The sequence below is a fragment of the Triplophysa dalaica genome, chromosome 15 (assembly GCF_015846415.1).
Source record: "Triplophysa dalaica isolate WHDGS20190420 chromosome 15, ASM1584641v1, whole genome shotgun sequence".
Classification (NCBI taxonomy): Eukaryota; Metazoa; Chordata; class Actinopteri; order Cypriniformes; family Nemacheilidae; genus Triplophysa; species Triplophysa dalaica.
In genome coordinates this window covers 19,047,417-19,165,835 of record NC_079556.1, presented here as the reverse complement: position 1 = coordinate 19,165,835, position 118,419 = coordinate 19,047,417, and the positions used below count along the sequence as shown (strand labels likewise).

The 118,419-nt window shown below is 37.9% G+C and overlaps 7 protein-coding genes across 14 annotated transcripts; 2 read left to right on the top strand and 5 right to left on the bottom strand.

Moving 5' to 3' along the window:
- Positions 1-1,571: 1,571 nt before the first annotated feature.
- Positions 1,572-19,037, bottom strand: LOC130436526 (filamin-A-interacting protein 1). 4 transcript variants are annotated; one of them, XM_056767232.1, is made up of 7 exons: positions 10,624-19,037; positions 9,863-10,093; positions 8,738-9,011; positions 7,194-7,370; positions 6,918-7,096; positions 2,589-5,223; positions 1,572-2,201 (listed from the first exon to the last, which is right to left on the bottom strand). In XM_056767232.1, exons 3-7 carry the CDS (start codon positions 9,002-9,004, stop codon positions 1,992-1,994), a joined length of 3,468 nt encoding a protein of 1,155 aa, XP_056623210.1. In that variant the 5' UTR covers positions 9,005-9,011; positions 9,863-10,093; positions 10,624-19,037; the 3' UTR covers positions 1,572-1,991. The 4 variants fall into 4 exon arrangements, with proteins under 4 accessions (XP_056623210.1, XP_056623211.1, XP_056623209.1 ...); XM_056767233.1 differs by having other exon boundaries at positions 9,863-10,000; positions 12,486-19,037; XM_056767231.1 differs by having other exon boundaries at positions 9,863-12,944; positions 14,361-19,037.
- A 174-nt stretch (positions 19,038-19,211) lies between these two features.
- Positions 19,212-22,579, bottom strand: LOC130436527 (serine/threonine-protein kinase pim-2-like). Its single transcript, XM_056767235.1, has 8 exons — positions 22,116-22,579; positions 21,427-21,768; positions 20,690-20,784; positions 20,475-20,522; positions 20,000-20,378; positions 19,707-19,883; positions 19,507-19,595; positions 19,212-19,427 (listed from the first exon to the last, which is right to left on the bottom strand). The coding sequence occupies exons 1-8, from the start codon at positions 22,543-22,545 to the stop codon at positions 19,398-19,400; spliced, it is 1,590 nt and encodes a 529-aa protein (XP_056623213.1). The 5' UTR covers positions 22,546-22,579; the 3' UTR covers positions 19,212-19,397.
- A 448-nt stretch (positions 22,580-23,027) lies between these two features.
- On the bottom strand, positions 23,028-43,965 carry paplna (papilin a, proteoglycan-like sulfated glycoprotein). Of its 4 annotated transcripts, none has more exons than XM_056767226.1 (30): positions 43,932-43,965; positions 43,043-43,190; positions 41,043-41,080; positions 40,880-40,950; positions 40,516-40,619; positions 37,547-37,607; positions 37,343-37,445; positions 36,764-36,894; positions 35,090-35,213; positions 34,930-35,010; positions 34,677-34,849; positions 34,429-34,552; positions 34,059-34,185; positions 33,775-33,846; positions 31,827-32,031; positions 30,155-30,331; positions 29,911-30,061; positions 29,581-29,661; positions 29,330-29,495; positions 29,106-29,193; positions 28,690-28,810; positions 27,776-28,091; positions 26,748-26,906; positions 25,518-25,645; positions 25,366-25,441; positions 25,144-25,284; positions 24,077-24,204; positions 23,882-23,990; positions 23,636-23,811; positions 23,028-23,458 (listed from the first exon to the last, which is right to left on the bottom strand). In XM_056767226.1, exons 4-30 carry the CDS (start codon positions 40,934-40,936, stop codon positions 23,268-23,270), a joined length of 3,570 nt encoding a protein of 1,189 aa, XP_056623204.1. In that variant the 5' UTR covers positions 40,937-40,950; positions 41,043-41,080; positions 43,043-43,190; positions 43,932-43,965; the 3' UTR covers positions 23,028-23,267. The 4 variants fall into 4 exon arrangements, with proteins under 4 accessions (XP_056623204.1, XP_056623206.1, XP_056623207.1 ...); XM_056767228.1 differs by having other exon boundaries at positions 36,764-36,891; XM_056767229.1 differs by lacking the exon at positions 33,775-33,846 and having other exon boundaries at positions 43,932-43,962.
- Positions 43,966-49,752: 5,787 nt separating this feature from the next.
- Positions 49,753-57,203, bottom strand: psen1 (presenilin 1). Its single transcript, XM_056767745.1, has 11 exons — positions 57,156-57,203; positions 56,351-56,414; positions 54,606-54,877; positions 52,758-52,899; positions 52,616-52,683; positions 52,231-52,451; positions 51,678-51,776; positions 51,487-51,573; positions 51,137-51,307; positions 50,889-51,007; positions 49,753-50,731 (listed from the first exon to the last, which is right to left on the bottom strand). Exons 2-11 carry the CDS (start codon positions 56,384-56,386, stop codon positions 50,576-50,578), a joined length of 1,371 nt encoding a protein of 456 aa, XP_056623723.1. The 5' UTR covers positions 56,387-56,414; positions 57,156-57,203; the 3' UTR covers positions 49,753-50,575.
- Positions 57,204-57,260: 57 nt separating this feature from the next.
- adi1 (acireductone dioxygenase 1) lies at positions 57,261-59,330 on the top strand. Its single transcript, XM_056767345.1, has 5 exons — positions 57,261-57,305; positions 57,520-57,724; positions 58,360-58,479; positions 58,548-58,727; positions 58,974-59,330. The coding sequence occupies exons 1-5, from the start codon at positions 57,268-57,270 to the stop codon at positions 59,088-59,090; spliced, it is 660 nt and encodes a 219-aa protein (XP_056623323.1). The 5' UTR covers positions 57,261-57,267; the 3' UTR covers positions 59,091-59,330.
- A 397-nt stretch (positions 59,331-59,727) lies between these two features.
- Positions 59,728-75,556, bottom strand: trappc12 (trafficking protein particle complex subunit 12). The gene is made up of 12 exons (XM_056767343.1): positions 75,437-75,556; positions 72,990-74,215; positions 72,298-72,414; positions 68,179-68,292; positions 67,443-67,581; positions 66,958-67,070; positions 66,763-66,835; positions 63,417-63,490; positions 61,940-62,038; positions 60,757-60,860; positions 60,561-60,648; positions 59,728-60,225 (listed from the first exon to the last, which is right to left on the bottom strand). The coding sequence occupies exons 2-12, from the start codon at positions 74,193-74,195 to the stop codon at positions 59,983-59,985; spliced, it is 2,370 nt and encodes a 789-aa protein (XP_056623321.1). The 5' UTR covers positions 74,196-74,215; positions 75,437-75,556; the 3' UTR covers positions 59,728-59,982.
- Positions 75,557-75,599: 43 nt separating this feature from the next.
- eipr1 (EARP complex and GARP complex interacting protein 1) lies at positions 75,600-100,346 on the top strand. Of its 2 annotated transcripts, none has more exons than XM_056767341.1 (10): positions 75,600-75,774; positions 76,361-76,444; positions 80,327-80,459; positions 82,218-82,374; positions 86,372-86,471; positions 88,326-88,462; positions 94,257-94,424; positions 96,448-96,615; positions 98,278-98,457; positions 100,036-100,346. In XM_056767341.1, the coding sequence occupies exons 1-9, from the start codon at positions 75,724-75,726 to the stop codon at positions 98,450-98,452; spliced, it is 1,173 nt and encodes a 390-aa protein (XP_056623319.1). In that variant the 5' UTR covers positions 75,600-75,723; the 3' UTR covers positions 98,453-98,457; positions 100,036-100,346. The 2 variants fall into 2 exon arrangements, with proteins under 2 accessions (XP_056623319.1, XP_056623320.1); XM_056767342.1 differs by having other exon boundaries at positions 75,649-75,774; positions 76,319-76,444.
- The last annotated feature ends 18,073 nt before the right edge of the window (positions 100,347-118,419 follow it).

The following is a 118,419-nucleotide window of genomic DNA, read 5'->3' as shown; positions in this document are numbered from 1 at the left end:
TTGTAAAAATTTTAATAACTGATGATAGACGAATGAATAAATTATGAACACATAGATGTATTTATTTATGTGAAATATCTTTTTCATATTTAGGTTTAGGGCTAAATAATGTTTTTTTTAAACATTTTTGTGTGACACCCATGTGATGACATGTGCAACATGTGGAGTAGGGCCTTTCATGTCCAGGCTGCACGATCTTCGAAACCTACCTGGTGATAAATGTCATAGAGCTCCAACATCACAGGCACAGTTTCAACACTTCAAAGTCCATAAATGGAGTAAATTTTTTGCTCCAGATTCATCCAGAGATTTCACCTCTACACCTGATGAGAAGATAATCTGTAACATCTCATCAGTTAACATTCTTTATTCTCGTTTGTGCAATCCCACTGCTATTGTTTTTATTTTCAATTATCAGGTTCAGCCCAGTTTGAGCGTCCTCAAGTCAAGACAGAAGTCATTCTGCTGATCCCTCACCGGTTAGATATAAAGCAGCATCAGAAGGGCAGTTGTGGTATAATGCTGAGGGAGTTGAAAGGTCACAAGTGCGATCTCAATGCCGACAGGAAACGAATCAACTGCCATTGAGTAAGACACCATAACCTCAGAAACATCCGTTTTGTCTCTAAGTAAATCTAATCAAATGGACCTTTTAATAAAGAACAAGGAGTATTTTGATCTGGATGACATTTAGAATTTTCACGCACTTATATTATTTTTGATATAGTGTAGCATCTGTCAATGTGATGTGTCTCTGGGTTAGCGCTGGTCCTCACATCTTGCCCTTTTCCAAGGGTCATTACAAAATTACTTTTTGTTTTATCAATTAGGATTAGTCTGCCAGATAGAACACCCCACCAATAAAATCCATCACATATAGACACATAAAAAAGAGCACAATTCCCCAATTAAATAAATGATATTGTTCTATTGCGTTTTGCTTAGGGTTCTATTGTATTCAGCAGGGTTGTGTGCTTTGTGTGTGTGTTTCTAATGTCATTATCAGAGATGTTGAAAGAGAGAGTTGTGTCACACTTTGATCTCAACGCAGCGTGGTCACTTGGTCATGTAGTTTTTTTATTAGTTCCAAACTGTCACCCTGTTTGAATGGGTTTGAAGCGGGCGAGACAGTGGACACAGCTGTATTTACAACTACAAACACATTATATACACTGATCACTATGTTGATAACGTTTATAGTTAACATTTGGTCTTTAGACCAAATGTGTTAGAAAGATAGTATGAATCAGTTTTGTGGGTTGAATTTGACTAGGAGGTGTGCATCATGTAGAATACATGAACAGTATCAGTATTATATGTTACTCATGGTTAAACTATGTCATTACAAAATGACTGCTTTATGTGTCGTTCAGTGATTTAGAGTCAATGTTTGATTTCTATCTGATCTGAGGAGAGTTTTAAATTGTGCACTTTGGGTAGAAATATGTATGTTTTATACATGCCTAATGCGTTGTCAACAACATCTACGCAGGTACCAACCGTCAGTATATAAAAAACCAACATCAGTGACATCAACAAATAATTTTATAAAAATAAACATGAAACGTCAACAAAGTAAACAACAATACAAAAGTAAACCAGTGAAAGTGCATGCTGGGAAGTGACAGCACTGTGACATCACACTATTACTGTTGAACAAGTACTGCAGACACATAATCATTGTGATGGTACAGTCATAGTTTCCAGTTGTCCTTTAATTGTAAATAATTGTACAACTGGTTAAAATTCACTGAGAAATTATGACAACTAGTGGCCATGCCAGAAAATAATGCAGTTATGGCAAACACAAGCAGGGTAGGCTAACTGTCTTTGCTAACCACATCAACCTGGACCCTATGCTTGCCAAGGTTGCCAAACCCTTTCACAACCTGCAATGCACCGAAAAACAAGTATCCTCTTTTGCACAGCTGTATTTTGTAACGTTTACAGAACCCACTGAAGTGCAATCATTTTCCATAGACTTATTCTTCTCAACCCTTCCCTCCACCTTGACTGGGTCCATTGCTTAAAGTTGCTTTTTTCAGCTCAGTGTTCATGGTCTGGTTCTCCGCATGTGTTTCCATTTTAACACTTGTGCCGATGCCAAGAGCTCCAAGCACTGCTTTACCAGTCTTCATTCCTCGAGACATAGGAATACGAGTTAACCCTGATCGTACTGATGGGGAATCAAGAACAGGTTGCTGTTGAGTAACAGAAAAATAATTTGTTAAAAAGAAAAATGAAGATTTATTTTTCATTCAAGAAAGAATCATAAATTCATGACAGACTTTTGCCAGGACAGACTTCTTTCATCATTTATCATGTGACCATTATTTGGCCTGAAAAGACATGCTCCTATTCTGGAACAACATTCGCTTAAATTAACCATCCTTATTCTTCATCCCAAACCTAACCTTTTCTAATGTGGATAAGATTGTTGTTAAAGCCCTAAACCAAACCAAACCCTTTGTCTCATTATGTTGTTCCAGTTCCAACAAAAGAAACACATCCTGATTGAGAAAATCATGGTCACCTTGTAAAACAACCTTTAGCCGTAACAAAATCATCTTGGGATATGAAACACTCACCACTGAGAGTGTCGGTCTGGCTGGTGCTTTTGTGACCTGCGTGATGCTGAGGCTGCTTGTGAGTTTGGACATCGATTTGCTGACAGTTACACTGGGTGCTGACCGCAGCCCACTTCCGAAAGAAGCTTCCTTACTGTCAGATGTTAGACATTTGGGCATGACAACTGATCCATGGTTTTCTGTGGACTTCTTGAACTGCGATCCTGAGTGAATCTTACTGTCCTCTGTGGTCACAACATTAGCATGTGAGCTACACTTCTTGATCGGTGTGGGAACCATTCGTTTCTCAGGAGTCACTTTAAATACGGCTCTGCCTGTTATCATATCAACCGGCTCTGGGGAGCTGTTGTTAGACGCTATGGGTACAGGTGATAAAGATCTGCCAATACAGGGAGAGCTCAGAGTCCCTGGACTCTTTACTCTTGAGATGGTGGCTATGGCCACAGGGGATCTAGCTCTCTCTGGATTATTTGGCTCTTTTGTTCTGTCATTTGTAGGAATGATAGTAGTCTGAGGTCTTTGAAAGGCTTGCGATTGCGCAGCAGTGGCTCTTTTTATCGAGTCATCGGAACAGGAACTTCTGGTTTGCAGGGTCGCCTCGCTGTTCCCAAGGTCTGGGATCACTTGAACACTTTTGGACGTGTTGACTTCACAAAGTACAGACTCCTCACCAGTACCCAAAGATATTTCAGAAACACTGCTGTCTTTCTTCTTCATCCAAGGAATCCAGGACTTCTTCACGGTAAGGTCTGTCGGAGGATAGAGTTCTCGCACTGTCGGTCTCTGCTGGGGCTTCTTCAAGCTCTTTTGTTGAAGACCGCTCATGATGCGGTTCTCTTCCTGAACAGACTTCTTGATGAACGCGGCAGGGGAGTCATTATCAGCTGTCTTCTTTTCGATCAAATCTGTTTGAACCCCGGTAGACGTCATTGGAACTTCCATCATTTTGCTTCCCTTGGTGCAGGTTCGCAGGGTGCGACTGTGGCGCTTGGTGACCTCAAGCTCTTTGGTGAGGTTTGAAACTTCATTGCTTATGCTCTTTTTCTTGTCCTCCTCCTCCAGGAATCTTTGTTGCAGCATAGAGTAGTCCACCTGTAGCTGTGAAAACTCTTCTTCTTTGCTCATGAGCACATGAATCTTCTCTTTTAAGGCTTGCATGTCCGCTTGAAGGTCTCTGTTTGTGATCTCCTCCAGTATGAACCAGCGTCGCAATTCATCCTCATGGCTACCTTTTTTATTTACTTGTGGTGATAGGAGTTTAGCCTTTTCTAGCTCTGTCTTTTCCAACATTTCGCACTCCTCCTCTGATTTGACAAGATCTCCCTCATGAGCTTCAAGATGATGGAGACGGTTCTTCATCTGTTCAATCTCCAAAGTCAGCTCTTTTACTTTATTGGCATCATTTCCAAATGCATCCGGGACACTATGAAGTACTGCTTTTTTAGTAGATTCCCTTTGTTCTTCATTTATTGTAGCAGTAGTGTGCTTCATCGTACCAAGCTTGGCTCGTAGATCCTTGCACTTCTCTTCAGCAGTGGTAAACTTGTCCTTAATCCCATCTCTGTCTTTGACAAGGTTAGTTATCTCCAACTCCATCTCTGATTTCAATTTCAGGCGGTTCTTGCTCTCCTCAATAAGTCTCTCGGTGACCTCCATTACTTTCTCCTGCTCTGACTTATGCAGCTTCATCAGTTCCTCTTTCTTTTTATCCTCAGATCTGATTCTGTCTGCCATGTTCCTGTGCTCATTAACCATGACAACAGTAACCGACTTGAGTTTCATGAGATCTTCTTTTAAATCCAATTCGTCCTTTTCCAGTTTTAGCTCAGATGACTCAAGTTCCTTCATGCGGATTTTAAGGCTCACTAATTCATTCGTCAAGTCTTTTGTCAGGCTTTTCTCTTTTTCTAAAGCTGCTTGCAGCTGGGAATATTCAGCCCTGCTCGTATTGAAGGTCATCTCGAGTTTTTCCAACTCTGTCATTCTCTCTTGCATTCTTTCCAGCTCTAGTCTCAGCTCCTTATTATGGGTATCCTCAGCATGAAGTTTCTTTTTCAACTCATCACACTTGTTCTCAGTTTTGGTGAGCTCTTCATCCTTGCCCTCCATTTCAAGAATGCGCTTGTGCAACGTCTCTAGTTCTGCCATTAGATTTAAGTTGCCGCACTCGTCCATTCTCAGTTCTTGGAGCTTCTCTGCTGATCTCTGAAGAACATTATTGGTTTCTTCAAGCTCCTTGTTTTTGCATGACAATTCGATTTGTTTGTGGGCAAGCTGCTGATGTTGAGATTCCAGACAGGACAGTTTTGCAGACATTTCTTCCTCCTCTTTCGCAAACTTGGAGGTTCTGAGCTCTAGCTCAACCTCAAGATTCAAAATTTTCTGACTGTCCTCCTTCTTCTTTCTCTCTGCTTCATCAAGTTTTTGCTCCTTTTCCTGGAGTTTCTGAAGGAGGTCTTTAATTTTGTTGCTCTGCTTGTCAATCTTCTCTAAGTGGAGTTCTCGCTCATCAACCATCATCATGGCAAAGGATTTCAGTTTAACAAGCTCGCCAGATGTTCTTCGCATGCGCCTAGAAAAGTCTTTTTCCTTTCGCGTTTGGTAAGCTTTCTCTTGTTTCAGCAACCGCTTTAACCTTGTGAAGAAAACAGAGGAAGGATTTATTGTATGTTTTGTTTGCAACTGTATGTAATCCAAAAAATAATGTCAGTGTAAGGCAGAAGTCAGACATTCATGAGTAAACACATTATAGTAGAGCTTCCAGGTTAATATGATCAGATCTTGGTAATAAGCAGCACATGGTTTTTCAAGGTTGTACTTTAAAAGCTGAAATGAGTACAAATAAACAACAAAAGCGCTCAGATTGCTCCTACGCCTCGCTGCTGTCATACTAACCATAATGTACATGTACATGAATGTTTAACTAAGAATCCACACCTGGCACTCATCCACCTACACTGTTTACCATAATGTCTTTTAACGACAGCAATTCTACCTGGCTTTGCCTGGTGTTTGAATTGTCTCTCTGTGTACCACTTACAATAAAACTGAGTTCAAAAGTTCTTTAAGTAGGTGACTAATTAGAGCTAATGTACATAACCTCAATTACTAACAGAGTACAACAAAAGACTAGACAATAATCTAACATTAAACAAAAACAAAAAGTCAATACAGTGGTAAATATTAAACTTTTAGATATGACCCAAACAATGGGACCTATTGATATCAAATATTTTTGCTGAGATGTTCAAAATATTACAAAAATGATATAAAGTAGTTTGTAATGCATAAGTCACATTATTTGTCTGACAGTTTTGAGTTGTTTACTTTACATTCTATTGAGGTGATAGTTGTATTAGTCTATTTTGTCTATTTTGTGTTCTTTTACCTTCTATTACATTTTTTTGTTATGTCATTTGTGTCTTTCTAGTCTTTTCAAGTTTCCCAGATTAACCTTTTGTTATTAAAAAAATTATATTAATAATGAGAAACGAACAAGTAATGACACAAATTACAGTAAATGTAAACTTGATTAAATGTGAACTTGTATTGACCGTCTTTGCCTCTTGATTAATACATCCATCCTTAATCCTCATTACATAATTAAGTCTAGTATAATTAAGGTACAAGTCACACTACTGATGCAATTTGGCCTTTGCATTTTCTGTTATACATGTATATCAGTAGTATGAAAAGACATTATGTGTTTGTTCCTTTGTTCTTGTCAACCCGTGTGTTGTCAAACCCGGTGTGAAACTTGGAATGTAGTGAGCTATGGCATTGTTTCTGTCATTCATTTGTTTTGAAAGGACACGCCATTACCATATTAATTATTTGTTAAATCTGTTATTGTGTCAACTCTGTTACCACCAACTCTATAAATTAATTATTATAATGATTTTTAATTAGTAATTTATAATCACTCTGTGAATTACTGTAATTTCTAAATGTAAAATTCGAAATAAAATTGATATCGATCCATTAACATTGCAAAAATCAGTTTAGTATATCTTTTTTCTTTGTATTTTAAGTAGGTGAAAGTTTATGTTTGGTGTCTATGTTCTGGTTAAGTCTGTTATAAAATTCATCTAGGAAACATGCGACTTGCAAATGTGACCTTAAAAATTTAATTTCACTTAAAACTTGCTTTAAAAACACACTTTGTTACTCCAAAGAGTGTTAATGAGAACAAAAAAAGTTCATTTAGAATCATTTTTCTCTACAGCTGCTTTAAAACTATGGAACTTGTTAAAGCGCTACAGAAATAAACTTGAGTACTGAAAATGTGTTTACAATTCAGGAATGGGCCTTCTGCTATCCCTCCCTCACCTCTCTCGTTCCTGCTCCAGTAGGTTGGTGAAGTCATCGCTCTTATTCATATAGTCCACGTGTTTGCGTTTCTCGGTCTCCAGCTCATAAACGGTGTGCCGGTGACTCTTCTCCGCCAGCAACAGTTGCTCCAGCATGCGCTGATACGACTCCTTGTGTTTATCTTGTAATCTATCCAGCTAAGTCACACAAAGAGTAAACCACACAGCTTCATTATAGCACACAGACTCAGAAAGATCCATGCCTAGTTACTGGGATTCTATTGGGTGAGCATACCTCAGCCATTGGCTTTTCAGACACATTGTGGTGGTGTGTTCGGTCACTGCTGAGCACAGCGTCTCTCTGCAAGGCCTGCAGGGGTCTGATCGGCCTTGCCGAGCCATAGCGTGACTCCAGTTTCTCTGGTCGGCTCAACAGCTCAGACCGCAACAGACGGATCACGTCTTCCCGGGCCTGGGGGACCAGTATAGAGTATAATAAATATAACTGACCTGTGAAATGACCCCAGACCTTCTTCTGGAGGCTTGAACATTGTTCTTAACTATGTGTATTCATAATACAGTTGCATGATCCTGTAATGAATTTGAATTATGGGATACACACATTCAGATGTAACAATTTTTTATCCGCACCAGATGGCGCCAGAAACTAAATCAAGCAGGACAGACAAATCTGAAAAAGTTGTTATGAAGTTATTAAATTGGATCTCGGTTTCAGATTGGATCCAATCTTAAAGATCAGGTAACACATGCAGTTTCTGCCAATTTTATATTAATCTTGAGTACCTAAACAGCAGTATTGCATACGTCATATCTCCAAAGAGTATTTAGTTTGGTCACATTTATAAAAGAGAGATACAGCTGCATGAATATTTCAGGAAAAAGACGAGCTGCTGGAAGCAGGCTTCATGTTTTTTACATTATGCCCGTACGTGCCGATTGCTCACAAACTACAGACATGCCTCAGCTTCACTTACCGCGTGTGGTTCATGTATGGCATCTTTTAGCACTGGGACCGCGCCATCTATCAAACGATCTCCAAATCCAGCGGTATATCTCCCGTTTATATAACACCCATCACTGAAATGCCGTCAACAAACTAACTACTGACTTCTCTCACTTTCGCAAGAGTAACGAATTGCAGCTAAAGGCCCACAGCGCAGCCAATCTTGACACAGTGCAGCCAATCTTGATACGCGGGTCTCACTATCACTCGATTGGCACGTAGGTGGGCTATTTATTTCAGCTTGCCGTGCTCTTCCGGGAGAATTCCCCAATAAAAGGCATAGGATCCCTGTTACGAAACAGGGATCCAGGCTTTTAAAAACCTTTCCCGGAACAAGTTGGAGTGTATCAAACACAGAAATACTACGTCATACATCAAACTCGTTTTTTAACAAGTTGACCATGTTAAGCATGAAAAAGGACGTTTTAACAGCGTAAGAAATTCAGAATGCATGAAATAGCGTTACCAGATCTTTAAAAATGGGTCGGTCAAATCCAAAACAGAAGGATCGTGAATTTGGAATAGATCACAAAATCAATCTAGGTCAGTTTGTGTTGTTAAAAACTTTTGTTGTAAAATTGGGCTATGTTTGAGCGAGAAAACCAGGATTATTCTGATCCAGATTAAACGTTTTGAAGATCTGGCCCCGCATGTGTTTGTAGAAAAGTAAAACTGAAGATTGTAATATGCGTCGATTTAAATAAAAACATCTGCCAAATGCATAAATGTTTCAAAAATAGTTATTATTAAAATATTATAAAATAACTTTCACATAGTAATGTTTAATTTTCACATTTTATAAATAAATACTGGACCTGAATCTCTCCTTCCATGATCCCCAGGACTTTAAGAAGATCATCTTTAGGCAGATCTCTCAAGCCAAACGAATGTCCATCTTTCTGTACTGATTTCTCACCATTATCAGTTCCAGTCTTCTCCTCATCTTCTGTGGATTTAACTTTAATACTTTTCTCAATATCCATTATTCTTCCATCCTCTTCCTCTGTGATGTCATGTGACGTTTGGGTGACAATCAGAATCTCATTCACAGGGCTGTCTGCTGTACTGTCTATGGACCTCATTTTCTTCCTGAAGATTTAAAGCACACGCAGGCCATTACTGTCATTCTCATAGAAACAGATCTTATGCGAGCAGGACTACAGGGTAATATGAAATTATAAACAAATGATCTAAATATTGTGCGAAAGACATAATGAACATCTCAAATAATTGAGATGTAAATAGATGAGGCAATCCTTTGTTTTTATGTGTCATGCATATGTCAGCAGATTTAAGAGATATTTATAAAGCATGTCTGAGCAGTTGTTTTGGACATGTGTAGTCACTTTCCTGGGTGTTTTCTAGAATGCAGGGCTGGGCAACCCACAACAAATACATCTCTTTCCAATTTCATCTATTTGATGTTTTGTTCATTGTTACTACAAATTATTTTAAAATGGTAATGGAGGCATTACAACAAATGGCCAAATGGACAAGTAAATATTTTATTGTGGTAAACGATTAATGAAACATTTTAAAGACTTTGTTCTTTCAAAAAATCAGTCATTCAAACACATTTATATAAAACATCAACGCATATGTTCATTTCCAATACAATCATAATTTTTAGGCTTATAGTAATATAATGTATACTATCCGGTATACATCCAACTAACCTTAGGAAAATTTACTATGGTTTTACTAGAGTAAAACCGAAGGCAGATTAATCACCATGCGGATGACTATATATTTACTACAAATACCAAAAGTAAAAGCTTATTATAGTTAAACCATTCATTTTTATAGCAATGTCTGTGGATCTGTTCCAACTCTTAATAACAGAAAACTTTTAAAATAAGTTTGACTTTTAAATACTGTAAATGAATAAATAACTCTAATTGAAAATGTGGAGGTACATATTTAAATTATTTAAAATTTACCTCCTTACAACCTCACAGAAGAGTTAGTTCACTTTTAGTCCATGGCAGTGATACGGGCTCCTATTTTAGTCTCTTGAAGATAAGAAAAAACACAACTGGTGCCAGCAGCTGTCTGAAGTCCACATTCCTGTGCTGCCACTGAAGAAATGAAAGGTTTTACTGGACCTCTCACATGATCACGCTGAACGTCTCATGGCATCTGCAAAGGGTGACTCTGACCAGACGAGATGTCTGTAAACATGCATGATGTATAACAACAGACACACAGAGGCCAGACCCCTAACGTTCATTCAAAATATAAAGTGTAATAATAGAAAGAATAAACAGAACTTGTGATGCAAATCACCTGAGCGATGTGTAAAGGCCAAAGTCTATCAACAGACTATCAACTTTATCAAGAGACAATAAAACAATTCGGAGTATAAAGATCATACTTAGAAAACATGTTCCATAAAATATCTTCTTTAGACCATTAAAAGGCTTTTAAATGTAAAGTACTTAAGCCAAATTTAAGTATATGTTGAGTATTCGTGGTGAGTATCCATAAGTAATACTAGATTTTTTTTACATGGAAGTGTCATTGTTTCCTGAAAAAGGTCTATTTATGCTAACCCAGTATTGTTGTGTTTACTGTTATTCATTTCATTGTATATTCTGTAATCAGTAGTTTCTATTACTGTACGAGTGAATTGGATATTTCCCAGTTCATCTTACTGTATACAGTTATCAGCTACTATTTATATCACAAACCCATAACTCACATGCAGGCATGTTGGACCGGGTCAGTTGTCATACCGAATTACAACTTGTAGTGTGCTGGTCACTACTCGCAAGTGCAAGTGACATTAACCACTCCAACCTCTCATTCACGTCACGTATCATTAACATACTCCTCTAACATTATACAATTTATAAATTAAAATATAATGGCTAAAGAAATATCAGGTATTGACAGAAGCCCTTCAGACAGTTTGTTTGAACTGCTGAAGAAAGGATACGAAGTATATCACCAGTAAACCAAAACCAAGGGACGAGAGCATCTCTTGTTACGTGACATCATTCGAATGCGCTTTAAAAGGACACTTCAAAGTGCTGCAGTGTAAGTATACGAAGTTCAAGTACAAGTCATAATATTAATAGAGGTCGTAAATGACACCAGGATGAGAAAATACAGTAAATACTGAACCTGTGTCCTAATTCTCCTATTGTACCGAAAATACGATTCAGATGTGCTATATCCTATATGACGTTTCCACATAATCCCAATGGTTGGACAAAAAAACTTTTGACAGACCACTTGTGGGTCTATGATGCCACGTGATCTTGTTGGCATGGAGGAAGATGATCGGAGTTTATGATAAACGTTCACTTTAACACATTTTACACACTAAACATGCTGTAAACACACAAAAATGTTGATATTAACCAATGCTAGCCTGTGTATTACAGAATTTAATCTTCACACTTAAAAAAAACAAATGTTTTGGTGACAATCGAATAAATACAATTTCTTTCAGATTTGACTGGAAAGCGGCATCAACATTGTCGTCATCCACAGAGCCAAGAAGTCGGATGTTCTCATGAGCATATTCTTCTTTTATAATTTCGGATAAAAAAAATGATTATGCATACACGGACATTCTATTGATAATATCTCCATTTTTTATTCTTGCCATTTTGTAGTTAACAGCAGTACCTGCCTTCAGTCTAACACTTCCGCCAAATAAGGAAAAAAAACATAATTCACTCATCCTTATTTCATTCCAAACTTGTATGACTTTCTTCCTTCTGTAGAAGACAAAAGAAGATACTTTGAAGAATGTTGATAACCAAACAGCATTAGCCTCAATTGACCTCCATTGTATGAACACAAAACCACTCAGACATTTCTCAACATATATTCTTTTGTGTTTCACAGAAAAGTCACATACAAGTTAACAAACACATGACATATAAATGATGACAGACTTGTAAATTTTTTGGTTAACTATCGATTATGTTAGATAGTTGTTAATGTCTTGATTCACCGATAATATATACACAATTTTTAAGTCAATATGAAACCATAACATGGGAAACCAACTATTATTTTTGACCCCATTCAAAAATGAGAAAAAGTAAAGCTTTCGAATATTCTGAATTACTTAGATGCATCATAAGTCATTAAGTCATCTTACAAACAGTTACTCCCACTGCTAAAAACATGTAAAAATCGTGGTTCAAACACAAAGAAAATTTTTAGGAATAATGCGTGTAACATTTTTAAGCGAACTATCCCTTTAAATGCACTTTCGATACATTGTCTCCAAAATACACACATGTAAATAACCCATCCATGAACATTTTATGTATAAAAATGAAGCCGGTAAGCTATCCAGTTTCCTTTGGAAAATCATTTTTGCAACCTAAATACTTAGCGGTATGATTTACAAAATTGAAATGTAAATTGATTGCTCAAGAATGATAAAAATGTGAAAATACGACATTCAAATATAGTTGAAGATGCAGTGTCACACATTGTCTGCTTGATGTGTAATGTCAACTAACCAAGACAGACCAGAACATGCAGATCCTACAGAATATTCACACAAACGTCCTACTAAAGTGAATAAGACACACTTACCCACAGTGACTCTGAATCCTACAGGTCGAATAATCCACCGGACGACATATGCTCTTGTTTAAACTCTCTCTCAGTGTCACCCCTTCAAAAAGAACCCATTATCTGCAGATTACTAGTGTCTCTTAGACCTTTCCTCTGTAAGGTGGTGCTATATTGAGCAGCAGGTGTGCCAAACCCCCCCTCCACACACACGCACACTTCAAACCATGAGAGAAAGGCTGACCGAGGGCCTGTGAAACCTCCGAGTCATGAATACTGATAGTGAAGAGGGCGGAGGAATAAACTCTTGTTATGTTTCCACTATCATTCAGTGCACTGCTGATCTATATTTAACCTCAGTTGTGCTCATCAGGGTGTGAGGGAGTGGGTGACGTTCTCAGAGGTGACAGCTGAGCCGTCCCATTCTCACATTAGAGAAAGTTCAGACTGCTGGCTCCGCCCACAACTCAGAGCCTGTGACTGGACAAAAACAAATCAATTGACAAAGAGTGTACAAATAAATCATCCCAAAAAGAAAAAAACATCAAATCATCCATTGCATCTCATATCATCATTATACAAACTCTCTGAAACAATTGGGCCCAGCTGCATAAACTTCGCCGAGTCTTAAAAACTAGCCTCACTGATTAGCAATTCATTAGGACTACTCAGTCTTACTTTTCATATTTCAATATCCCCAATCTTCCTTTTTATGTAACTGATTTAAAGAAGAAGTCATGACCAGTCTTGAAGAAAAAACTTTGATGACTAACTTCTAAGACTAGTCTAGGCAGTTTATGCAACCGGCCCCTGTTGATCATTTTCCTTCAACTACTTGTAATCTCTATTTCCGTTACTACTTGTATGCGGGGTTTGAAATTCAGGGGGGGCGGGGTGGTCCCTGACCCCTCATAAGGTCTAAAATAATGAACATGCCTGGTTTTTCATTCAAATTAGAGGAAAAAAATATTTTTTGGTCAACAGCTTTCCTGTAGCTCAGTGGTAAGAGCATTGTGTTAACAACGCAAGGTTGTGGGTTCGATCACAGGGGATTGCAAATACCTATGTAAATTCTATAGGATAAAAGCAATGTAAGTCGCTTTGGATAAAGGCGTCTGCCAAAATGCCTAAATGTAATGTAAATGTCAAATTATCAAGTTAAGACAGAACACTACCTTCCATTATTTGTTCAAATTGGATAACATTCATACACACAAGGAGTTTTTCTAATTAATATTCATAAAAAGGGAACAGTACTGAATTACAATTATATAAAGAACAAAAATCAAAGGACAAGAAACTAAATAATCTCTATCAACATTTTAAGTACATTTTGCATGTGATGCGGTTAAATTACTACCAAACTATCATGTGATGGATGCATGTACTGAAATGTTCCTGGAGAGCCAGAGTCCAATGAGTTTAGCTCCAGCCACACCGGCTTTGAAGTTTCTAGTAATCCTGAAGATCTTCATTATTAGCTGAATCAGGTTTGTTTGATTAGGGTGGGATCTAAACTGTGCAGATGTTGTAGGCCTTTGGCCCTCGAACAGAGTTTGACACCCCTGGGCTATGCGGATCATACGGTCACAAACTCATCACTCTTGGGTACTGACAAACAATTGTTTAGATGATTGCCCCATTCAGCTCATTGCTAAACTGACTTTTTTAGTCCCTAAAGACTATGAACACATATTTGTGTCTAACCACAAGTCATGTTGTCTTTGCATGTGTAACTTCTGCCTGGTGTAGTGATTGTTTGCTCCACTAGAGGGCACTCCCCACTTCACTATTGCTGGACTAGTAAGCCTTAATCACCCACACCCATGTCTTGATGTCTGGTTTTTCTAAATGCATTTAAAGAGATATTTTCAAATTCTGTCATCATTTACTCACCCTCTTGTTGCTCCATAGACGAGGAATGTCAGTAACCAAACAGATCTCATCACCCATCTATATGGTGAAGCAACTTTTGCAGCATTTGGCTGAATCTGGGCCGACAGCATATTTCTATACACTTCAGAATTCATCCGGCTGCTTCTGTTTTCTGCCACATCATCTATAAACACATTCTGTCCTTTGTTAACTCCAGCTTTAATCCTGCATGGCCTTGTAAACTAACAGTACTGTTTAGTGTGTTGACAAAATGTTTATATGCTCTCCAACTTATAAGTCGATTTGGAAAAAAGCGTCTGAAAAAGGAATAAATGTAAATGTGTGGTTGGATGACAATATGTTCCAAGTCTTTTCCATCATTCCTTGATAATTGTTTGATTTGTCCATAAAACACTTTTTATATAACAATACAATTCACACGTTACGTTGTAGTATGGGATCTTACAAATATATTGGGGGTACCAGTAGAAAACCTGTTTGACCCTGTGTGAGTGAGTCTCTGTGCATTGACTGCAGGCTCCTCTCTTGGGGCATAAAGGGCAAATAGTAGAAAAGAGTTTTCAGGGGCTTGGGCTTGAGAGAGGAGCGTTCCTGGGCAGGACGGAGACTCTCACCTGGTTGCAGGGTCACTCTGCTGCATGGTGTCGGCCACGGGTCAGTGGAACCGGCGAGTGTTGTTCCCGGCACCGGAGTCAAGACGCTTACGCACGGGTTGGCGGTCCAGATAAAAGTCATCAAATACAATCAAGTAAAGTTTACACATATTTTACAACTGTTTAAATAGTACAGCTGCGATACAAACGCCATTTGGTAACTAATTTACCGTCCTGAAGTAACAATGAAAACGGTAACTCCTGGATCGATCTATTAAACTCCCCGTGCTCTTTTCTCTTCTCAAGAATAGGGTGAAGCCAATATAATATTTTTCTGTTCCTTTGCTCATTCAGGCAAACAACTATAAACTCATCTGCGCTGCTGCTATGATAGAAAACTTGGTTCGGCTGGTATAAGTTTTGCTGTTTTACTTCATCTGAATGGCCTTTATAAGAACATCAAGTGTAAATAACAGATGAACACAAGAAATCTCTCAAGATCTCACCAGAGAAATAAATAGAACACCATTAATCACTTATTACAGATTTCACGTTACTTCTGTAAAATGTAACATTTCGAATTTATTCTCGTAACATTTCGACTTTATTCTCGTAACATTTCGACTTTATTCTCGTAACATTTCGACTTTATTCTCGTAACATTTCGACTTTATTCTCGTAACATTTCGACTTTATTCTCGTAACATTTCGACTTTATTCTCGAAATCTTGTCTTTTGCATTAATAAAATGAATACCGCATTGCATTCTGGAAGTTGTGGGTGACTTTTGTACTATGCACCAGGGGTTGCACGACCTAGTCGACATTAATGAGCTGACGCAACCTTTAAAGCTTGATGTCGACTAGTCGCGGGCCATGGGATTTTGACACTGTACCTTTAAGAAGAGGCTGTTCCAAGAGAGCCGCCCGGAGATGTCTTTCCTATCGAAAGCCAACAGTATCACAATTCGCGTGCTTTGGATTGATGTATTGTTTTTGTTTGTAGTATGAGAGGTGATGTTTTCCATTGCAGAGGAATTACTCTGTTTCCTACAACGGCGTTTTAGTACCACGTAAAAAAAACAAAATCCAAGATTTCGAGAATAAAGTTGAAATGTTTCGAGAATAAAGTCGAAATGTTACGAGAATAAAGTCGCAAATGTTATTGTGACGTTAACTTAACGTTGATCGGCGTTAATTTAGCACCAGACGGCGCTTATTTATCGCTTATCGGCGGTTTAATATTAAGAGGGCGAACCAAAGCAATCGAATTGTGATACTGTTAGCTTTCGATACTATCGAACCCGCTTCACTGGGTTTCCGGTGACACTCCGGCAATAATATATGTTATCATGTCCTGTTTCGGCACGCATCATTAACAATGTGTCCTGTTTACATCCGCACATTCACGATTTAATCTAATGTCGCAAAAGCTTGCACGTGGAGTTAAAGGCTAACCTTACATAGATTTCAGTGCGTTCTACATGGAGATCTTTTCATATTAAAAGCTATTTTGTATTTGTTTCTAATTTAATAAAACATGAAAAAAAAGAATAAATAAAAATGTTTTTCATATTGGCTGCTGTAACTGAGGTGATGCTTTCCAAGTCCGCTATGAAAAGTGTCAGCTGCCTTAGCTCATGAATATATTGACGTTTTTCTAAAGTCATAAGCCGTCACAAACAAACTCGACACATTTTCTGTTGTTTCATCTATTAGTGCACATGACACTTTCAGTTGACTTGTTGTAAAAGTCAGGGAAGTTTAGTCTGTACACACGCTTCAGAACTGAAGTAACGTTAGGCTGCTGTAGCGATCCAACTTCTGCTCTTTTACTGCATAACCCTGCTACCACCGACCACATGGAGCCAGAGGTGGGTCCAGGGTGAACTTAACACCCCTGACACACCCTAAAATTTGAATCGCTACTTATGTTGATTGACTTCTGATTTCACCTCTCATTGACTAAAGCTTTTATTTTGATGTTTGGCGGCAGGCCTGCACGTGACGTCACAGCAAACAAAAGTCAAGCGAGACTGCGTTTATCTCTATCATTACTTTGTTTAGAACTGAAAAACTTTTTTTAAATGTACATTTAAATGTTGCATAAATGTAAAGTTTTCCAAGCATTTTCAAACCTTTGATAAATATAAACATTGTTGCGAGAGGTCCCCTATTTCTTTTAACATTCTTAGCAGGTTTACTTTATACGAACTGTAGAAATGCATAAAAAGGAAGGAAGCATCGTGTCTAAATAAGTTTCACTGTTTAGCCTTGGCTTTAGGATTCCTAAACAACTTTTCATTGTGTAAGTTAAAGTTAGGCTCCATTAACAGATAGTATCGGTTCCCAACATACATTGTTTACATCAGGGTCGGAAATTAACAGAGGGTTTGGAAGAAAATGACAAAAAACTGCTCTCCAAATTCAAGACAAAAGAGGAAAAGCAGTCCCTGCATAGTAAAAACGACAGTCGCAATTAAAATAAGATGAGGTGAAAATGAACGAATGTGGATGACAGTGTTTTCACTCTGCTGCAGCTTTACAGCCAATCAAATTTGTGTTAAGCCAATCAAATTCTGTATAACTTGAAGCCATTGAGTGATGTTTGATGTTCTTTTATGTTTTCTATACATTTCTCATTTGAATAACTGATTTGTATGTTCCTTAGGGAATCAAAACAGCAATAAAATAATTCATAAACGCTTCTCAGCTTGTTTTGTAGCATGCAAAAATGTTTTCTAATATCTGAAAGTAATAATCAAGATAACAACATAAAGGGTAATTATAAGCATCACTGATTTTGTTTCAATCTTGTAGTTTAATCGTTTGTGTCCGTACCATACTTATCAATTACAGCGTAATCTTGTATCTCCCTGCTCCCAAGTCATAAACCTTGTATCTCCGATTAAGCATGTTTTTAGGGAAATGTTTGGTTAATGCTGGTACACACTAGTATATGATAGCAATATAAGGTATAATACCAACTTTAACGATACAATGTTTAGTAATTAAAAAAATATGCAGTTTTTTTATTTCCTGAAAAATTATTGTTTTGGAGATGCAAGGATTCCGCCCGACAGCGACGATATGTTTTATTAGATATATGCTGCTCTGATCCACATCAGTTTAAAGACAGCTTAGGTGCTGCTTTTTTCCGTTTAAATCAAAGTTAACAGGGTTAAACTATGTTTTCAGCATTTTCATTATTTATATTTGATCATTCATTTATTTATTTAGTCTACATACTTTTAAAATTGCTTTAATCTCATTACGTTGTGCAATTGTTTTGTATTTGTCACTTTTGTGAAAAACTTGTACTTCTAATTAGAAACCCTAGGACTTATTTTTATATAATTCGATGCCAGGTCAGAGTTACACACACATTTTCTGTCATGATGTGTAGGGCTGGGCGATGTGTTTAAAAAAAGATAGATAATCGACTTTATCGCAATGTCCGATAATATCAGGGGTTCATGAAACGTTGCGCAGCAATAAGGATACATATGTCATACGCTAATGTCAATCAATAAGGACCGGAAGGGGATTTGTTCCGGACCCGCCAAGTGCCAAACAATAGTTTTATATTATTAACTTATAGCTTTTAAGCAGTAGAAAATGTTGCCGGCACAGCCCCCCGAGAGTGACGTTTTGCTTTGCCGACACAGCTCGTCTTTCTCTTGGTCTATCAGTGCAGCGGCTGGCAGAAAACATCTCCGGTTACTGTCTTAACCTCGGTTCCCTGAAAGCGGGAACAAGACATTGTGGAGCTTCCGCTGTGGGAACCTTTCCCCTTTCCACTTTCCTGAAGTCTTATTAGATAACTCCAGTAAAAAAACTGTTTTATAAAAGAAAATATAAGAATCAGCTAAGTTTATGATTATTTTTTTATTTTTATTAAAATCTACAGTAAGTTACTTGCTGCATAACAAGAAAAGTAAACTAAGATATCTAGCCTTTTTTTATAAAAGAAAATATAAGAACCAACTAAGATTAAAATCTACAGTAAGTGACCTGCTGCATAACAAGAAAAGTAAACTAAGATATTTAGTCTTTCTTAATAAAAGAAAATATAAGATCAGCTAAATTTCTGATAATTTTTTTTTTAATTAAAATCTACAGTAAGTTACCTGCTGCACAACAAGAAAAGTAAACCAAGATATATATTTTTTTTAATAAAAGAAAATATAAGATCAGCTAAGTTTATCATAAAAATTTTTTTAATTAAAATCTACAGTAAATTTTGTGCTGCACAACTAGAAAAATTAAATTTAGATATTTAGTTTTGCTTTATAAAAGAAAATATAAGAACCAGCTAAGTTTATGTTTAAAACAAAATTGTTGTAAAAAAAAAGTTTTAAAGAAGGGTGTACAGGTGTGTGTACGCCTTTAGGAGATACGATGTGGCGGTTTTTATACTTACTGAACCTCCCGACAGCATTAATTTATCTAAACCTCCCCTGCACATTCCTTACCTGAAACAAACAAAAAGCTCTTGTGTACAGTCTACAGTTATGACAATGACAACAGGTTTGACTTAAAAATAAATCTTACGTGAAACCACTCGTGATGAAAGATGTCGCTTAGCCGCATGCGTTGGTCAGGATCCTTCTGCAGGCAAGCGTGAATAAAACTGCAGCATTCTGTGCAGAAAGACCGAAGAGACCATTATTACCTCAAACTAAAAATTCATTTCACTGTCATGTCTTTCTATCTTTATTCTGTTTGACATTGTTTAGAATTACGGATCTCACCTTTGGTCAAGAAATCTTTCTTCCAATCTTTGCTATCGATCTGCTCCAGGATCTTAGGGTCAGGAAAATCCCGGTACATCATCACAAACAACATCATGCCGAGTGACCACACTGTCATCGGCACTGCGTGATACTCGCCCGTTTCCATGAACTCTGGACACCAGTATTCCTGTGTGCCTGATGGAAACAGATTTCATTTGATTTCTACCTGCATCAACACTAAACGTGACTCTGACACTATGTGAATGCTGACATCTCAATATTAATGTAAAGTCTGAAGTGAAAAAACAAACCATTAACTGAGGTGTACAACGTTTCTTTGAGCAGCTCGCCACAGCCAAAGTCAATGAGTTTGATGTCAAATGTTTCGGTGTTGATTAGAAAGTTTTCCAGTTTGAGGTCCATGTGGTAAACTCCCCGATTGAAACATTCAATAGCAGCCTGGATCGCCTGCTTCATGATGCTCCGGGCTAAGCTCTCTGTGATTCTTCCTCCTCTGCGTTCAATAAAGTCAAACAAATCCATGCACGGAGAAGGATGCTCTAGGACCATGAAGTATTTGTCATCACGATCCTCCCAGTCCAAAAGCTGGATGATTTCAGGAACGTGATCTCCTTCATTGGCGAGGATATGAAGTGCGATCTCTCTTTGAAGAGGGTCAGGATGACCGGGCTACAAGAAACACAGTTTTATCATTATTATTTTGGTCTTGGACAAACTCTATAAAAAACTATCATGATGTTTTAGAATGAATAACGGTTTACTTACAATGGAAATACAATCCGGAGGCACATCCTGGACAATTTTCACTGCCACCTGATCGACAAAAAAAACATGATTTACAGTCGAGTCATACAGAAGTCATTCATCCTGAACAGACATGTAACACATTTAAAACAAAAGAGAGCATGTTAGTACTCTAAATAACAGACATATGAGACACATTAAGATACATTTAGAAGACTTGTGAAGGAAAATCAAACCTTTAGGCCGTCGCTCACACGAATCGCTTCAAACACGAATCCATTTCCTCCTTGACCAAGCAGTTTGCCCATCTTATACTGACAGGAGTGGATTTCTGTCAAAAGATAAATGTAGTTGACATGAAATGACATGAGATGGACGTACTGTCCTACTGGTTCAATATTTCATCTAAAACTAAATGAACGAGATTTGTCTCAGTTGTTTTGTTCTTGTTTTAGATTTCGTATGATGTTCAAATAACTGCAAGACTGTAATTCGTATAATTTTTCCTCAAATGAAAACACAGAGCTGGAGTTTTGCACAGTAAAGTTAATTTTTTTCCTATGTTATTAGTGACCTAAAAAAAAATGATTATATAAAAGTCAATTTAGCCATACTGCCCTACAAAGGCAAAGTGAAGTAGCTACACATTAAAAATGGGCTTTGTGACATCTGTTTGTCTCGTGACAAAGTCTCGTGGTTCAATCTTGTACCGTTTGCAACTTTGCTGTAACTACTAAAGTTATTTCTCATGTTAACCTTTAAAGACATTGTTCCAGTGTTTGTGTAGTTACTGCACATAGCCTATGTAGGGCAGCATATTCCAACAAAGTCCTGATTCAAGGCTCCTTAATGTCCATGTTGGGACATTTTGTATCAGGATAGAAAGAACAATGTTCAGAAGAAGACACGATGTAAAGAGGTGGCACAGATGTTGAATCAAATGTGTGTGTTGGGATTGTGGAAGTAAACTCACTATAAATCACATCCCCTTCCTCATTAACCTCCACCAGGTCCTTGTCAAGACTGAAAGCGGCGTGAAAGCTGTTCTCACTTTCTGAGTCTGAACCTGACGAAGAAAGATTTGATGTGCTCCATATTCCATCGCTTGAGCCAGACACAGAGGGGTGAGACACGGAGGGGTGAGACACGGAGGGGTGAGACACGGAGGAGGGGTGAGACACGGAGGAGGGGTGAGACACGGAGGAGGGGTGAGACACGGAGGAGTGAGACACGGAGGAGTGAGACACGGAGTTGTGAGGTGAAGTCAGCTGGACTCCGGCCTCCCTCAGAAGATCAGGAGTTTCCTGCTTGTGATCTATAGATGGAAATGATTTCAAACACAAGATGATATTGATGATGACATATCAATCACTTACATTTATCATCAACCCTGTGCATTAAACTACGCTTTAAGAATTTTAGAAAGTGACCATTTCATTCAGATTCAGGATTTGTTCATTTCTCAGCACACATCTTCCGTTCATTTAATAAGTTAAACCTGACAGACATCATGTAACATAACTAATAATCATACAGAACAGAAGCTTAAACGTAAAGTTACTCATTCAGGCATATGTGGTAAAAACTATAAGTACTGAGTAACTGACCCTGAACTTTAAAACGCTTAACATATTCTCATAATAACGTGTTGATATTATTTACCCTCAAGACTTCTGTCAGACTCTTCTTCACTCTCACTTTGAGCTCCTCTGCGACCTTTTCTCCACAACCTCTTCCAGAACATCTTTTTCTTCCCCTCATCTTTGTTTTCATCCTCCTCTTCGTGAATATCAGCCGCTGGTGGAGGTGAAGGGTCGAGTGCATCAGCGGTTGATGGCGCAGATGTATTTTGGTGTATTGTGTGCTCTTCTCTTTCATCCTGAGATCTTTTCCTCCAAAACTTTCTCCAAAATCTCCTCTTCTTCCTTCCAGCATCTCTGTCGTGTACCACATCTCCCTCAGTAGCGCCCGCTGGTGGAGGCGGATGGTCTCTCGCATCACTGGTCGGTTCTGCAGGTTGAAGTAGCGTGTACACTTCGGAATCGCCATCTTCGCCTTCGCCTTTAACGCATTTACAGACGTTTTGACCCATCTTTACTCTCAGAAAACAGCAGGAAACAACCGTGAGGGCGTGAGTAGCAGACTGTGGAAAAACGCTCAGTTTGATGCTTTAAGTATGTCAGACCGTTGTGACGTCATGTTTCGAACTACTACATAACTACCTGTTTGTTGTTAAAGTGCAGCAGCCAATGGACGTGGCGATACACACTCTGTCCGGTGTTTTGTGATTTAAGCATTAAAACCAGATCATCAAATTTGTAAAACATGATAATAATACTAGAACTGATGTATTTGCATTCATGGGAATGCAGAAATGTTTTTAACTATTCAGATTTATATAAAACTGTCATCAGATATTTTGCATTTATTTACATTGCGGCTCCTACTTATAGTCGATGTCCTGCTATAACATATCATAACGTCAGCAATGCAAATAAACTTAATAATGCAAATAAATTATTACATCTATTTTATTTAAGAGTCTCTAAGAATTGTGTATAAACAGATGTGAACAGTGATATCTTTGTAGTAAAAAAGATGATTTATTTAAATTCATTCCTAATGACAGTATAATACATGATGATAAATAAACTATGACGGATCCTGAGCGTACGGTCTCAGTTTGCACACAGAAGCATTAGCAGTATAAATTAAATCCACACGCTGCAGATCTGAGGTCAGTGTTGAGCTGTTGACAGGTGAAATGATGGCATGCTGAAGAGAAGGATGAATCAGCCAATGAGATTGCTGGATTCACTGCACATGACCTGATGATCTGATGTGTCTTCGTCTGTCTTTGTCTCTGGTGTATTTTGCACAGCTGGCACAGCAGAAACTCCAGTAATACTGATGGGAGCACAAGCGGGCGTACACGATCAGGAGACAGTTGGCTTGTTCAGGCTGATCCACACAGTCGGGCGTCAACCCCTGACTCCCATCAACATCTACAGACAGAGCCAAACACAGAGATTTAATCAGGTCCACAGTAATGCACATCTTTAGCGGATATGTCACAAAGATTCAAATACATTTATATTGATAATATTGACAAATGTTTCATTTTGGTTAGAATTGTTTTAAGGTCAGATGGGCTTTATTTGATTTCTCTTCACTCTACTAACCTTGTTGTGGTGATTTGACCAGTCGTACTTCAGCCACTGCACTGACGGAGTACGTCCCGATATAAGCATTGCATGTGTACGTCCCCTCATCCATTGGCTGGACGTTGTTTAGTATGAGCGTCCCGTCTGCCGACAAATGTACGTGAAATCCATCTGGTCGCACGGGCACACCGTTCCTGAAACAAAGCAACTGATGATCTGTGAAGAGTCTTCTCACGCTCAACAAACTATAAACTGTGAACTGACCTTGACCAGCCAACTCTGGCGTTTTCTCCTGACACCACGCAGAGCAGTTGAGCGATGCCACCCCGAGCCACATGGACGTCAGTGGGTGCTTTAGTGATCCTGAGGTCGCCTAGATGAACAGTGAAATATTATAAACAGTGTCATAAAAAAAGTATTTAAAATATTATGCACATACAGGAAAGTAATTTAACGTACCGAACACTTTGAGCTGAATCTGACGTTCTTCACTCTTGTGACTGTCTGCGACTGTGCAGGTATAGATCCCTGAATCTTCTGACGTCACCTGGTTTATCATCAATGTCCCGTCTGAGTGTTGAGAGTGCCTACACAAAATGTGTTTAGAAAGCCCAGGTGAAATTTCATTGAAAATAAAAACTAACTGTAATATCAGTAGCCTAAAAAGCCATTTTCTTCACATTCAGTGGCTTCCTCGTAGACTTGGTTGAGTGTACAGTACGTATAACAAGACCATTTAGGCGTATTATGAACCGGTACAATACATCATACTACAACAACATAGTACAACAATATTTTGAACTTAATAAAAACGAATAAAACAATTGAAGGAATTTTGCAAAACTAAACCCAAATAGAGATTTAAAAAAAGAAATAAATAAACAAATCAATTATTTATCAGAACAGGTCACAGATTGGGAGCAGAGCTATTTTAGTTTCATAAAACTTTGAATGAGCTTTTACTTCTATATTATGTTTAAGTTTAATTATTATAATAAGTTAAATTATTACTATACAATTTGCTACAATTTTGTTATGTGCTTTTGTCATTTTTTTATTATGTATGTATTTTCTTAATTGCTATATAGGTTGAATTTGTTTTTGATTCATCTTAATTTATTTTCAGATAATCCTTTTTGAGTCTCAAAACAGCTATTATATCATATCACAACACATTTTTACAGTAATACAACATTAGGAGAGCTGACTAAAAACTTGTAAAAAACACACCACTAGGCGTCAGCACAGTAAAACATAAATCAAACTTAAATCAACAATTTTCACCTTAAAGAAATGAAAATCTAAACACTCCTAAAGATTATAACCTTACATTAAGACTTCATAATATTACGTTTTTTGAAGTTTAACATTGCAAGTCAATTAAGTTCTTATCTTTGCACATAAATTTACATCAAACTGACATTTCCTGCCAAATCCGACTCAACCTATCACTCATTAATATAAACTCAGCATTGTGAAGCAGCGTGCCACAGGCAGAGTGATTTTTCTTTATTTTCAATCAGTACCTGAGTGAGTTAAGTGGCTGTCCGGCTCTGCTCCAGTGAATCGTGAGCGTGTGTAGGGCGGAGGCCGGCAGCACTGTGCACTGCAGTTTAGCCGTCTGACCAACTCTAGTCTCGACCAGTGGTGAAAAGTCAACAGTGAACCTGATCCAATCAGAGATGGTGCACAGGTTAGAACATCTGCAGCAAATCTGTACCAAGTGCACATGTTTTATTTGCTCGTACCTGGAGGATGAATTTGAAGTGTATGACTGTGAAGAATCTGCCTCTGTTCCCGCTCCATTCTGGGAGGTTCTTGCATCTGAGAGTGAATGAAACTTTTAACAGAGTATAAATGACCTGCGACTATGTAAAGAATCAGAGTGAGAAGTGTTTACCTGAGACAGACAGGTCGATGTAACGGTAGTCTCTCTCACGGTCTCTTGTGGCCACACACAGAAGCCAGCCGGAGTCCTGTAATGTGACGGGACCCACCAGAAGAGAGCCGTCCGGCTGCTGCTGATGCCTGACGTGTACATCGCTCATCAAACAACCATCTGACTAAACCAAACACTTATATAACCAAACTAAAAAAACTGTCATCATTTACTCACCCTTATGTCCGCCCAAACCTGTACGACTTTCTTCCGTGGAACAGAACAGAAATGAAGAAAGTTGATGTTGCCCTTTTATATAATAAAAGTGATTTGGAACTGATATTGGCAACTTCCAAAAGGTCATCAAGTAGAAGTCGTGATATATGCATGTTATTAACATTTTTGTAAGTTTTCTGAAGTCTTATGATTGATAAGCCTGTGTAACCAACTGTAATGTTATGATTTATCAATAACCTTTTCCTTTATTCTTATTCATGCTTCTGCACATTTAAACCAGTAGACGAGTTGTGCCTGGTGATTCAAAGCCAGTTCTAAGAACATTTAACGAACATTCACATTACGTTATGAAAACGTTACTTCAGAATGTTTCACTAATAATGTCATTTTAAAATTTTGTATACATTTTTATGACATTAAGTATGTACATATAATGTTGATATAATGCTCTTTTAATGTAATTGCCTGAATGTTTTTTGATAACGCTGGGAGAACGTTGAGAGAATGGTCAGCAAAAGTAAGGAAACGTTCTCCGTTAAACTTTCCAGCCTGATCTCAGAGGAATTTGTAACTTTTATGAAGTGTCTCATTTGTGTTTAAGTAAAACGAGGTTCTGTAATTTATTCGCTTGCACATTTGGTTAGTAAACTGATCTCAGTATTGCTACACTGCTAATAATAAAGTCTCGCTTTTAATGAATTGCTTGTGTTTTTGCTCATTTGTAAATAGCTTCGTACCAAAGATAAATGATAAAGTAGAAACAAAAAAGAGGACATTTAAAGATATTTGGAGAAACAAAAGGGTGAGTAGAACAACAGACCGTTTCATTTTTGGGTAAAAATGAACCTAAATTCAGTATTTAAATTTTTGAGTGAAAATGAAACAACATTGTTTTTCATTTTTGGGTAAAAAAAAATAGATTTTAGAGATAAATTTCAAAATATTATATCCAGTTTAATGTATATGATAGTGTCATATACATTAAAGATAGACAGGATACAAGCGGGCTCTCACCTGATGGGGTCAACAAGAACACCATCTCGTCTCCACTCCACAACTACAAAGGAGGAAGGTCGTGGGCTGACCCGGCAGGGCAAAACGACCCGCTGACCAACCAGCCCTTCCACCGAAGAGGGGTCAGACTTATCTATACTCACACCTGCAGATGTCGAGCTGCAGTAATGGAGAACAAATGCAAGAGACGTGCACAAGCAAAAGAAAGCAGGAGAGAAAGACAACAATGATCACTTTATGCTGTACTACTGGGAACAGCAAAGCATGTGCGGTCACCAAAGCAAGCATAAAGATCAGCCTTAACCCCGGCTACAACTCGAACACAGGAACCCGAAAGAACCACACCAACCCAACATAAGACAAAACAGAACCTGTGATTCTACATAATTCACAGAGAAGCTCAGACAAAAAGAATGAAAACATAACGCTTGGTGAAATGGTGAAATAGTGCCATGGTGGCACAGTCAACTATTACTAATTTATTTTATTCATGGTGTGTGTAGAAAAACATGAATATGTATTACTCTATTCAGGATACCACAGCAGAGTTATTTATTAGTCACGCTGACATGAAATAATGTACCCCACACAGACCTGGTGCGGGTGGGGTCTAAACTAAAAACAACACTACAAGCAGAGGGAGGTAAACAGTCTGAGGGGAGATAAACCAGTCCCAAAAGCATATGTCCAACAGGGTCACAATGAGAAGCGTCAACTTCTACAGGGTGTGTGAAAGCTTATGCAATAGATTGATATGATTTTAAAAGCGTTAGGCATCGCTGGTAGTAACAAAACCGTAAAAAGACATTACTCTGCATTAAATGTCATTCCAGACTTATGTATTCCTGACAAAAGTGTGCATGAGCAAAAGACAGCTCGTGGAAAACTTGTTTGACCCTGTGTGAGTGAGTCTCTGTGCATTGACTGCAGGCTCCTCTCTTGGGGCATAAAGGGCAAATAGTAGAAAAGAGTTTTCAGGGGCTGCGGCTTGAGAGAGGAGCGTTCCTGGGCAGGACGAAGACTCTTACCTGGCTGCAGGGTCACTCTGCTGCATGGTGTCGGCCGCGGGTCGGTGGAACCGGTGAGTGTTGTTCCCGGCACCGGAGCCGAGACGCTTACGCACAGGAAAGCGTCTTTCTGCGAGTTGCAAAGCTGTAACGCGCGGCTTGCTGAGGCATGTCTGCTGACACTCCTCCTCTGAGAAGAAGTTGTTGCTGTTGCCGTGGCAGCCGCCATACCAAAAGTGCATGCAGCGTGAGTCCGACTGGTCGTAGTAGTAACGGGAGGTCCACTGATCACACGGGCCGATCGTGACAGCCTGGTCACAGGCCATGGGGCGCTGTGCTGAGAGGTCAAGGGTAAGATATACAGTATGAACAGATATTTTGAGTAAGCCTAAAATATCACGATTCTCAATGAGACATGATTCAATAACCGAGTTAGGCGGTTATCACACAGAACTTGTTTTTGGCTTTTGATATTGATTGTTTTCAGTTGGCAGGGACAGTTTTGCGTGCTGCTTATGCATGCCGGATGCATCACGTTTTTGACGCATTCTGCGTTTTTTAATTATTGTCCCATTAAATGAATGGAGAGGCGGGGCTTCCATTGTAATGACAGAACTTTACAGTTGCTTAAAAAATCCAGAGTCTGCAATGACGGAGAAGAAGCTTGTGGTGGCTTTCGTGGGTTAACCGAGCAAGGTCAGAGCGAGTCCCCTCTACTTGTAGGTTTCTAATACGACAGTTAGCACCAACTGGAGAGCTCGCGATTTATTCCTTGACTGACAATATACCCGTTTCAGTTGTTGCCTAGCAACATAAAAAAATCGTTGTTAGCTGCTCATTTCAAAAAGCTTACAGAAAAGCAGCACGATGCGTCTCGCATATTCAAATAGAAAAAAGGTGTTCTGTGTGATCTCCCGCTTACACAGACGACATACTATTTCTGGGGGTGTTGGGGCAGCCCTCCCCGCGAGGACCAACAGCAGACGTCACACCATCATAGCAGCAACCAAAGTTTGACGAGTGACAGTCTGTGGATGCAGATGGTACGGGATCTTTCTTTATAGAGGTAATAAAAAAAAAGAAACAGAGAGAAATAAAGAGGAAGAGAATTTAGGACTGCATTCGACTGAAAATACGCAATTGACAAGACTCGGTACATCTGTGCCAGAACACAAGTAATCATAGGGTCATGCAACAAGGGCAAGTCTGAAAAGTAAGTTTCATGGTTCCCAATTGTCAAAAGCAGGAACGATCACATTAAGAACTTCTAACTGACCACAGATCAGATAATGAGATGCGAGTGAGCTCCATCATGACTCAGACAGAAGAGGCAGTTGAATGTGACACTCACTGTTAGAGGCCAGCGCAGCCAGGACTCCAGACAGCCCTCTTTGTTGGGACCCTGTGCCACAGTCACACCATCACGACAACAGCCGTACCTGAGCAAAGTGTTTTCGTACGTTACCTCCGTATTACATTTTGGCCAAACAAATATAGCTGACTACTTTCAGCCTAAATTTTAGACTTTCATTTCCATTGGAAGAATATAAATTAGTCCATGTGATTCATGTGCACCTGCTCCTTGTGCAGGAGGGTTGACCTGCATCCTGGGCACAGCCTTGTCTCTGTGGTCCTCCAGCAAGGGTTACTCCATCAGGACAGCACCCGTACCGAGTCTGGCTACAGTGAGGGGGGACAGTTGTGCCGTAAGGACTGTTGACCGCTTTGTACTGAGGATTTGCTGTTGAATTGGATGAAAAGATAATAATATTGGTTTGACGTCTAGCTGTGTAATTTTGTGGATCTGTAGAGGTATAGAAACAAACCAAATGAGGGATTGTTGAAGTACGGCTGGAAACCCTGAACAGTGTTGTCATATCCTGTTGGATCTGGCATGCTGGGCACCTCTGTCATAGCAGTATAAAAGAAAGGTTTAAATAAACTGCATCATATTCATTTTTTGAGCTGTAAGATGGTTGTGAAATTTTAACTATATGTATAGGTAATAAAAGTAGAAAAAAATGTAGGCCTATATCACTATTAAATGCAACTACAAAATAATGCACATTAAACAATAATAAAAATGACACACCTCACAATTTGTGCTTAAATGAGTGTGTTGAAGTGTGTGTGGGATGTGTTGAGGTGCTGTGTACCCTGAGGCCTGTAACACAGCTGAGCATTGCAGATTTCAACTGTTGAGGGTTTGGGATTTGCCTGGCACTCTTCTGCCCTGTAGAGTGTTCGATGTCTGTCTGAACAGATCACCTGCCGCTCTCGCAGCCCAGAGCCACAACTCTTTGAGCACTTGAGAGGGGCGGAAAGAGTATATACCACATATAGTAAAAGAGGAGATACTTATAATTACATGCATATAGTATCTTGTCTGGAATTCCTCACCAGGCCCCAGTCTCCAATATGCCAGCCAATGGGATTTCTGCAGGTGGGCATCTCACAGGTTTGTGTTGTGGGGGGCTTTGGCTGGGTCCCACATAGATAGTCCTCCAGCGGTACTCCATCTGAACCTATGCACACCACATCTCGCGTCTGCTGCCCGGAGCCGCATGACACGGAGCACTACACATGCCACAACACGGCAATATTAACACACTGGTAACACGTGCGGTAATCACTGAAAATAGCATTTATTAGAATTTTAAATAAGCTTGAAATAGGATGTTTTCAATTCACAGAGAGACAGCTGGGTGAATCTCACAAAAACACATTCATCAACATCATGTCACTCCAAACCAAAATGGCAATATGAAAAAGGAGATTTTGAAGAATTGTGGTACTGCTTTTTATTCAGACAATGATATTGAATGGGGTTTTCTCAACTCTGGCCTGTGAGATCCTGTTTCAAACACATCTATTCCTAATAAGCTTTTTAAAGTGTGTTTTGTCAGAGTTGTGCCTAAACTCGAAAGGAAAGTGACTCCCACGGGCCAGAGATGATGTACTTTTTCTTAGAGTTGTCAATTCTTCTAGTGCTGTTGTTCATTTTTCGTTTTGTTTCCTCCATGTTTTTTTCCAACTCATACACACATTCTTAATGAAAATTCTTTGAATTAGTCTCAGTAATTGGCCGTTTGTGTTATGAGGCTGGCTGAGTCACTGTACTGCGCTCACATCTCTCTGCACCATCTACTGTGACAGGTGTGTGTTCAAGCTAAACATTTATCTTCCATCTGTTTACCGGAGCTGTGGGTCATTACAGTTAAAGAAGAACTTGCAGGAAATGGCAAGGTTTTTCATCCAACTATTTTGTTTGGACTGATGGATTGCACATATATGACTTGGGTTCCATTTTTTATGTTGTGTCTACAGTATATTGTGCTTGATGTTATGTTGTTCGATTTGCTTGCTATTTTACTTTTAAGTGTTTGTATCAATAACAACAATAAATTATCCAAATGTAAAACTTCATATGGAATAATAAATAGTAGTAGTATTTCAGTTATTTGTGCGACACCTGGTCACATAATGTCGATATGGTACCACCCATGTGGGGAATGATCTGCTCACATATTTCTATAAAACTATTATAGTGTTGAACTAAAAACATTAATAAAACTACAAAAACGCAAAACACAACTACAATAACTAAGTGAAGCTGGTATGCTAAACCATAGATGCTTATTTGTGTATATATTGAGTTAAGATTGTATGCCCATTTTGTTTGTACATTTGATACAGTTAATAAATAAATAACTAGGTGAAGCTGCAATTTGTAACATTTGCCTCCCTATCGCCATCTCTCTTTGAAACATATAATTACAGGTTACTTTACGCACTTAAGTTCGATGAAATCAAATGATGTCAAACTGATGCCAAACTTCTAGTAAAACCTCAACTTATCAAACATTATTACAACCTTACCTTTGTTAATCGGTAAGGAGATTGTACTTGGTTTCGAACACAGATTTTTTTATATAATTAGCAAAGACAGTAACCCGTGGTTGGAACACCACGAGAGGAGCACATTCTTCCGTGACCTTGTGGGAAAACTAAGACATGTTATGCACATCTTTCATGAGATTCACCCAGACAGCATGACATACAGTGACTATACCTGACTCCAGGTGTTAACTCTGTATTTAGCACACTTCTGCATGTTACAGTTCTGTTGGCTCAGAGGTCTGGGGGCGTATGCGGCACACTGCGAATCCTCCACCACCCGCGATCCACTTGTGTCGTGAGACATACACTCCACTCTCCTCACCTGAAGACCTCCGCCACAGGTCACTGGACATGGGTTCCACTCACCAGTCATCCAGCTGACCCATACAAATACACACACGTCATCAAAATGCTATGAGAAAAAAGAGCTTTCATCCTTCTGCCTCACGCCCAGCTCTCACTATCCCATAACATTTACGGGTTACAAGTATATTTATTATTTAAAACACTTCAAGAAACATACTGTTAAAATCATTTTCCTTATCTTTCAGCAAGTTTAAATTCTTTTCAGCTGCAACTGACAGCATGCCACAGAAGTTGTTTCCACTCTGAATACTTGTTGTACTGAAAACACAAACTCTTAAAAATAAAGGTGCTTAAAAGGTTCTTCACAACAATGCCATAGAAGAATCATTTTTGGTTCCACAAAAAAACATTCATTCAAATGTTCTTTAGAGAACCATCTATTTCTCAATTTTTTATAATCTGAAGAACCTTTTTTACCATAAAGAACCATTTGAGAAGAAGAAAGGTGATGTTTAAGGTTCTTTATGGAACCATTTATACAAAAAAGGTTCTTCCATGGCATCGTGAAGAACCGTTATTTTTAAGAGTGTTGAATGAACCACAGCACATACAAGTACATAAGCATAGAAAGATGTCTGGATTCTAGAAAAGTTAGGAGGCCAAGCTAAGCGTCCGACAGAAACACTTAGCTTGTCAAAAGCAGGCGTCCCAGAAGCCTAAAGATGAGAAAAATTGAGCAACAGAGACGTCAGTCATGACATGAGAAGGAATTTCTCCCGCAATAAAAGGAGAACCACATGTTCTCCAGCCGCTTGATCTGCTCAGAGACAACCAAAGTTTCACATTTCTGTACATAAAAGTATGAGCGGAAAACCCCCGGGTTCCTCCATGACAGGTGAATGGTCTTTTCTTTTTAAGAACATGAAGGCTGGCTTCTGCCTTACACAACATACAGTACACTGTCTAAACCCCATTCAAAAGACTTCTACAACCAAGTCTTATACACATTATATACTGTATATAATAGATATATCTATACTTGGCAGACAGTAAAGCAGACCATTTCGTCAGCAGACGTCCAACAGCGGTTCTGTTCAGAGACTAACTGATCGAGGGAGAAGCTCTGAGCTGAACAGTTGCCATGGGCCCAGTTTCGTCCTCACAAGTGAGAGAACCGGCCCAAACAAACATCACACTATACATTTAATCTGAACTCAAACACAACAGCCTCTTCACCTCTAGAGGAACGTCTCGCTGCTCTTTCATAGAGATGAACGTCTCCGCTGTGTTTCATCAAACTGTTCTCCTTAGAATCTGTATTTTTTTATTGTTACGGAGATCTCATCTGTGATTTTCCTTTCTCTGTAATATCTCCATTATTTCTTCTAGACATTAATGAGATGAAATGGAGAACAAATGGACTTTTTATTAGGTCTCAAATATATCTCCTGAGGAAATAGGGAGAAATCTCACAAATGACTCTGTCAATAGAGTTTCAGAAGAGATCTCAACATTTTCTTAAAATGAGCTCAGATTGGTCAAGTCTTCAATCAAAAGTCAATATTATTAAAGATCTCAAAATGAACTCAAACATTTCCAGATGGTTTTACCTTTACGATCTACATTCATTTTACACTTCCATTCTATTCATGTTTTGGAACAATTCTCAATGGTTTCTGTTTTTTATTTCAAGAAAAACATAAATGAAACACAACTGTGAACTCCATCTGATCTCCTGAGCTATGAAAGAGCACCCAAGTTTCCTCTGGATGTGCACAGATGTGTGTTTGATGTTATACACCATCCTCGGTTACCTGTACACCTGTGCTAAGACTCGAGTTGTTTCCATGGGCCTCCACAACTGCGGCTCGTACACATACACCATCCTTACAGAACGGGAACATTACAGCCAAAGCCATACAACAACTTCAAAGTTATGGACAGATATCTGGAACACTGTGTATCAGACAACTATGGGATTCACAGTATTAAACGCTGTAAATTGAAATCCCACTTGCACCAATGGAACAATCCCACCTGGTTATCACATTCAGCTTTAACTGCGTGGTTAGAAAAGTGTTCAAAAAACCTTTCTTACCGGCGGGTTTGTGGGCATTGCTGTTCGTTGCAGGTGCGGTTGGTGAGGGGTCGGGGGATAGAGGAACACAGGTAATCAGGGTACGCTTCATTATCAATTGTACAGAAGACCAGACGCGACTGATAACCTGAAATTAAACAGATCTCTTTAATACAAATATATGAAAGCATTTGCCGATACTTTCCATTCCACGAGTGTGTGTTCCTAGGGAATCAAACCCAAGACCTTGGTTGTACGTATGATTGTTGCATGGCTAACAGAAATCACAAAGTTACAGAACCACGGATACATACCTAGCACTTTAGCTCAGCTCAGAAGCTTTGGTCAAGGCTTGCAGAGGAAAACCGTTTACTTGCGTTTTGAGACTGACCTGAGCCACACTCTTTACTGCAGGCCGACCAGGAGCCAGAGCTCCAGTAGTATCCCTCTGTAAAGCGTCCTTTAGGCAGATAGTATTCATACTCCACTCCCTCGTTGGGCTCCTGAGTGATCAGCTATAGAGAAACAAGTGTAACAACATGTCTAAAAGGGTTCATGACCAGCATCAACACTTAAAGCTGTCTGCCAAATTACAAATTCCAGCTTTAACAAAGTCCTTTTTTGTAAATGCGCTCTCACCTCGATCACTAGAGGCTCGGTTGTGGGACCCCGGCCGGTGATGACCTCGGGGGTCTTTTCCCCCTCCGTTCCCCTCTGGTAATATAACATGGTGCTGGCGATGGGCATGGCACGAGAGAAGTCAATCACCCAATGTCCATTAAGATAATACTCACCCCGCAGGTTTTTGATTGCTGTTAGATCCAATATGCCAAAAGCATCAGTTACAGTCTTTAAAGACCACAGACGATGAGATTTTAGTTCTTATACCCACCTAGGTAATTTCGTGTCGGTATATTCTCTCTGATGCTGATTGTTGTAGCTCCAACAGGAATGATGAACATTTGATTGTAACCTATATAAAAACGGTAACCCGAGTTATTTCAGGAGTACTAACCCGCCAGATGCTGAATGTAGGTCTGGGTGAGTGTTACCTTTAGACAGGGTACGCATTGAAAAGTTGTTTTTCACTTGCTTGCAGGACTGTCCGTTTCCTCCACACTGCAGGCACGGGTCCTCCTCCTGGGGCGACTCCAGCATGTTATCACAGCCCAGACGCTGAGAGAAGACCATTGACACATTACAACATAGAGAAGCTAAAAGAATTATACAACGACACTGTTTCCTCTTGTTTAACTACACACCTAGGCCTGTCGCGATAGTCGATAAATCGATTAATCGCACGATAAAAAAAATGACCTCGATAATTTTGCCGGCCGCGATAATTTCATTTGCATACTTGTTTGTTATCCGCGATTGATTTTTTTACCAGTGACGGAAAAATCTGATGGCCGCCCGTCATTCTGGCAGATAACAAAGAGGGCAAATTGTAAACCCCCGTTTCCCTTCAGCGGGATATGCTCGTGAAGCGATCTACGTGTCGTTGTCATTTGTACTGACTAGACATGTGTGATGCGATTTGGGAAAACCCGTCGGATGTCGCGCTGGGACGCGGGAAAACAGTTCACCTAACAAAAATGTTCACCTAAATGTGCGCTGCACCTTTTTCCGTACTTTCGTTTTACTCTAACGGTATTGTACAGTATTTTTATAGACTTGAACACTATGAAATTATTTTTTTTACTAAATTGTTATAAGAGTAAGTCTCTTACCACTGTAAAGTGTTTTTTACTTGTGATACTGTAAACACGTTTTTCTCCAAATTCCGTTCCTGAACATCATAGCGCTTCAGACGACAGGATAAGTAGGTTATTCTATTCTTAGGCTACTTATTATCAACTTTGCACATCTGCAATTCTTTGTGCATTTGTTGTTGTTAAAGTTATACAGTTAACATATGGGCTATGGAGTCTTTGTTTTGATACACTGTTATGTTGAAGGCCTACAGAGAAAGTTGTGTTGTATCTTTAAGCAGTTGCACTTGTTCTGAATGCACTTTCTTGTAGTAGTCCTACAGAGAAAAATTTAAAATGCACTTGTTTTGTTCATTGTTATTGTGGATATTTAAAATGTTTTCCATTTTCAGTGTTAAATAGTCTTTGGAAATAAACGTTTATTGAATTTTGAAAGGTGTATGTGCATTATTATGCCATTATCATTATTCTAGATGAAAATGGTCACAGATCGACAATATTATCGTTTATTGCGATAATTTCTTGGACAATTTATCGTCCAGCAAAATTTGTTATCGTGACAGGCCTATACACACCCATAAGATTGTTTATTATTATACTTTTTTTTATCCCTTTACGACTTGGAGTAGTGAAAATCATAATTTAAAAGAAAACTGGCATCCAAAATGCACATTCACAAAAGCTGCGATCAGTAACTTTTGCCTCACTATCCCCATCTCTGTTTGAAACACAAAATTGCAGGTTACTTTATGCACTTAGTTGGCGTCAAATGTTCTTTTTGAGCTTGAAATAGACCTACATCAAAAAGCATTCAAAGTAATATTGAAATATTTAACTTCAAAGCACTCTAACAAGCCAGACATGAAGGAACCTGCTTTTACAAATCAAAGAGTGTATGGTATGTTGGCACTATGATGCTTACAAAACACTGTTTTTATTCTAAAATAATGTGATAAAAAGCTTTATAAAGCAATAGGCAAGTTGTTGAATTTTAGAAAGTAGAGTTGTGCTGACCTTACACAGTCCCTCCACACAGATGTCTTTTCCCCCCGGGTGACAGGGAGTCCCATCCACCACAGCAGAATTATGCCGAAAGTAGAAATTTTCTCCTCTTGGAATGCAGTTTAACTCACAGGGGTTCTCTGCTGTACAGAACAGACAATCTCAAACATGACATCATTTTGACCAACAATCTGCAGCATCATTTGCATGCCAAACATTTAAAGTAGGGCTTAATAAGTCAACGATTAATCGCGAATAAATCGCATCCAGAAAAAAGGTTTGTGTTTACCTAATTTATGTGTGTGTACTTTGCATATTAATTTTGTATTTATAAACACAAAAACATCCACAAACTTTTAATACATTTATTTATATTTACTAACAATTTAAATTCTATATAAAGTTTATTAATTGTTATATTTTTCTTAAATATATGCATTTATGTGCATGTGTTCATAAACATATATCACGTAAACAAACTTTTATTCTGGATGCTATTAATCACGATTAATCGTTTGACAGCCCTAATTTAAAGACACAAAATCAAATATGTCAATATGCTAAAAAAAAGGAAATTGTCATTGTACCCACCACTATAGTATGGAAGCCATTTGTAGCGCTTCCCTTGAAAATCTGTGCCGTCGTGCTGAGAGCACTGCTCCTCTCTGAAATCTCTGGAGCCTTCAGGACAGTCCTGAAACATCATTCACTTATTCACTTATATTAGATGACAATGCATGTCGCAAGGCTTCATGAACTCTGAACAAAAGGTTGTTAAAAGCTTTCTTCATGTACCTGAATATTACATGAGCGATAGGACTTCTTTGGTCCGATGCAGCTGTGACCTCCATCAATCCTACAGTGAGAGCAGAGCGAACATTAACAAGAGCTTTCCGTAGATCGATAATGCTGCGGTAACTACAATAACAGATGTTTAACATTTTGGGTTAAAGAGGTCAAATTGGTCCGCTCCTAGATTTTACCACACATTTAGTATTTACTGTATTTTTTATGATGATGGCGAAGAGTACTTTCTGACATGTTGGTCCAACACATCCCATGGGCATTAGGATTATGTATATTTGAAAATGCAATCCTGCCACAAATGATACTATATATTGGAAATGTGCGGTTGCAGTTGAGGAATCCACATGCACAGACACACAAATCCACATAGATCTTTACAGGAAAGAACACAATTGTGGTAATAGGTTTGTTCCTCAGTCCTTTCTGAGACACACCGGTTATAAACACATCAGAGAAGTTACAACAAGTTCTGCAATTCTCTTAAACATCAACACGTCCGGTCCAATAGGGCGTCACCCTGTTCAGCCCCAAACCTCAATAACAGAAGGAATGAACAGATCCAGCTGCCGAAGTTTCCAGCGCTTCTAAACATGACTGACTGTAATTTCGAAGTCGGGTGCGGTGCCTGATTCATTTCCCCGGCGAGACGGTGACCAAATCCACAGGTAAATACACACACCAGAGAAACGTCTGGAGAAGAAGATTTGAAAGCTCGCCTCTATCGGGGAGATAGAGAGGCAAATGAAGATAGAGAGGCAAATGTTACAGATCACGGCTTCACGATGCCATTGAAGAACCTTTTTTGTCTAAATGATTTCACAAAGTACCTCCAACATCGGAAGAAACTTTCTGTTTCACAAAGGGTCCATTGTGGCAAAAAAGGTTCATCAGATTATAAAAAGAAAAAGAAGGAGATGGGTCTTTAAAGAACCTTTGACTGAGTGGTTGTTCGTGGATCCAAAAATGGTTCTTCTATGGCATCGCTGTGAAGAACCTTTTAAGCAACTCATTTTTTTTTATACATTTTTATAAAATGTGTAACAGTTGAAGGAGTAGCTCACTATAAAATGTAAATGTCATGATATAATTTACTCACCCACATTTTGGGTTCTGTCGAAAACAAATTAAGGCTTATCAGGAAGGCTTTCCAGGGTTCTTATCCATATAATGCACTACAACGGGGGTCGGTTAAGTTCCAAATTTCAGTTTCATCGCAACTTCAACAGGCGCTACATGACACTAGCTTATGAATAAGGGTGTTATCTAGCGAAATGTCATTTTCCGGTTGTCTTTGTCCAAGAGTTTTGTTTAAAATGGTCAGTTTGTGTGCATATCAGGGATGCTTAAATCTTTTGAAATCTACGTCACGTGTGTAACCTTTCCAACGTCCTTGCATAATATGCAAGTTGTGGATATAGATCGCGGAGACAGGGCAAGCCATATATTTTTGTTTTAAAAGTATATAATTTTTTAGTTTTCTTGGAAAATGACTAATCGTTTCACTAGACAACACTCTCATTCATCAGCTGGTGTCGTGTAGAGCCTTTTGAAGCTGCGCTGAAACTGAAATTTGGACCGGCCGGGGGGAACAGCCCCCGTTGAAATTCATTACATGGAGGAGAACCCTGGAAAGCTTTCCTCATAAGCCTCAATTTGTTTTCAGCTTGTACGACACGTGGGTAAGTGAATTTTAATTTTAAAGAGCACTACTCCTTTAAGTTTTTTGTATGCAAGCTCTGGTTTCATTGCTTCCAATAAATCACGTACGACATTCTTTGCTAAAACATGTTGGAATAACAGAGATCATCAGGTTCTGCGCTATTGATCTCTTTTGAAACCCATGGTGTGATGCGGGGGTTTCAAACTCTCTTCCTGTAAGGCCACTGTCCTCCAGAGTTTAGCTCACACCTGACTGGATGTTTAGTTATCCTGAAGACATTGATCATCTGGAATCGATCTGTTTGGATCTAAACTCTGCAGTACAGTGGACCACTAGGAACTGAATTTGACACCAGTGGTATGACATTACCGACTTATTGATCTGAATTATCCAGTTTCTTAGCAGTTTTTCCATCTGTGACAATTGTGTTCACCCAGGAGTCTCATTTGGGCAGCTCATTTAAAAAGGAGTGGTAGGGGAGTTGATAGACAGTGCATTGGCGTTCACGAAGTAAAATACAAGACAGAACTCGCAGGAAAGATTCCAACGCACAGATTTACGGGCAAAGCTCTCAGTGTCCTGGTGCACACTTTCCCGACCAAACCCCATCACTCAAACACACATTACACAATGTAACACATTCCAATTAAAGCGCATACTTGCCCTTCACCTTCAGTCAACCAGTGTGACAAAAGAAACACTGCATGTTACTTTAGTAAGATAAACAAGCGATTAAGGAATTCTCCAGAAATGCTTGATGTTAAATACATGAAGGACAGACATGGTAAATATAAAGGGATTATCTACATTTATTTATTTTGCAGACACTTTTATCCAAAGAGATTTATAAATGAAGTACATAATTTTGCCCAAAAAGGAAAATCCTCTAATAACAATATATTTGTAAACGATTAATATTTTTAGCTTATTTAGCAATCACGTATCTGTGACAACATACAGATCAGTGTAATAAATTTGAATATTGCAGCATATTCACAATGTTCGAATCTCGCTGGTTCTTGCATGTCTCATGGGGAATCATGAATATAGTCTCATGTTAGATTAAAAAGATTGGACACTATCGATATATTTGACTTTACTGCACTGATCTGTAGTTTGTCATGGTAAGGCGAAACCAACAACCTCAAAATTGAAATGTTTTTGTTCACAAAACTATTCTTCTTCTTTAAAGACATTTATAAACCCACTGGGGGTAATTTACAATGATGGATGTATGAATGGAAACCATTTCAAAATAAGCATTTGTGTAAATGTAGACGGAGTGTCTGTCACTCACCGCTGGGTAACACATCGCCTCAACCTCTCGGTCACCCCACCGCCACACGTTCGGCTGCACTCGCCGTATGGACCCCACTTATCCCAATAATCACCAGTGGCTTGCTGCAAACATAGTCAAACACAGTCAAATACATCCAAGATTTCCAGTCAAAAATGAAGATGTGTTCCATAATGTTTCTCCTTACGCTACCCTGATTCACAACAGTAAGCTAAGTAATAATGTCATGTAGAGTCCGATTTATAATTTGAGCCATCAAATCTGATTATGTCATGTTTTTCAACACATATAAAGATACACACTTTTTTCCTTATGTTGTAAGCATAACTCATTGGCTGAATATCTTATATTGTAGTCCGCTTACCATGAAAACAGGGGCCAAAAACAGCTGTAGACAGGCCACAGTCAACATCATCCTCATGTCTGAAGAGATCTCTGTGCACACACAGCAGACAAGCTCAGAACACATCACACACAGGAACATCTGGAATCTTATGCGTTCACATGACAAGAAAAATATACAGTACCTGTCTACTCTCAACTTAATGCTTGAACATCTAAAGCCCTGGGAACAGACAAAAATGTGTGTTAGTTTTCGGTTCATGTAGAAAAGCTGAGGAAGGCCGTATGTGACATCCACAAACATACAGTATGTGAACAAACTACTTCTGAAAAAAAGTGTTCCTTGTCGGTCTAATCTGAAATTTATAATTGAATTTCCTGATCATATAATGTAACATCTTCAGGAATTTGTTTGTTTGAAGTAGCTATAAAGCCTAAAACACTTATCATAAATCCCATGTGAGCGAGGAGAAGGCCAGAGACATGTAAAGAGATACAGTATGTGAGAGCTGTTTGATTTATCAATGAACCCACTCACGGTTTGTTTGTGTTGTCAATACCTTCATGTGTGCGCTCTATTAGGTAAAGAGTTTATTATTTAGGGCGGACAACAATAAAAACGCTTAAATATTAAGCTACAGTGTTTCTTTAACTTAACTGGTAAAGCGTTAGGGTGCCAGCGTAAAGCTTGCGATGCACTGTCAGACACTTTAGATGCACCTGCTAAATGCAAATGGGTAGTTTTTGACAGCAAGAATAAAAAAATAACAATGAAGATAAATCTATATTTAATGAGGATAACTTATTATTAAAATATTAATAGTTCATTTTCTAAATATTTGCTATGTCACATCATAGGACACATGTACATTATATTTGTCAAATAAAGTGACACTAATACTGGACTGAACTGGACCAACTCTCTCAGAAATCATGTTTAAACCACCAAATACCCTAAAAAAAGCAATGAATGTTCTTTATTGTAGGTAATTGGTCTGAGCATGCTGACACCCGCCAAAGCTGATCTTTCCTGCACTTCAGTAGGCTATAAGAAACTGATACTGTGAGTGTTGCGCTCAGCCCACAGAAGTGAACAATAATTATATATGTAAGGTAAACTGCGCTTTATAAATAACCATTACTTTTACAGTAAAACTATGGTAATCTGCCAAAAAAAAACATATCTGCACTTGTACTATAATAAACCCATGGATAAGGGGGAAAGCAGTATTAAACTAACTGAAAAACAAAAAACCCATAAATGATAAAAAACGAATTGTTTCAGACACAATATGTGAACATCACACCTTATTTTACCACGAACAAAGTGTAATAAAATCTAGTATAAATGTGTGAATTTGTGCCTATTATGTATAGCGTAAAGTAATGTTGTATACAATCTAACATCAGTGTTGGGCAAGTTATTCTGAAAAAGTTATGAATTACTAGTTACTATTTTACATATTCAATAGTGTAATGAGATTACTGTACAAATTACTCTTGAAAAAATTATTTAATAACGTATTACTAAATACTTTCTATACGCTATATCAACCATGATTAGTTAAGTGATTCAAGGATAGACATGAAACGGCTCCTTTAATTCATTGAAATGAATAACATAAAACTATATAAAGTATTCTTATTTACTGACCAAAGTATTACAAATGTGAGAATGACATATTAAAGCACAGATTTTAAAGTTAGACTTTGAATTTTGATGTCAATATTGCACACATATATTACACAAAGTATTTAGTTGCATCAGAAGTAACTGTATTTAAATTAAAGAGTCATCCCTTACTTTACATTTTCAAGGGGAAAGTAATTGAATTACAGTAACTAGTTACACTCAACAGTCCGTAACACACACACGACGATAATGAATGATGATCACACAAAAGTCGATGTTTACATCTCGTCTCCTCTTAAGATCTGTTCCTACGTAATAAACTAAAAAAAATCTTTAAAACATACGTAATTTGTCCAAAATGTTTCTGTGAAAAAAACACGAGCAGATGCACCGATCACAGTTAGCACTCATCAATGACGACCACAGAAAGCGATTAAACTCAACAACTCCACTTACAGACGCTAATAAACTACAAGACAGAGTTACAGTTAAAGACTAAACTAGCATGTAGAGGAAACGAGCGATTAAGAGAAATATACAACAGTAACTTACACTCACTTGATCCGACTGACGAGAGTTTGTGTTTAACACTGATGAAGATGTGCTCGTCTCACTCTCCTCTGTGTTGTGTGCGTGCGTGCGTGCGTGCGCGTGTGCGTGTCTGCCTTTCTGTCTCGCGCTCTCTCGCTTCGTTGTTTCCCTGTTTTAATGGGGGTTTCCACAGACATAATGACTTTTATACTTTGCAAACTGTACATTGAAACCTTAACCTAACTCTGACAAAAAACACTTTAATTTATGAACTATTATCCTCACGGGGTCAAACTTATTCACTCTAGTCAGTGTGAACTTTTCCCAGAGTAGCTTAAATGGTTTATGTGTTTACTTGCAAAGATGACCATTCTTTATTGCTGACGTGAATTCAATTCAAACTGTGTTGTCTGGTGCGGTCAAATAAATTGCAATAATCCCCTAGCTTTAATAGCTGGGGTGGGCAGACATTTATCTGATCTCTTTTCTCATTCATACTCAATGAGACAAAAGCTCAAAGTACGGAGACAGAAAATGTTTAGTATGATGAGGATTTACACAGAGATGTGTCTCGGTTTCAGTTTTACTCAGAGGATTCCTGGAACACATCATCATCTATAATGTCTTCCAGTTTCCCTGCTGATACTTGAAGTTGTGTTTGATTTGGTCTATTCACACATGTTGACACTGATTCAGATGAGACTTGACATCCATTATGTTTCTTGGGGAAATGTCGTAGTTTAACCGTTGGATGACCTGGCTTGGAATCTTAAGCAGATAAGCCAGTTGAATGGATTTCCCGCTGCTGTTTTTGTACAGTAGAAATTTTAAGGTACTTTAAACACTCTCAAAAAAATGTTGTTGGGGTGGTTTGAACCTATACGAGTACACAACTTATGATATGTTGTACCTTTTTTGGTAGTTTGTTGTACTCTAGTCACAGTTCACCACTTTGATAGAGAAGTGAACAAACATGATGTATAGAATCAGTGTCAAATGCTGTTAAAGTTGGAAATCCATCTTAAAGTGATGCTGGAGATGATTTCTTTGGTTTCGGTTTAAGGGCCTTAAAGAGAATGCTTTCATCATTTCTTATTCTAAAAGTTATTAACGTCACATGCACAGTCGAAGATTGAAGCCTTGCAGTTTAATTGGATATCCTTTGTGAGCCATCTTCAGACGTGATTCACACAATACGATAAACCAAAAGAAATTCAACAGAAAGTGCTTCAAATGTGACTTCTAGAACATCTCACATAGTCAAGTTTAACGATGCTATCACAATTTTATACCAAAATCTTGGTCCAAAACACCCACAGAGAGAAACTCCCCAAACCCAGTCCCAAACAGCTGCATGCAACCCACATCTGTCTTTCAGAGCTGTCGGCTGAGTTTCTGGGCCTGCCGCTCCTTTGCGTCGAAAGCGTACTTGGTGTCCTGCAACTGCTCGATAATTTCCTTGGCCCCTTTCATCTCCTGGGCGAGTCGGTTGTATTTTTCGGTGAGCTCCTGGTTCTCCCTGCGGAGCTCCACCACCAGTTGGCTCAGCTCCTCGCTCTGTCGGCCGCAGAGAAGCTTCAACTGCTCCATATCGCCGAGGGTCACCTCCATACGCTTCACCAGGCCTTCCAGTTTCTCCTTCGACATAGCTGCTGGTGGACGTTGCTGGAGTGTGCGTTGAGAGTGTTTCTGTCCTCTGCGTCTGTGGTGCGACTGAGGAAATGTGTCCCGACTACCTACGTTCTAATCTTCACAAGTCGCAGGACACTCCCTCACACTTCTGCTAAGCCCCTTAGAGGAACTATCCTTAGCTAGATGTATTAATAGTGTTGTGGTGTCAAGGCTTACCTCTACAGATTATCGTGACGTCAAATAGCTTACCGGGAGTTGAATGGGACTGAGGTGAAATGTGAGCTAATGGTCAAATTTAGTTAGTTAGCGATAGCACAACATGATTTGGTACTATTGACGACCCTAGCACACACAAAGTTATTACCCAAGCTTTGAAATCGAAACTTTAAATAGTACCAGGTATCAAATAATATAACAAGAGCGATTTTTTACTAAAGTCAGGCTCAGACTAAGGGGCTGTGTCCACCGAGGCACATTTACGCGGCTGTAATCGCCAGGAGCTCGGTTGAAACTTCGCTGCCCAAAGTTGAGAATTTTTCAACTCTGAGCACGCGGTCGAACGTTAGCATGGAACAAAAACGTCAACTGAAGGCTTTTTTTTAAAAGCGTGGCGTTTCCGTTTAAAAACATTGAAAAAACAACATGTCGACTCAAGCGTAAACGCCTCGGTGGACACAGCCCTTTAAGTATTTTGGGCCCACTTTCTCCTTGCCGATAACCACTGAAAAAATAGTCCAGAAACTTGTCCAGTTCCAAGGTTCGGCTCATATTATTTGGTAATGTGAAGCATTTACAGATCCAATAATGCCACTATTGAACAAACATCATGGTCGCCTTGACATTTTAGACCAGGACGATTACCATTTTCACAGTAGCCAATGAGAGTCAAGTGGTTTTAAACATAAAGTGGCGGTTTTCCAGATCGGTATTAATACTTGTCCTAAAGTAAAATGAATGTTAGAGCGGTCTAAACTAAAAAACAAGTTGCAAAAACGTATGTTAAAATACATCAGCGCCATTATTTTGTCTCAATGCACAGAAGTAGTGTTTTTTGTGAGCCGTGTTTGTAAAAACTTGGTTAAATGTCTTTAAAATAATCCCTCTTTGGGAAACCGCCCCAAAAAGTTGTGACCTGGGGCCCGTTCTTCGTACGTCGCTAACTCGGTTAGCTGGATTTGATTGTTGACGATTTGGCATGATCTTGGATTGTTTGGTTCTTCGAAGCTCATCCTGGACTTGCTGTCATAGCAACAGGTCCGTAAGCTTGAACCTGCTCGCGAGCAGGCTTACTTCATGTAAACAGGATTAGATTGCTGCTTTATAAGCGGAGGTGATATGGGAAGTCTTTCGCAGACATGTCTTGTCCGTTTTTACGTCAGGAATCCGTTGCTGAAGGTGCCAGAATAATTCGAAGAGCTTTTCGAATTAATCGCGTTTTGCAATATCGACAGGATCCTTTTGCGCAGCGCGATAATCTACTGATTGAGAGATATCGTTTTTCTCGGGAGGGTGTATCTACATTATCAACTTGTTGGAGCCACACGTTAAATGTTGGACTCGTCGCAGTCGGGCTTTAACAACTGCACAAACAGTTTGTATAGCTTTGCGATTCTTTGCGAGTGGCACTTTCCTTTACACTATTGGAGATGCAGAAAACTTGGGTAAAAGTGCTGTATGTCGTGCCACTCGCAAAGTTTATCTGTCACTCAAACAGTTTTTAGGGGGCTTTGTGGTATTTCCAAGCCACTTAAGACCACAGGCTGTAAAGCAGATTTTTTTTGCAACTGCAGGTACATTATAATTGTTAATGAAGATCATGGAATCATGATCATGCCAAAAAGTAGCCTAGGACTTACAGTATTTGTTCCTCAGGCTCCCCTAACGTTATGGGTGCCATAGACTGCACACAGGTCCCCATCAAGGCCCCACCTGGCCCAAATGAAGGGGATTTTTTGAACCGAAAGGGATTTCACAGTGTAAATGTGCAAGTAAATTACTACAACAATTATTCATATTCCAGATAAGTAATAAATAAATAAAAGTTATGTAATCAAAAAGTATGCAGTTGAGTGATTACAAATATTTTAGATGGTGTGCGACTCCATGTTCCACATCACAAATGTGGAAGCCACATGGCCTGGTTCTGTGCATGACTCCAGGATTTTCAGAGAGTCACATTTATGCACATTATTAGAACGTGGTAAGGAAAAATTATTTAAAACTCACTGTATTACATAATTTTATTCTGAGCCTAACAAAACTGCATTTTTCCAGGTGCTTACGATGGGATCCTGTTTGGCGACAGGGGCTATGCCTTCAGGCAGGCAGTACTTCATGACGCCATTCCCCGACCCAAACCCTGGACCACAAACCTGTTACAATGCAGCTCTAGCCAGGACAAGGCCACGCATTGAAATGACCTTTGGCCAACTAAAGGAAGATTTCAGTGTCTTTTTAAGGGTCTGAGGTATGCACCTGACAGGGCCTGTGACATTATTGTTGCATGTGCCATCTTCCACAATATTGCCACCATCAGAAAGGAGAGGACCTCTGTGGTGGAGGTGCAGCCTGATGATGACCTCCAGCCAGTGCACTTGGACCAACCTAGTGGCAGAGCTGCACGGGACAGAATTGTGGAACACCATTTTATGAATTCTTTCTTTTACACATAAACTTTCATTAAATGAATAATAGAAGACAACATGCTTAGTTCATGGAGTTTTATTTCAATTATTGTTTCTCAAGAAAAGCCAGTGATGGTCATCTTTTGCCTGCAATAAGATATATATATATATACATAGTTATCCAAGGGCAGCAATAGTACTCTTTGTGAAAAATAGTGTTTAAGCACTTACTGAGAAGATTATTTTGAGGCAACTCAATCTCTAGTGCCAGTTTTTTCTTCTTTAAGGTGTCAAGTTCAATTTCTTCCCTTAATTTTGTTTTTTTTAAGAGCAAAATACTCAATTTTATATTGAAGATTCCGTTTATATAGGGTACGGATATCCCCCTGTGCCATTAAAAAAAAAAAAAACTCAACAAGCCTCAAGTAGACTGCCCACCTCTGTGCTGTAGGCGTTTCCTCCTGCAACTCATATTGCAGTCAGAAATAATGTGTCCACACCTATAAATTACATAAAGTTATTTGTGCACTTACAAGTAATTCCTCCAAAGGACAAACATCTGAGGGGGTTTCTTCACTGGCCTGTGCAAAAGAAAAATGGGTATTACAAAGTGTTGCACTTTCTTTCCTTTTGATGTAAAGTTAGAAATGTCCACTCACTGTACATATTTCAGACACCACTTTCCTGGGAACAGATAAAAGTGTTGGTGTATTATGCAAAACTACACAAAAGAGGAGAACTCAATGGCATTACAATACACTAGGAGAAAATATGATCAATATCAAATTGCAAAAAAAATGACATTAGTTATACAGCTTTCACCTTCACAAGTCAAAGCAATTGACTCAATATTTATTTGTTGAAATGACTGTACAAGCCATTTGGATTATAGACATAATTTAACGCAGCAACAAATTATTTACGAAAATTGAAATATATATGAAATATGAAATTATTAAAATAAGACTATATACTGTAATAATAAGTGATATAACCATAACATGGAACACTTACGCATTTAACTTGTCTGCTACTTTTTGCCAGACCTCTCTCCTGGCGTTTTAATTATTTTTTCAAATTATTACTGGAAGCATAGCAAACCCTTCCAGTAATAATTCTTGCTCTGCTGCGTTGAAAAACTGAGCGCGCTCTTTTGCCATGATGAGCAGCCAATAGCAGCGTTGCTGATCATTGTTTCTACTATCGATACATATCCCCTTTTAAACAAGCGCATGAACGCGCATTTATCTCAGATAACTCAATCCAGCGATACTAATCATAAGCGGCAGGTGTGTTGGAAGAACCCAATTAGCCGGATCATGATTAGCACGATGATATTATCTTGGATGTGTCATTTGATCTCAGATGTAATAAGCGACGTACGAAGAACGGGCCCCAGGAAAGTTGCTAGTGCACAAGCTAGCAAATGTAAACAATAATAACAACAGTAAGTGGGTCACAATGTCAATTTGTTTACATCGGCTTCACTTAGAGAACACATCAGGCACCAAAACGGTAATCTTGTTAATATCTTGTACTGTGTGATGCGTCACACATCTTCAACATTTTCAACTCTCGTAATGTGAGCAGGTTTGAGATTTAAGAGAAGAAAGTTAGTGAAGATACTACTTCAGTGTGTGAGATGCAACCAGATTTCATAATCAGTCTGAACCAGGCTGTAGCAAGTACCACAAAAAAATTCAAGAATCTACAAATAGGTACTTTACCTTGTTTAAACCTGTTTATGTTTTGTGGCAATCTCTGTTGCTTTTACCCATGGCATTACAGGATAATTGACAGCAGGCAAGACGCTGAAGTGGAATGCGAGAGCTCAGCTTGACGCTAATCGCTAAGATTCAATCAGAATCGCCGTGCCAACATTCACTGCCAAGCAGTCGCTATGGAAATCACAACCACTATTAGTTCAAATTGCACATTGTTGGGGACCTGTAAGAGGGGCGACTGTCCAGATAATAGATTTTCACAAATAAATACTACATCATAGGACAGAAAGAATGAAGCATAGATAGAAAACAACAGCTTCCATACAGACAGGGAGATTCTGTGTGTGACCAAAACAAGCACTAAATATAATACAAGTCAAAGTTATTTTGACAACTTCAAATCACATCTTGCAGGTCTCATGACAGAATATAACTATGACCATGTAACAGTACACTTTTACCGTTTACAGGTGATTTAATTAAATTTTTTTTCATCGCAATAGTTGATTTTACTTCCCTGAAATGTACATTACATTACTTGATGTCTATTTTTAAATGCAGCAAAATTGCACCTAAAGTTTCTCAACTTTTAGTTGCCAAATAAAGCATATATTTTACAAACCTTTGAGTTTCTGAACTGTTCCTTAAACACCCTGTATTAAGCACTGCCCACTTATGATTGGACAATCCAAAATGTTGTTAGTACAAGGTATAAATGGACTAATGCGAAAACAAAGAAAGGGTAACAAAATAGTCACAATTGCTCAAAACGAGCAACTTCTTTATTTGTGAATCTATGATTTAGTTACAAAATTTTTGCAATTTCTTGAATGACAAACGACGAGTGTGCTATGAAATGAAACATCATTCATCAACCGTTTCAATGGTAAGTAAAAAATAAACAACTGAAAACAAACAGTTCTTGCACCGTCTCCTATCGTGCACAGACATTAAACATGAAAGGACTTGGACTTTTGGGGTACATTCCAAAATGACACTCCGGCACATTCTTAAAGAGCAAAACAGCAGCTTCTAACAGCATGTAATTTCAATCTAGTTTAACCAAAACAGTTAATGTGAGATAGCTTTCCTAAAAACATGAATGGATTGTTAAACAGGAAGCAAAAGCACTCAGTACCTACCTGTGTGTTTGAAAACCTGAAACATTCACCGAGCTGTGCGTTAATGCTCAATACATCACAGGCGGAATGAACATAATGCCTAGGAAGGGAATCCAAGATTTGAAGAAAGCAAGCTGGTCCCATTTCAAATACTAGAGTTCATCAAACTCATAATAAAGCGATAATGTCCTAATCATCGTCAATCATTCATACATGTCAGATGACACCAGTTGGTCTTTGATTTCTCCGAACAAGTGATTGTTAGCCGTGTTTTCAAAGAAAATGTCCGGATCTGTTGAGTCACTTTGAGAGGCACTGCAATTGTAAAGAGTTATTCGATGCCAAATCGGTACATCCAGTCAAATGTCCAGAAGCATTGGAGGTGTCTACAGGGTGAACTTTCCCTGCCGGGGTTGTGGGTATTTGCTGCAGTGCGGAGTGCATGTCTATGGACTAAATGTAGAACTGATGAACAGCCAGCTGATCCATGAACGGACGAACCAGGTTATCAGTGGCGAAGTAAAATACCAGGCCGAAGGTTATGGAGATGGGCAGAGCCGGAAGGGCCTTTTTAAAGATGGCGAGGAGCAGGAGAGTTAGACATAAACCCTGAGGAGCACAACAGAACATGTTAAAACAATCAAATGGGTTGTCTGAAATCGTGTGTGTATGCATACTGTATTTATTGTCATGTGTATGTATAGTATGGAAGTAAGCCATTTCAGACACAGGGAGGGTTTTGTCTGAACTATTCGGGGTAACTTACGATGAGAATGGCCACAAAGCAGGCAAGGGTTGTGTTCCAGTCACCGCTAGCAGTGGCTGACGCTTTGCCCACCAGCATACTGTAAAAGATAAAGTCTCCCAAGCCCAGTTTCACACCCCCTGTAAAACACACACAATAAATAAATAAATAAAAGAATGGATAAAATATTGTTTGCACTATTTTGTGAACGATAAAAGGATGTTTGAGCTGTTGTCTGGTCACCAAACACACAAGCAACAGATACTCACTTTCTTCATCATCATCATCCGCAGGTGGAGGACGTGTGGAGGGCATCTCCTGGATCTCTTGTCTGCTCTCCTCGGTTGACTGGATCGGGCCAAGCTGATGCTGCTGTTGATCGATCCATGTAGGCGTGAAACCGCCGTCATCATCCGGCTGGGCTGTGGGTGCCATGCCGACTAAAGGGGACAGATAGAGGACTTTGACATAAGACCGAAGAGTCGGAACAATACAGACGAATATGAGCGTTTCCGATAAACAGATGAAGTCTCCAAGATCAGGCTTCATTGCCTGATCTTCTTAAATACGCAACAAATCAAGCTTCGCGTCTGGACTTTTTTTGTTATTCTGAACTCACCTTGGCTATCCTGTTGAGGAACTGGATGGCTGGAGTTATTCCTGGTATCTGCGGTGTCCGCCATATTAAACAACCACACCATGGTCGCTGATCATAAACAATGGAGTACAAATGAAAAGCAATCGATCAATATGCAATGTTAAAATGCACCGACGGATAAGAAGTCAGAAGGGTTGATGGATGTATCTCACAGGAATAGATGAGGGCTGGGAAAATGGGCTCGTTTCTCTCTTGAGCCGTTTCAACAAGAATACGCAGAGGTCCTTTCGGACACAGCACCGCCAAAAGATCTGCAGAAAATAGAAAAAGAATTGGGCTGTGTTGTACATAAAATGTGAGGGCAGTTCTTGATAAATTTCTATGATTATAGCTCAATAGGTTGACAGTCGGTGTGTCGGATACGCCTAATAAATGCCAACTTCATTTAATTTATTCACTCTCATGTGGTTGAAAACCTGTATATGGTATATGTGGTACACAAACGTTGAGAAATATAGTTTGAGAAATGTCTCCGAGGTTTCATTTCCATGCAATGGAAATCAATGGGGTCAAATGATGTCTGGTTGCCAATGTTTCTCAAAATATCTTCTTTTCTATCAAATCTTTTCTAAGGAATTTTCATTTTTGGGTGAATAAACACGTCAATCTGTCTAGGGATTGGCTAATGTGCAAAATACAGAAATTCAACAAAATATTTTTTAATCATACAACGGTTTTGTAACTTTCATGAGTAAAGTAACTGACCATAGACCGAAATAGCAGCCAGGATGAGCCAGGCGGTCCATTCAGGGAGATATTTGATGAAGACCAAAGCCATGAGAGCGCTGATCATGATGAGATACGCCTGCTGGAGCCGCAGCGGACCTTTCCAGTGGATACAGATCATTCCCACCACACCGAAGTTCCAGATGATCAACGCCAGCGTGAAGTAATCCAAGGCCACGTTGTACGTCTTAAACACTTCCCTGATGGGAGAAACAGAAGTGAACCGATACTTTCATAACCGTACGGCTGCCATGACAAAATGATAAACAGATGATGACATTAGTTCATATTTAATGAGGTAGTTACAACAAACTGATGTCACAGAACATTTAAGAAGCCTAAAGCGAGAAATGAATCAACTTACCCCAAATAAATGAAGGAGAAGAAGAACAGGAGGAGGAGGTTAGAGAAGAACAGCCAGCCTTGAATCACCTGCAGAACACCACAGATCATAAATCTGCATTCAAAAGGAATCAATGAGAGGGCAAGATGCCAAGTGAACAGACCTTGTAGCATCTGTACTTGTAGAGCACCACCAGCACGAGGGTCATGACCACTATAACACTGATCATGATGATGGCGTTGAGCATGGAGTTGAGAGCACGCTGACCCACGGTCTCGGTGTCCTCACGGAATGGAGTATAAATCCTGAATAAAAGAAAAAAAATCGTCGCAGTTCCTTAACTAAATGCAATGTCTCTTACCAACAAATGTAACACTGTCTCTTAACAAGATGCATTGTGATGTTGCAACCATTTAGAAAGGTACTATATCCATGTTTTTTAGATTTTTTTATTGCAACACACACCAATGGATTATATATCAAAAACGTTTTAAACAATCATGTGGCGCTGTGTCTGGTTAAGACACAGTGTAAAGTATCAGCTAAATGGCCACTTGATTTAAAGTATCATTCATTCATTTATCAAGTATTCAAAAACTAAAGCACACAAATGTAAAGAAAAACATGTTTTGGGCTGTAATAAACAATCGGGACATTTTTAAACATGTTTTGGGCTGCCATGCTTAAGTCCAGATAAAAATATAAATTATCTGATCTCTGTTTTACTATAATTTCATAATGAACATAAATTTTTAAATATGCACTGAATTGTCTAATTCTTCAATAAACAATATCATAACCGGCATAATGCTCATAACAAATGTTCATTACCACAATATTTGGCATGCTGAATAAAGGCAATTTTCTCTATCGTTGGTCATTTCATTGATGTCTCTATACATATTAGTGTATTGCTACACTCCTACTAATAATACATGTTGCTCTGCATTAAGAATTCCATGGAAGACTTATTAACCATCACATCTGAATCAAGTCAGGACGTGACTGCTTAACATTTTATGTTTGGATCGGATGGGCATGAGCAAACCGTCTCTGTCAGGTGTAACCCTTAAGGGTAGAGTCTTAAAACCACTGGTTGAGAAAACAGAAAAGTGAACAGCGACAGATGAGTTCAATATCTGATGTACAAAGTATCTCCTCTGTTAGCCAAAAGAAAAAAAAAAGAAAATATCTATTATATCTATAATACATAAAAAATGGACAGTTCTGGTCCTAGATGCAGATTGTTTATGACAACATTGCGTCTGTTTTAAAATGTCATGATACCCTCATCTCATGATTCAATACAATAAATAATTAAGAAACAACAGTGTCACAATATTTTGAACAAAACTAGATTAGATTTTTTTTTGGATTAAAATATATTATGCCAAAATATATTGTTTCACCCATTTATAAAAATTCCTGTGAACCAGAAGTTCCGATCTTTTTTATTTCCGTATTCTGACACATTTCTGAGTGAAAAGGAATTTCAAAGGAGAAAATGAGTAGGCGTGGCTTGCATTTTTCACTGCAAATTGATTGGATGTGTAAAAACAGCTCATTCATTTTGAAATGAAACTGGCAGCAGACTGATAGTTGAAGGGGAGGAGTTAACGGATGCTCTGTCCAAGACGTCTTATTAACGTCATTTAAGATGGATAGTCATTTCAGGGCTGAAGTGCGTTTTCAGATTTTAACTGAAAATTATAGGGCACATGAATTTTAAAAAGAAAATTACCCATTGATAAGCTTTTTACTATAAACGCTGCAATATTTCATGAAAAATTAAGAATTATTATCTTTTATTTAACTAGGACTTTTAAGATAACGGCACAAAACACGAGAGTCAACTTCTATTTATATATCATTTTATAAATATTTGTACATAATATATCTTCTCACAGAGAGCTAACACTGCTTTTTTAAATATTTGATGAAAATGTCCTCGTTTAAAAACTTTGATATACTATATTCAATAAAAAAATGTGATGATAGTGATGATACTCACAGCTGTTGTCCGTCCTTCTGCGTGTAGAAACTGACCGATTTGATCGTTGCCACGACAACCACCATACACAGTGTAACGGGGATAAACAGCATAATAACATGTTTAGCCCCGTATTTGAGAGTCAGTTCCTCATCTTCATCTTCCTCACTGTCATTGACCACCTGAGGTGGCCGTGGGGTCGGCGGCTGTCCGTTCAGCTCCACCTCATTCCGGCCGGGACCCCCTGCGCCGCCCGTCTCAGCGTGCTGGTTGGTCTCGGCTGCATCGTTTGACTGCACAGATTGAAGTCCAAGAGTAAATGTGTGTGCTTGTGTTTTACTGTGTTTACAGCACCATTTACACTCTTATGAAAGTGCCACAGGTCAGTGAGGTCTACCCAACAACTGTTTTACTTATAGCTGACTTTTAAACTGTGCAGTATTTAGCATTCAAATGAGGAAATAAAATTCCCTTTCTTATTAAATATATATACACAAGAGCATGGGTCAAAGTCCTCTATCGTCTCAGCAGAGATCAGGAAACTGAAAGCATTCTTAAAAAACCCTTCACGAAACTGCAGCGGTGCCAAAGTTTTACAGCTGTGATTTTTTGCAGATACGCTTCATGAAGTCAGATAAGAGCGAGTGGATCAGCCTCCAGCTACAAGCTGTGATAAATACTGAAGTTGACATGCCCCACCTGATCTCATTTTACACGGGTGGGGTCAGACGTGCCTGTGCTTTTATATGGCATGATTTAACTTATAATCTTTTTCTTAATTTGCTCATAAACTAGCGTAGAAATCTCAGCTAGGACATTTTCTTTCTGTAGATCTCCATGCACACATAACAATAGACGGGAACCATCAAAATATTTACATTTACGCATTTGACAGACACTTTTATCTAAAAAGACTTACAGTCTACAAAGCTCAATAATGTTTTCCCCAGGTCTCAAGCCCATGACCTTTGTGCTGCTCTACCTATTGAGCTACAGGAACACCTCAGGGCTATAAGCTAGAGGAATGTTCATACTGGGCTACAGGAACACCTCTGGGCAAAAAGCTACAGGAACTTGTTTAAGCTACAAGAAATGGGAAAGAGCTACAGGAACGCAGTACATTCAAGCTATACAGTTCAACATGACTGTGTCCCTGAGAATCAAGCCCATGACCTTTATGCTGCTCTGCCTATTAAGCATCAGGAACATCTCTGGGCTACAGAAAAGCATCTGGTTATAAGCTACAAGGTCGCTACAGAAATTGCTACTGGATTACAGGAACACCTCAGGGCTATAAGCTACAGAAATGCCATCGGGCTACACCTCAGGGCTAAAAGCTACATGAACTCATCTAAGCTACAGTAATGGCACAGAGCTACAGGAACGTCACCAGACTATTTGCTACATGAATGCCACTGAACTACAGGAACACCACTGGGCTTTAAGTTTTAGAAACGCCTCTAAGCTACAGGAATAGCACAGAACTACAGGAACATCACTGGGCTATTCCTGTTGCCCAACGCCCCTTGAGATATAGGAATGGCACAGAGCTACAGGAACATCACTGGGTTATAGGAACGTAGCTGAGTTACAGGAATGCCAATGAGCTATAGCAACGCCTCTGAACTATAAGCTACAGGAACACATCTGAGCTACAACTCAGGCAGAAAAACACTGTAAACACAAAAATTACAGATTTCTCCAGATTTTTTCCTCTTGAAATAAACTTTTAACATCACAGGGAGTCATACAACATACATACATACCACATTATTAACTGCATTCTCCACACTATCAGCCATTGGTGCAGAAACAGCAGGAGCTCTGGGTCTGTCAGAATTGAGAACAAAACGCATAAAATCATACAATGAAGCAATGTGAACTTCTGTAACATAAAAGCCTGCTAATAAACTGAATATGCATTGCAAAAAATATAACCATGGTTTTATTATAGTATTTTCGGGCAGATTAATTACCATTTGTAGAGCCATAGTTTAACTACAAATATCACTATGGGGGATGTAACAAAATGATGGTTCATTTTAGGTCACTACGGTTTTATTACAAATAAAAATGAGTGTTTCTAATATAGTTAAAGTAGGGTTTATTTTCTTAAGGGATGACGGTGTTTGAATATATACTCTTGTACAGAAGAAATACTTTCACATGCCATGGTAAGTACATGGTGGCAATATCATTTTAAAGTACATGATGCTTAAATAGCATGCAAGTCATAAAACCATGAATCTCATAAACACCATTGTACAATGCAAGAAAAAAACCAAGGGAAAATAATATAATATAAGACTGGGTAAGGTCAACTTCATTGTGTTTGTTAAGAAAAGTTAATCATAAAATAAAAGAGAACAGTTCTACAGATTGATAACAAAGCAGCTTCAGGCTAGTTAGCCTCCCGATTATTTCTTTAAGTCAATATAAATTAAATAAATCACTTATAGGATCAATAAATTCAAACGAAGAAAGATACACTTGTGTACATAAGCGTCATTTAATGTAAAAATACGAAGGGAATGTCTATTAACATCACATAAAGGTTAATGTAAGACAAACCTTGAGTCTGGATTCACACCGACCAAACCTGATACTGTGACGACAGCCACGGTGAGAGCGACATAAAGGTCATGATTGTAAACCTTTCAAAATAAAAGTCTCGTTCAGGGCAATGCAAATCTACTACTACTACTCGCACTATCTAATTGTGTAAGTCATTTAATATTTATAATTAAGGTGCTAAAATATGTTATGGATTTGTTTTATATTTAAAACATACATGCATACGGTTAACAACAGACAAATGGTTACCACACCGTTTATTTTTGAATAAAACGGGAACCAGTGGAACATCAATAAATCCTACTGGTCAAACACACTAATAAATAGTAACACATCTAATGTTTTTTCTTTCTTCGAGAAGGGCGACACATTTCACGGTCACTTTTATGTTGAAAGCACTTCCCAACTCGGACTTCACGAATGTTGTATCGACTGTAAACATGAGCGGGATCGAAGCATGGCACATGGATGAGTCTGAAGAGGATCAGAAACTTCCTCACAGATTAAACCCGAACCAGTCCGTGTCCCTCAAACAGCTGGAAGAGATCGGAGTTTATTACTGGAAGGTTTGAGCATCAGAGATCGCACGCCACACCACGTCACGTCACGTTACCTGACACAAAGGGCATCCGCGTATTAAAGAATGTTATCTGGGTGAATTTGAATAAAGTCAAATATCTAGTCAATGAAATGAAGAAATCAAAATCAAAGTGCGAAAGTTTCAGATATTTGTTCAACCTGTAATCTTGATTGACAGTATTTACAGTAAGAGTGTAAACATGGCTCACTGCAATACAAGTGCAGTAACCATGTTTTTTTACAGCAAGAGTATAGTTATTGCTGTAAAAGTAATGATTTTTAATTCACAGCCAACAATTTTTGGTTCCCGGATGTGTCTTTTTGAAGTGCATTGTTATGTACTTTAGTGTTATTGTGCTGTTGGTTCCGAGAGTTACCAAACAAATTTCATTGTATTATTATAATACTTATAATTACTTCTATTCTAAAAGAAACAAGCAAAATAAACTAACATTAGTGGAACAGTATGCGTTTGATGTGACCACAGTGGCCTACTCATAGTATTTGTAGTAAAACTATACTATAATCAACCCAGCAAACACAACATGTTTCTCACAAGTCTTTCCATTTGATTATCATGCAGTTAAATAAATATTTTCAATGGTTTTACTCTTATGTCTAGTTGAATGCTGATATTTATGAAAATGACCCAGAACTACAGAAGATCCGTGAGGAGAGAGGTTATTCCTACATGGACATCATAACTATTCACCCCGACAAACTTCCCGATTATGAGAACAAAGTAAGCTATTTTGAATGAAATTAATTATTTTACGTATTCTGCCTAAATGTATAATTTCTTCATTCCAGGTAAAGATGTTTTATGAAGAACACCTCCACCTGGATGATGAGATCCGCTACATTCTGGACGGGCAGTCTTATTTCGACGTGAAGGATATAAATGACCGATGGATTCGAATAGCTGTATCGAAGGGCGACCTCATCACACTACCGGCAGGAATTTACCACAGATTCACCGTGGATGAAAGCGTAAGACTCTAAGATAGGGATTGTTCATGTTTTGTTGCCACTGCCTGTGAGACAGTTTACTAGTCTGAAGGTTAAAATCAAGTCCTGGCTTACATTTCTCATTGAACGCTATCATTGAAAATAAATCACATTAAAGAGGCGAAACAGGTTGTGCTTTAAGGGATGGATAAAGTACCCCATACAACCCTTTGAAACATTTGTTTGTGATCAAGTTTACTGATGTTTCTTGTTTTACATTCTCTGTAGAACTACACCAAGGCAATGCGTCTGTTTGTGGGTGAACCGGTGTGGAAGGCTTATAACCGCCCGGCTGATGACTTTGACATCCGCAAGGCCTATGTGAACTCTCTGAAGTGCTCCTAAAACTTTCAGAAACATTAACACTGACGGTGTTGCTAACACACTACTTTATCAATGACGCTGAAGAGAAGTGTCATTCACAGTCCTGATTTACAACCATGAATAGTATTGTGTCATTCACAGCTTCAGTTATGACTTCTTATCTGTTAATACGTAGATACATGATTTTTTCTGGAAGGTGGTAGTGTCATATACTCTGCCATTTTTAACTTTAATTCAGTAATTAAAAGATCTTGAGAAACACCTATGCTTCATATTTTTTTTATTTTTCTCTGGTTAATATGCCCTGATATTTACCCATTTCAGGGTAAATAATGTCACTGTTATATTGTATATTACAGATCCATCCATATTTACAGTATGCTGCCAATATTTATTGACCGTTTTAGGATTAATTTAAAAAATAAAATAATAATTGTTTAAAATATTTGCACTAAATAAAATAATTGGTAAAATGATATTTAAACAGTTTTAGATCACATATCAGGACATGATCTTTTTTTTCATATTTTATTTCATTACTATCCCTAAAAATTATTCTTTAAAATCTGTATTTTTTTTATGCATTTATTTTCAAATTTACCCCTCAAAACACAACACTACTGAAAATAGCTTACAATCTTTAAAAACGATCACTTAACACATTTCAAACATATTTTAATATCTTAATTCGTGAAACATTGGTAAGGTGCTTAACCCCTTTGCTGTTTAGTGCACAGCAAATGTATTCGTGTTAACAAGTTACCTTTGGTCCTGTCTGAACAAAGTTGGATGTACATAAATGCCTCTCTAGAAGCTTCAAATGTAAAAAAACATTCTCGTGTTCGTTCACGTCTGTTCATTCTTTAGTACGCAACGTCCTGGGTGTTGGATTGTGGCTCGTCTCTGTGGTGTCTCATACTAGCTTGAGGCACTGGATGTTAAAGCTGTCTCCCTCTCGGCAGGCTGCGGCTTCGAGCAGAGCCTGTTTCTTTTGCGTGCTGCGCGAGGACTCCAGCTCGTACATGGTGGTGAGGTTGAAAAGCACGCTCTCGTGTAAGTACAGCGCCGGGTCTTTGTGCACCAGACTCTCCAGCTGACCCAGGGACTCCTTCAGCCTCCCCAAATACAGCAGACACACGGCAGCGTTGTTGTTTGCCTGGAGTGTAAAAACAAAAAGTAATATTAACAATAGTAGCAGCACCTTTGATCAACTTGCAAGATTTTCCCACTTTCATGTTTCACTGTTATACGGTAGGGGGCGCTGTTACGCATCTTTTGAAAGAGTACGGCATATACAGATCCTAATAAATCTTTGTTTTGATTTTTGTTCTCAATTTGATTTTGCAGTTATGTCAGTATTTGTTTGAAATGTTCAGGATCTACTGAATATTGACAGTTAGCTCATCTCCTTGCACATATACTCAAGTTATAGCTTGTGACTAAAATATGAGACAGATTGTCTGGATCACTAAAAGAAGAGCGAGTGCTTACCACTGGATTCTTGGGATCAATTTTCAAGACACTGCTAAAACACTCGTGTGCGTCCGTGTAATTATTCTGACTCAGATGAACAAAGGCCCTGGTGACAACAGAACATTTTCATGTTAAAGCACATCCACATAAAACACAAACACTTGGTTAATAAAACAAGCATTTCACTACCAACATCATTGTGAAACTGTCGCACCTGTTCATCAGGACTGAGGTGTCTTCATTAGGTGATTTTCCCTTTAATTCACAAGCTTTTTCAACATCCAGGAAATACTTCTCAGCTGTTCTGATGTCCCCAATCTAGTGTTATGAACAAACAAAATGTCAATTACAGTCTTAAAGGTCCAGTGTGTATTTTTTATCAGGATCTATTGACAGAAATGCAATATAATATACGTAACTATGCCTTCAGAGGTGTTTCAAAAGGTTTTTATTATCTTAGGCCTGACTTGACTTCTTATTCGAAGCTGCTTTAAATATGTGATTAGTTTTTGCAAAGACGCACTCTGTTTGTTATTCAAAAAAACTTCTGTTACGCTGCCTATCTGTTCCTCTGGGCTGCCTTCGTGTAAAGAGGAAGTCATGGCGTTCGGTTGCTGTTTGTAACTACACACTGCCAGCGTTTTTTTATCATAAAAAAGAGCTTTTGTCACATTTTTCTTGTCAAAAAAGACATCAAGTGTGTTCATGGCTTCAAAATGAGCAATTTTTTATGAGCTGGATTTATCTACATACACCGAGGGTGTCCTCACCATGTGTTTTCGGACAAACTGCTCAACAGAGTGCTTTTATAAATATGTTATCTCCTTCGGCAAAGATGAACATTTTTTATGACATCTTAGTTCTGTGTCAGCAACCATGGTGCTTTGAAAGGAGATGCAATTCGCAATTTGCTTAATTTCATACACTGGACCTTTAAACAAAACTGGCTGTTTTACTCTTTTTAATTCTGAAAGAAATGCCGGGTGGGTCAAGACCTTCCTAAAAACACACAAGTAAACAGAGGAGCTGCATTATTTATAAATAAAAAACACAAATACATAGATTGATAAGCATAACTTTCTTCCTAAGAGGTTCTTGTGACAATAAATACTCATCTGTCAATGATGAGAATGTTTCTGTTCTCTTTCGATCACAAAGGATTGAAATCCTTTGAGAAACAAACATAACTATGTTTTTATCCAGTAAAGCAGCTCCCTTGTTCATTAATATCAATTTACAGGGCAGTCTTGCCCTTTCCAAAATGACGACCTGATATCGCAGGCCAAAGGATCGGTATACGTCTAAGATCCTGAAGACTTTGATGAGGTTGTTTAGGTGTGTTTGATTAGTAAGTGCTAAATCTCCAGAACTGGAGTTCAATAGTCCTAAGATCTCACCTGTAAGAAAATGCGTCCAATTCCACTGAGGAGCTGGACTTTCTGCTCCGGCTCGTATCCGATAATGGACTGATACACCTCCACTGCGAGTACGTAGTCCTTCATGTGATACAGAGAGATGAGGGTGAGAACAGGGAAATCATGTCACATTCTGTAAAACAGCACCTTTAAAGACACAGTTCATCTAAACATGAAAATCTGTTATTATTTATTGTGTAACTATGTTAAGCCTATATTCCAAGTGTTCTGATGTCATGCGACGCCTTTGTGTGAATATCTTCCCCCAAAAAATTATGTTGTTCTGATGAACACAGAGAAAGATATTTGGAAGAATGTTAGCAATTTTCAGTTCTTGGACATCATTGACTACCATAGTTGGAAGATTGAAATGGTAGTCAAAGATGACTCAGAAGTGTTTGTTTTCCTTAAATTTTCCTAATTTTTTTATTTAAATGATTTCAGAATTTTCATTTTCAAATCTGATTTGTATCTGTGTTCTAAATGAAATAATTATAATTAAAAACAGCGTGCTGAACGCATTACATCAGATTTGAAATATCCTGTATGATGGTCATAACTAATGGAGCCTGACTTAAGGCTCTTATGCCTTCAAAAGAGTATGGACTAAATATGTGAAGAAAATAATAAATACGTCATATTTTTAACAGCATAAATATTGCTAAACATACAAATAATTGTTATTTTTCTTTACTTCTTATTATTTTTCTTTTGCCACAAATCATAATGCTGCTGGGAACAATGCTAATTTTAGGTGATTTTTTTATATTTTTTTAACATCCTTTAAAAAACATTAACATTAATTGCTTTTAGGTTAATTTAATAAATTGAGATTAAAAAAAGAAATCTTAATATAAGAAAGAGAGAGAGAGAGAGAGAGAGAGAGAGAGAGAGAGAGAGAGAGAGAGAGAGAGAGAGAGAGAGAGAGAGAGAGAGAGAGAGAGAGCGAGAGCACAATATAGTGCACTCATTTTAGTTCTTGTAGACATAAACATACTGTTTACAGTGTCGATATATTTAAAATACATTTTCAAGTAAAGGTAAATCCCAACAGCTGTTATTCCAGTGAATGTTTTTGTGGCTTCTTTGTTTTGTCTGGTTAATCCTCTGTATGTTTGTCTTTCAGTCTTTAACCAGCAGATGGCACTGTGTATCATGATCACCGACAAAAAACAGCAATATGTTTCGGCTATCCACTACAATCTAGGCAAATGTTTGTAATACCAACATAACAATGATCAGAAACCTTTATCATCTATTTATGGGCAGTTAATCCAACAGTCTCGAGATAACACAATACTCCAGTGCTTGAAGGCAACGTTTTAACAATTCATCACACAAGAATCAAATTATCAGGAGAATGTACACATGCACAAGTAATTCATGTCAGATATGAATGTGCAACTGAGTATAAGTGGGAGTTTTCTCTTAAGTAGGTGTCAGTACGACATCCACATACCTTCATCATCAGCAGACAGTTTGCCATGGAGTACATCACCCGACTCAGCCGTGACTTCCACAGCTGGATGGAGGCTGGCAGAGAGAAAGAGAGAGACAGACAGAGAGAGAGCGAGACAATGAGTAAATGGAATAGAATTGGAAATTGCAGTGTTTCCATCTTTTCACCGCTTCCAACCCCTCAATTATTTGTCTGCGAGAGAGAATTATAGCGCAGGAGGCTGTACAATCACATTTCTTGTTGCCCTTTGGCTCACTGTAGACTCGCTCTGATCTCGCGTCTGTTTGAGCATTAACACACTTCAGCTAATGTCTGACTAGCAATGGTGTGTGAAGACAGAGCAGATTGAACAGGTCGTTAAATTTCCTCGTCCTCCTCTAAATTCTCTCTGACCCTCACAAGTGCCCTGCATAGGCTGCAATTGTAACTTAAGCTTGCTACGTCTCCAAAACAACTTTGCCTTTTGAGTGACATCATCAAGGTCTGAAGGTGAAAATAATGTTATAAATAATCAAATAGCTATTAAAGCGTAGTTTTAGCAAACCATCACTCAAATCTATTCTAGATCTAACCTTTTCTGATTAACCTCTCGCCGTCACCAAACGCTGTACCACGTCAGGCACTCAGGTGGGGGCTCCTGAAACCCCCCTCGCTCCTCTCAGCTACACTCAACTCAACTTTATTTATATAGCACTTTTTAGAATTTTCATTGTTACAGTAGCTGTACATGAGACATATTGACTATAAGCAAATCAATTAAGTTAAATACCTGTAAAAACAAGAATAAGGTGAAAACACAGAAGACAGACATACCCACATACAAACGCTCCAGACACACAACATGCACACGTACTAACACACATAGACATAGACACACACACAGACGCGCAGACACATGGACGTGCACGGAAACACAGACAAGCATGCGCACACACACACACACACACACATACAGATAAGCGTGCGTACACAAATACACACACAGACATGCACGCACAGTGAAAGCTCACATTTAAGATAAAGGAGAGGGAAACAGAGGACAAATATTAAACAGACTATAAATTCCTATATGCAATATATGTAAAACTTTTAAATTCTAATTATACATTATAAAGCAGCGCCCCAGGCCAGGCAAATAGTGCAAAACAGTATGCAAACAGTGGCGAGGAACCCAAATCTCCAGTCGAGAAAAAGCATGTATTCATCTCTGTCTTTTGCAAAACAACACGTGAAGAAGTGGATCTAGCATGTAGAACTCTGATGGATATCTCAAACCAAGATCACTTACTGCAGTCCAAGAGCATCACAAGAAAAGCCCCTACAGAAATGTTAGCCCAAAATCATAGGTGACCTCTTGTGATGCTAAAGACAGCATCATACTGAGTCAAATATTTCTGCTCTGTTTTTCCATAAGTGAAAGACATTTAAACCATAGATCTGATAAAAGGGAATTTTGATGAAAGTTATTTCATCACCGCTTTCGCTGCAGTGCATTCTGGGAGTAAAGCTAACCCACACAACTGCAAATTTCAGTGTTTGAATGCTTAAAAAATCATGAAGTGTGAAGCTTTGAAGTTCTGGAATCTTTCGAAGGCATTACAAATAGACAACGTGAAAGTTGAATAGATCTAATGGCACCTAAAGATATTTGATTTATATGAATTTCATTAAATGTAAGGAATTAACATTCACTTTATGAAAAGGGTTATTACCCAGAGAGTTCACAGAAAGTTATTACTTGTTAAATTTTAAATAGAATTTTAATCATGTGAATTCAACTTCATGTCTTTCCAAAATCTACTTCCTAAGAGGGGTTAACAATCCAAATGTACACTCATAAATGCACCGAGTGTCTAAATTCACTCACTCATTTTCACTCGGTCCCTTAAAGGGGTAGTTCATCTAAAAATGTTTTCTGGCACCTTTGACTACTATTACATTTTTCCTACTATGGTAGTCAATTATGTCACAGAACTGAAAATTACTAACATTCTTCCAAATATCTTTCTTTGTCATCATCGGAACAAAGAAATTTATACAGGTATAAAATTACATAAGCGTGAGTAAAAAGTGTCATTTTCTAATAATTTGATAATATAAGTAATATGAACTAACAATAAACAATATATATTTTTAAAGCATTTATTCATTTTTTTTCATGCGGGTTAATACTAATAATACCCATGTTTATGTTAACTTAAGATTGAAAAAATATATTAATAAATGCTGAAATTAACATGACTTTGGATGAGAATATTAAATGCTGTACATGGATTGTTTATTGTTTTTTGCAAATTAGCTAATGCACGTTAACAAATACAATCATATTGTTACGTTCTAAAATCAATAGCGTTTAAAAAAATCGAAACTATGTTATTTTGGATTTGATTAGTGTAGTCATAATGATGTGTGTAGGACTTGCAAAAATATCCTATATTCTCCCAAAAATGTAAATTTCTGTCATGACTACTTCCCCCCAACTAGTTATTCTTATATATATATATATATATATATATATATATATATATATATATATATAAGAAAGATATTTGGAAATTTGGTAGTAGCTGACTCTTCCATAGTAGCAAAAATAAAAATGGTAGTCAGAAAGTGCCATAAAACTTTTTAATTTCCTACATTCCTCAAAATATCAAATTTTGTGTTCAACAGAACAAAAAAAATGATACAATATTTATTCCTACTATGGTAGTCCATGATGTTCCAAAAATGTCAATTGCTAAAATTCTTCCAACAACTTCTTTGAACAACTTGAGGGTGAGTAACATCATTTTGGGTGGAGTGTTCCTTTAAGGTCTCACTCGAGATGCTTTTTTGGACATTTTATTTGTTTACACAATAAAAAATTTGACTACAAAACTAATTTCAGACATTTAAGCCTACGCCTTCAGATAGAAAGATTTGCAAGACCATTAGAAACATTTCACTCAAATGGCCTTAAAGTGATAGTTCACCCAAAAATGACAATTCTTTTATCATTTACTCATCCTCTTGGCTTTCTTTGTCAGAACACAAAAGAAGATATTTTGAAGAACGTTAACCGAACAGCACTGGACCCTATTCGCTTTTATTGTATGAACATAAAACCAATGGGCCAGTTAACAACATTCTTCAAAATATCTTCTTTTGTGAAAGAAAGTCATACAGGTTTGAAATGACAAAAGGGTGAGTAAATGATGACAGAATTTTCATGTTTCGTTGAACTCTCACTTTTAACTGGTAGTTTATGTACATCTTATTACATTATATAGGCTATGTGCAGTATTTTATACTGTACATGTAGGTGTGCTTTGAAAGACTATCAGAAGTTCATTTGTGCACTCTGTACCTTGTCTGTTTTCCTGAGTGAGGTTGATCATACTCCCGTCCTCAGCGAAACCCTCCTGCAGGTTATTCAGGATCTGTGACAGGACCACAAAACAAGTTTTATAACACTAATCACAGCCGCGATAATGACATTTTAGAGCGCTGCAGAGAAGCTACAGCCGGCGGGGTGGAAAGTTCACGGCTCGGTCGCGTTCACCTTCTGACAGACGCTCTTGATTCCGTGGAGGCGGTCCAGAGTCTCCTGTGGCTTCTGCAGGTACTGAGGAAGCTCGGCGTGCAGAACGCGCATGGAGAACGGTACCATTGATCCTACAACATCCAAGACAAACAGAAATGATGCTTAAATATAGAACTGTTCTATTTCTTTATTTCCATCACTTCTTTCTTTCGGTTAAAACTACACAGACTCAATGTTCAGACTCCATGGCTTCAAGCACGGCTTTGATCAGGTGGTCCTTTGATTTAATCATGGTTCCTGAGGCCCGGTCAAGGTCAGTGTGAGTGTCTGAAGCTCTTTAGATGTCACCAGACAGAAACTCGCATCAAAAATTTAAGGGTGGTTTTAATCCATATTAACTACAATACAAATTGTCAGAAACACAACTTGCAACATTCATGTTTCATCATAAAAGGCACAAAACTTAATAGGTATCAACATCTTTATAATTTCAGATCTTTCACCTCTTCGTCCTGGGTATACGGTGGGGTAATACTCATAGTAGAGGTTCGGATGTTCCAGATTCCCGAAGGGTTCCAACTCCAGTTCAGCGTTCTGGAAAAGGTTCAGCTTAACCAGCAGAGCGAGACGTACAAACCACAGCTGCACACAGAAAAAGAAAAAACAACATGAGCATTAACTTTAGTGTTTAAATAGTGTTTGATCACAAAGTGTTAAAACAGAGAAGCGTCTTTGCAGCAGAATGCGGTGAGCCACACGGGGTTGGCACATGAAAGCGAGCAGATGCTTTGATACGGCTGACTCCAGAGCCCTGGGATGTCGATGGGTTGCTGTGGACCCTGAGTGGGTGTCGGGCCAAGAGCTTCAACACTGACGGCTGTGTATTGCTGTAGGACGCTTTACATGTGTGGATCAAAAGCAATAACTGAACCCAGCTTAACCCAGTCGACATTCTTATGTATGATTTGAACTTTGTGAGAGCAACAATGCACTTAGTTTTGAACTAAAGTCACAGTATATCATGGCCTTTTGAACTTTGTTAATTTCATTATGAATGCATCGAATTTTAATTGATTGCATTTAACACCCGTAGTGTCAAATACATTACAGGGTGACCTCAAGCTTACTCTACTGTTACATAATGACAAAGCTGTACCCAAATACGCTCTGTTTTTCTAAAACAAAATGCTGATCATTCCCTCTCCTGTAAAATTACAATACAGGTGGTGTTTTGCTGACCTGTAAAGAGTCTGTGTTGTGGTTGCTGGGCTGTCCGCTCTTGCCGTATCCCTGGCCGTGAGCCGTCAGCAGTCTGCCCGTCAGGTCCACGGCCGCCCTCCAATTCTTAGTGCTCTGATGAGAAAACATAAACGTGTTAAACAAACATCTCATGATGGAGACCCCCACCTGTAATGATGACATACAGTATATCAGTGGTGTTTATTACTTCACATTTACTCTAACAATGTTACTTCACGTTGTCTCATACGTGTGTTTATTAGTATCTCCGTCACTTGTCCATCTGTCTCATATATGAACCCTTTTCAGTCTCGCTTCTCTATTTCAGTTCCTCGTTCAGCTGGCTCGCTCTTGCCCCCAAGCTCTCTCTTCCATTCGAGACCCCGGAGACTTTAAATCTTCATTAGAGCAGGAAATGAAGCCGAAAACCACTGGCGGGGAAATGCGCACGAGCGCTATCCGTGAGATCAGACATAACACAAGTCAATGGCAGGGGAAATGAGGCTCTTTCTGATCTACTGCCCGTTCGGGAACTCCACATACGTCCCCACAAAACAGCTCAGGGATTCCTGTTCGCACTCTTTGAGGACATGCCAATACATACCTACGATGCAGAAAACACAATTGAATTCAGAGTTCTTATTATAGAGATATTTCTGCGAACATTTCTTCAGTCTCACAATGTATGAAATCTTGCTTCTGCGGAAGGCAGGAGTAATATTGTTAAAGGAATAGTTCACCCAAAAATGACAAATCTCTTAAAGGGGTCATATGGTGCGAATACGTGTTTGTCTGTGTCTTTGGTGTGTCTTAAGTTGCCCATGCATGTTTAAGACACGTAAAATTGCAAAAAGTGTCCGAACAAAAGATGCATTCTATCTAAAAGCGAATGCTCACCCAGACCTGCCCGAAACGCCTCGTGTAACCACATCCCCACAAATCTACATCAATTCATGGTATGATTCGACTAAAACCACCCAAATGTATACGCCAGTAAAGAGGGCGTACCTGTCAGTACAATTGCTTTGGAACCTGATGTTCCAAATATGGTAAGAGGGGTTTCATTTCCGTCACACGCTTGCATTATTCGACCAATCACTACGCACTGGTTAACTGGCCAATCATAGCACACCTTGCTTTTCAGAGTGACAAGCTTTGTTTAAGAGAGGCGGGGCAAGAGGAGATGCAAACATGCACGGTATGTGGAAAATACAGCGTTGAACCTTAAATTGTGTATACACATTGCATTACATCTAAAACAAACGTTAATATTCATTTTAGACGGGTCATAGGATATGACCCCTTTAAAATCAATGCGATATTCTAATACTGCTAATAATAATATTTCAGGGGCTGTTGTGTAGTCTGTCCCCCGTCCTTCGTTCATGGAGTCACTGGAACTTTAAACGCTTCGACTTACGTGCTAAACCGTGTACTATGTCTGTGTGAGATCAGTCTTCACAGAAAGGCCATCTGTATTCTGAGCACTCTGAATCAAAGTGACCTCTGTGAAAGCATTTATAGAAACTCATTGGCAATCAGACTGATGCTGTATGTGGTGAAGGTGATGGTCTACAGTCAAAGACCACTCAAACTACACAACTCAAGCCAAAACAAACCAGACAAAGCAATGTCAATAGAATTATACCTCCATTATACTGTTATATTTATACAGTGCTATGCAATAAGATTTCGATAGAGACAATGTTTATATCAGTTCTCAACACAATGGATTTCAAATGAAACAATTAGAAAGGAAGACTAGAAGATTCAGTGGGCATTGTACAAAAACAGAGGTCCTTGCATACACATTATTCATAATAAAGAACAATAAACGTGTCTCTTTGTACAAATACAAGTGCAGGACTTTGTCAAGAATTAAGGCATCTAGCTGATGAAGCTAAGACTGGACCAAAGCTTCATGGCCCGAGAATACCTGCGAGGAACACCAACAAGATTTCAGCAGAAGGCCAAACTACACAACCAGCACAAGCTTATACCACCATCCACAGAGTCTGAGAAGTGATGCATCCATGATGGGTGAAGATTATTCAAACTTGACAACTAAAATGAATAAATTTAATAGCTCATCAAAGCATCATTTAATTCATCAACTGACGTAAATGAAACACAGACAGAAGTGGGAGTTTACCACAACATGAAATGTCTATCATTTTGTTGTCTCAAACCAGAACAATGTTCTTCCTTTCATGTAGGCATGTGTCTGCCCCAAAAATGACAATTTTATGGTAATCATATGAATTTTATCACAGTATACAGCAGTAAATCCGCGGTCACACTTGACCACTTAATTGTGGTATTGAGTTCAATTTTTTAAATTGTTCATAATTATTTTTTCCACAAATGTATATTAAAAATGGAAAATTTAATAAAGTATGTAGAGGATTTAAGAAAATAAAACTTCAAAACTATTTCACAAACAAATTGTGATAATAAATAATGATTTATAGATTACTAACTATATATTTAAAAAAAATGTAGGTAAACAATTATGCTAATATGTTATCTAAAATTATTCTCCATATTCTGAATCACCCAAGACAACAATATAGGCAAATTAACTATTAAAACTAACACAGACTAAATTTAACACAAAGAGACTACAATCACCTTCAAAAACTGTCAATAAAATAAACAAAACATAAATACATTAAAATACTGATTTATGAATTGTTTCATGACAAAGAGGAACAGAAGTCATGAAGGTTATGCAATAACATGAAGGTCAGAAAATAATGATATGATTATTGCATGATCTCTCCACAACTACTTACCACATTGGGGTGCAACTGCACTTCATGATATTTTGGAAGCACATTTGGGTCACTCATTTCAACATTTATATATGGATCTTATTGCCTCACTGCATACAGAGTTTAATCTGTCTGTAGCCTCTCTTTTACATACAGCTGTGCCATGAGGTTCAGGATCTGTGGGATTAGAGCTCATGCTTTCACGAGCAGCGCCTTCATTCTTAATGCACACACACTACAACTCTGACACACACACATACACTTGTGTGTGTATCCTTGTCTTTTATTGAAGGACGTGGGCACAGCAGGAAAGGCTGTATATCACAGAGCTGTCTGTGTGAATCTGACATTTGTACTCAGAGGGAGAGCAGTCAGCCGGTCATTTTGAACCCCTGAGGTTACAGCTGGCACAGAGTCAGAGTCATAAAGATAAACTACCACCTCCTTACCAGCATAAAACATCAACTGTTCTTCTGCAATTACAGTAATAGAATTGGATCCTCTAGTCCTGATACAATTTAAGGTTTCCATTAAAGTCTACCTTCAATATATCATTGACTTGATCGTTATGACTAGTTTTTTTGTTGCTATTATTTATTATGAACATATTGAATACTTAAATTAAAAACATTAGTTTTCACAATGCACAAAAGACATAAAAAATGATTTATTTTGTATTAGTTACATGTATTTACAATAAATGTACCTGCAGAAAAACATATAGCCTTTCTTACATTACCACTTGGTGATGTCATTTTATTTTGACCCTGGACAACAAAACCAGTCATAGGTAACACAGGTATATTTGTAGCAATAGGCAAACATACATTGTATGGGTCAAAATTATAAATTTTTCTGAGCCCATAGAGAGCATTATTTCTTCGTAGCAACGGCCTGTTAAAGCGCCTCTGTTAGCGCTGGGACAATATATGGTGAAATTGTTATGCTTAGATTCTCAATGAGTAGGGGTTAAATGCCACCACATCCGAAAGCCAGAGAGCGATCTCGCGCTAAATCTCTGAATATGGGACACAGAAGTAGTACAATTTATGCACATTTCCTTCGTAGGCATTTGTCGGCCCCTAAAAATGTCAATTTTATGGTAATCGCATGAATTTTATCATTGTATACAGACTGGGAACACAGTCTTATAACAACAGGCTTATTTTGCCTCAACTATACGACACACAGCTCCTTGTAATGCTGTCAAACTATAATAAAAAACAAGATCACCACATGGTAGCATAAACATCCTAGAGATCAAAGGCACACGGTCTGTCTGCATCGATATGAGAACAAAATGAGAAGAATTTCATTGGTGGATAAAAGAGCTACTGTAACTTACTATAAGTCGCTTGAGACCCAGAAAGTTCTGCTCGACTGAGTTGGCTGAGAGCACCTGTCTCTTCATAGCCGCCTGCTCACCCAGAAAGCGCTGCATCAGATCCTTCACAGCATCACCCTGTATTGAAGAAAATCTTTGTGAATATTTATGAGACTTATCAATATCTTTTCAATATATATTTGCAGTCCAAATGTGAATATCTGCAAAATTTCATGACAGCTTTTGGAAATACACCAGATGACAACAAACCTAACAGACATTAAATACAAGCAACAATTTTGATAGTTGCAGAGTTATTTAAGTTATATAATATTTTCAAATTAGATTTAATTTTTCTTTTTTATGTTAAATATAGTTACATTTTTATCAATTGTGCTATATGCTTTTGTAATTTTATTATTTATTTGTTTGTTTTTTATGTTGCTATACAAGATAATTTTTTTCATTTTCATTTTTGTTTATTATTATAATTTGTAGGCTTTAAACCCTATTTCAATTTATTTTTGATTCAACATTTCTGTTGTTTTGTTTAATTCAAGTTTGTCCAATTATTTTAAGGCCGATTTTTTTATTTTTTTCAATGAGCAGAAACCTTCTCAATGTTTTAATTTGAGTAAAGTAAAAAATAACCTTGGATAGCAGAATGAAAGCTTTTTTAATATTGTAAATGTCATTTGCGAAACTGGACTGACCTGCAGGTTGTCAAACTTGAGTCCGGGCATGGACAGATGCTCTCTGTCTAACTGGACAGGATTCACCTGGTGCGTGGCCACCGATATCAACACTCTTCTTGTCTCCTCCGAGGGAAGCCATGCATCGTAGCGCTTATCCACCTCACTGGTGCTCAGAGCGCTGGCGAATGGGTCGTCTCCAACCGAGAACACAGCCTGGAGCTTGCTCATAGATGCCCCGGGCTCCACTGAACTAGCCTGAGGATTTAAAACGCAGTCCTGAGGAGCCGGGCTAAAGAACGTGCTGGCGGGTACAGCCTCATGCAGCCCTGGGGCGGGCACGCTGCCAGGGCCAGACAAAAGCTGGGGCTCTGGAGGTACTGTCGCCTTAGGCGACTCCGCATTCGGGTTACTGATGGATATGAAGGAGGTGGAGGTTGTAAAAGAATCGAAGAAGTCTGAGGCTGGGTTGACCGCGCCGTTATCTGTGAAGAACTTACTGAGGCTGGGGCTCGGCTGGCACACCTGCGGTAATAGTCTGTTGGGAGTTTCTGTGTTGCCGATGGTAAAGCTTGGAGACTTTACTAGGATGGGCTGGAAGCCATCAGGTATCAGGGCTTGAGCTTTGGGCTGCACACCCTGGCTGAAAATGGTACATACTGGAACTAGCTCATCTTTGGGGGTTGTATCCGTATCCTGAGCATTGGTAGCCTCAGGGCTGGGATTGTCAAAGGACGCCTGGCCAACGGTTTCTATTTTGCCATCTGTTTTAACCACCTCCTCTTCAAATAAAGACGCAGGAGCCTCCTCAGGTTCCGCAGCATTGACAGAGGAGGTAGTGTTGGTGTCATCCTCCTCTTTTCCTGCATCTCTTTTAGGTCCTTTGGAATCCAGTGCCTCATCATCCTCATTCTGTCCCAACAGCGTGTCAATGGGAACAACATCCTCATCCTCACTGTTGGGGGAATCCGAAATCATCACGCTCTCCATCATCTGGTCATTTAGCTTGTCAATTATGGTCTCAGAGTTAATGCTGTCATCCTGCAGTGAAGGGAACGCTTCGGCGTCCAGGTCGATGCTCTCTTCTTGGAAGGGAACTTCTAAAGTTATAGACGGGCCTAAAAGATCTATTTGGGGCGGGGCGGAGGCCTCGAGACCGTCAGAGTCATCCGCTCCATCAATATCTAGAGAAACTGGTCTCTGTGATGGGGCATCACTGTTTTCCATGACTCCAGCCTCACTGTTCCCTATGATTCAAGTCGAACAGAACAAAATGAAAGTAAATCAATGAATAGATAAAAAGTAAGACTGATAAAAAGTCTTAAATAAAACTTGAGTGAGACTGATAAAAAGTCTTAAATAAAACTTGAGTGAGACTGATAAAAAGACTGGTTGACTGAAAGGTAGATAGAGAAGGTGGGTAGATATAGTGATGATGCTGATAGGTTGACAAAGATCAAGAATGCATGGCATAACATTACTGATAAAACAAATCAACAAGAAGCTGTACAGCTCATGATTAAATGATCCCTCATCTGTAAGTCGTTTTGGATAAAAGCGTCTGATAAATGACAAAGGCCCGGATTCTTAGACACAGCTTAGCCTAAACCAGGAATATGCCTAAATTGAATTTAGATATTTATGTCGCCTTAGAAGAAAACATTACTGGTGTGCATCTCGAAACAAAACAATGGCAAAGATATATTTTAAGACCATTCTGGGCAAGTTTTATTCAGTTAAGACTGGTCACACATACATTTTAGTCTGGGACTAGCCTTAAGCCTTGTCTGTGAAACCGAGCCTTAATGTAAATGTAAAATTAAAGCTTATTATTAATCAATGTATCAAGAATTATTTTTCTAAGTACAATGGAAACGTGAGCTTGTACACATTGGAGGAATTATAATGACAATCATGTTAATAAACTACAAAACTTAAAGTTTTAAAACATACCTATGCATATTACATATTTTGCCATAATTGATTATCCACGTAAATTTACATAAGAGAGATGTGAAGACTTTCATTTACAAATGACTACATTACTTATATAAGTAAGATTCAATTAATTACTTTCATGATAACGAGAATTATGGACAATTGAAATTAATGTAAACAACAATGTAATACAACAATATAGCCATTCTATTGGTCTGGCAAAAACTCACAGGTCATTGATGGCCATTTACATACAAATAATTCCCCTTACGAAAATAAACCATGGGTTTACTACAGTTATAGTCTAACTATGGTATTTGAAGAACCATTGTAACCCCAAATATATTATGGTGTCACTACATAACCATTATATTTGAAGCTACACTATGATGATACAAATGGAAATCAATACAAGAATAAAAACACGAGTTCTACCCTTTACCGAATTCACATTTCAGACCCTGTCAATGTTTCGCAACACTTATGTACTGAGCAAATATAATATTAAGTAAGAATAACATCAGTTTTACCTTTAGTGAAATAAAAGCTGAGATGACAGCGGTGTAAACACGCGCATGCGCACTGACGTCAACTAGAAGCACTACGGTAGCCGAGCGTTGTCAAACATCCTCGCTACGGCAGAGTTTGTATTCTCGAACAACACTTGCGTTCGGAAAACCCTTAACACACGCTGACAGAGACGCAAGTAACGTCCGCGTTCGTGCGCTGTTTGCGTAAATCCTAATTTCAGTCTCGCGGAACTGTTGTACGTTGACAGACAGTAGGCTGTTTTTACTCTGAATTAAAAAATAAATGAATGAATAAAATGGAGGACGACGCACCGGTTATTTATGGCCTTGAGTTCCAGGTACTGTGGCTCTTTTTACCTTTTTATTAAGACGTACAACATATAAATACTAAGGAAGATATGTGTGCAGTTAAACTGGTCTTGTTTCACTGGTAATGCTGGTTATGGTTTTAAACGCAGTGTTTATTAGAAATTTTGTTTTTAATATATTATATATAGCATGTCAAATCGATCATAGACTGTTAATGGTAGTTGTAAAGTTACTATAGGACTAATGTGTAAAGTGAATGATGCCTGGTGAGTTACCTGTCTTACTAGCATCTACATAAAACACCTTGTTAGCATTTAGGTGTCTACAAATCTGCCTACCTAGAAAGGGGGCATTGGTCTGCAGTTTTGGGCATTTATAGTGAGCTGGACACATAAACACACATACAAATCTACGTGAGCTACATGTAACTGCATGTGAATTACATAAATATGACATTCTTAGGCATTTAATGAGCAGCCCATGTAGAAATGGTGCTGAGATCTTCCCATAATGCAGTTTTGAGTTTTCCCCCAAACTCAGTCGTGATAAATCTCGTAGTATTTCTCTTTGTAGAAATTATGCCCCACCTGAAATCATCTTTTCTGCATGTGTCAGGCACGTGCTCTCACAGCCCAGGCAGCTGAGACGGATGCCATCAGGTTTTTAGTGGGAACACAGTCACTGAAATTTGATAACCAGGTGAGTGAATATATGAACACATGGGAATGTATTTTCTATTGAAATGTTATATTGTGAAAGCAATATGCACAGTAGATCTGCACTCAAACTCAAAAGCAAGGCTGAAGATTTGACATAACCCGCGTCATTAGATTTGATCTGAAAACCTCATATTTGCTGGTTTACCAGAATAATTTCAGCAGTAATGTTGCATTATGAGTTTGATGCTTGTGTTTGTGTCCTAACATTTGTTTGTGTTTTTGCCGCTGAAACCGTCTATAATATAGTATGTGACCCAGTCTGTGAAAGCCAGGCTAAAGTCTTATAATCAAATTATGAGATAGCTAGGCGCGTTGAAGTTTGTTTTCCACCATTAATTTCACTATGATAATATAGAATATTTGACATGGTATTACTCAGTCAATATAAAGATATCAAGGTTATATTTTCACAGAAGTTTCTTTGGACTACGTAGGACGATTTTGTGTAGAAAAAAATGAATGAATATGACTTGGTTGGGTTTTCACAGAATATTTATACATGAATGAAAATATGCATGGATAATTGACAGCTGGGCAATGATTGACGCATTCATGACAGTATTTCTATAATAAATATTTATGATTTATATATCTAATGCAACTGCTGATTTTTTATCTGATTGACGGGTTCGATTAAACCATCAGAATATGGAGGGGTATCATTGAGTATCATACAAAAGGGAACTTGGTTAAGATTTTGTTTTGAAAATTGTTGGAATAATAATGATACATTGGTGTTTCACTTTTCAGGGGTTTTAAAACTGGGAGACCCCGATTTGGATCTAGTGGTCCACAGTTTTTGTGGCGTGGCATTTTATTATGTTCAGAAATGTAATATTTTCAAACATCATACAAATAAGAGCACAAACCAAAATAATAGATGTTTCATCATTGTATAACTGAATATGTTTTTTGTTTAATTAAAATTTTAAGTTTAAGAATTTATGTCTTTATTTGGGGGGCAACAAAGCGATGCTCTCTTCATAAAGGGGCCCTAACACCAAAAAAGTTTGAGAATCACTGGTGCGAAAACACACTGCAGGTTTGCTGTTAGACTCGATAACAGGGCCGTTCTTTAATATAAGGCGATATACAATCTCATTGTGACAGATTCATAAAACAATCTGCTCTGAAATGTGTCTTGTTAAAATGACTTTTTAGTGGTCTCTGGATAAAAACCCATCCTTTTCTAAAATCAGGACTCCAGTGCATCTACCAACTCTAAAAAATAGTTTGAAAAGAAATATCCAGTAACTTTGTTTTGGTGAGCTTGTCTCTGCAAGCATGTAAGAAAATCGAGCCGATCAGATTTCTCTCCCCCTGGGTTCTTATTAAAATAGTACTGCCCATTAATCTGCACGCTTACACCCACAGCATGGTCATGGCATGCACTACACCAGTGTTTCCCAACCCTGGTCCTCGGGGACAAACTTGTTTGAAATGTCACCCTGATGAACACTACAAGCTGATGAGTAGAATCAGGTGACTTGAATCAGGTTGAAACTAAAACATTCTGGAAGGTGTGCCCAGAGGACCAGTATTGGGAAACACTGCACTACATGTGTCTACACCCTGGACGGAAAAGGGGTGGGGTGCGTAGTAATACATTAGCATTTAAAGGGGTGATATGACATGGCTAAAACGAATATTAGAGTTTGTTGTAGATGTAATGCAATGTGTGTGCAAGATTTGAGGTTAAAAAATGCTGTATTTTCCACATACCATGCATATTTGAGGTTTGCTATGATTGGCCAGTGAACCAGTGCGTAGTGATTGGTCGAATACTGCAAGCATGTGACGGAAATGTTACATCTTACCATATTTGGAACATGAGGTTCCAAAGCAGTTGTACTGACTGGTACGCCCACCTTACTTGCGTATACATTTGGGCGGTCTTAGTCAACTCATACCACGGGCTGGCGTAGATATTTGGGGGCGTGGTTAGGTCTGGGTGAGCATTCGCTTTTAGATAGAATGCATCTTTTGTTCCCACAGTTAAATTGTAGTAATTTTTTATACATTCTTATACATGCATGGGCAACTTATCTTTAACCAAAGACACATAAAAACATGCGTTCGCGCCATATGACCCCTTTAAATAGACCCACACCAAAACGGGTTGCTGTAATCATAAGTGTTTTTTGAAAAGGCAAAAAGGTGTTGTTTAAACAGCCATTAAGTGTTTTTAAGCAAAATATGTAACAGATATTTCATGAAAACTCTAATATATTATCCCTACTTGTGGAAAAGTTCATTAGATGAGCCCTTTAACAGTTACACATTTCTAAAGTTGGGATTTTTTAGACAGATATTATACTGAAGGCGTTGCCCTCTAGCAGTAAAAATAGTCCAGTGATGAAGAAACCATAACTCATCTTCAGCTTTCTTTTCTCATGGTCAAACTCTTTGAATATACTGTAGAGGTCCCACACCCCTGTTTTTAAAAGATCAAATGAAAATATATGATAGAGATACTTCACTGGCATCTCGTCTTACTTACTTTAAGAGCTCCACGAGATGAAAAGTGGAGGTCAACGTCTCGAACCCTTCCACCTAAGCTCCTAAACCCTCCTTCAGTACAAGAGAAAGCTGATAAATCAAGAGCGAGTTTCTCTGCCGCTCATTACTGAACCTTCCAACGCCTCCAATTATCCTGTCCGGTCATCTGAATTTATTTGTATTCCTTCCCTCCATAAAATTATAACGTTGCCTAATAATTCTCCTCCAATGCGCTCCTTCCAAGGTTAATGGTTTCTTCTCCAACTTTCCGCAGCCTGAACCGCAGGGTTGCCCTCACGTAGTCATGCGCTCTTTCTCTTGCTGGGCTATTTTTGGGTATAGCTAGTTAATATGCGGTTCATTTCCTTTAAGCCAGTGTCATTTGGAAATAATTTGTTTCCTGAATTTTCTCGAGGCATAACACTATTGCTATCAGTCATTTTCTGCTATTGTCTACTGACTGTACAGGTGGAGAGTGATTTGTTTTGGGAATATTATGACGCCTGTCGAGAATATTTTGCATTTGATAGAAATAAGAAATACAATCTGAAATGAGAAATACGAGATTATGTATATGTTTATTAAAGAAAAGGTAGCCTGTTTTTAGAATCTTTACGATTTGCATTGTTTCAAAGCCAATAGAATTATTAGTTATTATGTGTTGGTTATTCAAGAATTGTTTTATTGGATTTGTCACAAATTTGAGATAAAATTAGCTTGCTATTGAATTTTTTTACTAAAGAATGTAATCTTATTGATCCAGTGGTACTAGAAATAGACTTAATGCATGTTTTGGGGCATTTTATCTGTTTTAATCATTTTTATGAATAATCTTTCATTGTTTTTACATTTTGCAATGACCAGAACCAACTGGTCTAAAGCAAACCAGTATGATCTTCTTTCTTCTTCAGAACACGAAAGAAAATATTTTGAAGAATGTTCGTAACCACACTAATATTGGACCCCATTGATTGACTTCCATTGTATGGACACAAAACAACTGAGACATTTCTCAAAGTATCTTCTTTTGTCTTTTACAGAGGAGTAACATACAGGTTTGGAATGACATGAGAGTGAATAAATGATGACAGAATTTTGGGTTGCTATAATGAAAACCCTAGAGAAGATAAAACATCTAAAATATTACCCATATTGCCCCTTTCAAATGCATAACTTTTATGTATCAAACTCGATTTTAAAAGTGACAGTATCTTCAAAGTTTGAAATAAAAGGCGAGCGTGTGAAGTTAACCAGCGTTTGAGAGGTCATTTATTGTGATATTAAAGTAAATATCTGTTAGTGAAGCTCTTTGATCTGCCGTCAGGACTCTCTCCTCAGCAGTGTGCTCTCCTCTCATCCGTAGATTCACATCATTGACTTTGATGATGAGAATAACATGATTAATAAGAATGTCCTCCTGCACGACGCTGGTGAGATATGGCACATGAGCACCAGCCCCGCAGATAAGGGAGTGTTGACCACATGCTACAACAAGAGTGAGTTTATCTCCTCCTTTCATAACTTCCTTTATATCTTCCTTTCATAACATTTCAAAACATGCCAAGCTGCCTGCCTAGACGACATCATCGGGTTTTGAATGCACATAGGTTCTGAAATGTTCTAATCGGTCAACCAGTCGTTGACATATGCAAATAAAAATGCATATTTTAACATCTGTGGCCCAAAAATTTGAAAAGTTCTATGTAAAGAAGCACCTCAGATATCAAATAACACTCACTGTTGACTCCATTAGTACTCTCACAAGCTTTGCTTTTATGTTTCATCATTTTAATTAATTTGTACATCTAATGTCACAGCTCGTAGTTCATAAAATCCAGTGTGGCTTTATATATGCCGTGAGTCTGCTCTTACAGTTGTGTTACAGAAACCGCCATTAAAGGAGAATTCCACACATTCAAGCACATGCCTTGGGGCAATTTCCAAACTTACACAAACATGAAGGGACAATTGAAATTGAAAAATGTAATTAAATCCCATGTTTATACAAGTAAGGCCTGTGGCTCCTGCTGGTTAGTGACAGTTCAGATAGCAGCAAGCGAATATCCTCTCCGGGATGTGACTTTTTTCATGTCTCCTTCTATCTTCATTACGACAAGGCCAATGTGTGAGATGTCATAGTGGAGTTCAAAAGAGAAATGTAATTACCGTGACATTCAAGCTAATGGAGTAGCCGGGCGGCTCAAAGTCTGCCCCCATCATCACCCTGCCCACCCTGATCTGAAAGCAGCCCTTATCCTGATGCCATTGTGCACTAGTGCTTCATAGCGCAAGCAGTTAGAATTCACACAGCTTTTTAGTGCATTATCAAATCTGAAGACTCAAAGCTTTCTTGGTGTGTCACGGTTATGCAGGACATCATCTGGATGCTGGTGATTCTACTGGTTTAATGAAACTGCAGTGAGCCCATAACACGCACATGTTGAATTCAGTTCAATAAATCACTTCTTCAAAGAAAATATTTTTACAATGATCTCAATGGACCAACCACAAGATCTTAGAAAAGTGATTTGTGAACACTTTACAATAAGCTGTATTTGTTAACAATAAGTTAATGCATTAGCTAGCATAAACTAACAATGAACAATACTTTTATAGCAATTTTTAGTCATAGTTCATCTCAATTTCAGTATTTACAAATACATTTTTAAATCAAATGTTGTAACTGTTAACTACAACAGGAATAATTGTATTGACATTAACTAACATTAACAAAAGATCATTAAATGTTAAAAATTTTTATTGCTTATTATTTATTTTTATAATGGTTTTCAAAATAACCAAGAAGATGTGATTGCCACAAATATAAGGCCATATATATAAAAAGTCCTAATTGTCCTAATATGGAATTTATTTCCATTATGCAAAATATTGAATATCTTTATTTATTTCTATTTCTATTTTAATCAAATGTAATGTGACGAGTATTTGTGGCCTTAAGAGGCAGTATACTCTGCTCGGAAGTTAAGACAAACATAATCATGCAGTGATCAAATGGCACAGTATGTGCTTCTAGTAGTTAATCTTTGTTTTGCATTACCCAATAATGAATACATATCATAAATATAGTATCAGTTTGCTACAGTGTGTTTGATTATATTTAACTTTACATCAAAATGTACTTTACGTCACACTCTCTATCTTTGTTTTAATGCCTCTTACCATTAAGCTGAATCCATTGACAAGCTGTTTTGCACATATGTGTCAGATTGTGTTGTGTGCTGTGTTTCGGGCAGCGTCTGAGAGTCGGGTTCTCACATGTGCGGCGGTATGGAGGATGCCCCCGGAATGGGAAACAGGCAGCCACGAGTCCCCCGATGATTCATCAAACAACCCGCAGACCTTGGAGCTTCTCTGTCACCTTGACAACACGGCCCACGGCAGCGTGGCCTGGTATGCCGCACGCTATCGATTGAACCCTACAGCATGCCGTCTCTCTCTCTCTCTTTCCCTCCTACATAGCTTTCCTATTCTTCTTCTCGTTATTCTTCCATTGCTCCTGGCTTTTATTTCCATCACTCTCTTTTGAGCTCTGTCTCTCACAGCCTTTTGCTTTACCTCCTCTATTCAATCTATTCTTCTGTTCTTTTCTAGATGTTACAGAAATTTGTTACAGAAACGTCTGTATTTCACCCACCCATCGGTTTGGTTTCTCCCGCTACCTATTTCTTTCGTCTCAGCCGCACGCTTTATTTCATGCACCATAATCCACAACACTGAATACAAAAGCATGTGTGTTTTGAAGGATTTGGGATATGGCAGCCCCCGTACCCACATCTGTCATACAGTATGAACGATCTTTCGCGGTCAGATCGTCTGCTTATTGCTGTGGTAGATAAAATGCTGAATTAAAGCTTAAATATTCAATATTATCAAAGGGATACTTCGCCCAAAAATAAACATTCTGTCATCATTTTCTCACCTTCGAGTTGTTCCAAATCTGTATAGATTTATTTGATCGGATGAACACATAGAAAGATATTTGACATTGACTCTCATACTAGGAAGAATTACTTTATCATTTTTTAGTTCTGTTGAACACAAAAGAAGACATTTGAAGAATGTTGGTTTAGTTCTGGAGCACTTTTGACTGCCATTGTATTTTTTCCTACTATGGTAGTAAATGAGGGGCAAAATCTGTCTAGATAGAAGCATTCTTCCAAATATCTTACTCTGTTTTCATCAGAATAAAGACATGTATACAGATTTGTGAACTCGAAGATGATGACATGATTTTTGGGTGAAGTATCCATTTTATAGTTATGTAATTGTTTTACTTACTGAATGCTGAGATCATCAAAGTTTGGCCATATTTAAATTTCAGTTTTGCTAAATAAGCTTATGAGTTTGCTGTTATTCTAAAATGTGGAGCAAAATTTCGTAAAAATCTAAAATAAGTGACCCTAAACTATTAAAAAGTAGTGTATATCATATATTACTCAAGTGTATCCATTAGTCTTCATTATACTCTCCATTCTTAACAAAAACAGGTTGATGTTCCTCTTGTTTGCTCCATCATTCATCTGTGTGACAGCGGACACATCAGCAGCAGATGCCAAACACAGACACATAATCAAAACACAGTGTTTGATAAACAATATGATAATTGATTGATCGGTATGCCTGAATCACCATAAACCCTGAATAATGTGCATGTAGTGTGTGTGATTTCTTACCGTGGAGTTTTGAGAGGTTTGGTGGCTTTATGTTTTCGAGGATTTATGCCTGAAGAGGAGAAAACGGATGCGGTTGCGAGCGTAATTGCACTGCTCAAAATGTTTTTGAAATCCGCATACAGGTTAATGTTTCTTGTGGTTGCCATTTTTCTCCTCTCAAGACGTTTGAGAATGTTTGCATTTCAGTATGTGTGTTGATCATACAGGCGTCTGCACGCCAACTTCAATAGCTGGGAGAATCTCACATATAGGGAGTAGTTGTGTTTTAAACGGCCTGCGAAGTTTATATCACATCCGTGTCCCTAGATATTTTCTCTCTTTCAAGAAAGTGCACATACTGTAAGTATTATGTAAGCAACTCTTACCAGGATATTTAAGAATCACATTTAGCATTTCTCTTGATTTCAAAGACCAAGAAAGTTGAACTGATTAAATATGAATTTGTATAGGAAGTATAAGAAATCATGTTTTCAGACAGGTTTCCAAACACTCCTGTGACTTAACCACGCCCAACCTCCATTTTCTGTTAACTGGAAAAACAGATCCTCCCAACATGATTAAGACAGATGTTGGACCACCCTAACAAGATTCTGAAAGTGACTTTATACAGTTTTGATCAGTCAAGGTGCATAAAATTTAGTTTAATGTTCAAAGTCATGTTGATAAGTTCCCAGACTGCAACACTGTGCGTTTTAGAACAAGGGCACCTGTGAATACGTGAAAATCTGCTAACAGGTTTGGTAAATGTAACAAAAGATGTCAAATTATTTTTTCAATGCATTTTTAAGTTTGAAGTGCCTTTGCCTAGTTTATTAAACTTGTTAGGTTAGGGTGAAGTGAGTTTTATTTATTTTGCTTAAATAAATGATATGTTTTGGAGAGACTGACATGTTTGTCAGAAATGTTACTTTCAGCTAACATTAAATTTACTTGTTTTAACCAAGTTGTTTTAATTTTCTCTCCTTACAAAAAACGTTTATTTTAACTAGGGATGCACCGATGTATCGGCTGCCGATATTAATGGGTCGATATTGGATTAATTTAACACCATCGGCATATCAGCAATAGCATGAAAAAGGCAGATACCAATGATTTCCGTGAAGCAGACACGGCAGATAGTATTGTGAACAGATAATGAAATTCAAATTGCATAATTATTCAGCTCCTGTTTAAATATGCAATCTGCTTGTTCTACGTGTGAATGAGTGGTGTGGTTTTGTGTCACTTACTGTAGTGGACTTTTTAGCATCTGGTGGACGAAAAACACATAAATTGAATCAGCGCTGCTCTAAGAGTTAGAGTTTACCTTTATTCGCATTTTACCGTTTCATTTGAGTGAAACTGCTGTCAAACTTTGTGGCAAGCTGTCAAAATTAAAGTCATTCGTCAAAATAAAATTCCAGTTTTATGTTTTTAATAAAATAAATATTGGATTGCAAAAATAACCTTTGAAGATTGTCATATTGTCTTATTGTATTTTTATCTTAACTTACATTTACATTTAGGCATATTTACAGTTGTGCCTATCTTAAAATGTTAAATGGATTCAATTCATGTTCAGTAAAATAAATTGAACGCAGAAAAAATAGCTAGTATTGTATAGTACTGAACGCAATTGACCCATATCGGAACAAGGCCAAAAGTGGTTTGTTAAAATCGGTATCTGTATCGGCCCAAAAAAATCCTAGCGGTGCATCCCTAATTTTAACCCATAAAATGCAGATCCTATTGTTAGGAATTTGTATGTTGTAAAAACTCTATTGTTCCTTTATTACCCCTGTTCTAGATTTTCTAGATCAGATGTATTTGCCTGCAAACATCAAAAAACTTACTGTTAATGGTCTTTTTACATGTTGGTCGAACAGGAAAAAGACATTGAAGTTCAATATAGTAAATGTTGCTGTCTTTTCCAAGATTCCCTGTCGTCTATCAACGCATTTTAGGTTCCGTTGAACAACACTGACTGAGAAAGATAATTTTTTGTCACCTGCAGCATTTTACGTTCTATGGTTTTTCAGAAATGACTTTTTAGAATTATTGCTTTATTTGGAAAGCGAGCGGTCAGCTCTTAATCAATGGCAATTGAGCGCACTGTGGCCAACAGAGCGTTTGGGAGAGTTTTTGTACGGGCCGTGCTGAGCGTCTAGCGATGGCGGTGTGAGACGGGCTAATGGCCGCGTGATGGGTTATCAGAGCCACCGCTGCGAGATCAATGGAAGCGCGAGAAGAAACCAAAGCAAACTGCGTTATATAGGTCAGTCAATACTTTCGGTAATGATGGAGTAATCTCAGTGGTGTTCGGTGGCTAGTCGATGCACACACACCTCCTGTTTTTTGTTCATTTGCTCCACATAAAAGCCCCCTCCCCACACCTCTCCTCTTCATCTCTCATCTTTAAACCTTCAAATCCTACAATCAAATATCTTTCTGGTTAGTTTTATATAATTAGTGTAGTGCAGGCTGATGAGAGAAATCGCAAAGACGTGTTTGAATCAAAATCAAAATTGTCCCCATTAATTTGACTGCAGTAAATGTTATTCCCAATTTAGAAAGTCAATTGGAAAGTTAGTTACGTCCACTGACGCATTCATTTAAATCATAAAACTCATGGCCCCTAGATTATTTTCTTTCATGAATATAACTGATCAGATTAAAGAACGGAGCCTTTACACAGTTCCTGCCTTGGTCAATCACCTGTTACCTGTCTCCTGCAGTGTATTATGGGAGCCCATGGGTGACGGCAAGCGCGTGATCTCTTTGGCTGAAAACCATGTGCTGCTCTCGGACCTTCAGGAGAGCTCCAGCAAAGCCACGGTGAGATTCATTATTTTATAATTGATGTGGCAACGGGAGGCGTGACGCTTCAACAGTGAAGCTCATTTACAGCCACCATTACACAGTATTGATGCTTAGACTATGATCTGACAAGACACAATGTAACATGGATAATGGAAAAGTTAAGCCAAAAAATATAAATATTTCATTGTTTACCCATGTAATTTACATCTGTTCTCTAAATTAAAATATGCCGTCATATAAATCAACTTCATATGTTGTTGGTTCTTGCGCGTCTTATGATCTAATACAATATTAGATTTATTTTCCAAGGACATGCAACAACCAAAAAAAGATTTGAAGCTATCAGCATCATCATATTTAAAGAACACTCATGTCGGAGCCTTGTGGGCAAGTGTTGCGAAATGTCCGACCCGAGTCTCTCCCATATCGCTTCCAGTCTTCTCTCCCACTGTATCATGTAAATAAAATAATATGCTAATTTCGATTTCTCACAAACATGTTGTTTGAATGACTTTAATGATGAATTGGATGAAGGATTATTTCCTCTGAAAAAATATTGACTGTTTTTTTAGATTTCGTAATCTGAAGTAAATAATGAGGGTATATAGTGACAAAGAAGAATGTTATCAAACATCCAAAAAATGACTCTGCATTAATTCAAAGTAAAAACTAAAGACCTAAGTGTGGTCTTGTCAGCAAATGAGACCCCAAAACGGTTTTCCATGCATTAGCTTGTTTTACTAAATCATCTGTATGAAACTCCTTTGTACATGAATAATCGGCTGCAGTCATTTACTAATGAGCGCCTCTCAGCCCGCCACTCGTGAGTGTCACGAGCCTCTGAGAACATAACCTTGACTCGACATTCTTCGAACCGTCACGTGCAAATACACTCTTGCTCTCAGCGGACACTGGAGAAAAGACCTGGGATCGACATCACGTCGAGCGACTCTGTGAGCCCCCCGCTAATGTCAGCTTTGCATGCAGAGCGAGAGGAGGTTATCGAGTGGCAAGGCCTGCTGAGTGCAGCACGCCCATTAAAAATGAGAGAGAGAGAAGGGGAGAGGGAGGCGAAAAAAGGGAGAGGGAGGCGAGAAAAGAGAAAGCGAGAGAAAGGATGTTGGGGAAGCTCTGGGCACTGCTTGATTCCAGTGCTGTTGTGAGGAATGCTAATCTGCCTTCACGCCACCCCCACCATCACAACACACAGTCATCAACAGCCCCGCTCATCCCTCTGTTCTTCACAAGAGCTCCGGTTGATGTGTTTATCACATGCTTCCTCCGTCTGTCAGCGTTTTATTCACTAAAACCCTAAAACAAAAACGCAGAGCAAGAAACATTCCCCCGCCTCTCATCTGCATGCAGCTACAATGACAAACCCGCTAAACCACACATGGGTTGTGTCGCATAGTCAACTAGTAAATAGGAAGCAGAACAGACGATTTTGAAATGACCCTCTAACAAATCTGTGTGTGTTATATCAATGAATAAATGAACTAAAACAATTAAAATCATACAAAGAAGGATATGTCTGTCACTTGGCGTGCATCACTGACTACACATAAAATTCTGTAGACACCAATAATACGCCTCACATTCTCCAAGAATCCATAAAGACCCGCAGCAAGGTCAGTCCAGCCTCAGACATTTTTGCATTAAATATCCAGCCTAAACAGTAGACTTCTCTCCAAAAAGAGCCCTCTCTCCTTCACTTTTGTCAATAATCAGTACTTTCAGCCCATATGCACCGATGTGTAGGCAGAACGTGGTGCTTTCTGTGAGCATCAAAAGTTGTGAGTGGGCTTGAGTCAGTTTGCTGTTGAATATTCAGGCATTGAGTTGCATGTCTATTGATTGTCTTCTCCCCAGATCTCCAGCAGTGCCACCCTGGAGGGCAAAGGGCAGCTGAAGTTCACCACGGGCAAGTGGAGCCCACATCACAACTGCACCCAGGTTGCCACAGCCAACGACACGGCCATCCGAGGCTGGGACCTGCGCAGCATGAGGTACGACTCCAGGGAACATCAACATTTTTAACTGTGTGGACGGTCCGTTATAATCAAGTGTAACCCATCAAATAAGTGGTCTTTACAGGTCCAAAAATGTGGACCCGAACCCGAACAGACCCGTTATTTTGCTACACATACCCGACCTGGACCCGTCCAATATCCTGAGAGCCGAGATATGCCATAAAATTACTACCCGTACCCGATATGGACAAAACTATTATTTGAAAGTTAGAAAAAGTACAGAATCTCTGAATCTAGAACATATAAATTTACCATTTTTGGGGGGTAAATATTTGATCCCTTTTAATCATCTAATCTGGGCAGAGTCTTCGACAAAAAATTCTAATATTCACAATTTTTTAATCAAAATGATGCATATTTGAAGAAACCTACTCACATTTACTAGGTGATCAAAAAAGAACAAATGAAAAAGAACACGGGAAACTCTGCTCTTTCATTTGGTATATTGTTTTTCCATATATTCGTTACAGAAAATGTACTGTGAGACATTAAAATGTATGCTGGCGCTGGCCCTAAAACTTAAAAAAGGCTTCAAAAGACGTTAGCAGCAATATTTGCTTTATCTATGTGCTCTGAGAAGATTCTGAATAACAATTTAAGATATATGAAGATGCTTAATTTATATCAATATAAACATGGAGTGAGATAAGTTGCAATGCACCGATGGTGGAATTATCCCGGCCTGCTAAAAATAAAAGAGCCAATCGTCACTTTGTCACTAATGAAACTCCGGTTGCCATAGAAACATGACGTGCACATGTGCGCTAGCTGCCTGCCCAGGAGAAACCTCAGCTCGCTCTGTTTTTTTTCACCTAATTTTACCAGTTGAAAGTAAGTTACAAAGCACAAACGGTACTGAATTTTCATCGACTCTGGTTTTTCCATTCCATTTTCTACCGCTTATCCGAACTACCTCGGGTCACGGGGAGCCTGTGCCTATCTCAGGAGTCATCGGGCATCAAGGCAGGATACACCCTGGATGGAGTGCCAACTCATCGACTCTGGTATTACACAAAATATTAAATAGACCCGGGACCAGGGACCCGTCTGGCGATAGCATTTTTAGCATAGCTTAGCATAGATCATTGAATCCAATTAGACCAGACAGGCGGAAAATGAAGAGTTGTGATTTTCTAGGCCGATTTGATTAGCAACTATACTCCCATTCCAGCGTAATAATCAAGGAACCTTGCTGCCGTAACATGGCCGCAGCGGGCGCAGTGATATCACGCAGCGCATGTGGAAATAGGCTAACTTCAGTTCGGCTACGTTATGGCAGCAAACTTCCTTTATTATTACGCTGGAATGGGAGTATAGTTCCTAATCAAATCGGCCTAGAAAATCACAACTTTTAATTTCCCGCCTGTCTTAGTATACAATATAACTACAGAAGAGTCAAGTTTTAAATAGGAAAAATCTAGAAACACTTTTTTGACGCGATGCTACTGGTCTTATTGGATTCAATGATCTGTGCTAAGCTATGCTAAACGTGCTTTTGTCAGACCCGGAGATCAGCAGAATACCTTTCAAAACGGTAAAACTCAATGAAAATGAGCATATTTAAAAAAAAAAGGGGAGTGTTCCCTTAAACTACCGAGCAACTCCCTAGCAACTGCCTAAACAATGCCTTGCAACGATGGCAAACACAGAGTTTTTGCCGAGCAACCCATTAGAATGCGAAGCAAGTGCTTAGCAACACCCTAGAAACATCCTTGGAACACCTTAGCAACCACACAGAGCTGTTAAATCACTTACATTTTCTGTGTAAATGTAAATACAGAGAACTGTAGAAATAGAAAGCTTTCCTGTGGCTCAATGGTAAGAGCATTGCGTTAACCACGCAAGGTTGTGGGTTTGATCACAGGGGATTGCAAATACCTAAGTAAAATGTATAGGATAAAGCAATGTAAGTCACTTTGGATAAAAGCGTCTGCTAAATGCATAAATGTAAATGTAAATGTAAATGTCTACTCTACAGAACCCCTTTAAGAAGAGGTTTTGTAGTTTGTATTCTCCTCATGATTTGTTGTGTGTGGAGTCGTAATGAATGCTCACGTGAGCTCTGCTATAAGATTAATAATCACAGCGCTATTGATCCCTGAATAATACAGCATCAGGCCTGATGAAATGAAATGAGAAGAGAGAGAGAGAGAGAGAGAGAGAGAGACAAGCAGACAGGATAAATAAACATCACAGATGATGATTGAGATGCACAAAACGGAGATTGTGCGGAGTTATGGTGACTGATGCTGGGAGGGTAGAGCTGATATTCATATAGAAAACTTGTGTATAACGACGTGAGGGAAGAAGAAGGAAAGAGTATTATTTATTTTACATAATTTTGCAAAATTATGCATATTTTTATGTTGTATGTTTTATGTTTTTATTTTGCATATTGTAGTGCCAATGTCAAACTATGCAAACTTTTATTTTATTTTGACCTTTTGGGACAATCTTTTATAATAGTACAATAGATGCTGAAAGCTGATTTAATAGAAAGATTCTTGTTTTTAGTTCAACTTGGAATATTGCTTTAGCCAGTGTTACTGTGTCAGACTGAGTGATTTCATAGCACCATACAAACACTGACACTGTTCCCATGATTTACATGGGAAATCAACATACAAATTGGTGCGTTTACAACGTGACCACACCGGACGCAACTAGACATGACACAAATGTTAAACCTTGTCCACACTGGATGCGACACCACAAACCCATTAAGAAAAAGGCATTTGTTTGGTAGCGCCGCTCTCGTCTGGAGTAGACACTGGGTGTAGATCTAAATATTCTACCAAGATTTGAAAGAAAAAAAGACATCCTTTAATTCTCATGATGAATGTAAAAACAAAAGGAAACCGTCTTGTTTCATATTTCTGTTATGCAGTTTATCATAGCAGAGTATGTATTAAGCCAACCTTTAATTTGATCTTTATGTCTCTATATAGCTCTGATATAGAGCGCTACATTAGAAAGAATAGCTTGTGATTGATCAAGGTCATATAAGTGCTCTTATGATAAATGCCAACTTGAAATATCCTGCTGAGGATGAGACTGATTTACTTCTGAATATTCTGGGTGAGAAGGTAGATAAAACCTGCTTCAAGTTTCTTCATAAACGACATGCACCTAAATCTACAAAACCACAAATCATTCTTGCACACTCAGATGTATTTTGTAAGATACGAAAACTCCCATCTGTGAACTACTATTATGCCTACAAACAAATGCTTGCCTCTGGATGTGGTTTGTGAGATTCATGGGATTGACATTTAAAGGGTTTTTTAGACGTAAAAAAACATCACTTTTAAACTTCATGTTTTAATGTTAAAAGTCCAAGCTTATTTGAAAATGTATTAAATAAGAATTATGATCTATTATGTCATTATGTCAAATTATATATTTTTGTATCCTTTCACTGCAATTCCCACAGCTGTTTCTTCATCTGCACACAACCACAAATTTCCTATTGACCTTTCATAGTATGTGCCATCCATCTAATAACCCATAGCCTTTAGACTCCATAATTTCCCATATGTTTCTGGTCGAAATCCAAATCCTTTAAAACTGTCTTCTGGACCGAGGCAGACACCAAGGCCTCCAACCTCTCATTTCAGTGCCTCACTGTTGCCATGGAAACAAAGGTCCTGCTTCACAAGCATGCCCGATCCACTGAGCCACATCCATTTATCAGCGGGTCCCGGCTCGCTGCAGTGCGGAACAGCGCTTCATAATGACTTCTGCCGGCAGAAAAAGGGACACGAGGATGCAGATTGCTTCATGCTGTGTCCTCGGGCGTATGGATCAACGCTAACTAATCTGGTTCATTTTTGTGGCGTGTGCTCGCCCGGGCTTTGCCTGATCGGATCCCAATTTCGCATTTACAAGCATGAAGGACTTAGGAGCAGTGCGGTTAACCTCATTTCTTGCTCCATTTCCTTGGCTGGGCTGGTCCACCTTGTTTCTTAACCGGGAGAGAGAGCGAGTTTGGTCTACCAGAGGTCTCCTCTGTTTGGAAAGGCCAGCTAGGGTTCCATGGATGCATGCCGTTTCTTTTGTTCCTCATTTGATGGCAAAATGCACTTTAAAATGTGAAGTTCAAATATTGAAAAAATTATTTGTTATTGAAAGTTGCATCTGTGGAACAGAGAAACTTCACCAGTGAGCTCAAATTATTTACAAAAAAAATTGTATGCAATAAGAAGCGTTTAAAACAAATTCCCCAAAAAACTACAGGTCAACATTTTTGAAAATGTATTTTATGAGACATCAAGTGGTTTGACGGAGTGCTTGTGCTGAAATAAAAAAATATGTAATATTATTTTAAATAAAATCATTAGGTACTAGATTTTAAATGTGGGTTTTACCTGTTTATTTACTTAAAAATTATATATGTGTTCATTTTATTGATTCAATTGTTGTTTGTTTTAACCAATATTTAATTTAAATTTAAAAGGTCTGATGTGCTTTATTTTTATGTAAAAAATACAAAATTCCATAAATGTGAGAATATTTTTTACCTCATGCTCTAAAATAAACGGGTCTGTTTTGGTGTTGCGTGTCGTTTAAAGTCCCAGTGAAATAAAAAATGACAATGCCTATTTTTCATAAAATAATGCAGCATTTATTGTAAATAGTTTATCAATGTGGGTCGTTCTCTTTTTCAAATTCGTGTGTCCTCATAATCTTCAGTTAAAATCTGAAAATATTAAATGACTTATGTGAGGGCGGAGCATCTAACATAAGTCATTTAATTTTTCCCCTTCCATTTCAAAATGCATCCAATCAAATCGCAGAGAAAGTCGAAACCCACCCCCACTATAATTCTCATTCGAAATTCTATTTCACTCGGAAAACTATACTAATACGGAAGTAAAAACGATCGCAACTTCTGGTTCACGGGGACTTGAAGAGTTTAATGAAACATTTTTGCCTAGGAAATGCTTTGCACAAACACAAAATACAAAAGGCATCGCTGTTATGTACACAACCAAAAACAGAAATGACAAATATGTACAAGATAATAAGACCTCTGGGACCATAAAACAATAAAAAATAAACGCATTATAAAGTTTCCAAGATCATTTCTGTTATTACACATTAATGGCATTGGGCTAAAAACTATTCCTGAATGTCGTAGTGCATAGTAAAGTACTCAAGTGCACGAGTCCAGTACACTCAAATTCTGTGATGAACATGTAATCATTAAATTATTGTCAGATTAATCGGTTATCAGAGTAGTGGAGGATTAATACTCTCTATATAACCACATGTAAATTTCCAGCGTCGACATTGGATGTGACTTGAGTAGAGACGTAATTGGAGAGCAACGCTCAAATTTTTCACCTCCAGTTTTAATGAGATTTTTAATGAGCGTGTTAATTGTATAATGAGCGTGTGACCAGATAGCCAGTTAATGAGAGTAGAAAAATGTCTGGAGAAATGGCGTCCATACAGATGAGCCTCGGGTCCTTTAAACCCTACGAGATCACTAATAGACAGCCATCCGTACACAAGCACCACCTTTTACAAGAGATCCTTTCACCTTGCGGAGGACTGGAGCGGAATTTATGGCCTGTCACACTTTTATACGACGCTTAAAGGAGGTTTGACCTTCAGACCCAAACGTCCAGACTGTTTTTAATTCATGACAAAGTCTCTCTCTGTATGATTTTATCGGTCTGTCTTTTTTGTATTTATCACTGCGTATGGTCTGTTTTCTCATTTGCATTGATTGAAGGGTTTGATCTGATGGCTTTGTCGTTCACAGTCAGATGTACTGCATTGAAAACGCTCACGGGCAGCTGGTACGTGACTTGGACTTCAACCCCAACAAGCAGTATTACCTGGCCAGCTGCGGCGATGACTGCAAAGTGAAGTTTTGGGACGTGCGACACATCAACGAACCGGTCAAATGCCTGGAGGAGCATTCTCATTGGTTAGACACACACAAACATAGACACTGGCGGGAAAACAGTTCAACTCTGACACACTATACGCATTGGAGACTATTTGTGCAAATATATTTTAGGTTGAGTAAATTTATATCTATACGGCTTTTTGCATTGAGTCAATTACAGTAAATAACAGGGTGTGAAATATATAGGATATATAGCAAACAGCCTAAATATCGAATCAAAGGTCAGAATATCAAGATTAAAAAAATAAAAGGAAAATTGTATTTGTGATGCTTACCGTGGGGAATTATTTATTTTAATGTTGTATTAATAGTGCTAAATAAAACAAATTCATTATAACATTTTTAACATTGATAACAATACGTTTTTCATTTACGGACAAACAACCCGGGTTGGACGAAACAACAGAAATGTAGCCAAACACGCAGTACTAGTATTACTCAGTTGTGGTGTCAGACATTTTTATATTTGCATACTACACTAAAGCAATATCCTTTTAAGTAAATCAGTAGTAAATTATAGGACAGACACTTTGTTCTGTGTAAACCAGGGCTGCACAATGTTGATGAAAAATGGGATAACTTCCTTATTAACGTGATGTACAATATACAATAATGCTTTATGTTCGTGAAAATCCCTTGAAACTAACACTTAAAATAAGTGAACAACATACAGTACAAACAATGTTTTAAACAGTGTGAATTTCATTCTCAGAGGCAAACATGACTTTTTCCAGTCTACCAGCCATTTGCATCCACTTTAAACTTTGACCATACATGACTTATTAAAGTATAACAATCATTCCATTATTGCAAACCATTGCAGTATGCATTTTGCTATATGCACATTAGTGATTTTTTTACATTTTTGATATTGCATTGAACAGCTCTAACAAAAACTCTTGCAATTAAAAGTAATTAATTACCAATTTGTAAATTCAATCAACATTGTACTTAAGTTACTCAATGCTTTAGGACATACGAAACATCACCGTCACAAAAAACGTGAAGACATATTTGTCCTGTGTCGAAAAGGAGGGGTGAAGTGAGCCGTTGGTTGCAATTTGCAACCTCACCACTAGATGACACTAAATGTCATACAACGGCACCATTAATCTAAACTAAATGAACAGATTTTAAGATGTTTTATCAGAATTGTTGAAAGTATTTACAGCAAGTAATGCTAGAAAATCATCGTAAATTACTTTTTTAGGGGAAAATTACTTTAATAACATTTAGTAGAAATAGTTTTACGTGCTTAAAAAATTCAAGGTGCAGTGTGAGATACCTGTTATTCAGCTCACTGACTGTCTGTCTTCTCTCATTCACACTAACAGCAACATTTATAATTGTAATTTACTTATGGCAAAGATAAACTTTTCAAAGTTGTGAAATCTTGAATCTTCTCAAATACGTTCTATAAAGGTCTGCCTTTGCTGTTTTATCTGTATGTGTGTGAGGATTATCTTTAAATATAAACGATAGCATTTTAATTAGTGTCAGTGTGTGTGTTTTATCTCATAGTCGTGACTCGTGTGCGTTATAATGCTCAAGGCTGTGTTACTGGAGCTCTATTTCTGTGTGTGTGTGTCTTTATAGATGTGATTCACTGTATATAAATGCCTCACAATCACACGTATGGCTTTCTCCACGGCCGTGCGGCTCACAGACACGCACACCAATCACAACCCGATAAAATATCATCCACGGGATGCAATCTCTCAAAGATAGAGCCTCCGTATGAATCACTGCTGTTTTGATCCCATTTAGATAGGAAGACCCACAACAACAGCGTGTTTCTCATTCGTTGTTGGCTGTGGCAGGAGTTCGGCTGAGCCTCAGGGTGGGAGGTATTAGGGAATATTTCGGGATAGAAACAGATTAGTTAAGAAGTCTTGACTGAGCCAGATTTTACTGCTGACAGCTGAGTTATCCTCCCAAAATCCCCCTCCTCGGATCCTTTTCTGAGCCTAGCCCAAGGCGTATATAGATGGAGAGGGAGGAAACACAAAAGCTGATGATGTTGTGGTGGTGTTGGTTTCAGGGTGTGGAGTGTGAGGTACAATCATTCTCACGATCAACTCGTGCTCACGGGCAGCAGTGACAGCAGACTCATTCTGTCCAACATGGTCTCCATCTCCTCTGAACCGTTCGGACACCTGGTGGATGACGATGACCTCAGCGACAATGAGGAGACGCAGCAGGATGACAAGTACAAATCACTTTCAGACATCTTTCGTTCTTGCTTTGTCTGTCAATACCTGATGATATAATATTTAGTTCAATTCAATATTTACTGCAATATTTAATTCGGTTCACTGTACCATCACTGTTCCAATCGATTCACAACGATTTGTTTTAGTACAGCTGAACTCAAGGTTAATTCGGTGCCGAGTAGTACAGTTCAGTTCAAATCGATTCTAAATTTTAGTGTGATGTGATTCAGTTCAACACAACTTATTTCAACTCAATTCACTATGGCTTAATTCGGTTCATTACAATCGAGTTCAATTTAGTTTCATTCAATTTGATTGTTACTGCAGTACATTTAGAATTTGGTTCAATTAATTACAACATGGTTTGGGTTCAATTAGTTCTCTTTCCAATTTATTTCAGGTCAATTTCAGTTATATTTCATTTGCAAAGCTGATCACTGTACCATTTTAAAATGATTCATTTCACTACAGCCGAGGTGAATTCAATTCAGGGTTATGTACTGTACAGTGCAGTTCGGATCAATACATTTCGGTTCAATTCAGTTCAGTTTATAGTTTAATAGAAATAAATTTTGTTAAGCTCAATTTCCAATTTAATTAGGTGCAATTTCAGTCCTGTTTAATGCAATATAATGTAGCTTATTACAGTACAATACAATTATACAGTCTATAACAGTTCAAAGTAATTTTAGTGTAGAACCGTTCAGTTTAACACAATTTGATTCAACTCAATATATACCAAATTCTGTTCATTGTAATTGAGTTGAGTTGACTTCAATTTAGTTGTACATTGAATTCAGTTTAGTCACAGTTTAGTTTGATTCATTACAATACATTTGATTTAGATTAATTCCTTTTGATGTCATTCACTGAAAAATAGTTGAGTCAACTGAAATAACAAGGCAACTTATCACAAGCACGTTTTTGAGTTAAAAACAAACAAAAAGAGACTGAAGTCTACCCAAGTCATTAGCTGTCACAACATAGTTAAGTTTACCTAATAAACAACAGAACAAAATATTTCTTGTTGGCTTAACATAAATAGAGATTGGTATTTAGAAATAAAAAAATGTATTCGTCCTTTAATTTAACATGTTTTCTCCCTAAAATTTTGATAAAATAGCATTGTAACAGTTTGTGTGGAGTGCATTTAAACTGGTAGTACTGTTGTGTCATGAAATTACACCCAACATTGAACACACAACCCTAAACCATTGTAACAATCAAAAACCATCATTCATTAAATAAAAACTCTACATAATAGATAATATCAAGCCAGCAAGAACTAAAACCCTAATCTTTAAAATAGAAAACAATTGAACATGCTGCAATGTATCTTGGCAATGGTGTTTGTTTAGAATACTCTGTTTTGTAAGTTGGGCAAACTTTCTGAGGCATTTTGACCAAAAACTTGAGAATCTAAGTCTGGTCAGCAAAAAATCTTTGTTAGAAACATGTTTAGGCTAATGTTGTTTTGAATAGGCAAAACTATCATTTGAGTCCTTTAACTAAAAATTCTACGTTCATGTTACTTATTTATCTTTGTAGGGAGAACATTTTGCAAGTTGGATTTTTTAGTGTTTGAATACATGTGTAATTAGATTAGTTATGTGTATGAATATAAATGGTCATATTCTGTACATTTGTGTTGTGCGTAGGGTTAAAGAACCACTTCAGGACAGCATTATAGCCACATATGAGGAGCATGAGGACAGCGTGTATGCGGTAGAGTGGTCTGCGGCAGACCCCTGGCTGTTTGCATCCCTCAGTTACGACGGTCGGCTAGTTATCAACAGAGTCCCCCGAGCCATCAAATACAGAATCTTACTGTAGAACAGGTGAGCTAAAAAACACAAAAAACTGTTTATATTAAAGCAGCATGTTGCTCAACTAAAGACTCATTTCACTAATCATCTCCAAAATACAAAGCACAAGCAAATATTGTGTGAAATAATGGGTCTAATTCACACTTGCAATATTTTGATATGAGTGTGCTAAAAAGATGTTGCGCTCACACGTAAATCAGTCCTTATTCAGTATTTATGTTGATGAAACCGGAGGGAGGGTGTGTTCACGGTTGGTAATTGGCATAATACACACCCAATCCATCTCCATGTAAAGGTTTCTGCACAAGCTCTCCTATAGAGTCATTCCTCACCCTGACTGAGAGCACACGCTGTAGGCTCTTTCACTCATGCCAAGAGTTTGTCATTCTCAAAAAAGGATGAAACCACGAGGAAGCTTTATAAACTCAAGGTTCTACCCAAAATACTGTTTTATTAGGATTGAATGATGCCAGGACGCTGCTTATCAACTTTATCTATCAACTCAAGTTTAGATAGTCAGCATAATGTACCTCTGTAAAAAACGTTTGACATATTCAACACAACACACAGCATGAAGAAACATGCAGGGAAAGTTTGAGGAAAATAGATCTACAATCTTAAAATGGCTGAAGAATCAGTGTGAAAGTCAATGTTTACAATGAGGCTTAACATATAGATTTAGGCCCGGTTTCACAGACAGGGCTTAGCTTAAGCCAGGACTAGGCCTTAGTTAAATTGGCATATTTACTGTAAGTAGCTTTTATAAAAATGCCTTCGTAATAACTATGCGTGTGATTCTTGAAACAAAACAATAGTACTGAAATGTTTTACGATCTGTAATTACAAGTTATTTTCAGTTAAGACGACTCAAACTTGCATTTTAGTCTGGGACAAGTTTGTGAAACCGGGCATCAATCTTTTAAAAAGCACAAAATGTTAATTAAATAAAAGTGTTGGGATAAAAGCGTCAGCTAAATTACTAAATGTAAATGTAATATTTATATTTTATATTTTATATAAAAGGCTTTAATATATGTACTCTCCATATATTAGATAAATAACTAATGAAATATTTTAAATAAATTTAAGTTTATTTTACTGAGCAAATAAAACTGTTACAAAATCACTGCTGAAACTCACAATAAGTAACATTTTCAAATTTGAATATGAAAATAACAAATATTCATTTATTTTAATTATGTATTTACATACTATTAAGTGTATATGCCTTTCGCTTTATATGTATTTTCTTTTTTATTATTGATTTGTAAAAGAGTTCGGACTATTTTTACTTCATAATACTTTTGCGTTTTGTAATATCAAGTTTATTATGAAAATCTTTATTATGAAAATCTTTATTTACAAAAAGTGAATTAATTTAGCATGTAACATTAACACAAATTAAAGGCAAAAATAAATATAGTAAACAAACAAACAAATAAATAACTATACCTATTTTTCACTGGGCAATTAAACAGTAAAAAGTTACACAATTTTTTTTATCGGAAAACAACAAATTTCCAAATCAAGAACTTGTACCTTTGAACCTCAGAGCAGATATCATAACTTGTTCATCTTCTTTTTTTTCAGAATAAACACTCTTGTTTTGGATGTGTCCTGTACACACGGAGAAGAGAGACTTCATACAGGACCGATTCTCCACAGTGTCAGATATCTGTCAATACTCTATATATGTGTCATGTTATGATTTATTTGACTTTTTTCATGTACTGTCTGGTGCTGTGGGAAATCAGAAGGCTGAAGATAAATTATGACGACGTGTCTTATTATATATGCTTTAACAAAAGCAATGCTCCGCAGAGCTGTCAAAATCTCCTAATCACCCCTGTATGTTTCCTACAAAACAGCTTTAATTAAAGAGCCAGACAACTCCCGCTTCATTTTGATGTCCTTCCTCTCATTCTGCTCTTATCGCTCTCTGAGCTCCGGCGTGTCTGAGGGTTGTGGGCGAGTGTTCATTAAAGCGCTCTCCAGCGACAGTCCGTTTTAATTGCAGCTTGACTCACAGCATCTCGGGCTGCCAGGGGACAGCTGTGGTCCGATCCATCAATAGCAGGGCCGCAGGAATGATGCGCTGAATGCAGAAATGTCAGTGGAAGGCTCTTCATGCGCCGTCGTGTGATGTCGGTGAAGTGATGCGGTTGAGATGGGTTTGGAGTTTAGGGACGTTTAGCCTCTCGCACCTCTTTTACTCTGAACGGGTCTGTCAACACATCTAGAGCCACTTTCTCGACCCATTTTCAGCTGACATGTGCCGGTGGAGTGTATATGGAGAGATTTGCGTGCAAGACAACCCTTTGACGGGTCTCTGTGACAGCGAAGATGTTAACACATGGTCTTTTGCTCCTGGGAGATTCCTACCAGTTTGGGAGAAAAACTGATTCCATAAGAAAATGTATCGTGTATAACAGAGCAGTTGTGATTTAACATGTCTTAATATAGTTTAAAACCCTGATTTTGTTATAAATACTTTATAAATCATTGTATCATTACTGAAAGTGAAGGTGCATGTTTATGAAGTATTTATTAGTTTCTAAACATGGCCTTTTATAAGGTTATAGGACACATACAGTTGCAGGACAGTGTTCTGCTTGTATCCATTGACTGTGTGAAACAGTTTTTGGATTGAATTATGAGGGTATAATCTCTGTCCGACTGTGCCTCCAGTCATGTATATCTGTATCTGTTGTATTTAAATAGTTTTAAATCTATTGAATATATTGAATATTAAAACCGCAGGGTCACCGTTGGGCAGTTCCCAGCAGACCAAGGCCAAATTCGATTCGGCGGCTGGCAAATGAATGAAATAAGATTAGATTTGATTTCATAATTTATGTACGTCTCTTCTGCAGGAGAGTGGCTCTTGGGAAGCTCAGGTGATGATTACCTTCACACGAGCACTGAACAGCATGTATAAATAACACCCTCAGTAAGAAAAGAATGAACTGACGAAACCATCGCAGTAATGCAATAGGACAGGGTACCGGCCTTGATCAGCGTAAATATAAAAATGTTTGTGAGCTAAAAGGAACCGTGTGTTTCTGTAGCAGCGTTTTTCAATAAGCCTCCTGCCGTATGGCTGTTTGTCCCCTTATGTTCTTACAGTAATGTAGATCATTAACATTTCAAAAGCATAGTGTGTTTAAGTGTTGTGTACTAGTTTGTGTCGTCTCATGTGTAAGAATAATAGCAAATTCACCTCCCGGCAGCCTTTTCAGTCAAATGAAACCAATTCCTGAAAGGCGGAAAACAGATGCTTTTATAATAATTTGCTAAGGTCACAATAAAACAACATTTTTCCCACTAATGATTAAATGTTGACATCAACGGCCATTTTGTTTCTTAAGCTCAAATTGTGCATAAAGATGTTTTGATTGCATCAGCCACTGCGCATGTGCAAAGATTCTCTAAACTCAAAAGTACAAAGTACAGAGCGCCTCCCCCAGAAAATCATTTTACTGGAAGGCAGGACTGAGCGTTCTGAGATCGGTGCACTTTTCCACATTTATAGATTAAATAATTTATTATAATATAAAATAACCAACACTTGTAGCCTACCCTAGCTAGTCCATTTAAAATCTGAACACACATTGCATATTGTCATTGGAACTTAAAGGTACACTATGCGATTTTTGAAGAGGCTAACAACATAGCAAGCTAGCATTCAGCATAATATCCAACATGACCTTCAGAGTGCTCTCTTAAGCCACGCCTTTAATATAATATTTAATATTTTTATAAAAATTCATAATAAAATCTTAAAGATATTTGTTGTCATTTTGATTGGCTCAAATGTTCTGTTGGTTGTATTTTGTTTAATCGTTGTGTAACTGAAAAAATCACCCTGGAAGTTCTTCTGGACCAGCATGGTTTACTCTTATTTACTCTAATTTTTTTAACCTTTGACAGGAACACTAAGGTTTGCTTAGATGCACATGTGACTTTAGCCGTATCATGAATACAGTGAGAAGCATATTCCATCTTCTATTATCTAAATATGAATCTTTAAGTATAGCACACCTCCAGTCTTCAGAATAAGGAATTTTAGACTTTAAAATATATTTCAATGTTTTTTCTGTAAATTTGCAGTATTTTTCTATCATTTCTTTACCCTTTTGTACCCTTTAAACCCTTGAAAACATATTTTTATGGCTGCAGTGGTGCAAGATAAAAAAAGTTTAAAAAAGTATACATTTTTCATGTTTTTCTAGTAAATTTTCATTATTCATAACATTGCAGGGTACATTATCTTTAAAAGAGATGAAGTCAAATGCAAAAACAAAATTTCCTGAGAAATTGTACCCAACAGAATTATAAATCAATAAGCTTACAAATGTAATGTTTATGGACTGAAATATTTCATTCAATATTTAATTTTAACCCCAAAAAGTTACAGATTGCAGCTTTAATATTCATTATCATTATATTCAGACACAGGTTAACCAAGTAATTCTTTGTTGTGAGAGTTTTTATCTGTTCTGAGCTCTAAACAATCTTGAGAAAACACAAGTTACCGTGCTGTCAGTGTTTTCTAGTTAAAAGAAACGGTTTCATGTAGTGGATATAACACATCAGTATTCATGTAAGATGCACAGCATTTGCTGGTTATTTGCTGTGAATGTGGACAGAACCATTGAGTGACAAATGATACACAGATGGAGAGAGAGCGTTAACGTAAGCTTCACGTTCAGTCCTGTGTGTTCTCCTGCGATAAAGACAATAGAGTGTGCTGATCAATCCTGAGCTTTAGCTATTACTATAAAACATAATGGCTTCAGCTATTACAAACAGTGTGATCTTGTCTCCGAGCAAAGCTTTAAGTGCATTTCCTTTGTTAGAAAAAAACGGCCTTTGTTGTTTATTATTGTGCTGTTGTAAAGGAATAATTCACCCACAATAAAGAATTCATACGTAACATTTTGTAATAATGCAAGAAGAACTTGAGCAGCATTTGAGATAGTAGAAATATTTTTTAAGGAACTGCTAAGATCTACTGTGTTGCTTCAATGATAGCAGATGCAAATCGCTATCGGTCATAATAAACAGTTTATTTTGCATGCGTTTTGTGGAATGTTGATGAAACAATCAAGGTTGACAGAAAACACTTTTCATTCCGTTGCTTCGTTCGTTAAGCTTCCCATTATTCTCTGTGACAGCTCAAGAATGATAAAATACCCTGATCAATTTCCCATCAATTACACACCACAGTATAAACCTTTGCCATTCATTCGGTTGCATATCCACGAAGTGGATCAGTAAGTGAAAAAAAGATAAAACAATATCATTACCCAATGCATCCTTTATTTGTAATTTGAATATGCAACAAATGTTCCTTAACCCTCATAAGCTGGTTCTCAGGAGCACTTAGTTTTATCTTTGTGTATTTTGAAATGTTTTAACTTGATTAACTAAAACACTAAGGTTTGCTCAGATGTACACGTGCCTGTAGCCTTATTGTTTGTATTTATTTCACAAAAACAGGGAGAAGCACACCTCCAGTGTTCAGGAATGAAGGTATTTACTGCCTTCCACAGCCAATTATACGGTATGTTCGTGTGTTGGCAAAAACCAACTTTTAAATCAGCAGAATGATCTTGACGTGAGACAAAGGCATGGGCTGAGTGTTCTCCAAATGATGACTGAGTGATTCTGGGAGTCATTTTACTGGTTAAGAGTAGTTCGAAGATTAGTACCGATTACAGTATAGAGTACAGATTTTGCCATTGATAAGTGATTTATATGAGTGCTGGGTTACACTTTAGTATAGGGACCAATTCTCACTATTAACTAGTTGCTTATTCGATGCCTATTTTTAGCATATTGGCTGTTTACTAGTACTTATAAAGCACATATTCATCATGACCATATTCTACTTCCCTAATCCTACTTTATACCGAAACCTAACAACTACCTTACTAACTATTAATAAGCAACAAATTAGTTGTTTACTGAAGCAAAATTCATAGTTAATGGTTTATTAATACCGAGAATTGGATCTTAAATAAAGTGTGACCGAGTGATGTACTATATCATGCTATTGTGCATTGAAATGGGTGAAATCTGACATTAATTGTTTTTACATACACCCACATAAAGCCATAATAAAGAGATTAAGACAATATTGTGATTATACTTAACCTCACAATATGATTAATATAACCCCAATTCTAGGCAAATAATCAGAAAATTACATTTTCATGTAAACAAGTATCAATCCATACTCAGATTTTTGGAAGTAATCGCATTACGAGGATGCACACTGAAAAAATCTGTTAACGAAATTTAGATTTTTAGATAATCTGAAAGATGGATAAATAAGCTTTCTATTGATGTATGAGTTGTTAGAATAGGACAATATCTCATACAACAGTTTAAAACTCTGGAATCTGAGAGTAAAGAAAATTGCCTTTGAAGTAGTTAATCAGGGGCACTGTTGCAGGCCATCCACTCACTAAAATAAAGTTTTTATATATATAATGTTATATATACAATTTTCATTTAGATTGTCAAGAAGATATGACGGAAAATGAAAAAAAACATGTGATAAAAAAAATGTGTTGAATTAACTTGTTTAAACTAAGTAAACTGGACAAGAAGCAAAATTCCCTCTTTTCTGTTCGTGTAAAGTCATTTATCTAACACAATGTCTGCTGTTTTTTCTTTGAGGTGGATGTTAAATCAGTGCGCTAAACTTCTGGCATACAGGGTTATCACAACATACATGCAGTTTGTGAATTTAATAATCACTTTACTGCCATGCAGGCTTCATTTAACATGCTCTCATTTGCAGTATAGTTGCATTTGGTGTTTTATGTACAGCAGTTACTGGAGTGTGTATTCACGTTGTTGTAGAAAGCGTCTTGCACATCCGAATGTAATTGATGCAGTAATTATTCAAACACATTCAGTCTATGCCGCGTATGAATGTTCCTCCCACTCTCCCAACATCAGCGAGTTTATTTCAGCCCTCATCATTCCTCTCTCACTCTGAGGTTTGTTATTACCTCCGTCTAAGCCACCGGCTCCACGATTCGAGAATTAGTAAAAGCCTTCACAGGCTGAAGCTGGTTTATCGCCTGTTTGTGTGAGCTATAATAAGAAGCTGTCCCACGCCTCGCTGTTCTTTGCTCCTGCGTGGAGTCCCTTTTTCCTACAAGACGGAGGAAGTGACCTACATAGCCGCCACGTTGCTGTTATACTGCTGTAGTTTGCAATTCAGGCGAGGGTGGGTGAATAACAAGTGCGTCAATAAAGGCTATGATGTTTTGAGGTTAGAAGCTTTCGGGGTTCTGCTGTGGTTGCTTTTTGTCAGCTGTTATTTAGAGATATATTTAACAGATTTCATTTATTTGTGGAAATGGAATACCACAGGTTATGGGAATTAAGTTACTTTAAATTGCAGATATGATTTCACAATCTAGACAGGAGAGAGGGATGCACGAACACATATGTGATTCTGGACGATGAAACCAGTCTTAAGGGTAAAATTATCGAAATTGAAATATTTACATCATCTGTTAGGATATGACACTATCTGGCGGAACAACAACTGTTTACAAAGCTGCAATCTGAGGGTGCAAAAAAGCAAAAAATTGAGAAAATCCCCTTTGAAGTTGTTAATCTGAGGCACTGTAGCAGATCCACTCAAAAGAAAGTTTTTAAACATTTAGGGTATGGAATTTATCTTAAATATCTTTATGGGACATGATCTTTACTTAATACTCTATTTTTTTGGGCCAAAAAAATCTATCATTTTTACCCCTACAATGTATTTTTGCCGAATGCTAAAAATGTTCCCGTCCTACTTGAGTTTTGTTGTCCGGGGTCAGATATGTACACTGAAAAATCAACTGTAGATGTATTTAATTTTTTAGGTTTTTCTTAATAAATTTGCACACAAGTAAATTTACTATATTAACTACTTTAAAAAAAACTGTGCAAAAACTTATTTTTTTATTAATGAAATTAATGAGAATTACTTTGAGTCGTTACACAAAAGAATATTGTTTTGATTGCAACTATCCAATTGAGTGATCAAACTTTCCCCCCAAAAAATTGTGATAAGCATGAATTCAATAAAGGGTCAAATAAGGGGAAATACTGTAGTGACAGAAGAAGAAGTGGAGGGTGGCCTTATAAAAAATATATTTTTTCTACAGTACACCTGACAATTCTTATTTTATAATGGTTTACTGTTAATAAAAACTCATGTCTTTGAAAACAGTTTGAAGACTCCCAAAACAATCCCATAAACCACTGCAAGGTCACAGGTCCTCTAATCCTTTGCGCTCCTAACAACAGCCTGTTTTTCATCTTTATCCCTGTGAATGAATCTGCATATTGTTTACATTTCCATACACACCTCGCCGAGGATTAATACGGGTTCTGTCCATTAAATGAGCTTAGACTCAAGCTTACTAAAAATAATTCTTCTGCTTTTTAATTCAAGAGAATCAATGAATGCGAGCTGATGTAGGTTGTGCAACTGAAAGCTGTTGTGTTCATTCCACATAACAAACTGGAAATTATCATCATGTGAGTGTTTGTGGGTGACAGTTTTTCTCTCTCAGGCACGCACACTTTAAGTCGAGCGGCTTAATGGAATCATTTTTCAGATCCTTGACGTGTACCGCACCGCCTCGCTTTATATTCCAGATGAGCGGAACGTATCGCTACTCCTGTAAATGGTTTTGGGATACGAGCGGAAAGTCTCAGTCGAGTATCGCTCACATATTTCAGGAGCATTAATCTAAAAAGCCACTCTTGAAGCACTGTAGTCCATCACCAAAGTTTAAAACGCATTACATTTATACTGTAGCATATCTGAGATGAGATATTTCCGTCGGATGGCGTGTCAAGCGGGTGACAGTGTTGCAAAGATTGTTTTTAAACTTAATGCTTTCTAAAGCTAGTGGCTGGACTTACCTGTAATGTTAAAAATGCATTGAAAGTCCTGGTGTTTCTGAGGGATTTAAAAGAGCAGCATTTTCTTGGACATGTCAAGATTGAAATGCAGAAATGCATAGACAATGGGGTTGGGCTTTTGGGGGGCAGCAGGCCATATGTGTATGTAGAAGGCACATTCAACTGCTCCAGACATGTCACGTGTCCGGCTTCTTAGAAGAGTCAACATTTTACTTGCTGTCGCCCCTCACAGCCAAACAACTGTTTTCTAAGATGCCACAGCATTGCACAACCACCTAGATTTAAATTCCTCAAGAGGTGTAAAAACCTTTTACAGGTGAGAATGCTTTGGTTTTTGTTTTGATATTTTTAACCCTCTGGTGCTCCATGTTTAGCTGTCAAAAGTGACCTAAAATCAAATATTTAAGTCTTGTTAATGTCATATTTTTTATTTAATTATATTTGTACTTAATATTTCAGTTTTTAGGCATGTTTATGGTTTTATGTCATATTTATTCATTGAATATGATCTATTTTTTCGTCCAATGTAATATTAAAAATACATTTTCCTATTCTTTATTATGATAGTCAGCAGTAAAAACATGAGTTTTTCAGGATCATTTAGCCCTTTTACTCACACCCATAACTGATTTTTTTGTTCACATAGCAACTGCCATAATTCGTTCCATAACAAAAATAGTAAAAATTGTAGAGCAAAAATCTTTTTTTTTTCATGTTTGTCATTCATTTCTTAGTCAGCCAAGTACAAAGAGTGTTTATTATATTAACAAAAAACACTAATATGCTGAGACTGAATCCCATCACATGATCGTAGGTGCGATCTACTGCTTATATGTATCAATAAATTCTTAAAATGTCCTGTGTGGTTTTATATGAGAGTTTTTCATTTTACACTACAGTTTGCCATGTTTTTAATAAATAAATAAATACATACATTTAATGTAATTTCTCACTCTTACCACCCGTGGACGAATTATGTCAACTGTAATGACCTGTGGTTATTCCAGCAGAGCTCTGAATAGCCATAAACTGTTCGTTCACTCACTCACTGTTTGTTAGATCGGAGAGAAAGAGAGAGAGAGATTGTTGTGTGCTCTCCGCAGGGCTCTTCAGAGGACTTTAATTGTTTTATCTGACAGACAGCAGTGGGAATGGACTGCACTTTGCGGCTGCAGTGCACATTTGGTTGGTGGAGAATCAGACTGAGGCTGACTGCGTGCGTGTGTTAGATGCTTTATTTCTTTCCAAATCACCTCACACCAGCTGATATACACACAACTAAAGGATTATTAGGAACACCATACTAATACTGTGTTTGACCCCCTTTCTTCTTCAGAACTGCCTTAATTCTACATGGCATTGATTCAACAAGGTGCTTAAAGCATTCTTTAGAAATGTTGGCCCATATTGATAGGAAAGCATCTTGCAGTTGATGGAGATTTGTGAGATGCACGAAGCTCCCGTTCCACCACATCCCAAAGATGCTCTATTGGGTTGAGATCTGGTGACTGTGGGGGCCATTTTAGTACAGTGAACTCATTGTCATGTTCAAGAAACCAATTTGAAATGATTCAAGCTTTGTGACATGGTGCATTATCCTGCTGGAAGTAGCCATCAGAGGATGGGTACATTGTGGTCATAAAGGGATGGACATGGTCAGAAACAATGCTCAGGTAGGCCATGGCATTTAAACGATGCCCAATTGGCCCTAAGGGGTCTAAAGTGTGCCAAGAAAACATCCCCCACACCATTACACCACCATAATTGCATTAATGAGACATTGAACAGGTGTTCCTAATAATACTTTAGGTGAGTGTATATATTTTCTATACTATTGTTATGATTCTGCCCCATCTTGTCATGATTTTCTTGATCTAGTGGCAGGATCGTGACAGAGCCTTGTGTTTTGTGTGGAGAGAGGCAAGTATGGCCTTTATGGCCTTCCATACACCCTCTCCGGTCTCATCTTTGTCCCCGCCCCCTCGTTTCCTCATTATTGATTATTTTATGCCCAGCACCTGTTCCCCTCTTGATTGTATCCCTTTATAATGCCCCTGTGTTTTCTCTCCTGTGCTGGTTCATTTTTAATTGTGTGGTGTAGTTCCTGTGTTCAGTTCAGTCTAGTCTAGTCTAGTCTAGTCTAGTCTAGTCTAGTTATTTGTAATTTAATTCAAGTGTTGTCTTAGTCTTGTCTAGTGTAGCTATTCTATGTTCCTGTTTATCCGTTATGATTTTACCCCTGTCCTGTTACGTTACTCCCTGTGTATGTTTTTGTTTTATTTTTTATAAAAATATATTCGCCGTCTGCACCTGGGTCCTCTGTCAATGTCTAACCCAGTTCGCGACATTTATAATATATTGTTCTTATTTATTCTTATTAACTGACCAAATAATTACAAATGTAAGGATACGTTAAAGCATATGTTAGAATTTTGATGTAATTTCCAATTGTATATATCACACTGTATTTGGCTCAATCTGAAGTAAGTTTAATTAAATTACAGAAAAAAGCGTAATACCTTACTTTACTTTTCAGGAGAAAAGTAATTAAATTACAGTAATTAAATTACTAATTACTTAGTAACTAGTTACAGCCAACAATGGTACTGTATATATTTTTACTAGTGGTGGGCATAGATTAATTTTTTTAATCTAGATTAATCTAGATTAATTCCAAAATTAATCTAGATTAATCTAGATTAAAATGGCTCATTTGAATTCTGCCGAAGGCATTCAGAATATGTGTGCTACCCAAATAATGACTAAAAGTAAGTCTTTGAGAACGGGTTTCTCAAGCCAGGTGGCGCATTAGACCAGGGGCTCATCTCCTGTTTCCAAAATGCATCACAAACTGCTTGAGAAAGCTGTTCTACTATGATAATTGGTGATGAAAATTAAATTATGTTCAATAAGATGAACTTGTGTTTACTTCCGCATTAGCTAAGGGATGATTTCCGTTTAGGTGGTACTTGAGACTGGAAGAGCTCCTACAGTACATTTACATTTAGTCATTTAGCAGACGCTTTTATACAAAGCGACTTACAAAGAGTTAGGGAGCAACAAGCGATATGTCATACAAGAGCCATAATACATTAGATCTCAATACAAAGTTACTGGTTTCAACTAAAGCTAGACCACTACCTGTTGAGAGAGTTTTTTTTTTAAACCAATTCCGCATTGCATAAGGTGCAAACAACCTTAGTCTTGTCGATGTTTCTATTGGGAAGCTTCTTAAAAATTAATATTCCATGAAGCAAACCCGGCGGCTTCATAGCTGCATCCATGTTAGCACGTCACGTTTGATGCGGTAATTTCACAGTAACGTTATGTTGTGTTCAGACCAAACGCGAATGGCGTGTCAAGCGCGAGTGATTTATATGTTAATGCAAAGAGCCAATAGACCTACTTGCTGCGCGAATTGCGCGAATGAAGCCCTGCTTATGAGATGATGAGGCGGCGCTAAGGACGCGAATGAAGCCCTGGTTATGAGATGATGAGGCGGCTTCTTCTTCCGCGAATGACGCGAATCACGCGAGTTGAAAAATCTCGTTCTCGCCCCGTACAGTGCAGTTAAGCTGGTATACATCCGCGCTAAAATATCAAGGTGAAAGTCATCATAGCTTGCGTAGTATAGACCCAGCTGCCAACCCAACTTTGAGAATAGATTAACGGCGACATTTTTTTTATCGCGCGATAAGAGTCTCACTGCGTTAACGCCGTTAACGCCGTTAACGCCCCACCACTAATTTTTACATATCTAAACCAAAATATATACAACAAAATATTACCATTTTGGCACTGTGTATGCTTATGCATTTCATGAAGCCAAATAGTATGGTGTTACAACCTCGTCAAACATGTCTCATTCATCAAAATACACAATTTAAAACACATCAACAAAATACTGAAAAAAAAAAGAAATTATTAGAATGGCAGATGTTTAGGTACGGGTAAATCTATATTGTGAAGAAAAAGAAACATTGAGGGCAACATGGCATACTGGTTTACTCATGAAAATCATGTTTAGTCGCAGTAAACTGCATGCATACTTGTATATCTAGTCTCCATACATCTTGTGATGTGTCATACGGAGCAGAGATAAAGCCCAGGGGGCTCGACTGGGGGGGAATTATATATTCTGGTTGGGCCGACATACAGTATAATCAAAGTTCATTGCATGCATAATTTTTTTATTTTTCTGTGATTTCATAAATTGAATTGACAGCTTATATTTAATAGATCATACAAATAAGTATTTAGGAAGTATTTAAAAACTGGAGCTGCTGGATATTTTTGGAGGGGCCCAAGAAAAATCCCCACCCGAGACCCAGCCCTGAGCATAGCGTGCAAGAGGTAATTCATCTTATTTTGAGCATTATAGATTCTAAAACGTCTTTTGCTTTCCCCAACAATACTGAATAACTTTCCCAATGTTCAAATCTGAGTGAAATATCTTTGTTTCATAAGAAGAATGTCAGTTAGGTGTCTCTGAGCCAGGGGGGACAGCTGGAAGGTGCTGTAGACAAAGAACAGAAGCGCTTTGATAACAGAGTGCACGCTGAACTAATCAGGATGAATCTACACGTTATTACGGAAGTCTAAAGAAGCGTTCTGTCTTCATCTAGACTCCTACAGCTCATGAGACTCTAATACTCTCTCCCCCTCCAAATCGTGCCATCTATCACCCCACTCCCCTTTCCTCGGCTTCTTTAACGGGGTGACTGAATGTCAGAGGATTGTTAAATTATCAAGGGACTCGACGAGCCGGCCTCTTTCGTAGAGGTGCTAATAACCATCCCTTCTTTTCCTCAACCCCATGGCTCTCTCTTTCCCCCTCTTTATGCGTTTTTACAGTTTCACCCTGCTGCTGGTGGCCGCGTGCTGCGCTCTCATTATAGCAGGCGATAATGATGTGAGAGACAATGGAACGTGATTGAGGCGCGGGTCAGGAGAGAGTTAATTTCACACCTACAGCATGGTTTAATTAAAGAAAAGAGGAAGGTAAACACACCTGTCATTGTGCACGCGTTTGTGTCAAAGTGCATATGAGAACACACTTAGCGTGTATGGAAGTTACGCTTCCTTAATGCTGGTTTATTTCTATTAAATGTGATTATCATGCCCGTAAGTGCAGCGTGGTGATGTCTTTGCTTTGCTGATAAATATAAAGTTTATTGGAATGATAAAATCTATATCTAGAAAATCCAAACGTGAAATGTAATCGGATGTAAACAATTGCCGACCAGAAACACAGGGGTTTTCAATCTTGTAACCAGTGAAAACTGGGAGTAACAGAACTACAAATATAAAGGCATGAACTACAACAGGAAGTGACATAATGCAAAATTAAAGGCATGTTCAGCCATCAGACAGAGACAGGTCGTTTCTCAATTCCATGAACGCAAACAACGGACTTGTGTTCTCGTGGAGACTGGTTTTGCAAGGCAGCCTAGCAAGAACAAACTTGGATGGATGTGCCGCAGCGTTCTCTGTTCTTGTGAATGACGTAGAGCGAGAACACGAGGACACAAGACCACTGACGAACGCATATTGAGAAACGGCCACTAGAAAGAAATAATTAAAGCCATTCCTGTAATAAAGACAAACATCTGTTCAGTATAACACAAGAAATTTAAATCAATGTGATAAATGCATGAGGAATCCAAACAGATGCGGTACTATAGAAAAAAAAGCCATAAAGACACTTTAGCCATAAACACCATAGTTTTTGAAACACTAGTTGTTTATGCATTCTTTGTTTTGATTTTGTGAATATGAAAGGAAGCAAACAATAACAGAATGGAATACAGACTGCGGAGGATGACAATTAGATTTTCTGCCTAATGTCTCTCTTTACTTTGATTAAAATGCAGGTGTTTAGTGTAGATTGAGTGCTCATCACATCATACTATAATTACATTTAGCCTTTAGCTGTAAAATCATGGTGCAGCAAAAATGAAAGCTAATTTGCATAGTTTGTTTACAATGTTTGCTATACGTCAAATATTTGTCAAAATACTGAAAGGTAAAAAAGCACTTTAACCCGAATCTTTTAGCGAGAATGTCATGCCATTATATATATTTTTAAATGTTGATCTGATTTGTAAAGCAAAATTTTGAAAAGCTCTATAAAATATATTTGAATTGAATGAACAGAAATCTGTGTTATTGTTCATTAGCAGTCAGAATAATTGATGGCGACTTGTTTATTTTGCTAAGATATCAATCAATTTGTTTTATTTGACTTACATTTCTTGTGTTACAGTGTAATTCTAAGTTAAAGTACTGAGTAATAATAATTAACTATAAGTACTTACCATAGGAATAGCGTTGATTTAGGGTTAGTTATATGTAATTATGCAAAATTTATAGTAAACACTATAGTAAATACATGAAATGTGTAACAAGGGCACTGTAAAATAAAATGTTTCCAATTGTTCCTAATTTACTTTATTCATAAAAATAAGTCACAATTAAAGTTAATTTATTTTGTGGAAAGTACATGAGTCATATTTGTGGTGTTAAATTTAACTTATTAATGTTATGAATGGATCAATGTTGAATATTCCGTCATGTTGGCAATTACGGGACTTTCTGTTAAGGTTTTTTGCCAAATAAATGACACGTTACAGTAGGTTTAATTTTGATATCATTGTTGTTTGGATAAAATGTAAGCATTTGGTTGATGTTTAAATTGATGCATATTTGTTCTTTTAAAAGGAATATATTATAATGATACAGATGTAACAGATTTACTGTGTTTGTATTTTTGTTTTACATATATTCATCTCTGTTTGAAATACAAAAATCAAAATAAAGATCAGGTTAAATTCTGTGTCTTTGACCGATCAGATGTGGATAGGGGGCTGATAGCAGGAACACACTGATGCTGTGTGGGAAGAAAGAGCTGTGATGCCCGAACCACAAAAGGCCAAAGGGTCACTGCAGGCTAAATTAATTTTAAAGACTTCAGATGGAAGCAGAGATTCAATGTTCAGTGATAGGACTGAAACGACAGCATGGTTTTAACAGAAGCTTGACGTCTCTATGCTTTTTGCAAGGAATTATTTTTGTAATTCTTATAATGTAACAAAAAAATAATATAATTAATACGTTTAAATTGCTTAAAAGTTAAACTTGTATTTTGGATTCTTGTTTAATCAAGTCTACACAATGAAAAACGTGGTACAAGCTTTCAAGCATCATTAGATGTTACACTAATGGATTATAAGGTTTTCTCTTTTCACAGATAACTAGAACAAAGAATAAGGGTTTGGAGAGAGGAGGTGTGGAGGTGAGCAGGAGATTGTTCTAGAGAATGATGGAGGTGAGAAATATTGATTCATCCCTGCAGTTGGAATATTCTCTCTCTTTCTCACAGCGCATTCCAGGTGTCTGTAAAAATACTGGGATTTACAACCCTTTCACTCGTGTGACCCTGAATGTATCTCTATCTGGCTTGATTTGTTCTGATATGGCTCAGTCAGTGGTCTCTTCATCATGAGACGATCACAGACCAATGCAGACAGGAGAAGATGTAGACATGCTCAGTTCAACACATTATTCACTTTACTATTGTGACCTAACAATAAGCACAGTCTTTCCTTTTATTTTTTGTCATTTACACTGCAAGGTCTACTGCACTCATCCTGTCTGTTTACATCAATGTCCATTAGTGCTTCTTTAAATCAGAAAAGGCCCGATGTCAGTTATAAATGGATAACTAGGGACTCAGATCTTTTTGTATGTTTGTGTTTCGGATGTTGCTCCAAAAAAGTCAAAATTCTGATTGTCTGTGTTTACTATAGAAATAAAATTCACACTGCGCTTATTTCAGTATAATACACCGTGATGGCCAGCATTTATGCCACACTTGATTTTTATGCCAAACAAGGTTCTTATAGTTTCATCTTTGCATTGATCAATAAATGAAGACTTTACTGTATTTTTTTTTAATATCTTTATTTGTCATTGCACTGAGTCAGTGCACAGGCTTAGTTGTTTGGCTTAAAGTCAAAAACATTAAAATCAGCTAAACAATTAATCAACGATTGCACTTATGATAATTCTAATATTTTAACTAAGAGACTTGAAATGTTTGGTACCTGTGTTGTGGGAGCAGACCAGCCTAGTGACAAAGAGGTTCAGGCAGGAAGTTTAACTGTGTTATGGGAAAGTGAGAATGTACCATCTTCAATGTAAAAGAGGGGACATGGGAAAATGTGATGTCCTGATTAATGTGATTTTGTTTTTGCATTAACCAAAGTTTATCCATGGCTCTAAATTTAGTTTAATGTATCATGTTTATTCCAGGATTTGTGTTGTTACTGTTTTGAGAATTTGTATGGTTTTGTTTCTTCTCTTTTGTTTAAGTGGTGATGGCCACCTCTTATAAATCCAGTGTATGTCTTGTCTAGTTTGCGTTATGTAAAGTGTCCTGGAAAGGTGGTGCTGGTTTTTAGTCCTCTGTTAGTTGAGAGGCTCTAGCACGATTATGCCTTGGGATGCTTTCTATTCCCTGTGATGTAACCTGAATGGATATTGACTTCATCTTTTCTCATCATTTTTGTACCTCTGATGAGCCTTTATCACCTTTTTTCTTGCTTAAGCGAGATACAATAAAGACTTTCACAACTGAAAACCACTTTGCCCTGTTTGTGGACTATTTTGTTGTGATTTGCTAATGCTCGTGGCAGATCCATCACATACACACATAACACACATTTTTACCAAATAACAAGACAAATTGTTGAAAAATATTTTTATTTATATAGTTTGAGTTATTGTTTTTGACTGATGAAGTTATTTAAATGTGATACTATCTACGAAATGTGCATTGATACACCTTCATTCTACCTGTTATAAGGTTTACTTTTTTATGTGAACTTTCATGTTTATTACACAGCTACTTGCCACTTGAGTAGTCAGACGAAATATTGATATGAAATATTTATTAGATCCTTTTAAGCAAACTTAGACTTGACATAAAAAAGAGACGGTGGAGTCAAACTTCGGTAGTGCTGTAGATGACAGTAATTGGATGAGTGGGACATGATCAGGTTTGACGGCTGTTATTGGAGGAGTAATATACCTCAAAGTATTGCAGCTAACCAATCAGAATGAAGTGTTCCAGAGATAAGTGTAATCAACCACTTTTTAAGTTATTTTGTAACATTATAAGGCATATATAACATTTATGCATTGATTACTGAGCATTAGGCTTTTTGTTATTTATTTTGTTAATTACTAAAATTAGCATAGGCAATAGCAGACTCTTAAACAGATTATCACCTTTCAGAAAAGAGTGTCTGTCATCATCATTAATTTCATTTTCATCTTAATCATCTTCTTCATCATCATTATCATCATTAACCGTAATCAAAGTAATTATAGACACTAGCACAAAAAGTTTGCAAAGTTTGAGACAAAATGATGGATTCCCTTCATTTTTGATGTTTTTCACAGTCAACAGACTTTATATTTACAGTCAATACCTTTGGCTTGTTTCTTTTCCAATCTGGTTTGTGTACAGTATATAACTTCAGACCGTCTGCAGTGCGGAGATGTTTTTGGAGCAGTAAATGAGGAGCTGTGAAAAGAGACCTGGTTTACATTTGACTGCTCTTCTGAGCGCTCGTGTCAAGCTGGGGTTCATTAGAGTTCTGTCTTCAGCGGGGGTCACCAAGCCGTGCCACACATCCCATCGCCGACGCCATTTTCAGATACACCAGGGGTCCTGTCAACAATAGCAATCTTTATTTAATTCAATTTATTACTGAATTTGAGCAGAATTTTGTTGTTCATGGTAGCTTGCAGCATTTGTGCCCATGGACTGAGTTCCAGCCCTCCGTTGTAACCATCCATTTTCCTGTTCTGCCTGACGAAACGCTTTAATTGGACAATGTTGAGAGCCGGCAAAGTGCTGTTTGTTTACTCAGCAGCATCAGAGCAAACAAACAAACGCAGGCCAACCAAACGATATAGAAACCAAAAACAGATCCATCCACAACCTTCCCGTACAAGCTTTATCACATAATACAACTATCATTTTTTTATTATGTTTATTGGCTACAGTATGATTGTGAATTAGTGTTAACATGCGTACAGGCTCAACTTGTTGTATGTTTGTTTGACTTGCTGTTTTTAATTATATATTCTTTTTGCAGTTTTGACAAAGATTGAAAGCTTTGCATGGCTTCTGATTGACTGTTTTTACAATGAATAGTAAATGGATTTAATCTCAGTCCCCTGTAGGTGTTTGATGTCAATACAGTCATATTCTTTGATTGTTTTAGACCCTTTCAATTTGTGTTCAAAGCCACATTTCATTCATTTCGTTTTTCTTTTCACAGGTATAGCACATGAAAAATATATAAAAAAATATTCTCGTAAGCTTTAAAGATGCATGCAATAAAAGTTATGTAACTGCAGTGTTTCCAGGATTTCTAAGCCTTTTGAATTTTCAATTGCAATGAAAGTATTTTTAAGAATGCTGGGCTTTGAACTCCTTGGAAGAAGTTGTCAGTTTTTCACAGGTCTGTTTGTTTCATGTTGGTTCTTACTGAACTGCTGTCTAGGTGCACAGTTCCTGAATCCAGTGAAAAGCTGCTTTTCTGCCTTCATCTCTTGATGTGACCTTCTCTTAAGACCTTCATCTTGTCAACCCCAGGATCAGTCAGGTAAAGATGAGTGCTGAACATTCTCTACCCAAGGCTCAAATCTTAAAAATGCAATAGATTATGATAATTTAACCATCCCATCCACATCTGTTTCATGAAATTGAATGTCATTTGGAGTGTTAAATATGAAACTTATAGTCGATAACTGCCAACCGAACTTCCTTATATAAAGGGGATGTGCAATGGTGTTTCAAGCATTCTGACTTCTTTACAATGTTATACCTGCTTTCTTCTCATGCTTGACATATTCAACTTGTCAAAAAACAAGTTGGATATATGACATCGTATTTCTGTGCTCTGTACAATCCCCCAGAGTTCATATAGGTTTCGTAAAGTTTTTTTTAACATG

Bases quoted from the DNA above. Each gene is read 5' to 3' on its own strand.
- LOC130436526 (XM_056767232.1), bottom strand. From the start codon at position 9,004: ATGAGGTCCATAGACAGTACAGCAGACAGCCCTGTGAATGAGATTCTG. The intron at 7,097-7,193 runs GTATGCTCACCC...TGTGTGACTTAG, and splicing joins CTGAAAAGCCAATGGCTGAG to CTGGATAGATTACAAGATAA. The intron at 2,202-2,588 runs GTGAGTGTTTCA...GTTACTCAACAG, and splicing joins CCAGACCGACACTCTCAGTG to CAACCTGTTCTTGATTCCCC.
- LOC130436527 (XM_056767235.1), bottom strand. From the start codon at position 22,545: ATGGGTCAAAACGTCTGTAAATGCGTTAAAGGCGAAGGCGAAGATGGC. The intron at 21,769-22,115 runs GTAAATAATATC...TTCCATCTATAG, and splicing joins GTCTGACAGAAGTCTTGAGG to ATCACAAGCAGGAAACTCCT. The intron at 20,379-20,474 runs GTAAGTAAACCG...TGTTTCTTGTAG, and splicing joins CTCCGGATTGTATTTCCATT to CCCGGTCATCCTGACCCTCT.
- paplna (XM_056767226.1), bottom strand. From the start codon at position 40,936: ATGAGGATGATGTTGACTGTGGCCTGTCTACAGCTGTTTTTGGCCCCT. The intron at 34,553-34,676 runs GTGAGAGCGCAT...GTTTCTCTATAG, and splicing joins CCGAGCCTCTAGTGATCGAG to CTGATCACTCAGGAGCCCAA. The intron at 25,646-26,747 runs GTGAGAGCCCGC...TGTACACGTCAG, and splicing joins GTTCTTGTTGACCCCATCAG to GCATCAGCAGCAGCCGGACG.
- psen1 (XM_056767745.1), bottom strand. From the start codon at position 56,386: ATGGCTGATAGTGTGGAGAATGCAGTTAATAATGTG. The intron at 52,684-52,757 runs GTCTGTTCACTT...GGTGTTCTGCAG, and splicing joins ACAAGTACAGATGCTACAAG to GTGATTCAAGGCTGGCTGTT. The intron at 50,732-50,888 runs GTAAGTTACCCC...TGTGCTCCTCAG, and splicing joins GCTTTGTGGCCATTCTCATC to GGTTTATGTCTAACTCTCCT.
- adi1 (XM_056767345.1), top strand. From the start codon at position 57,268: ATGCAAATCTACTACTACTACTCGCACTATCTAATTGT. The intron at 57,306-57,519 runs GTAAGTCATTTA...TTCTTCGAGAAG, and splicing joins TACTCGCACTATCTAATTGT to GGCGACACATTTCACGGTCA. The intron at 57,725-58,359 runs GTTTGAGCATCA...TCTTATGTCTAG, and splicing joins TCGGAGTTTATTACTGGAAG to TTGAATGCTGATATTTATGA.
- trappc12 (XM_056767343.1), bottom strand. From the start codon at position 74,195: ATGGAAAACAGTGATGCCCCATCACAGAGACCAGTTTCTCTAGATATT. The intron at 62,039-63,416 runs GTATGTGGATGT...TATCACATGAAG, and splicing joins ACTGTCTGCTGATGATGAAG to GACTACGTACTCGCAGTGGA. The intron at 60,861-61,939 runs GTGAGATCTTAG...TCATAACACTAG, and splicing joins TTGGACGCATTTTCTTACAG to ATTGGGGACATCAGAACAGC.
- eipr1 (XM_056767341.1), top strand. From the start codon at position 75,724: ATGAATAAAATGGAGGACGACGCACCGGTTATTTATGGCCTTGAGTTC. The intron at 88,463-94,256 runs GTACGACTCCAG...TGTCGTTCACAG, and splicing joins TGGGACCTGCGCAGCATGAG to TCAGATGTACTGCATTGAAA. The intron at 94,425-96,447 runs GTTAGACACACA...TGTTGGTTTCAG, and splicing joins CTGGAGGAGCATTCTCATTG to GGTGTGGAGTGTGAGGTACA.